Source organism: Mobula birostris, chromosome 5, assembly GCF_030028105.1.
Source record: "Mobula birostris isolate sMobBir1 chromosome 5, sMobBir1.hap1, whole genome shotgun sequence".
Classification (NCBI taxonomy): Eukaryota; Metazoa; Chordata; class Chondrichthyes; order Myliobatiformes; family Myliobatidae; genus Mobula; species Mobula birostris.
In genome coordinates this window covers 7,568,388-7,712,566 of record NC_092374.1, presented here as the reverse complement: position 1 = coordinate 7,712,566, position 144,179 = coordinate 7,568,388, and the positions used below count along the sequence as shown (strand labels likewise).

The window sequence follows — 144,179 nt, the reverse complement described above, 5'->3', positions numbered from 1 at the left end:
AGAGAGTCCAGTTCCATCCCCACAACATCACTGGCTTCACGAATGAGTTTGTTGACTCTGTTGGTGTCTGCTACCCTCAGCCTGCTGCCCCAGCACACAATATTTCCTATCGTGGGAGAGTGGGACCAAAGGGCACAGCCTCAGAACACAAGGATGTCCCTTTAGAACGGAGATTAGGGGGAATTCCTTTAGCCAGAAGGTGGTGAATCTGTGGAATTCATAGCCACAGATGGCATGGATGGTAAATTATTGGGTATATTTAAAGTGGAGTTTGTTAGGTTCTTGATTGGTCAGGGCATTAAAGGTTACAGGGAGAGGACAGGAGAATAGGGTTGAGAGGGAAAATAATTCAGCCACGATGGAATGATAGAGCAGACTTTTTAAATCTTTTTATTAATTTTTCAAAATTATAAACTCAATAACAAAGTTAATAGAGCAGACTTGATGGACTGAGTGGCCTAATTCTGCTTCTGCAGTATATGTTGTCAACTATGTGCTCTGGGAGCTCAATCTATACACATAAAACCCTTTGTGTAAAAGAAGTTGCCCCTCAAGCTCTTATTAAATTTCTCCACTCTCACCTTAAACCTATGCTGTCTGGTTCTTGATTTTCCAACGCTGTGAAAAAGACTCAGTTCATTCACCCTACCTATGCCCATCTCACTGACTTGTGTGTCTCCCTTGCTGCCCTGCTCTGCATCCTGGGGTTTTGCCTGCTGCGCCGAGCGCTGTTCCCGATCTTTCCGTTTCCCCTGATTATCCTGTTCTGCTTCCCAGGGACAGCGCCCGGTCTCCGACGGCGCAAGCCACGAATTTTCACAAGAGGAAAGCCATGAATCAGACGCTAACAGAGACGTCCATCGTCATCACAGAAACGCTGCCCACCATCCAGGAGACGGAGACGGTGGAGATCGACCAGGAGAACGTCTTTGCGGCTGAGATCGTGGAGATTGGCGGGGACACCGAGCGGATGGAGGAGGAGGCGACGGACACTGGAGTGACCGTGGCGGAGGACCAGCCCGCAGCAGACGAGACAGCGCAGGCGTCCGACGGCCTGCCGAGCTCAGAGCAGCAGGCTGAGTCGGCCCTGGCTCTGCTTGCTGACATCACCAGCAAGTACCAGCAGGACAGTGTGGACAAGGAGCCGGAGAGGGAGGGGGAACTGGAGCTCGCGGGCCAGCCCCAGGAAGAGGAGGAGGAGGCAGAGGCGGAGGTGGCCACCATCTCCACGGAGGAGAGCATCCACATCGTGGAGGTGCTGGCGCAGGGCGACAAGGTGTTCTGCTGCGAGAAGTGCAGCCGCATCTTCAGACTCTTCTACCACTTCAAAGAGCACATGAAGATCCACTCGGGGGAGAACTATGTCTGCCACCTCTGCAGCAAGCAGTACACACGGGAGAGCGCCTGGAAGCAGCACCTCTCCTCCCACCGCGACGACGAGGGCACCAACAAAAAGCCACGCTGCGTCCGCAAGGTACACGTGTGCCAGTACTGTGAGAAACAGTTTGACCACTTCGGACACTTTAAAGAGCACCTCAGGAAACACACGGGTAAGAACGGAGCTGGTTTATTATCGTCACACAGTACATTGAGGAGGAAGTGCTTAGGGTTCAAGTGAAGTGAAGTAGCTGTTCCTGAATGGTACTGGTTCTGGCCCTCTCAGCCAGGGCCATCATGGGCACTAGCCTCCCCAGCATTGGGGACATCTTCAAAAGGCCATGCCTCAGAAAGGTGGCATCCATTGTTAAGGACCCCCATCACCCAGGACATGCCCAATTCTCATTGCTACCATCAGGAATGAGGTACAGGAGCCTGAAGGCACACACTCAATGTTTCAGGAACAGCTTCTTCCCCTCCGCCATCAGATTTCTGAACAGACAGTGAACCCATGAACACTATCTCTTTTTTTCTGCACTGCTTACTTAATTTGTTTATATATATCTTACTGTAATTGTTGGTTTTTAATTTTTTTTATTATTATGAATTGCTATGTATAGCAATGTACAGCTGCCGCGAAATTTGTTTCCCTCAGTAGATGCTGCCTGAGCTGCTGAGTTCCTCCAGCATTTTGTAAATGTTGCTCTGGATTTCCAGCATCTGCAGAATCTTTTGTGTTTATGATTTGCTGCTCCACTGCGAAGTCTCTGATGGAAATTCAGCGAGACCCTCTCTCACTGCTCTCCCTCTGTGATCCCTGCTGCTCTCTGACTCACCTGGGCTCAGTACCACAACCACACACCACCTTCCAGCTAGCCTTCTTCCCCTCTCTGTAGCACCTTTCCAGTCCTGACGAAGGGTCTCAGCCTGAAATGACAACCGTTTGTTCATTTCCGTAGACGCTGCTGAGTTCCTGCAGCATTTTGTGCCTGCCCCCTCCTTTGGTAGAAAGGTATCTCTGCCCGCCACCCATTCCCCTGTGCCATCGGATTTATAAAAACAGTCGTAGTTGAGTGTGTTCCTGCAAAATCATTCAGCCTTCCCCAGTCAGAAGCCCTGGATGAACCATGAGATCTGCAATCTGCTGAGGGCCACCTCAGGGGCATTCAGGTCTGGCGACCAAGAAGGTTACAAGAGGTCCAGGTACGATCTCCGAAAAGCCATCTCACTGGTAAAGCAACACACATCAAAGTTGCTGGTGAGCGCAGCAGGCCAGGCAGCATCTCTAGGAAGAGGTACAGTCGACGTTTCGGGCTGAGACCCTTCGTCAGGACTAACTGAAGGAAGAGTGAGTAAAGGATTTGAAAGTTGGAAGGGGAGGGGGAGATCCAAAATGATAGGAGAAGACAGGTTGGAGGAACCTCCTCTACTGTGAAGATGAAACCACACTCAGGTTGGAGGAACAACACCTTATATTCCGTCTGGGTAGCCTCCAACCTGATGGCGTGAACATTGACTTCTCTAACTTCCGCTAATGCCCCACCTCCCCCTCATACCCCATCTGTTATTTATTTATATACACACATTCTTTCTCTCACTCTCCTTTTTCTCCCTCTGTCCCTCTGACTATACCCCTTGCCCATCCTCTTGTCTTTCTTCCCGGACCTCCTGTCCCATGATCCTCTCATATCCCCTTTGCCAATCACCTGTCCAGCTCTTGGCTCCATCCCTCCCCCTCCTGTCTTCTCCTATCATTTTGGATCTCCCCCTCCCCCTCCAACTTTCAAATCCCTTACTCACTCTTCCTTCAGTTAGTCCTGACGAAGGGTCTCGGCCCGAAACGTCGACTGTTCCTCTTCCTAGAGATGCTGCCTGGCCTGCTGCGCTCACCAGCAACTTTGATGTGTGTTGCTTGAATTTCCAGCATCTGCAGAATTGCTGTTGTTCACTGGTAAAGTGGCAATTCTGGACTAAACTTGAATTAACAAAGGATGCTCAACAGTTGTGGCAGGGCTTAATGCTGTTACCTCTTACTAAGTGAAATCAAGTGACACAGGCAGAGTAGTGAGGGAGAGTTCATGGGTTCATTGTCCATTCAGAAATCTGATGGCAGAGGGGAAGAAGCTGTTCCTGAATCACTGAGTGTGTGTCTTCAGTGCTCCTGTACCTCCTCCCTGATGGTAGCAATGAGAAGGGGGCATGTCCTGGGGATGGGGGTCCGTAATGACGGATGCCGCCTTTTTGTGATGTCGCTCCTCGAAGGTGATCTGAATGCTGGGGAGGTGAGTGCCCATGATGGGAGCTGACTGATTGTATAACTCTCTGCAGCTTAGTTCAGTCCTGTGCAGTCCCCCCTCTCCCCCCCACCAATACCAGACAGTGGTGCAACCAGTTACAACACATCTGTAGAAACTTGTGAGTGTCTTTGGTGACAGACCAAATCTCCTCAAACTCCTAATGAAACAGAGCCATTTGTCGTGCCTCCTTTGTAACTGCATTGTTATGTTGAACAGTTTGAAACAGAGCCATTGTCGTGCCTCCTTTGTAACTGCATTGTTATGTTGAGCAGTTTGAAACAGAGCCATTGTCGTGCCTCCTTTGTAACTGCATTGTTATGTTGAGCAGGGTAGATTTTCAGAGATGCTGATACTCAGGAACTTGAAGTTGCTCACCCTTTCCACTTCTGTTCCCCCTGTGAGAATTGTTCCCTCATCTGACCCTTTCTGAAGTCCACAGTCAGTTCTTTGGTCTTAGTTGAGTGCAAGGTTGTTGCTTGACACCACTCAACCAGCTGCTATATCACAGATCTGCAGATGCTGGAAATCCAAGCAACAGACACAGAATGCTGGAGGAACTCAGCAGGCCAGGCAGCATCTATGGAAAAGGTACAGTCGACATTTCGGGTCAGGACCCTTCAGCAGGGCTGGAGAAAAAAAGATGGGGAGTAGCGTTAAAAGGTGGGGGGAGGGGAGGAGTGAAGTAAAGAGCTGGGAGGTTGATTGGTGAAAGAGATACCGGGCTTGAGAAGGGAGAGTCTGACAGGAGAGGACAGAAGGCCATGGAAGAAAGAAACAGTGGGAGGAGCACCAGAGGAAGGCAATGGGCGGGCAAGGCGATAAGCTGAGAGAGCAACAAGGGGACGGGGAATGGTGAAGGGGAGAGAGTTATTGGAAGTTTAAGAAATTGATGTTCATGCCATCAGGTTGGAGGCTACCCAGATGAAATATAAGGTGTTGTTCCTCCAACCTGAGTGTAGCCTCATCGTGACTGTGGAGGAGGCCATGGACGGACTTATCGGAATGGGAAGTGGAATTAAAATGGGTGGCCACTGGCAGAAGGAGCATAGATGCTCGGCGAAGCAGTCTCCCAATCTATGTCAGGTCGTACTGATATACAAGAGGCCACACCAGGAGCACCAAACATAGTATATGACCCCAACAGACTCACAGGTGAAGTGTCAGCTCACTTGGAAGGACTGTTAGGGGCCCTGAGTGGTAGTGGTAGGAGGGGTAGGGGCAGGTATAGTACTTATACCACTCTCAAGGATGAGTGCCAGGAGTGGGATCAGTGGGGAGGGACGAGTGGACAAGGGAGTCGCACAGGGAGCGATCCCCGCTGAAAGCAGAAAGTTGGGGGGGGGGGGAAGGATGTGTTTGGTGGTGGGATCCCGTTGGAGGAGGCGGAAGTTTGGATGTGGAAGCTGGCGGAGTGGTAGGTGAGGACAAGAGGAATCCTATCCCTGGTAGGGTGGCGGGAGGATGGGACGAGAGTAGACGTGTGTGAAACAGAAGAGGTGCAGCTGCGGGTTGATGGTGGAGGAAGGGAGGCCCCTTTCTTTGAAAAAGGCTGTTATATCTCACTCTTGTACACCTTCTTGTCACTATTTGAAATTCTGCTAACAATAGTTGTTTCATCAGCAAATTTGTAGATGACATTTGAGCTGTGCAAAGGGACACAGTCATGGGTGTAGAGAGAGCAGAGCAGTGGGCTAAGCACACGCCCCTGTGGTACACCATCAACGGAGGAGCCACCACAAACTCCACAGCCCCCGATGATCCTGTGATGTCAGTCTCTGGGGTTGATGTGACAGCGTCCTTCTGGAGGGTGAATCCAAGGAAAGCATCCGGCCCAGATAGGGCACCTAGCTGAGTACTAAATACCTGTGCTGATCAACTGGCTGGACCCTTCAGTATTCTTTACCTCACAGTTCGGTTCACGGCTTCACGCAGCCTTCCATTATACCGGTGCCAAAAAAAGAACGTGACAACCGGCCTCAATGATTATCAGCCAGTAGCACTTACATCCGCTGTAATGAAGCTCCATTTTGCCTACTGGCACAACAGGTCATCAACAGATGCCATCTCATTGGGTCTTCAATCAACCCTGGAACATCTGAACAGCAAAGATGCATACATCAGGATGCTCTTTATCGACTACAGTTCAGCATTCAGTACTATCATTCCCTCAAACCTGATCAATAAGCTCCAAGACCTCGGCCTCAATACCTCCTTATTCAAATAGATCCTCAGTTTCCTCACTTGCAGAGCCCAGTCAGTTCGGTTTGGCCGCAACATCTCATCAGCACTGTGTGCTCAGCCCCCTGCTCTACTTGCTCTACACTTGTGACTGTGTGGCTGAGCTCAGCTCCAAAGCCATATTCAAGTTTGCTGACGACACCACTGTCGTAGGCCGAATCAAAGGTGGTGATGAATCAGCGTGTGGGAGGGAGACTGAAAATCTGGCTGAGTGATGCCACAACAACAATCTCTAACTCATTGTCACCAAGAATAAGGAGCTAATTATCAACTTCAGGAGGAGCAAACCAGTGCTTATCGGGGAATCAGAGGTGGAGAGCGTCAGCAATTTTGAATTCCTTATTGTTTCAGAGGACCTGACCTAAGCCCAGCACATAAGGGCAATTACGAAGAAAGCCTTTACTTCCTTAGAGGTTTGTGAAGATTCAGCATGATATTTCAAACTTCGACAAACTTCTATAGATGTGTGATGGATAGTATACTGACTGGCTGCACCACAGCCTTGTATAGAAACACCAATTCCCTTGACCAGAAAATGCTACAAAAAGTAATGGGTACGGCCCAGTCCATCACAGCTAAAGCCCTCCCCACCATAGAGCACATCTACACAGAATGCTGTCGTAGGATTCATCATCAGGGACCTCCAGCACCCAGGTCATACTCTGTTCTCACTGTTGCCATCAGGAAGAAGTTACGGGAGCCTCAAGACTTGTACCACCAGGTTTAGGAATAGTTATTACCCCACAACTATCAGGCTCTTGAACCAAAGGGGATAACTTCACTCAACTTCACTCACCCAATCGCCCAATCACTGAACTGTTCCCACAACCTGCGGACTCACTTTCAAGGACTCTTCATCCCATGTTTTCGATATTTATTGCTTATTTATATTATTATTTCTTATTTATTATTATTTCTTATTTTTCTTTCTTTTTATACTTACACAGTTTGTTGTCTTTTGCACACTATCTGCCCTGCTGGTGTAGTCTTTCATTGATACTATTATGGGTAGTGGATTTATTGCATATGCCTGCAAGAAAATAAATCTCAGGATTGTATATGGTGACACATATGTACTTTGATAATAAATTTACTTTGGATGTTGGACTTTGAGATTTCTGAACGGCCCGTGAGCCCATGATTGCCACCTCACTGTTCTGCTCCCTTTTTGTTCTGTCTATCTATAATCTTACTGTAATCAATAATTTTTATGTCTTGTACTGTTGCCACAAAACAACCAACTTTGTGATATATAGTCGGTCAGTGATAATAAGTCTGATTCGGATATGTAATTTCTTGTCTCCCATCCCCAACAGCCAGTCCCTTCTAAGATCTGAATCAGATTTATTAACGTGTATGATGTGAAAAATGCTTTTGTTTTGCAGCAGCAGGACAATCTAAAGGCATAAAATTATAATAACATGAAATAAATAAATGGTGCAAAACATGGAATAATGAGGTGGTGTTCGTGGGTTTATGGTTCATTCCGAAATCTGATGGTGGAGTGGAGGAAGCTGTTCTTGAAACACGGAATATGGGTCTTCAGGCTCCTCTACCTCCTGCTCGTGGTCTTCTGCTGCTGTAGCCCATCCGCTTCAAGGTTCGTTCAGAGATGCTCTTCTGCACACCATTGTTGTAACGTGTGGTTATTTGAGTTACTGTCACCTTCCTATCAGCTTGAACCAGTTTGAACCATTCTCCTCTGACTTCTCTCATTAACAGAGGTGCTTTTGCCCACAGACCCACCACTCACTTGATATTTTTTGTTTTTCGCATCGTTCTCTGTAAACTCCAGAAATCGGCAGTTTCTGAGACACTCAAACCACCCTGTCTGGCAGCAATAATGATTCCACGGTCATATTCACTTAGGTCACATTTCTTCCCCATTCTGATGTTTGGTCTGAACAACAACTGAACCTCTTGACCATGTCTGCATGCTTTTATGCATTGAATTGCTGCCACATGATTGGCTGATTAGATATTTGCATTAACGAGCAGGTGTACAGATGTACCTAATAAAGTGGCCACTGAGTGTAATGGAAATGCCTGCTGTTCTTGTCCTGCAGGTGAGAAGCCCTTCGAATGCCCAAACTGCCACGAGCGCTTTGCCAGAAACAGCACCCTGAAATGCCACCTGGTAGCCTGCCGTACAGGTATGGGTGCCAAGAAAGGAAGAAAGAAGATGTACGAATGCCAGGTACCGTCTGCTGACCTGCGCAGGTCACTTCTGCCCCTCCAGGCGAGAACAGCGATCTCTGAGATGACAGCAGGAAACCCAGGAAGAACTCAGCCTACTGAGTTGCATCTGTGGAACGATTGCCATCAGTTTCCGTCATTTCCAGCCCTTTGTACCCCTGCCTCTTCAACCTCCCAGCCTCTGTCACTATCTCCACTCCCTGTCCTTCAGCAACAGTACAGTGTAAAGCCCTATCCTATTGCCTGTTACCATCTGCTTATTACCTCTCCTCACCTGGATCCACCTATCACCCGCCTGCTCTTGCTTCACATCTCCGTATACTGGCCGCTGCTCCCCTGTCTTTCAGTCCTGATGAAAGGCAGTGACTTGAAACGATGATTTTTCCACGGAAGCTGCCTGACCCCCTGAGTTCCTTTAGCATCTGGTTTGTTGCTTCAAATTCCAGCACCTATGGCTTCCTATGTTTCTACTGGAGAATTCAGTGTCCACTCCAGAACAATGTCTCTGTTACACATTGCTTTGGCCCTGTGGAGGAGGCCTGAGAGTGGTAGTAAATAGTTGCCTCTGACTGGAGGCCTGTGACTAGTGGAGTGCTGCAGGGATCGGTGCTGGTTCCTTTGTTGTTTGTCATCTATACAGAAACATAGAAAATAGGTGCAGGAGTAGGCCGTTCCGCCCTTCGAGCCTGCACCGCCATTCAGTATGATCACAGCTGATCATCCAACTCAGAACCCTGTACCAACCTTCCCTCCATGCCCCCTGATCCCTTTAGCCACAAGGGCCGTATCTAACTCCCTCTTAAATATAGCCAATGAACTGGCCTCAACTGTTTCCTGTGGCAGAGAATTCCACAGATTCACCACTCTCTGTGTGAAGAAGTCTTTCCTCATCTCGGTCCTAAAAGGCTTCCCCTTTATCCTTAAACTGTGACCCCTCGTTCTGGACTTCCCCAACATCGGGTACAATCTTCCTGCATCTAGCCTGTCCAATCCTTTTAGGATTTTATACATTTCAATAAGATCCCCCCTCAATCTTCTAAATTCCAACGAGTATATATCAACGATCTGGATGATAATGTGGTTAACTGGATCAGCCAATTTGCGGATGACACCAACATTGGGGTGTAATGAACAGTGAGGAAGACTATCATGGCTTGCAGAGGGATCTGCATCAGCTGGAAGTGCCGGAATCTGATCACAATCGTTCCACAGATGCAACTCAACAGGCTGAGTTCTTCCCGCATTTCTTGCTCTTACCTGAAAAGTGGCAATAGAATTTAATGCTGGCAAGTGTGAGGTGGTACACTTCAGGAGGACCAACCAGGGTAGGTTTCGCACAGTGAACGGTAGGGCACTGAGGAGTGTGGGAGAACAGAGGGGTCTGGGAGTACAGGTGCATTAAAATTCATTAAAAGTGGAGTCACAAGTAGATAGGGTTGTAAAGAAAGCTTTTGGCACATTAGCCCTCATAAATCAATGTATTGACTACAGGAAATGGGATGTCATGTTGAAGTTGTACAAGTCATTGCTGAGGCCTAATTTGGAGTATTGTCTGCTGTTTTAGTCACCTACCCACAGGAAAGATATGAATAAGGTTGAAAGAGTACAGAGAAAACTTACAGGGATGTTGCCAGGACTTGAAGACCTGAGTTATAGAGACAGGTTGAATACGTTCGGACTTCATTCCCTGGACTGTCTGGAAAAAGGGGGCGATATGACAGAGGTATACAAAATTACAAGGGGTACAGACAGAGTAAATGCAAGCAGGCTTTTTCCACTGAGGTTGGGTGAGACTAGAATTTAGAGGTCATGGATTAGAGGTGAAAGGGGAACATGATGGAGAACTTGTTCACTCAGAGGGTGGTGAGAGTGTGGGACGAGCTGCCAGTGGGCGTGGTGGCTGCGGGTTGATTTCAGTGTTTGTGAATGTGGGTATGAGGGGTATGGCGGGCCGCGGTCCGGGTGCGGGTCAGTGGGACGAGGCAGATAGGCTGAGGAGCCCGTGTCAATGCTTCGTGCTGTGAAGGATGTCAGTGTAATGTGCGTTCATTGTCCCGTCCGCCAGGTCTGCACCAGCGTCTTCCCCAGCTGGGACCAGTTCAAGCACCACCTGGCCGAGCACACGGGAGAGAAGCCCAACCACTGCACCCTCTGCGACATGTGGTTCATGCGCGCCAGTGAGCTGCGGCAGCACGTGAAGGAGAAGCACGGCGGCACTGAGCAGGGGACGGGCGCCCTGGCGGAGATCGTGGTGCTGATCAACACTGAGGCCATGGAGAGCGAGACAGTCATCGAGGAGGTGGCCGTGTAGGAGGATCGGGGACTGGGAAAGGGGAGGGGAGGGGTGTGGGTGGGGGTGGGGTGGGCACTTCCACGCCCGGCCCAACGTCAAGAGATGGTGGGAGAATGACTAGGGTGATCGGTACACCAGCTGAGGGCAGGGTCAGCCGCTCTCCCACCCCCACCCCCATCAGACTTCTGGTTTCAAGCTTCAGCAAATAATGGTCAGATTACTCTGCCTCTCAAGTGGAACGACCGTTCAAGACTGTGTAGTCAAAGCTGCCTTGCCAGTGTGCACGAGGAGTTTCTGCAGCTGCTGAGAGTGCATCGTCCCGAGTGGCTGCCCGTCACCGGCTCCGCAAACGAACTGGGCCCCACCGAGGCTGTCGGGAAATAGAAAGGCCAGAAACTCAGTGCTGGCCGGTGACTGCGAGACCTGGCTCTTTACCCTTCAACCGCCCGGAGGGAGCAGCGACTAACACCTGGTCGATTGTTCTGTGTTGCTGCTGCTGGGGACTGTCCAAGAGAACTCGGTTCCCGAGGCTGTTATCACCACTGGTGTCATCTGCCCCTGTTCTCTGTCCAGTTTGCACTGTCAGGTTGGAGTGCCGTGCCACAACGCACCTCGCCCTTGGACCTTTGTTACTGACGTACCTCGGACACAACGCAGAAAGGACTGCATTTCTGCTGGAGATTTCTGGCCGCTGTAAATGTTCATGGAGGAATCAGCTGTTGAATCCATTTACAGGCCCGTGAATAAAGTAACTGGCTGATTCTGCAGGCAGTCATTCATGTTGTCTTTAACTGGCATTGTTTCCCATCGCTTCTCTGGCCCTGCACTCACCACTGCCCAGGTCTTACTTCTCCGTGGCAGCCGGGAAGGTTGGAGTCCAGTGCTGATGAATTTCTTTAATGTATTCAGAGATACCGCATGGTAACAGGCCCTTCTGGCCCGTGGAGCCCACGCCCCCAATTAACCTACTAGCCCACATGTCTTTGTAATGTGGGAGGAAACCAGAGCACCTGAGGAAACCAGAGCACCTGAGGAAACCCACGCGGTCTCGGGGAGAAGGTTCCCATTCCTTACGGACAGTGGTGGGAATTGAACCCGGGTCACTGGTGCGGTGAATTGCTGGGCTAACCACGATGCTGCTGCTACGCTCAGTGCTGCTGCTGGCCTCCACGAGGGCTGGATGAGATGAGAGTATTTCGCATTTGTAGCTCCCGATCTCTGCTGGGTGACTCCACCTTGGATGTGTGTGACTGTAATGTACGTGCTGAGGCCCGTGTTGATCACTAAACACACAAAATAGTAAAATTAACTGCCACAATGAGGCAACTCTCAGGTTGGAGGAGCAACACGTCATACTCCACCCGAGTAGCTTCCAACCTGATGGCATGAACATCGATTTCTCTAGCTTCCGGTAATTTCTCCTTCCCCACTCCCCTCTTCTTGAAATCCCTACACTGTCACCTCCTCTTAACCTCTCCTCTCCTCACCGCCCTGTCACCTCCTACTGGTGGCCTTTCTCCTTCCCTTTCTCCCATGGTCCACTCTCCTCTCCTGTCAGATTCCTTCTTCACCTTCCCACATTCTTACTTCATACCCCCTCCGCACCCACCTGGCTTCACCCCTCACCTTATAGCTTGTACTTCTTCCGCTCCCCACCTGTTTATTCAGACCTCTTGCCCCATCCTTGCCAGTCTGGGTGAAGGGTCTCGGCCTGAAACGTTGACTGTTTATTCATCCCCACAGACCTGCTGAGTTCCTGCAGTATTCTGTGTGTGTTTCCCTAGATTTCCAGCATCTGCAGAATCACTCTGTTTATGAAATGTTAATCCTACCCTCTGCTTTCGTTGTGAGGCAAATTCTTAGTAAATTTATGTTCATTGAGGTGGAGTGAGGCCGTTCTCCACTGAAGTGTTTTCACGCGACCTGTTCCCCAGTTCCACTCCCCACACCTCCAGCCAGAGACAGAAGAACACACCATCTAAGATCAACAACTGGTTAGATGTAAAGAACCTGCTACACTGTCCCATTAAACACTCCCAGTATGGGGAAGGTACAGGTTAGGTTCAGAGTAAGGCTCCCTGTACACTGTCCTGTCACACACTCCCAGGTGCAGGGCAAAACAAGTTAGGTTCAGAATTAAGATTTCTCAGTACTATTCCATTAAACATTTCAAGGCTAGGGACAGTGCAGATTAGATTCTGAATGAAGCTCTGTCTACCCTGTCCCATCACACACTCCCGGGGTCAGATACAGAGTGAAACTCCCTCTACACTGTCCCATCACACACTCCCGGGGTCAGATACAGAGTGAAACTCCCTCTACACTGTCCCATCACACACTCCCAGGGTCAGATACAGAGTGAAACTCTCACTACACTGTCCCATCACACACTCCCGTGGTCAGATACAGAGTGAAACTCTCACTACACTGTCCCATCACACACTCCCGGGGTCAGATACAGAGTGAAACTCTCACTACACTGTCCCATCACACACTCCCGGGGTCAGATACAGAGTGAAACTCTCACTACACTGTCCCATCACACACTCCCGGGGTCAGATACAGAGTGAAACTCTCACTACACTGTCCCATCACACACTCCCGGAGTCAGATACAGAGTGAAACTCTCACTACACTGTCCCATCACACACTCCCGGGGTCAGATACAGAGTGAAACTCTCACTACACTGTCCCATCACACACTCCCAGGGTCAGACACAGAGTGAAGCTCCCTCCACACCGTCCCATCACACACTCCTGGCGTCAGACACAGAGTGAAGCTCCCTCCACACTGTCCCATCACACACTCCCGGGGTCAGACACAGAGTGAAATTCCCTCTACACTGTCCCATCACAGGCTCCCGGGGTCAGATACAGAGTGAAACTCTCACTACCCTGTCCCATCACACTCCCGGGGTCAGATACAGAGTGAAACTCTCACTACACTGTCCCATCACACACTCCCGAGGTCAGACACAGAGTGAAGCTCCCATCACACACTCCCGGGGTCAGACACAGAGTGAAATTCCCTCTACACTGTCCCATCACACACTCCCGGGGTCAGACACAGAGTGAAGCTCCCTCTACACTGTCCCATCACACACTCCCGGGGTCAGACACAGAGTGAAGCTCCCTCTACGCTGTCCCATCACACACTCCCTAGGTCAGACACAGAGTGAAGCTCCCATCACACACTCCCGGGGTCAGACACAGAGTGAAACTCCCTCTACGCTGTCCCATCACACACTCCCGGGGTCAGACACAGAGTGAAGCTCCCTCTACACTGTCCCATCACACACCCCCAGGGTCAGACACAGAGTAAAGCTCCCTCTACACTGTCCCATCACACACTCCTGGCGTCAGACACAGAGTGAAACTCCCTCTACACTGTCCCATCACACACTCCCAGGGTCAGACACACAGTGAAGCTCCCTCTACACTGTCCCATCACACACTCCCGGGGTCAGACACAGAGTGAAACTCCCTCCATACTGTCCCATCACACACTCCCGGGGTCAGACACAGAGTGAAGCTCCCTCCACACTGTCCCATCACACACTCCCGGGGTCAGACACAGAGTAAAGCTCCCTCTACACTGTCCCATCACACACTCCTGGGGTCAGACACAGAGTGGAACTCCCTCTACACTGTCCCATCACACACTCCCGGGGTCAGACACAGAGTGAAACTCCCTCTACGCTGTCCCATCACAGGCTCCCGGGGTCAGATACAGAGTGAAACTCCCTCTACACTGTCCTATCACACACTCCCAGGGTCAGACACAGAGTGAAACTTCTCCCTCACCGTCCCATCACACATTCCTGGGGTCAGGTATAGAGTGATGATCCTCCACACTGTTTATTTTGTATATCCAGTCCCATTCACCCGTACTGGGACAATATAGCCCCTTGTACAATGTCCTGTGACAAACTGCCAGGACAGGGCCAGTTAGGAATGCTTGCTACCGTTGACTAGTGCTGGTGACTGCATCATGTGACATTCTGGAATTCTAGGCACTGCTGTAACTTTCAAACTAGACTGGAGATGGGAGCATTGCACACATAATGCTGGAGGACCTCAGCAAGTCAGGCAGCATTTATGAAGGGGAACAAACAATTGATGTTTTGGGCTGAGATCCTTCATCATGACTGGACATTAAGGGGTAGGAGCCAGACTAAGAAGGGGAAGGAGTGCAAGCTGGCAGGTGATAGGTGAGGGGAAGATGGGGATTCCCATTCTGACATGTTGGTCCATGGCTTCCTCTATAGCCACGACAAGGTTGCAGAAGCAACACCTCAGATTCTTTTTTTAGTAGCCTCCAACCAGGTGGCATAATCGTCCATTTTCCTGACATCTTTTTCAATTCCCATTCCAGTTTGCCTTTTACTCCTTCTCACCTGCTCATCACCTTCCTCTGGTATCATTGCTCCTTCCCTGTCTCTCATGGTCCCCTGTCCTCTCCTTTCAGATTCCTTTTTCAGCCCTTTACCTCTTCCACCTCTCCCCTCCCAGCTTCCTCCCCCTCACCTGGTCACACCTATCGCATTCGAGCTTGTGCTCCTTCCCTTTCCTCCACCTTCATAGTCTGGCTTCTTCCCCCTTTCTTTCCAGTCCTGATGAAGGGCCTTGATCCGAAACATTGACATTATTCCTCTCCATAGATGCTGCCTGACCTGCTGAGTCTCTCTGGCATTTTGTGTGGTGTTAAGATTTCCAGCATCTGCAGAATCTGTTTGTAAATCTTTTCTTTAGATCATTTCCTTTGCTTTACGTGAAGACAAGGATTGTAATCATCTGAACAAAGAGTTTTCCTGCAACTTAACCCTGTAGTATCCTTCTCCCTAAACCCCATCACCTTTACACTGCTTCAAGCCTCTTTTTTTTCTCACCCCAAGTACAATAACACTCCATCACTTGGTGTGTGTTGCTCAATATTTCCAGCATCTGCAGAATCGCAGGTGTAGGAGATAAGAGGAGTTTTGTTTACTTTTGTTTTGACTGGCCACAGTGACCACTTTGGCTTGCCTCAGAGAATGAACGCCGTTCCCCTAAATTATTCCATTTTTGCAAAGGTTGAGTTGAGCTAATCGCTTATAGCGGGTGTTTTCTCTATTTCTACTCCTTGGCTTCAAGAAAGCTTGTTCCCATCTTTGCAGGTGCAGACAGAGAGCAGATGACCATAAAGATTAGTTTTATTTGTCACACGTACAGTGATGCTGTTTGCACCAATGACCAACACAGTCCGAGGACTGTGCTGGGGGCAGCCCGCAAGCGTTGCCTCACTTCTGGTGATAACATGGCAAACCCACAACTTACTATCCCTACCATGTACGACTTTGGAATGTGGGAGGAAACCCATGCAGTCACGGCGAGCATGTCCAAATTCCTTGCAGACAGCGACGCCAGTCGGTGATGTCAGGCATTGTGTAGAGCGTTGTGCCAACCACTACTCTACCATGCTGCCCCTTAGAATTACAATTGCCTTAACGTGTCCACACGGGTTTCCTCTGCGCACCTATCTTCTCTCTAAAGAAGAGGTATACCAGGTTACTGCTTGAATTAGAGGACAGTTGCTATATATAATGGATGCTTCAGGTAAGATGGCGGTGTGTTCAATCACAGCGGCTTCTACCAAAGGTGTTACTGTATTTTTTAAATGTATTTTTTTTACGATCACGAGACCCTGCTGGACATTAAGAAGTTGAAGTACTGCAGATCTACCCCATCAGTGATTTGCTCACTGCCAGAGAAACTGAAGGAGCTGGGCAGTGCGAATGGTGCTGCCACCTGTGTCAGAGAGGTGTTAGCGAAGGTGATGTGCAGTCTAGCAGCGAGTGATCATATTAGTTGCTTTTCTTTTGATTGTAAGACCCTGCTGGACATCGTTAATGTGGAATGCTACAGGTCTGATTCACTAATTCATTGGCGGATGGGGGGGGGGACTGCGTTTCCTCAGTCATAGCGAGGACCAGGCCTCAAGTCTGTGGTGTCACTTGTTTACAGCTCCTCAGGAGAGAGGCGCTGTGGTGCAGTGTCCAAGCTGGAGTCGTTGCTGACCCAAGTGTTTGCTTGGCAGAAGACAAGCTGTATTGTGTTCGATTGCAGTTTTCTGCAACATTCGTGGACCCAGGGTCTTGGACTGTATTGATTTGTTTTACGGTATTTCATTGCTACCTTGTTTATGTGCCTTGTGCTGTGTATGTCTGTTGGTATTGTGTTTTGTACCTTGGCCCCAGAATAACATTGTTTCATTTGGCTGTATTCATAGACAACTCAACTTAAAAACTATAACTATAACTCAAGGTTGGATGAACTTGGGTTGTTTTCTCTGGAGTGCTGGAGGTGGAGGGGTGATCTGATAGAGGTTTATAAGATTATGAGTAGACACACTGTAACTTTCTCCCATGGTTGAGATGTCTAATACCAGAGGACATGCATTGAAAATGAGAGGGGGTAATTTCAAAGGAGATGAGAGGGGCAAGTTTCTTGCATAGAGGGTGGTGGGTGACTGGAATGCGCTGCCTGGGCTGGTGGTAGAGGCAGATATATTGGGGACGTTTAAGAGAGATAGGCACATGAATGTGAGAAAAAAATGGAAGGATATGGATGTTGTGTAGGCAAAGGGATTAGTTCAATTGGCCATTGGATTGCTAATTTAACTGGTTCAGCACAACATTGTGGGCCGAAGGGCCTGTTCCTGTGCTGCACTGCTCTGTGTTCTTCTTTTCTCTTATTTCTTAACCTGGTGACAGTTCTTTCATAGCGGCTTTAGTAAACCACACTATTGCAGTAAAACTAAGTAACCTAAGCAGCCTAAGTAACTACAGTAGCCTAAGTAATTACCTCACAGAGAATATCAAGTAGCACACCAGCTCTTTTTCTAAGCCACTGACTCCAGCCACCTCCCTGACAACTCCCCCCGACCCTGAATCACGTTGCTCATAACTTTTGTTCCATATATGCCCCTCCTCTCCGAGGTGAGTGACAGACCCTCACACTGTTCAGTTACTAAGATTGACCTGCGTAGTGCCCATGAGGGATGAAGAGACAGGACACTTTATCAGAGGGAGGTGGACCCAGAGGAGAGTGCTTCAGGCTGAGGGGAAAGAGAAAGAGAGACAATGTTCTTCACCCAGAGAGTAGTGAACACACCACCTGAGGCAGCTGTCTTTCCTCTCTCCCTTGAAACAGGCCCCTCCAGTTTACCAGCAACCCACCAATTTAACCCTAGCCTAATCACAAGGCAATTGACAGTGACTAATTAACCGGTAAGCCTTTGGGATTTGGGAGGAAACTGTATCACCTGGGGGAAAGCCACACAGCTATGGGGAGTTCAGAAAAATTCCTTACAGATGGTGTTGGAATTGAGCTCCTAGTTCTGACACTCTGAGCTGTAACAGCATTGTGAGAACGCTACCCTAGCACAGCACCCCAAACTCCTTACAAATTGCGGCAGGAACTGAACCCCAGTGGCTGGCACTGTAAAGCGATACACTAGCCACCCTTGTAATGGGCACTTGAATCACCCAGTCACAGCAGGCTGCGGGACAAATGCTGGAAGACAGGGTTAACATAGCTGGATACTCACTACTCGTGCGAATGGCCTGTGGACTCGATGACATGATTAACCTTTTCCACCAGCCTTCCATCCACTTGCCATTGAACTGAAGTCATCCACAGCTCTGCTGTCTGTCCTAACCAACCTAACATTCCATTCCTCTTTTATCCCAGTGGCTGTTAGTTAAATTATACCCAATTCCCTCACACAGACCTTTCATCATCCTGTCTCCACAATCTTCTCCACAGCTTTCTCCCTCAACCCCAGTCCGTCCCCAGACCTCCCCCCGTCTCCCCCCAGTCCATCCCCGGAGCTCCCCCCATCTCCCCCCAGTCCGTCCCCGAAGCTCCCCCAGTCCATCCCCGGAGCTCCCCCCATCTCCCCCCAGTCCGTCCCCGAAGCTCCCCCAGTCCATCCCCGGAGCTCCCCCTGTCTCCCCCCAGTCCGTCCCCAGAGCTCCCCCCGTCTCCCCCCAGTCCGTCCCCGGAGCTCCCCCAGTCTCCCCCAGTCCATCCCCGGAGCTCCCCACATCTCCCCCAGTCTGTCCCCGGAGCTCCCCCTGTCTCCCCCCAGTCCGTCCCTGGAGCTCCCCACGTCTCCCCCAGTCCGTCCCCGGAGCTCCCCCCGTCTCCCCCCAGTCCCCGGAGCTCCCCACGTCTCCCCCCAGTCCGTCCCCGAAGCTCCCCCAGTCCGTCCCCAGACCTCCCCCCGTCTCCCCCCAGTCCGTCCCTGGAGCTCCCCCCGTCTCCCCCCAGTCCGTCCCCAGAGCTCCCCCCATCTCCCCCCAGTCCGTCCCCGGAGCTCCCCCAGTCTCCCCCAGTCCATCCCCGGAGCTCCCCACGTCTCCCCCAGTCCGTCCCCGGAGCTCCCCCTGTCTCCCCCCAGTCCGTCTCCGGAGCTCCCCCAGTCCATCCCCGGAGATCCCCACGTCTCCCCCAGTCTGTCCCCGGAGCTCCCCCAGTCCGTCCCCGGAGCTCCCCCAGTCCGTCCCCAGACCTCCCCCCGTCTCCCCCCAGTCCGTCCCTGGAGCTCCCCCCATCTCCCCCAAGTCCGTCCCCGGAGCTCCCCCAGTCTCCCCCAGTCCATCCCCGGAGCTCCCCCTGTCTCCCCCCAGTCCGTCTCCGGAGCTCCCCCAGTCCATCCCCGGAGCTCCCCACGTCTCCCCCCGTCTCCCCCCAGTCTGTCCCCGGAGCTCCCCCCAGTCCCCGGAGCTCCCCCAGTCCATCCCCGGAGCTCCCCACGTCTCCCCCCGTCTCCCCCCAGTCCGTCCCCGGAGCTCCCCCAGTCTCCCCCCAGTCCATCTCCAGAGCTCCTCCAGTCTCCCCCCAGTCCGTCCCCAGAGCTCCCCCCATCTCCCCCCAGTCCATCTCCAGAGCTCCGCCAGTCTCCCCCCTGTCCGTCTCCGGAGCTCTCCCAGTCCGTCCCTGGAGCTCCCGCCCCCCCCCCCCCCGCCGTCTCCCCCCAGTCCGACCCTGGAGCTCCCCCCCCGTCTCCCTCCAGTCCGTCCCCGGAGCTCCCCAGTCTCCCCCAGTCCGTCCCCGGAGCTCCCCAGTCTCCCCCAGTCCATCCCCGGAGCTCCCCACGTCTCCCCCAGTCTGTCCCTGGATCTCCCCCCAGTCCGTCCCCGGAGCTCCCCCAGTCCATCCCCGGAGCTCTGCCCGTCTCCCCCAGTCCGTCCCCGGAGCTCCCCCAGTCTCCCCCCAGTCCGTCCCCAGAGCTCCCCCACTCTCCCCCCAGTCCGTCCCCGGATCTCCCCCAGTCGCACCCCAGTCCGTCCCCGGAGCTCCCCATGTCTCCCCCCAGTCCGTCCCCGGAGCTCACCCCGTCTCCCCCCAGTCCGTCCCCGGAGCTCCCCCACTCTCCCCGCAGTCCGTCCCTGGATCTCCCCCAGTCCGTCCCCGGAGCTCCCCACATCTCCCCCAGTCCGTCCCCGGAGCTCACCCCGTCTCCCCCCAGTCCGTCCCCGGAGCTCCGTCCGTCTTCCCCAGTCCATCCCCGAAGCTCTCCCAGTCTCCCCCAGTCCGTCCCCGGATCTCTGCCCGTCTCCCCCAGTCCATCCCCGGATCTCCGCCCGTCTCCCCCCAGTCCATCCCCGGAGCTCCGTCCGTCTTCCCCAGTCCATCCCCGAAGCTCTCCCAGTCTCCCCCAGTCCATCCCCGAAGCTCTCCCAGTCTCCCCCAGTCCGTCCCCGGAGCTCCGCCCGTCTTCCCCAGTCCATCCCCGAAGCTCTCCCAGTCTCCCCCAGTCCATCCCCGGATCTCCGCCCGTCTCCCCCAGTCCATCCCCGGAGCTCTGCCCGTCTCCCCCCAGTCCGTCCCTGGAGCTCCCCCAAGTCCATCTCCAGAGCTCCCCCTGTCTCCCCCCAGTCCGTCCCCAGAGCTCCCCCAGTCCATCCCCGGAGCTCCCCACGTCTCCCCCAGTCTGTCCCCGGAGCTCCCCCCATCTCCCCCCAGTCCCCAGAGCTCCACCAGTCCATCCCCGGAGCTCCCCACGTCTCCCCCCGTCTCCCCCCAGTCCATCCCCGGAGCTCCGCCCGTCTCCCCCAGTCCGTCCCCGGAGCTCCCCCCAGTCCGTCCCCGGATCTCCCCAGTCTCCCCCAGTCCATCCCCAGAGCTCCCCACGTCTCCCCCAGTCTGTCCCTGGATCTCCCCCCAGTCCGTCCCCGGAGCTCCCCCAGTCTCCCCCAGTCCATCCCCGGAGCTCCCCCAGTCTCCCCTAGTCCATCCCCGGAGCTCCGCCCGTCTCCCCCAGTCCGTCCCCGGAGCTCCCCACGTCTCCCCCAGTCCGTCCCCGGAGCTCCCCCAGTCTCCCCCCAGTCCATCTCCAGAGCTCCCCCAGTCTCCCCCAGTCCATCCCCGGAGCTCCCCCAGTCTCCCCTAGTCCATCCCCGGAGCTCCGCCCGTCTCCCCCAGTCCGTCCCCAGAGCTCCTCACATCTCCCCCCAGTCCATCTCCAGAGCTCCGCCAGTCTCCCCCCTGTCCGTCTCCGGAGCTCTCCCAGTCCGTCCCTGGAGCTCCCCCCCGCCGTCTCCCCCAGTCCGACCCTGGAGCTCCCTCAGTCCGTCCCTGGAGCTCCCCCCCGTCTCCCTCCAGTCCGTCCCCGGAGCTCCCCAGTCTCCCCCAGTCCATCCCCGGAGCTCCCCACGTCTCCCCCAGTCTGTCCCTGGATCTCCCCCCAGTCTGTCCCCGGAGCTCCCCCAGTCTCCCCCAGTCCGTCCCCAGAGCTCCCCCACTCTCCCCCAGTCCGTCCCCAGAGCTCCGCCCGTCTCCCCCCAGTCCGTCCCCGGAGCTCCCCCAGTCTCCCCCCAGTCCGTCCCTGGATCTCCCCCAGTCTCCCCCCAGTCCGTCCCCAGAGCTCCCCACGTCTCCCCCAGTCCGTCCCCGGAGCTCACCCCGTCTCCCCCCAGTCCGTCCCCGGAGCTCACCCAGTCTCCCCCCTGTCCGTCTCCGGAGCTCCCCCTGTCTCCCCCAGTCCATCCCCGGAGCTCCGCCCGTCTCCCCCCAGTCCGTCCCCGGATCTCCCCCAGTCTCCTCCCAGTCCGTCCCCGGAGCTCCCCACGTCTCCTCCAGTCCGTCCCCGGAGCTCCCCCACTCTTCCCCCAGTCCGTCCCTGGATCTCCCCCAGTCTCCCCCCAGTCCGTCCCCGGAGCTCCCCACGTCTCCCCCAGTCCGTCCCCGGAGCTCACCCCGTCTCCCCCCAGTCCGTCCCCGGAGCTCCGCCCGTCTTCCCCAGTCCATCCCCGAAGCTCTCCCAGTCTCCCCCAGTCCATCCCCGGATCTCCGCCCGTCTCCCCCAGTCCATCCCCGGATCTCCGCCCGTCTCCCCCCAGTCCATCCCCGGAGCTCCGCCCGTCTCCCCCCAGTCCGTCCCCAGAGCTCCCCCACTCTCCCCCCAGTCCATCCCCAGAGCTCCCCCAGTCTCCCCCCAGTCCATCTCCAGAGCTCCGCCAGTCTCCCCCCAGTCCATCCCCGAAGCTCCGCCCGTCTCCCCCCAGTCCGTCCCCAGAGCTCCGCCCGTCTCCCCCCAGTCCGTCCCCAGAGCTCCCCCAGTCTCCCCCCAGTCCATCTCCAGAGCTCCGCCAGTCTCCCCCCAGTCCGTCCCCAGAGCTCCCCCAGTCTCCCCCCAGTCCATCCCCAGAGCTCCCCCAGTCTCCCCCCAGTCCATCTCCAGAGCTCCACCCGTCTCCCCCAGTCCGTCCCCGGAGCTCCGCCCGTCTCCCCCCAGTCCATCCCCGGAGCTCCGCCCGTCTCCCCCAGTCCGTCCCCAGAGCTCCCCCAGTTTCCCCCCAGTCCGTCCCCAGAGCTCCCCCAGTCTCCCCCCAGTCCGTCCCCAGAGCTCCCCCAGTCTCCCCCCAGTCCATCCCCGGCGCTCCACCCGTCTCCCCCAGTCCGTCCCCAGATCTCCGCCCGTCTCCCCCAGTCTCCCCCCAGTCCATCCCCGGCGCTCCACCCGTCTCCCCCAGTCTCCCCCCAGTCCGTCCCCGGAGCTCCCCCAGTCCATCTCCAGAGCTCCGCCAGTCTCCCCCCAGTCCGTCCCCGGAGCTCCCCCAGTCCATCCCCGGAGCTCCCCACGTCTCCCCCAGTCTGTCCCCGGAGCTCCCCCCGTCTCCTCCAGTCCCCGGAGCTCCCCACGTCTCCCCCCGTCTCCCCCCAGTCCGTCCCCGGAGCTCCCCCAGTCCATCCCCGGAGCTCCGCCCGTCTCCCCCAGTCCGTCCCCGGAGCTCCCCACGTCTCCCCCAGTCCGTCCCCGGAGCTCCGTCCGTCTTCCCCAGTCCATCCCCGGAGCTCCCCACGTCTCCCCCAGTCCGTCCCCGGAGCTCCGTCCGTCTTCCCCAGTCCATCCCCGAAGCTCTCCCAGTCTCCCCCAGTCCATCCCCGGATCTCCGCCCGTCTCCCCCAGTCCATCCCCGGATCTCCGCCCGTCTCCCCCAGTCCATCCCCGGAGCTCCGCCCGTCTCCCCCCAGTCCGTCCCCAGAGCTCCCCCAGTCTCCCCCCAGTCCGTCCCCAGAGCTCCCCCAGTCTCCCCCCAGTCCGTCCCCAGAGCTCCCCCAGTCTCCCCCCAGTCCATCTCCAGAGCTCCCCCAGTCTCCCCCCAGTCCGTCCCCGGAGCTCCACCCGTCTCCCCCAGTCCGTCCCCAGAGCTCCCCCAGTCTCCCCCCAGTCCGTCCCCAGAGCTCCCCCAGTCTCCCCCCAGTCCGTCCCCAGATCTCCGCCAGTCTCCCCCCAGTCCGTCCCCGGAGCTCCACCCGTCTCCCCCAGTCCGTCCCCAGATCTCCGCCCGTCTCCCCCAGTCTCCCCCCAGTCCGTCCCCGGAGCTCCCCCAGTCTCCCCCCAGTCCGTCCCCGGAGCTCCCCACGTCTCCCCCAGTCCGTCCCCGGAGCTCCCCCAGTCTCCCCCCAGTCCATCTCCAGAGCTCCTCCAGTCTCCCCCCAGTCCGTCCCCAGAGCTCCCCCCATCTCCCCCCAGTCCATCTCCAGAGCTCCGCCAGTCTCCCCCCTGTCCGTCTCCGGAGCTCTCCCAGTCCGTCCCTGGAGCTCCCGCCCCCCCCCCCCCCCCCGCCGTCTCCCCCCAGTCCGACCCTGGAGCTCCCTCAGTCCGTCCCTGGAGCTCCCCCCCGTCTCCCTCCAGTCCGTCCCCGGAGCTCCCCAGTCTCCCCCAGTCCATCCCCGGAGCTCCCCACGTCTCCCCCAGTCTGTCCCTGGATCTCCCCCCAGTCCGTCCCCGGAGCTCCCCCAGTCTCCCCCAGTCCATCCCCGGAGCTCCGCCCGTCTCCCCCCAGTCCGTCCCCAGAGCTGCCCCACTCTCCCCCAGTCCGTCCCCAGAGCTCCCCCACTCTGCCCCAGTCCGTCCCTGGATCTCCCCCCAGTCCGTCCCCGGAGCTCCCCCAGTCTCCCCCAGTCCGTCCCCAGAGCTCCCCCACTCTCCCCCAGTCCGTCCCCAGAGCTCCCCCACTCTCCCCCAGTCCGTCCCCAGAGCTCCGCCCGTCTCCCCCCAGTCCGTCCCCGGAGCTCCCCCAGTCTCCCCCCAGTCCGTCCCTGGATCTCCCCCAGTCTCCCCCCAGTCCGTCCCCAGAGCTCCCCACGTCTCCCCCAGTCCGTCCCCGGAGCTCACCCCGTCTCCCCCCAGTCCGTCCCCGGAGCTCACCCAGTCTCCCCCCTGTCCGTCTCCGGAGCTCTCCCAGTCCGTCCCTGGAGCTCCCCCCCCCCCCCCCGCCGTCTCCCCCAGTCCGACCCTGCAGCTCCCTCAGTCCGTCCCTGGAGCTCCCCCCCGTCTCCCTCCAGTCCGTCCCCGGAGCTCCCCCAGTCTCCCCCCAGTCCATCCCCGGAGCTCCGCCCGTCTCCCCCCAGTCCGTCCCTGGAGCTCCCCCACTCTCCCCCCAGTCCGTCCCTGGATCTCCCCCAGTCCGTCCCCGGAGCTCCCCACGTCTCCCCCAGTCCGTCCCCGGAGCTCACCCCGTCTCCCCACAGTCTGTCCCCGGAGCTCCGTCCGTCTTCCCCCCAGTCCGTCCCCGGAGCTCCCCAGTCTCCCCCAGTCCATCCCCGGAGCTCCCCACGTCTCCCCCAGTCTGTCCCTGGATCTCCCCCCAGTCCGTCCCCGGAGCTCCCCCAGTCTCCCCCAGTCCATCCCCGGAGCTCCGCCCGTCTCCCCCCAGTCCGTCCCCAGAGCTGCCCCACTCTGCCCCAGTCCGTCCCTGGATCTCCCCCCAGTCCGTCCCCAGAGCTCCCCCACTCTCCCCCAGTCCGTCCCCAGAGCTCCGCCCGTCTCCCCCCAGTCCGTCCCCGGAGCTCCCCCAGTCTCCCCCCAGTCCGTCCCTGGATCTCCCCCAGTCTCCCCCCAGTCCGTCCCCAGAGCTCCCCACGTCTCCCCCAGTCCGTCCCCGGAGCTCACCCCGTCTCCCCCCAGTCCGTCCCCGGAGCTCACCCAGTCTCCCCCCTGTCCGTCTCCGGAGCTCTCCCAGTCCGTCCCTGGAGCTCCCCCCCCCCCCCCCCGCCGTCTCCCCCAGTCCGACCCTGCAGCTCCCTCAGTCCGTCCCTGGAGCTCCCCCCCGTCTCCCTCCAGTCCGTCCCCGGAGCTCCCCCAGTCTCCCCCCAGTCCATCCCCGGAGCTCCGCCCGTCTCCCCCCAGTCTGTCCCCGGAGCTCCCCCACTCTCCCCCCAGTCCGTCCCTGGATCTCCCCCAGTCCGTCCCCGGAGCTCCCCACGTCTCCCCCAGTCCGTCCCCGGAGCTCACCCCGTCTCCCCACAGTCTGTCCCCGGAGCTCCGTCCGTCTTCCCCCCAGTCCGTCCCCGGAGCTCCCCAGTCTCCCCCAGTCCATCCCCGGAGCTCCCCACGTCTCCCCCAGTCTGTCCCTGGATCTCCCCCCAGTCCGTCCCCGGAGCTCCCCCAGTCTCCCCCAGTCCATCCCCGGAGCTCCGCCCGTCTCCCCCCAGTCCGTCCCCAGAGCTGCCCCACTCTGCCCCAATCCGTCCCTGGATCTCCCCCCAGTCCGTCCCCGGAGCTCCCCCAGTCTCCCCCAGTCCGTCCCCAGAGCTCCCCCACTCTCCCCCAGTCCGTCCCCAGAGCTCCCCCAGTCTCCCCCCAGTCCGTCCCTGGATCTCCCCCAGTCTCCCCCCAGTCCGTCCCCAGAGCTCCCCACGTCTCCCCCAGTCCGTCCCCGGAGCTCACCCCGTCTCCCCCCAGTCCGTCCCCGGAGCTCACCCAGTCTCCCCCCTGTCCGTCTCCGGAGCTCTCCCAGTCCGTCCCTGGAGCTCCCCCCCCCCCCGCCGTCTCCCCCAGTCCGACCCTGGAGCTCCCTCAGTCCGTCCCTGGAGCTCCCCCCCGTCTCCCTCCAGTCCGTCCCCGGAGCTCCCCAGTCTCCCCCAGTCCATCCCCGGAGCTCCCCACGTCTCCCCCAGTCTGTCCCTGGATCTCCCCCCAGTCCGTCCCCGGAGCTCCCCCAGTCTCCCCCAGTCCATCCCCGGAGCTCCGCCCGTCTCCCCCCAGTCCGTCCCCGGAGCTCCCCCAGTCCGTCCCCAGAGCTCCCCCACTCTCCCCCCAGTCCGTCCCTGGATCTCCCCCAGTCCGTCCCCGGAGCTCCCCACGTCTCCCCCAGTCCGTCCCCGGAGCTCACCCCGTCTCCCCACAGTCTGTCCCCGGAGCTCCGTCCGTCTTCCCCCCAGTCCGTCCCCGGAGCTCACCCCGTCTCCCCCCAGTCCGTCCCCGGAGCTCCCCCACTCTTCCCCCAGTCCGTCCCCGGAGCTCACCCACTCTTCCCCCAGTCCGTCCCCGGAGCTCCGCCCGTCTTCCCCCGAGTCCGTCCCCGGAGCTCCGTCCGTCTTCCCCAGTCCATCCTCGAAGCTCTCCCAGTCTCCCCCAGTCCATCCCCGAAGCTCTCCCAGTCTCCCCCAGTCCGTCCCCGGAGCTCACCCCGTCTCCCCACAGTCTGTCCCCGGAGCTCCGTCCGTCTTCCCCCCAGTCCGTCCCCGGAGCTCCGCCCGTCTTCCCCAGTCCATCCCCGAAGCTCTCCCAGTCTCCCCCAGTCCATCCCCGGAGCTCCGCCCGTCTCCCCCCAGTCCATCCCCGGAGCTCCGCCCGTCTCCCCCAGTCCGTCCCTGGAGCTCCTCCAGTCTCCCCCCAGTCCGTCCCCAGAGCTCCCCCAAGTCCATCTCCAGAGCTCCGCCCGTCTCCCTCAGTCCGTCCCCGGAGCTCCCCCAGTCCATCCCCGGAGCTCCCCACGTCTCCCCCAGTCTGTCCCCGGAGCTCCCCCCATCTCCCCCCAGTCCCCAGAGCTCCACCAGTCCATCCCCGGAGCTCCCCACGTCTCCCCCCGTCTCCCCCAGTCCGTCCCCGGAGCTCCCCCCAGTCCATCCCCGGAGCTCCCCCAGTCTCCCCCCAGTCCATCTCCAGAGCTCCGCCAGTCTCCCCCCAGTCCGTCCCCGGAGGTCCGCCCGTCTCCCTCAGTCCGTCCCCGGAGCTCCCCCTGTCTCCCCCCAGTCCGTCCCCGGAGCTCCCCCAGTCCATCCCCGGAGCTCCGCCCGTCTCCCCCAGTCCGTCCCTGGAGCTCCTCCAGTCTCCCCCCAGTCCGTCCCCAGAGCTCCCCCAAGTCCATCTCCAGAGCTCCCCCTGTCTCCCCCCAGTCCGTCCCCAGAGCTCCCCCAGTCCATCCCCGGAGCTCCCCACGTCTCCCGCAGTCTGTCCCCGGAGCTCCCCCCATCTCCCCCCAGTCCCCAGAGCTCCACCAGTCCATCCCCGGAGCTCCCCACGTCTCCCCCCGTCTCCCCCCAGTCCGTCCCCGGAGCTCCCCCCAGTCCATCCCCGGAGCTCCGCCCGTCTCCCCCAGTCCGTCCCCGGAGCTCCCCCCAGTCCGTCCCCGGAGCTCCCCCAGTCTCCCCCATCTCCCCAGAGCTCCGCCCGTCTCCCCCAGTCCGTCCCCGGAGCTCCGCCCGTCTCCCCCCAGTCCGTCCCCGGAGCTCCCCCAGTCTCCCCCCAGTCCGTCCCCAGAGCTCCCCCACTCTCCCCCCAGTCCGTCCCCGGATCTCCCCCAGTCTCCTCCCAGTCCGTCCCCGGAGCTCCCCACGTCTCCCCCAGTCCGTCCCCGGAGCTCCCCCACTCTTCCCCCAGTCCGTCCCCGGAGCTCACCCAGTCTCCCCCCTGTCCGTCTCCGAAGCTCTCCCAGTCTCCCCCCAGTCCGTTCCCGGAGCTCCCCCACTCTTCCCCCAGTCCATCCCCGGAGCTCCCCACGTCTCCCCCAGTCCGTCCCCGGAGCTCACCCCGTCTCCCCCCAGTCCGTCCCCGGAGCTCCCCCACTCTTCCCCCAGTCCGTCCCTGGATCTCCCCCAGTCTCCCCCGAGTCCATCCCCGGAGCTCCCCACGTCTCCCCCAGTCCGTCCCCGGAGCTCACCCCGTCTCCCCCCAGTCCGTCCCCGGAGCTCCGCCCATCTTCCCCAGTCCATCCCCGAAGCTCTCCCAGTCTCCCCCAGTCCGTCCCCGGAGCTCCGTCCGTCTTCCCCCCAGTCCATCCCCGAAGCTCTCCCAGTCTTCCCCCAGTCCGTCCCTGGATCTCCCCCAGTCTCCCCCCAGTCCGTCCCCGGAGCTCCCCACGTCTCCCCCAGTCCGTCCCCGGAGCTCCGTCCGTCTTCCCCCCCAGTCCGTCCCCGGAGCTCCGCCCGTCTTCCCCAGTCCATCCCCGAAGCTCTCCCAGTCTCCCCCAGTCCATCCCCGGATCTCTGCCCGTCTCCCCCAGTCCATCCCCGGATCTCCGCCCGTCTCCCCCCAGTCCATCCCCGGAGCTCCGCCCGTCTCCCCCCAGTCCGTCCCCAGAGCTCCCCCAGTCTCCCCCCAGTCCGTCCCCAGAGCTCCCCCAGTCTCCCCCCAGTCCATCTCCAGAGCTCCGCCAGTCTCCCCCCAGTCCATCCCCGGCGCTCCACCCGTCTCCCCCAGTCCGTCCCCAGATCTCCGCCCGTCTCCCCCAGTCTCCCCCCAGTCCATCTCCGGAGCTCCGCCAGTCTCCCCCTAGTCCGTCCCTGGAGCTCCGCCCGTCTCCCCCAGTCCATCCCCGGAGCTCCCCCAGTCTCCCCCTGTCCGTCTCCAGAGCTCTCCCAGTCCGTCCCTGGAGCTCCCCCCAGTCTGTCCCCGGAGCTCCCCCAGTCTCCCCCAGTCCATTCCCGGAGCTCCCCCAGTCTGTCCCCGATCTCCGCCCTTCTACAATCCATCTCACAGCTCCCTCCACCTGCCAAACTCTTGAAGATGCCTGTGCTCCCACAGCTCTGATCTTTCCCAAACTGACAGCCTCCCACATTTGTGTCCATGTCTTTTGCTGCTGGTATCCTAAACTGTGGAATTTACTCTGTTACTCCCTGATCTGCTTGCAATGTGCAGCCGGCTGGAGAACTTCAGTACCTGTGCTCAGCTGGAGGAATGGGATTGTTCACACCTTGCTGGCTGAATGCTGCTCGATCCGGTGAGATCCCCCAGCAGATTGTGCATTGCTCCAGATTCCCGCATCGGCCTCCTCTATCAGTTTTCGAAAACCTACCATTTTGTCAAAACTTTTGTTTATATAGAATGTAGAACAGTAAGCACAGGAACAGGCCATTTGGCCCACAATGTTGTGCCGAACCAATTAAATTAGCAACTAAACTAATCCCCTCTGCCCGCACAATGTTCATATCCTTTCATTTTCCTCACATCCATGTGCTGGTCTAAACGTCTCTTAAAAGTCTCTAATGTATCTGCCTCTACCCCCACCCCAGACAGAGCATTCCAGACACCCACTGCACTCTGTGTTTTTAACAAAAGACTTGCCCCTCATATCATCTTTGAAGTGACCCCCTCTGGTAATTATCACGCCCTCTGGTAATAGTGTCACCCATGAGTGTCAGAATCTTACCAGCTTCAGGGTCAAATGTGCTAATAAGGTGTCTTGTAATGTTAAAAAGTGCAATGTGAATATGTCAGATTGAAACAGTCACTGTGCCGTTTAACACAGGAGCGTAATGAATCATTTTCTAAGATCTAGGTTGACGTTTGGTGCATTTCATAATAATTCTGTGTTCCTTTCCCAGTGATATATGCGCACATGATATTGCAAAGGTCAAAGGACAATTTGTACTTGTTTGTGCCTGTCGGTAGTCTGGAATCAGTGACGGTGGTGTCTGAAAAGAGGATGCTGTCTAAGTTGCATGCCATCTTGGACAATGTCTCCCATCCACTACATAATGTACTGGGTGGGCACAGGAGTACATTCAGCCATATTCTCATTCCACCGAGATGCAACAGAGAGTGTCATAGGAAGTCATTCCTGCCTGTGGCCATCAAACTTTACAACTCTTCCCTTGGAGGGTCAGACACCCTGAGCCAATAGGCTGGTCCTGGACTTATTTCATAATTTACTGGCATAATTTACATATTACTATTTAACTATTTATGGTTCTATTACTATTTAATTATTTATGGTGACGAAAACCAATTTCCCCCGGGATCGATAGAGTATGAGTATGACTATGACTATGACTATGGTCACTGATACACCCTCATCACTTTCTTCCTGGTTTGTCGTGTCCATTCTAGAGTGGCTCCTCACCTTTGGGTCCCATTCAGCTCTCACTTGTGGCTCTGAGTAGCTGTTTATGTGCGACCGCAGCCACACATCAGTAAACCAGGTGAGGGTAGATGGCGGGCTCCATACTCCCAGTGAGATAGGGACGTGACTGTCTTAGCACGTGAGGTCAGCTCCAACAGACTGGGAGGATGACATCTACTGTGAGATCAAGCATCTAGAATATTGGGGCTGCAACACTTCGTGGACAGTGAAGGGCATGACAGGGCACAAAAGTCATGGTCATCTACTACAACCGAGGAAGACTCCAGTTTCTGACGACTACTCGTAACACGGGACCCAGACTTCCAAGTGTAAGAGAGTGGAACTGCCCCAGTGCAAAGGCTTTTCCACTCTAAAAACTCCCTGGCACAGCCCCCCGTCACTGTTGGATATGACGGACAACCATCATAAGCCCACCAGCCCTGGTGGGGCATAGGCCACTGACCATAGCTCATGAGTCCTCCGTCCTTGGCCAGTCTTTCAAGTTGTCCCCAGTTTAGCCCATTTTCTTCATAGTCATAGTCATAGTCATACTTTATTGATCCCGGGGGAAATTGGTTTTCGTTACAGTTGCACCATAAATAATAAATAGTAATAGAACCATAAATAGTTAAATAGTAATATGTAAATTATGCCAGGAAATTATGAAATAAGTCCAGGACCAGCCTATTGGCTCAGGGTGTCTGACCCTCCAAGGGAGGTGTTGTAAAGTTTGATGGCTACAGGCAGGAATGACTTCCTATGACGCTCTGTGTTGCATCTCGGTGGAATGAGTCTCTGGCTGAATGTACTCCTGTGCCCACCCAGTACGTTATGTAGTGGATGGGAGACATTGACCAAGATGGCATGCAACTTAGACAGCATCCTCTTTTCAGACACCACCGTCAGAAAGTCCAGTTCCATCCCCACAACATCACTGGCCTTACGAATGAGTTTGTTGATTCTGTTGGTGTCTGCTATCCTCAGCCTGCTGCCCCAGCACACAACAGCAAACATGATAGCACTGGCCCCCACAGACTCGTAGAACATCCTCAGCATCGTCCAGCAGATGTTAAAGGACCTCAGTCTCCTCAGGAAATAGAGACAGCTCTGACCCTTCTTATAGACAGCCTCAGTGTTCTTTGACCAGTCCAGTTTATTGTCAATTCATATCCCCAGGTATTTGTAATCCTCCACCATGTCCACACTGACCCCCTGGATGGAAACAGGGGTCACTGGTACCTTAGCTTTCCTCAGGTCTACCACCAGCTCCTTAGTTTTTTTCACATTAAGCTGCAGGTAATTCTGCTCACACCATGTGACAAAGTTTCCTACCGTAGCCCTGTACTCAGCCTCATCTCCCTTCTTGGCGTCAGCATCAAGATCGTTTTGCCAGGTGTTCTTTGGCCAGCCTCTCTGCTTTCCCTGAGGATTCCATGTTAGTGCTTGCCTGCTGATGTTGGTACAAGGCTCGCGCAGCACGAGTCCTACCCATCCCCATCTGCTGGTATCTGGTGTGTTCCCTGCCATAGATTGCTGTTGCTGATGACTTTGAGCCAGTGGCTCCTCTGGATACTAGCCTTTCAAAATAAAATAATTTATCAACATTTTGGCCAAGGCCCTTTGTCAGGACCTTAAACGTTGTCTCTTTATTCCTCTCCATAGATGCTGCCTGATCTGCTTCGTTCCTCCCGTATTTTGTGTTCTCTGGATTTCCAGCATCTGCAGAATCTCTTGTGTTTATAATTAATTAGCGTTTATTTTTCACAATACTGGATCTTCAGTGACCTGTTGCTTGGTCACTTTCATATCCTTTACATTCGGCCTTGATAGGTTGCAGAATTGGCATTCATTTCCAGAGGACGAGGATACAAAATGAAGAATGTACTGCTGAGGCTTTACAGGCATTGGTCAGAATTGTGAGCAGTTTTGAGCCCTTTGTCTAAGAAAAGATGTGCTGGCATTGGAGAGAGCCAAAGCAGGTTTATGAGAATGACCCTGGGATGAAAATGCATGGTCATGTACTTTGGTAATAGAAATAGATGTTCAGACTATTTTCTAAACGGGGAGAAAATCCAGGAATATGACATGCAGAGGGACTTGGGAGTCCTTGTGCAGAACACCCTGAATGTTAACTTGCAGGTTGAGTCGGTGGTCAGGAAGGCAAATGCCACATTAGCATTCATTTCAAGAGGACTAGAATACAAGAGCAGGGATGTGATGCTGAGGCTTTATAAGGCTCTGGTGAGGCCTCACCTTGAGTACAGTGAACAGTTTTGGGCCCCTCATCTTAGAAAAGATGTGCTGGCATCGGAGAGGGTCCAGAGGAGGTTCACAAGGATGATTCCAGGAATGAAAGGGTTATCATATGAGGAACGTTTGATGGCTCTGGGTCTGTATTCTCTGGAATTCAGAAGGATGAGAGCGAACCTCATTGAAACCTTTCCACTGTTGAAAGGCCTAGACAGAGTAGATGCAGAAAGGATGTTTCCCATGGTGGGAGAGCCTAGGACAAGAGGGCACAGCCTCAGGATAGAGGGCCACCCTTTCAAAACAGAGGTGTGGAGAAATTACTTTAGCCAAGGGTGGTGAATTTGTGGAATTTGTTGCCACGTGCAGCTGTGAAGGCCAGGTCGTTGGGAGTATTTAAGGCAGAGATTGATAGGTTTTGGACTGGACATGGCATCAAAAGTTATGGAGAGAAGGCCGGGAACTGGGGTTGAGGAGGAGATTAAAAAAATGGATCAGCCATGATTGAATGGCGGAGCAGACTCGATGGGCCAGACGGTCTGATTCTGCTCCTGTGCATTGTGGTCTTATGGAAAGGGTTAACATGTGGAGTGTTTGATTGCTCTGAGAATGTAGTCACTGGAGTTTCGAAGAATGAGGGAGGATCTCATTAAAACCTATCAAATATTGAAATGCCCAAGTAGAGTGGATGTGGAGAGGATGTTTACAATAGTTGGGGACTTTAGGACCAGAGGGAACAGCCTCAGAATTGAGGGATGTCCATTTAAATGTTGAGTAATTTCTTTAGCCAGAGGGTAGTGAAACAGGAATTCATTGCATAGAATTCTGCGGAGGGCGAGTCATTGGATATTTAAAGTTGAAGTTGATAGGTTCCTGATTACTAAGGGTGTCAAAGATTCCTAGGAGGAGGCATGCAAATAGGGTTGAGAGGGATAATAAATCAGCCGTGATTGAATGGTGGAACAGACTCAATGGGTCAAACAGTCCAATTCTGCTCCCAGGTCTTATGGTCTTATAGGCATTTTCAGTACTGCTGCAATTTGCCCAATTTATATGCAAAGTCAGAGTAGAGTTTACTGTTAACTGCACAAGTCTGTGTGTGTGCACAGGTATAACGAAAAACTTCCTTACAGCATATCACAGACACAGAGGATCAGATAAACAGCATTCCCAATAAAAACAATTATATGTTTACGAAATATATGTATGATTTTATAAAATATTTACAAGAAAGAACACAATCAGAACCAAACAGAGTTCATTGTAGAGCAAAGTCAAAGAGGTCATACTGCTGCTAAAGTGTAGTGTTAAATATGAATGTGCCAGTTGGTTCAAGAACTGAATGGTTGAGGGAACGCACCTAGTGGTTTGGGACTACATCCTTCTGTACCTTCTGATCTAGTGGTGTGGGACATCTGTACCTTCTGATCTAGTGGTGTGGACTTCATCCTTCTGTATGTTCAGATCTAGTGGTGTGGGACTTCTGTACCATCTGATCTCCTGGTGTGGGACTTCATCCTTCTGTATGTTCTGATCTAGTGCTGTGGGACTTCATCCTGCTATACCTTCTATTCTAGTGGTGTGGATCTTCTGTACCTTCTGATCTATTTGTGTGGGAAGTCAGTACCTTCTGATCTAGTGGCGTGAGATTTGATCCCTCTGTACCTTCAGATCTATCTGCATGCAATTTCATCCTTCTGTGCCTCCTGACCTAGTGGTGTGGGACTTCACTCCTCTGTACCTTCTGATCTAGTGGTGTGGGACCTCATCCTTTTCTACCTTCTGATGTAGTGGTGTATGACTTCTGTGCCTTCTGATATAGTGGTGTGGGACTTTATCCTTTTCTACCTTCTGATGTAGTGGTGTGGGACTTCTGTACCTTCTGAACTAGTTGCGTGGGAGTTCTATAAATTCTGATCTAGAGGTGTGGGAGTTCATCCTTTTCTACCTTCTGATCTAGTCGTGTAGGACTTCTTTACCTTCTGATCTTGTGGTGTCTGTCCTCTGTACCATCTGATCTGGTGGCGTTGGACTTCTGTACCTTCTGATCTAGTGGTGTGGGAATTCGGTACCTTCAAATCTACTGGCGTGAGATTTGATCCTTCTGTACCTTTTGATCTAGTGGTGTGGGAATTCTGTACCTTCTAATCTACTGGCGTGAGATTTGATCCTTCTGTACCTTCTGATCTAGCGACGTGAGATATGAATCTGTATACCTTCCGATCTAGTGGTTTGGGACTTCTGTACCTTCTGATCTAGTGATAGAACATAGAACATAGAACTTCTGTACCTTCTGATCTAATGGCATGAGATTTCATCCTCTTCTGTACCTTCTGATCTAGTGGTGTGAGACTTCATCGTTCTATACTTTCTGATCTGGTGGTGTGGGACTTCCGTACCTTCTGATCTCCTGGTGTGAGACTTCATCCTTCTATACCTTCTCATCTAATGGTGTTGGACATCTGTACCTTCTGATCTAGTGGTGTTGGACCTCTATACTTTCTGATCTAGTGGTGTGAAACTTTATCCTCCTGTACCTTCTGCCTGATGGTAACTGCGAGAAGATGGTGTTCCTGGATGATGGAGATAGTTTATGATGGATGTTGTCTTCTTGAGAGAGTGTTTTTACCAGTTTCTTTACCACTCAATCTCTTGCATTCTAGGAAATAAAGTCCTGATCTATACTAGGTATTGCAGGTAGCAGACAGTTCATGTTGTGTTCCGTTCTGGTTGCCTTAATATAGGAAGGATGTGGTGGGAAGGGGATTTACCAGAATGCTTCGTGGATTAGAGAGCATGTCATTTGTTTGAACAAGCTTGGGTTTATTTATTTTTAGAGATACAGCATGGAGTCAGCCATTCTGACCCTTTGAACCACGCCGTCCAACGATTCAGATTGAGTGAACAGCCAGTATCTTTCTCCCAGGGTGGAAGAGGCAATTACAGGGACATGCAGGTAGAATTTATGAAGCTGATGTTGATGCTGATTTAGGTGATGCTGGTTTGGAACATTATGAACTGTTTTGTTCACACTGTTGTTGGAGAGCTGTCACTAAACACAACAGAGTGGAGAGATTTACCAGGGTGTTGACTAGATTTGGGGCAGGTTGTGTACATAGAGCAAAGAACAGTTCAGCACTGTACTGCCCTTTCACCCATGGCATTGTGCTAACCTTTTTATACCAAATCAATCTAAACCTCCCCTCTCACACAGCTCTCTATTTTTCTTTCCCCCATATGTCCAAGTGTCTCTTAACTGCCCCAATATATCTGCCTCTGTCACTGCCCCTAGCAGCACATTCCACACACACACACCACTCTTTGTGTAAAAAAAAACCTGCCTCTGACAACCTCCCCCCCCAACTCTTCTCCAATCACCTTAAAATTGTGCCCACTGGTGTTAGCCATTTCCACCCTGGGGAAATAGTACTGTATGTGTCCACTCAATCCCTTTTATCATCTTGTACATCTCTCTCGTCTACGCAGATAATGTTTCACTACCTTGCCATCATCTAACTTCTTGGTCACATCCTTCAAAAATCCGCAAACAATTTCAATTTCTCACATAGAAAACTTCCCTGACTATTTCAGGTCTGCCAGACCTTTTTGAGAATGTGTGCCCAAATTGCCGATAACCTTAAAAAAATTCTCTTGTGCCTTAGAAATCTTGAACAGAGATTTGCTCAGTCTTGCCCATAAGGTACAGGAGCAGAATTACGCCATTTGTCCCATTGAATCCGCCATTTCATCATGGTTGATTCAATTTTCCTCTCGGCCCAAATCTCCTGGCTTCTCCCTGTATCCCTTCATGCCCTGACCAATCAAGAATCTATCAACTTCTGCCTTAAATATAAATAAAGACTTGGCCTCTACAGCTGCCTGTGGTAAAGAATTCCATAGATTCACCACTCTGGCTAAAGAAATTCATCATCTCCATTCTAAAAGGATACCCCTCTATTTTGAGGCTGTGCCTTCTGGTCTTAGACTCTCCTACCATAGGAAACATCCTCTTCACATCCACTCTATCAAGGCATTTCACCATTCGATAGGTTTCAATGAGGTCATCCCTCATTCTTCTGAATTCTAGTGAATACAGGCTGTCCATATGACAATCCATTCAGTCCTGGAATCATTTTCGTGAAACTCCTTTGAACCCTCTCTAGTTTTGGCACACCCTTTCTAAGAATAGGGGCCCAAAACTGCTTGCAATACTCTAAGTGAGGCCTCATCAGTGCTTTATAAGATCTCAACATTACATCTTTGCTTTTATATTCTAGTCCTCTTGAAAAGAATGCTAACATCCCATTTGCCTTCCTCACCACAGAGTCAACCTGCATGTGATCCTTTAGGGAATCCTGCACAAGGACTCCCAAATCCCTTTGCAACTTAGATTTTTGTATTTCTCTTCATTTAGAAAATAGTCAACCCTTTTCATTTCTTCTACCAAAGTGCATGACCATACACTTCCTGACACCGTATTCCATCTCCCATTTTTTTTACCTATTCTCCTCTGTAGGCTATTTCCTCAAAACTAACTGCCCCTCCACCTGTTGTCATATCTTCTGCGAACCTTTCTAAAAAGCCATCAATTCCATCATCCAAATCATTGTCATATAACATAAAAAGAATCGATCCCCACACAGACCCTGTGGAATACCACTAGTCACCAGCAGCCAGTCAGAAAAGGCTCCCTTTATTCCCGCTCTTTGCTCCCTCAGCCTCTGCTTTATTCATGCAATCAGAAGACTTGTGGTGTGCACTGCATGCCGCATGCCAACGTCTGCCATTTTCTCCATTGATGTGCAATCAGGAGAGGTCGGACAAAGTGCTCAGGAGTTGCGAATTCTGGGGGGAGACCTGATAGAAGTCTGTAAGATTATGAGAAGAATAGATACAGTAGACAGGTAGTGTTTATTTTCCCAGCATACTGGAGGGCATGCATTTTAAGGTTGGAAGGTTCAAAGAAGGTGGGTGGTGCATTTTTTTTTTACACTGTGAGTGTTGGGTGCCTGAAATTACTGTAGGAGTAGGAGGCAGAACTGAGTGTTCCTGTGTGGTGTCGCATTGTTTCTATTGTATTTCTCTGCAAGAAGACACATAGAGGCATCCGTTAGTCTTGTGAGACCATGGATCTGCGCCTGGAAAGTCTTCACTCTCCAGGGCGCAGGCCTGGGCAAGGTTGTATGGAAGACCAGCAGTTGCCCATGCTGCAAGTCTCCCCTCTCCACGACACCGATGTTGTCCAAGGAAAAGGCAAGGGCCGATACAGCTTGGCACCGGTGTTGTCGCAGAGCAATGTGTGATTAAGTGCCTTGCTCAAGGACACAACACGTTGCCTCGGCTGGGGCTCGAACTCACGACCTTCAGGTCGCTAGTCCAATGCCTTAACCACTTGGCCAAGTGCCCACACTAAGAAGACACAGTATATACTCTATACATGCATACTTTGATAATAAATTTACTTTGAACTTTCAGACTCTTAGATAGGTACACGATTATGCAGGGAATGGAGGGTTTTCAACCTTGTGTCAACAGAAGGAATGAGTTTCAATAGGTGTTTGATTAGTTATTGAATTGCTTTGGCACAACATGGTGCTGGGATGCTCTGTTCCTTTGTTAAAGTGTTTGTTTTGTATCTGAACCACTTCCTCAAACCTCAGTTGTGGTCACATTTTGGGCCACAGTTTGCCATGAGGAAGTTCACATCTCGCACCACTAAAACGTGGCAGCAGAGTGCAATGTGGTTGGGGGTAAGTGTCAGGTGTTTACACCAGAGTATTCCCAGGAAGACATCCAGTGTCATCAGAGCCAAACATCAGCAACATACACCTGAGTTTACCCAAGGTTATTATCGAAATACACGTGTCACCGTATACCACCATGAGATTCATTTTTTTGCAGGCATTCACAGCAGAAGGAAGAAATATAATGGAATCACTGAGAAACAACACACCGAGACTGACAACCAATGTGCAAAAGAAGACAAACTGTGCAAATAAAATAATAATAATCAATATGTAAATAAATAGTACTGAGAATGAGTTGTACAATCCTTGCAGGTCATGAAATCTGTTCTGTGCTGAAGTGAGTGAAATTACCTCCTCTGGTTCAATAGCCTGAAGGTTGAGGGTAATAACTGTTCCTGAACCTGGTGGTGTGGGTCCTGAAGCTCCTGTACCTCCTGCCTGATGGCAGCAATAAGAAGAGAGCATGGCCTGGATGGTGGGGGTCTTTGATGATGGATGCTGCTTTCTTGTGGCAGCACTCCTCGCAAATGTGCTCAATGGTGGGGAGGGCTTTGCCTGTGATGGACTGGGCTGTGTCTACACTTTCAGTGGAATTTTCTGTCTTTGGGCATTGTTGGAGACAAGCTTATAACCGGAGCCCTGTTACACTGAGTCCTGGAGCTGAATGGTTAAATCCCTATGAATTCACTACCGACTCTGAAGCTTGAGGACAGTTCTACTGCCAACTAAGACCATTCATATTTCTTGCTTACCAAAGATGTTTTAATAGCCTTAAATAGGAACTTGGTGCAAGGAAGTGTTTAAATTCGGTACAGGATATACCTCTTTCTGTTGAATAAGGGAAATTACTTTTAAAAACCATAAAACAGATCGCAAAAGTAAGTGTATCTGGTTGTATGTGAAAACATTTCAAAAACAGCTTCTTCTTCTCTGAATCAACAATGAACCTATAAACATGAGCTCAGTATTTGTTTTCTTTTTTCCCTTCTCTGCATTACTTATTTAATTTATTTTCTATGTATTTTTATTGTGGTATATAGTTTTTTTGTAATTATGCAATGCAATGCATTGTTGCTGCAAAACAACAAATTTCACAGTATCAAACACAAAATGCTGGAGGAACTCAGCAGGTCAGGCAGCATCTGTGGAAATGAATAAACTGTCGACATTTCAGGAGAGACCTGTCTTCAGGGCTGGAAAGGCAGGGGTAAGATGCCAGAGTAAACAGTTGGGGAGAGGGTAAGGGGGATAGCGCGAAGGTGATCGGTGAAGCCGGGTGTGTGGGAAAGGTAAAGGGCTGGAGAGGAGAGTGGACCATGGGGGACAGGGAAGGAGGTGGGACATCAGGGGGAGGTGACAGGCAGGTGAGAAGAGGAAAAAAGCCAGAGACAACACAATTCTGCCGATGCTGGAAATCCAGAGGAACACACAAAATGCTGGAGGATCTCAGGTCAGAGAGCATCTATAAATACGAATAAGCAGTTAATGTTACAGGCAAGACCCTTCATCACCCCAGTTCCGACGAAGGGTCTCTGCCCAAAATTTCACAATATATGCCAGTGATATTAAGCCTGATTCTGTTGAGGAGTGGTGAGTTGCTTGACTTACTGATCTTGCATTGCTATCTACACCTGATACACCCAACTTTGTGGCTGGCATTACTGAATAATTTTATTTTCAGATCTTCCTGTGGTATCAGTTCCCCTCATTTCTAGGCTAGCATTGAGTCACTGCAAGTGGCAGCCCTTGGACTTGTGCACCGAGATGGGAGGGAGGTATTACTTCACGAATTCTATTCTCTCCCTGTGGTTACGTAGTCACAGGCTGGTTACTACACAGAGGGAGATTAGTCCTCTCATCAGTTTTGTGCCAGCTGTCTGTGGATGACACGTCTCTTGATAGGCAAGTTGACTGGTCTTCAACAGCCAATCAGTCTGCTCCAATTTGCCTACCAGAGCCATAGGTCCACAGCAGATGCCATCTCATTGGTTCCTCACACAACCCTGGGACAGCAACGAGGCATACATCAGAATGCTCTTTATTGATTACAGCTCAGCATTCAATATCATCATCCCCTCAAAACCAATCAATAAGCTCCAAGACATTAAGCTCCTTATGCAATTGGATCCTTGATTTCCTCACTTGCAGACCCCCGTCAGTTCAGTTTGGCAACAACATCTTCTCGATGGTCTCCATCAGCACAGAGCTGTGAGCTTAGCTGTCTACTCTACTCACTTTACACCTATGACAGTGTAGTTAAGCACAGCTCGAACACCATACACAAGTTTGCTGATGACACCACTGTTGCGGGCCATATCGAAGATGGTGATGAATCAGCATACAGAAGAGAGGTTGAAAACTTGGCTGGGTGGTGCCATAACAACAACCTCTCACTCAATGTCTGCAAGACCAAGGACTGATTGTAGACTTCAGGAGCGGGAAACCAGAGGTCCATGAGCCAGTACTCATTGGAGGATCAGAGCTGGAGAGGGTCAGTAACTTTAAATTCCTGGGTGTCACTATCTGAGATGACCTGTCTGATCCCATTATATATGTAAGTATAATTCCAAAGAAAGCACAACAGCACCTCTACTTATTCAGAATCTGTGGAGATTTGGCATGTCATCTAAAACTTTGACTATGTTGCAATGAATGAGGCGAACCCAAACGCTGCGCAGGTTGACTCTGTGGTTAGGAAGGCATACGGTGTATTGGCCTTCATTAATCGTGGAATTGAATTTAGGAGCTGAGAGGTAATGTTGCAGCTATATAGGACCCTGGTCAGACCCAACTTGGAGTACTGTGCTCAGTTCTGGTCGCCTCACTGCAGGAAGGATGTGGAAACCATAGAAAGGGTGCAGAGGAGATTTACTAGGATGTTGCCTGGATTGGGAAGCATGCCTTGTGAGAATAGGTTGAGCTGACGCCGTTGATCTTCCTGTTGTCCTCCGAGTTCCTTTAGAAGTCACCAACTGTGACCACAACAAAGGGGATCGATCTTCTGTTGTGGAATTATCAACACAGGCGAGGGTTGGGCACATGAATAACTCCCCACCGGTCACACCCTTTTCACACTGTGAGAGCCACTGATCAATCCACCTGATCGATCCTCCAAAACCCACCTTTTCTGTGTGCACAACAAAGCTCATTCGGTGTCCAAAACCATGTGTCTGTAGGTCTAACAGCTGACCTTCCATTTATCTCACTGTGCTGAAAACTAACTGTCCATTAAGCAGCTCCTCCCTTCTCTCTCTGGAAGAACTTGGAAGCTGCCAGTGTCTTTGCAAAAGTGTAAATAAACTGTGAGCAGTCTTCGCCTGTCTCTCTCTTTCTTTCTCTCTCTTTTTGACAAGGTGTCTGTGTTGAACAACATCTCTCCCTCTTTTAAAGCACAGTTCATAGGAGTAATTCAGGACCCCATCACAGTGACATATATGTACTCTGATAAATTTAATTTGAACTTTCAACTTTGACTCACACTCAATGATTCAGGAATATTTTTCCCCTCTGTCATCGTGATTTCTGAATGGTCCATGAACCCTAGAACGTAGAACAATACAGGTCTTTTGACCCATAGTGTTGCAGTAAACTTTTAACCTGCTCTAAGATCAACCTAACTCTTCCCTCCTACATAGCCCTCCAGTTTTGTTTCATCCATGTACCAAACTAAGAGTCTCTTAAAAATCTCTAATCTCTCTGCCTACCACCACCACTGGCAGTGTGTTACACCTACCAAAGTTCCAAGTAAATTTATTATGACAGTACATACATGTCAATGTCTACAACCCTGAGATTAATTTTCTTGCGGGCATACTTAATAAATGCACAATAGAATAATAACCATAACAGAATCAATGAAAGACCACACCAACTCAGAAATTTAACCACTGTGCAAAAGACAACAAACTGCAAATACAGAATGAAAGAAATAATAATAATAAATAAATAAGCAATAAATATTGAGAACATGAGATGAAGAGTCTTTGAAAGTGAGTCCGTAGGTTGTAGGAACATTTCAATGATGGGGCACGTGAAGCTGAGTGTAGTTATCCCCTTTGCTTCCTCTTTGATTGTTGAGGGATAACAGCCTGTGTAAAAAAAACTACTTCTGACAACCCTGAACCTTCTGACTTTTCTCCAATCACCTGAAAGTTAAGACCCCTTGTGTTAGCCATTTCTGTCCTGGGAAAAAGCCTCTGGCCATCCACATTTTCTCTCGTGTCTCTTCAACGCAATCTTCTGACTTATGTCAGCCAAGCACACCCCGTGCCTTCCTAACCACCCTGTCAACATGCGCTGCAATTTTGGATGTGGACCTCAAGATCGCAGTTAAGCCATGTCATTAACCATGAGCTCTGTCTTAAGGTTTGGCCTTCCAAAGTGAATCACTTCACACTTCTCCTCTTACCAATGCCTCTTATCATCTTGCCCACCTCAAGTCACGGATGCTGCCTGACCTGCTGAGTTCCTCCAGCGCGTTGTGATTGTTGCTTCCACCTTAAGTCATCTCTCATCCCCCTTCACTCCAAAAAGAAAATCCCAAAAGCTTGCTCAAACTTTCCTCATAAACTCTAATCTAGGCAGCGTCCTGACAAATCTCCTCTGCACCCTCTCTAAATCTTTCCTATAATGAGGTAACCAGAACTAAACGCAATATTCCAAGTGTTGTCCAGTCATGGTTTGATAGATGTGTAACGTTACCTTACGGCTCTTGTACTCTTTGGCACTGGCTTTCGTCAGAATGTTCCTCTGTCAGAGATACTCACATCCAGTAAAACCGTTAACAACAGCAGTTCACAACTCGCTGCCTGAATAATGCCATAAGATATAGGAGCTGAATTAGGCCATTCAGCCCATCAAGTCTGCTTCGCTATTCCATCATGGCTGATCCCAGATCCTGCTCAACCCTACACGCCTGCTTTCTCACCGTGCATCGTCCAATCAGAAAATTATCAACTTCACCTTAAATATACCCATGGACTTGGCCTCCACCGCAGTCTGTGGCAGAGCATACCACAGATTCACTACTCTCTGGCTAAAAAAGTTCCTCTTTACCTCTGTCCTAAAAGGTCACCCTCAGTTTTGAGGCTGTGCCCTCTAGATCTGGATGCTCCCACCACAGGAAACATCCTCTCCACCTCCACCCTATCTAGTCCTTTCAACGTTCGGTAGGTTTCAATGAGATACCCCTGCGTTCTTCAACATTTCTGTGAGTACAGGCCCGAAGGTCCCAAATGCTCCTCATATGTTAACCCTTCATTCCTGGAATCATCGTCGTGAACCTCCTCTGGACTCTCGCCAATGACAATGCTTGTCCTGCGGAGAGACCAAGGAGAGATCACAGACACCGGGTTTGTTCTGAAGAGAGGTCGGAGGAACTGGGCTTGTTCTGAGGGGAGATCAGGGAGACTGCTTGTTCAGAGGAGAGATCAGACAGGATGGGCTTGGCCTGAGGGGAGATTGGAGAGAAGGGTTTACTCTGATGAGAGATCGGACAGACTAGTTTTCGTCTGAGAAGAGATTGGACAGACTAGGTTTACTCTGAGTGCACATAGGTGGGAGTAGGTTTTCTCCGAGGAGAGGTTGGTGAGTCTGGGTTTGTTCTGAGGAGAGATCGGACAGACCGAGTTTGGTCTGCGTTGAGGTTGGACAGACTGGGTTTGTTTTGAGGAGAGATTGGACTGTCACGTACCCTGTGACGGGAATAAAGAACCAGCAGAAATAGAAAACAACACTTTCAGTACGCTGGATGAACTCAGCAGGTCGGGCAGCATCAGTCAGAAACGGTGAGTCGACGTTTCGGGCCGGAACCCTTCGTCAGGACTGAAGAATGAAAGATGGGGAAGGATTTGAAGAATGCTTGTAGCGTCAGTTGAAAGACCAGTAATCTGAAAGACAAAGGGGTGGGGGAGGGGAAGCATTGCCGTCATAGCCCTGAAAACAATGGGTGGTAGAAGAAGGAGGCGGAACCGGTGCGGCCTCCTCTACATCGGTGAAACCCGACGCAGATTGTGGGACCGCTTCGTCGAGCACCTCCACTCCGTCCGCCACAACAGATAGGATCTCCCGGTAGCCACCCACTTCAACTCTGCTCCCCATTCCCATTCAGATATGTACATACATGGCCTCCTCTATTGCCATGATGAGGCTAAACTCAGGTTGGAGGAGCAACACCTCATATACCGTCTAGGTAGTCTCCAGCCCCTTGGTACGAATATAGAATTCTCCAAATTCAGGTAATTCCCTCCCCCTCCCTTCCTCTATCCCTATTTCACTCTACCCCCTCCCCCAGCTCCCTCATGGTTCCCCCTCCTCCTTCTACTACCCATTGTTTTCAGGACTATGACGTCAATGCCTCCCCTCCCCCGCCCCTTTGTCTAGTGTAAATTCTAGTCCTGTTCTTCTAGTTCGGGTATCGTGGCTCGAGTGGGGTAGGATACTGATTTCCGCCCCCGTGTCCACCAGGAATCTACGCCCAGAACGCTTGTCCCAAATGTAGAGGAGGCTATCACGGTGACCGGCCACCGTAGCCATCAGTGACGGCGGTCCTGACGTTTCCCTGGAACGAGCAGGGCCGTCGGCAGCGGCAGGCCCCGGAACCCCACCTTTGATGATAAAAACACCAAGACTCAGAGGTGGTACCGTCCCTTGGTGTGGGTGTTCGGTGCTCCGCTGGGCTGGGGTGTGGGAGGGCTGGGCTTTCGGCCGTGCCACAGCATCAATTTTGATGGTGGTTCCGCCAGTTTGTTTGGCGCGCCAAAGCATGTCCGCGCGGGCAGCCACCCTGCACGGGTCTCTGAAGTCTTCATCTGCTAGCAGGAGGCGGATGTCTTCTGGCATTTGCTCCAAAAGGATCTGTTCAAAAAGCCGGCAAGGCTTATGGCTGCCTGCCAGTGCTAGCATGTCGCTCATCAGGGCTGATGGCGCGCGGTCACCCAGGCCGTCCATATGCAGTTACCATGTGGCCCATTTGTGGCGGGAGAGGCCAAATGTGCGGATTAACAGGACCTTGAGTGCCTCGTACCTGCCTGTTGCCGGGGGCTGATGCAGAAAGTCGATAACGTGGCCCGCTGTCTCCTGGTCGAGGCGCCCACCACGTAGTAATACCTGGTGGCGTCTGAGACAATTTGCCTGACCTGGAACTGGGCCTCTGCTTGCTCAAACCAGACCAGGGGTTGAGTGGTCCAGAGGGTCGGCAGCTCAAGGGAAACTGCATTCTACAGAGCCGACTCATTCATGTTGGGTCCAAATGCCTTTGGACCATCGGGGTCACCAATGTATTTGCGCTGATATGCAGTGTGAAAGCAACACACTGAGTTGAGCAGGGTCTGGTTGAACCGTTTACTGTTTTAAATCCACGTGCGCTTAAGGGCCCGGTCCCAGCATCCCTCGATCTTTCCGGGCAGGGGTGACGTTGGCTTCTGTGCTGAGGTCTGGCCCGCACTCAGAGCCCCCTTGGTTGCCGCTGGCTGCGGACTCGCCCGCGACTGCTGGAGCCGGTTTGCTTGCTGCGTGGGCGAGCCGCCACAGGAGGCAAAAGATGAACTATGAAAGGAAGCGAGGAAATAATATCAAAGAGGATATTAAAAGCTTTTTCAAGTATATATAGAGTAAAAGACAGGTGAGAGTAGATATAGGACAGATAGAAAATGATGCTGGAGAAATTGTAATGGGAGATAAGGAGATGGCGGAGGAACTGAACGAGTATTTTGCATCAGTCTTCACTGAGGAAGACATCAGCAGTATACAGGACACTCAAGGGTGGCAGGGAAGAGAAGTGTGCACAGTCACAATTACGACAGAGAAAGTAATCAGGAAGCTGAATAGTCTAAAGATAGATAAATCTTCCGGTCCAGATGGAATGCACCCTCGTGTTCTGAAGGAAGTAGCTGTGGAGATTGCGGAGGCATTAGCGATGATCTTTCAAAAGTCGATAGATTCTGGCATGGTTCCGGAGGACTGGAAGATTGCAAATGTCACTCCACTATTTAAGAAGGGGGCAAGGAAACAAAAAGGAAATTACAGACCTGTTAGCTTGACATCGGCGGTTGGGAAGTTGTTGGAGTCGATTGTCAAGGATGAGGTTACAGAGTACCTGGAGGCATATGACAAGATAGGCAGAACTCAGCATGGATTCCTTAAAGGAAAATCCTGCCTGACAAACCTATTGCAATTTTCTGAGGAAATTACCAGTAGGCTAGACAAGGGAGATGCAGTGGATGTTGTATATTTGGATTTTCAGAAGGCCTTTGACAAGGTGGCTACTTAACAAGATAAGAGCCCATGGAATTACGGGAAAGTTACATACGTGGATAGAGCGTTGGCTGATTGGCAGGAAACAGAGAGTGGGAATAAAGGGATCCTATTCTGGTTGGCTGCCGGCTACCAGTAGTATTCCACAGGGATCCATGTTGGGGCTGCTTCTCTTTACATTGTACATCAATGATTTGGATTATGGAATAGATGGCTTTGTGGCGAAGTTTGCTGATGATACAAAGATAGGTGGAGGGGCCGGTAGTGCTGAGGAAACGGAGAGTCTGCAGAGAGACTTGGATAGATTGGGAGAATGAGCAAAGAAGTGGCAAATGGAATACAATGTTGGAAAGTGTATGGTTATGCACTTTGGCAGAAGAAATAAACGGGCAGACTATTATTTAAATGGGGAAAGAATTCAAAGTTCTGAGATGCAACGGGACTTGGGAGCCCTCGTGCAGGATACCCCTAAGATTAACCTCCAGGTTGAGTCGGTGGTGAAGAAGGCGAATGCAATGTTGGCATTCATTTCTAGAGGAATAGAGTATAGGAGCAGGGATGTGATGTTGAGGCTCTATTAGGCGCTGGTGAGACCTCACTTGGAGTACTGTGGGCAGTTTTGGTCTCCTTATTTAAGAAGGGATGTGCTGACGTTGGAGAGGGTGCAGAGAAGGTTCACTAGAATGATTCCCGGAATGAGAGGGTTAACATATAAGGAAAGTTTGTCCGCTCTTGGACTGTATTCCTTGGAGTTTAGAAGAATGAGGGGAGACCTCATAGTAACATTTCGAACATTGAAAGGCATGGACGAGTGGATGTGGCAAAGTTGTTTCCCATGATGGGGGAGTCTAGTACGAGAGGGCATGACTTAAGGATTGAAGGGCGCCCCTTCAGAACAGAGATGCAAAGAAATTTTTTTAGTCAGAGGGTGGTGAATCTATGGAATTTGTTGCCACGGGCAGCAGTGGAGGCCAAGTCATTGGGTGTATTTAAGGCAGAGATTGATATGTATCTGAGTAGCCAGGGCATCAAAGGTTATGGTGAGAAGACGGGGGAGTGGGGCTAAATGGGAGAATTGATCAGTTCATGATAAAATGGCGGAGCAGACTCGATGGGTCGAATGGCTGATTTCTGCTCCTTTGTCTTATGGTTTACGGTCTTATGGTTATTGTAAGGCTTCTGATATGACACAATGGCACCCTTGCCATTTTAGTGCTGATCTGAGCCCAATTTGCTCCTTGATGTGCCAATCATGGTAAGCAACCAACTAGCATATGTAACATAGATCTCAGTTTTCTGCACTTCCTTAGACATGAGGTCTATGTGGTCAATAATCAGATTTGTTGTATTCCGAAGGGGCTACAGAAATTTAACAGCATCCGGAGTTAACTGGATGCATCTTGACCAATCGGATTAGTTTGTACCTGATCTTGGCAATTCTCTCCAGTAATATCCCGTATTTTCTGCTGGAGGACCTGTATCTGGTTTTCTAATTCTGCTATGTCAAGGGTATTGACCGTTGCTACCCCGATGCATAACCTACTCCCACTAATTCCAATAGTCCTCTTGTACTACTGTTTTTGACTGGCTTAACCTTGCTCTGCTTAGTTGTCTCTCATAAGGTGAGTAAATAATTGTTTTGTTGTAGGTGAGCACCGTCCAGGCACTATTTCAGTTAGATTAAACATTATCTGCCTGTGCTGGTATCCTGGTACCAAAGTGTCCAATTCCCTGTATCTCCTAACACTAATCCTGTCCCATTTGTGTTACGCTGGGTCTCACTACATTTAGGCTCTGGTGTAGTTTCCATCACTTGTGGGTATGGAGTAGTGATTTTTCTAATAGTTCTGAAAACCAGGAAAGGGCCTGGCCCCTGACAAAAACTCCTCTCTGTGTCCTTTAGTGCCTTCCCCATTCGACTCTCCCCGTGTACCACATTTCCCCTGTGGACAGTTTATAATGATGGAAGCAACCTTGGAGAAACGCTTGGGGTGGCCACCCCAATCGAACTACCTCAGGTGTAGATCACTGCACATTCAATATTCACACGTGTGATCCCACAGAACTGTAATCTTATCTTGGCCATCATTACCTGAGGGTTGTTCAATAATCGGACCTACAGAGTGACTCATGATGACCCTCTCTGAGAGACTGAACAATGTCACTTCCAGAATGTTATTACATAGGAACTGTGCCTTTGTACCATCTGGAACACCTAGGGTTTTGTCCACGTGTGTCAAGCCATCTACCCAGTATGATACAAATTTGACTCTTCCATTTTCCTTTGTTCGACTGTATTCCTCATGTCCGTTGAGAAGATTTGTTTCCGTTCACTGAGTGTTTTCCAAGCAAAGACATCACTGTTGACACATTTGTCCACATTTCTGGCTCTGGAGCAAGGTGGACCATGGCCCCAATCACGGCTAATTTCATCAAAACAGTATATATTATTCTCTTCATGTTGAATTAAACCTGTAACACATAAGGGTAATATCTGCTCTTATTTCCAGTTTAAATCTTAAATTATTTTGTCCATATTTGTTTTTCTAGACAAAGCAGTCCAGACTCCCAATTGTCTTTGAATTCAAGGCATCCATTTTTCCTCACCCAGTTTTGTTTTGGGATAGGAGAGACAAACACTGGCAGTTCTTTCTTTCCCTTTGATTTTTTGACAAAACTCTCCTGATTCTCAGGATGTGGAAAATAAAAATCACCCCCTTGATAAGGCCTGTCCCCATCTTCTTGGAACAGTTGTTCCATCCTCAAGTCTCCCAAATCAGGACTTTCATGTGCATCAATTGTTATGGCCGATGGTGAGAACATTCCTGTTTCTCCCTCACCAATTTCAGCTGGTTGATATGGTACCACCCACTTTTATCAGAAGTCAGTACTTTGTACACTGAAGGGCGTGCTTTGTCTATAATTTCATGGGGCTCTGCAAACCTTGGATTTAAAAATGAGTGGGTTGGTGTATTCTAATCATCACTCTTTGTCCTGGGCTTAGTTCCATGGGACTGACTTTTGAGTCAAAGTAGGCTTTACTCTGTTGCTTCTTTCCTGTTTGGTGGGCTGCTGCATAATTGGCCTCTTTCACTGTCTCGACCAGTTGTTGTGTCCACTTCTCTGACACAGTCCCATCAATTTCAGATTCTGACAAATCTAATCCTAACAACTCCTCTAATCCTCTCATGTCCCTTCCGGTCATGAGGTTATCAGGGGTGTAGCCAGTTGAAGATGCCACTGTATTGCTTATTATCATCAAGGCACAAGGCAAATCTAATCCTCTGATGTCCCTTCTGGTCATCCCTTGCTGGGTGTCACATATTGACGATGTCACTGTATTGCTTATTATCATCAAGGCACAAGGCAAAACTACCTGCCATGTTGTTCCACGTTGTCGCACCAATTTGCAATCATGTTTTTTAGTGTTCGATTCATCCTTTCCACAATTCCACCGGACTGTGGTCTATAGTGTATATGAAATCTCTGCTTGATCCCTGAAAGTGCCATGACATCTTGCATTATCTGGGCTGTGAAATGTGCACCTTGATCTGATTCGATACTCCGGGGTAGTTCCCAACCAGTGAATATCCTTTCCAATAAGATTTTTGCAGTGTCCTTTGTGGTTGTTTTAGCTGGAAAAGTTTCCACTCACTTTGTATCTATTTCTGCCAGAATATATTTGTACCCTCCTGGGGTGGGTGGTAAGAGACCAACATAATCTATCTGCAAGGCCCTTCCACCGGTCGTGTGTGGAAAGGCTCCTTTCGTTACATGTCTGTCTGGATTATATTGTACACAAATCAAGCAATTTTGGACATACTGCTCCATATCATTCTTCTTTTCAGACCACCAACCCACTTCCTTGATCTTTTCCAGGGTGCTTTCGCACCCCTAGTGTCCCCATAGATCATAGTACCAATGGATCATCTCGTTTCTTCCTCTGTTTGGAACAACAAGCTTTCCTTCATAAAGGACAACTCCATCTTTGACAAACACTCCCTTGTCCTCTTTGTGTATATCAGACCCTGCACCTTCAATCATTTAAAAAAAATTCTTTATCTTCCTTCTGCTCCTCTGTTAAATCCATAACCTTAATGTATTTTTCCTTCTGCCTCCCGATCTCCCCAGTCTGGTCCTGCCCAATAAAAACAGCTTGCTTCACCAATTCTCAGCCTTTCTATTTCCCTCAGGAGATGAATTAGAGTGGGCATTCACCTTTATGACTCCATATTCTTTTCCCTTTGCCTCCTCAAATATATATTGCAATAAAGCAGCAGATGGGAGGGGCCTCACATCAGCTGAAACAAACCCCCTGGCTTCCCACAGAGGGAAATTTCTGTAAGGCTGTTACAAACATACATACTATCAGAGTGCATGACTGACCCTGGCGGAAAATGCTTTGGGTGGCTCACCACAAATACCACAGCTGCCATTTCTGCTGCCTGTACACCAATTGTTTTGAGTAACGTTAAAGCTTGACTGTACCTTTCCTGGCCATGTTCATCCTCTACATATACGCCACACCCAGCTCTCCTCTCACCATCCTGTACTGATGAGGGGCCATCCACAATCATTTTAAAGTGGGGTTTTTCTTTTTCCTTTGATTCTTTGTTCTCAGTCATTACTTTATCTGATCTGATTCCACACCCTCCTTTTGTTTTGATACAACTGGACCCTCGGGATCATTTACTATCATAACTTGACACTCATGTTCACTTCCTTGGTGTACCAGGTTATCGGCCAACATGGAGGTAGTGTTTATTCGCTTTACACTAATATTTCTCCTTGAAACAGCAATGCCTATCTCGCAATTCTGTTTTGGCTTACTGACCAATCAATAATCCTTCCATCTAACAGTAATTGTATGGGGGTGTGTTCTGTCAGTATTGTGAGTGGATTAAGTCCAACTATGTAGGTGAAATGCTGTACTGCCCAGAAAACTGCTAACAAGTGTTTTTCACATACAGTCTACCCCTGTTCTACTGGTGAGAGCATGAGTGAAGCATAGCTTAACTGCCCATGCATCTCCTGTAACATCACTGCTGAGGGGGTGGTATCAGTTGTCGCCATCTCCAATGAGATTTGGGTTTTTAAAGCAGGCGCAGTGGCCAACGCTTGCTTCAGATCTGTGATGGCCTGGGTGTGTTCTGATTTCCATCCCACACCACATTCTTTTTCAGTAACTCCATTAAAGGAGCTGCCTTAGTGGAAAATCCATCAATGTGATCCCTGCAGTAGCCGACCAGCCCCAGAAGGGACCGCAGCCCTTTCAGGTCTCGGAGAATAGGCAGTTTCATAACTGATTCAACTCTTCGCTTATCAATTTCTCTTCTTCCCAATGTCAAGATCGTTCTCAAATAACTAACTTTTGTCTCGTTACCTGTGCTTTTTTAGGGTTTACCTTTAGTCCCAGTGCAAAGAGGGGCAGCCGTGGGCACTCGTATGGGTCCCAGCTATGCCTGTCTGTTTGTTGGCTTCGTGGAACAGTCGTGTTCCAGGCCTACACTGGTGACTGTCCCGCACTTTTCCTGCGCTCCATCGACAACTGCATTGGTGCTGCTTCCTGCACCCGTGCTGAGCTCTTCGATTTCATTCACTTTGCCTCCAGCTTCCACCCTGTTCTCAAATTCACCTGGTCCATTTCCGACACCTCCCTTCCCTTTCTCGATCTCACTGTCTCTATCTCCAGAGACAGCTTATCCATCGAAGTCTGTTAGAAACCCATGAACTCTCATAGCAACCTAGACTACACCCCGTCCCACCCTGCTACTTGTAAAAACGCCATCCCATTCTCTCAATTCCTCCGTCTCCACCGCATCTGCTCTCAGGAAGAGGCTTTTCATTCTAGAATGAGTTTCCTTTTTCAACGAAAGCAGCTTCCTTTCTTCTGTCATCAGCTCTGTCCTCAACTGCATCACTTCCCTTCCGCGCACGTCTGTTCTTACCCCATCCTCCCGCCACCCTACCAGGGATAGGGTTCCTCTTGTCCTCACCTACCGTCCCACCCCTCTCCACGTCCAGTACATAATCCTCCGAAACTTCTGCCACCTCCAACGGGATCCCACCACCAAACACGTATTCACACCCCCACCACTTTCTGCTTTCCACAGGGATTACCCCCTATGCAACTCTCTTGTCCATTCATCCCTCCCCACTCATCTCCCTCCTGGCACTTATCCTTGCAAGAGGAACAAGTGCTACACCTGACCCTACATCTCCTCCCTCACTACCACTCACGGCCCTAAATAGTCCTTCCAGGCAAGGCAACACTTCACCTGTGAGTCTTTTGCGGTTGTACACTCTGTTTGGTGCTCCTGTTGTGGCCTCCTGTATATCGGTGAGACCCGATGCAGATTGGGATACCATATCGCTGAGTATCTACACTCCGTCCGCCAGAACAAGCGGGATCTCCCAGTTTTAATTCCACTTCCCATTCCCATTCTGATATGTCAATCCACGGCCTCCTCCGCTGTCGTGATGAGGCCACACTTAGGTTGTAGGAACAACACCTTATATTCCGTTTGGGCAGTCTCCAACCTGATGGCATGAACATCGACTTCTCTAACTTCTGGTAATGTCTCCCAACCTCCCGTCCCCTTCACTATTTCCCATCCCCTCTTCCCTCTCTCATATTATCTCCTTGCCCACCCATTGCCCCCCCCCCCGGTGCTTTCTTCCATGGCCTTCTGTCACTTTCACCAATCAACTTCCCAGCTCTTTACTTCATCCCTCGTCTTCAGGTTTCACCTGGTGTTTCTCTCTCCCTCCCCTCATCTTTTAAATCCACTCCTCAGCTTTTTTTCTCCAGTCCTGCTGAAGGGTTTCGGCATGAGGCGTTGACTGTACTCTTTTCCATAAGGTGCTGCCTGGCCTGCTGAGTTCCTCCAGCATTTTGTGTGTGTTGCTAATAATTGCAGCAGTTCTGTCAATAGCTGGTAATGTTCCTGCTTGGTTTCACTCTGCAGGAGTAGATCATCTATGTACTGTATCAAGCACTCGGGTGTGAAAACCGTTTTAACCTTTACCCTAAGTGCTAGTGAAATACAGATGGGGAATTATGGAACCCCTGTGGTAGGTAGTCCTCGTATACTGCTGTCTCTGAAAGGCAAATGCAAACTTGACCATGACCAAAATCCATCATTTATGTTTAAAACTGAACTTTTCTGCTCTTTCATTCCACTTGACCTCTGTTTCCGGGTTAGTTGCTACAGTTGGGACTGTTAACTGAGTTACTTTATTCACCTCTCGATAGTCAACCTCCAACTGCCATCTGGTTTCCTCACTGGCCATTTGGGTGAGTTATTAGTGGAGGCTACTGGCCTCAGTACCCCTTGTTGTACCAAACTCTGTGGTACCTTACCCACAGCTTCCTCTGCTTTTTTGGAAACCCGTGGTTCTGTGGTTTGGGGTCTGGACCTTGTATGCTCACAGTGCCGACCATCTTTCTGCAATCATGCTTGTGCCTTGCAAATGTCCCTGAGTTCTGTGCAACAATTTGCTGCATCTTCTGATCATTACTCATCTCCTCCGGTTTTATCCACATTTCACCCACTGTGTGTATTCTATCCTGACATTCTCCTGCTGGGATCTGTATGTGGTGTCTGTTATTCATGCCAGTTGGCATCTGCCAAATCATACAATTAACTGGGTCAAAACAAAGCCCCGTTTTCCCCAGTTTATGTTCGTACTCCCTGGGTAATTCCACCAACACTGCTGAATGTTTCGATGCTATGTGTCCTGTCCTTACTACTCACATGTCCCACTTGTGGATGTCCAAGAACCCAATGAGGATAATTCTACCTTGTATCTCCCAATTTACATTATTTATATTAGTGATATTGACGATGGTTCGAGATCATCCAGTGTCCCATAAAAAGGTAACAGGGCAGCCTCTGACCCTACCACTCACTAGGGGTTTCCGGTTTCATCCCACCTTGTGTCACACACCCATGTTGGTGAGGCCTGACACTATCATTCAGGCTCAGGGTACAATTCCCTGGATGATGGTGTCTCCACCATGTTATTTCATGGGCTTGGTCTTTCTGGCCCCTCCAAGGACGAACTGCATTGCTCTGCTCTTTGTTGTCTCAGGTTTGGACATTCTCTCTTCATGTGTCCCTCTTGGCCACAGATATAGCATTTAATTACTCCGCCTTCAGTTCTCCCTGTTCCTGGCCCTGTTCCATTTCCTCTGCCCTTCTTTGACCCTCGATAGTGTGACAGGGAGACCCTCGGGGTGGGTTCCCTACCCTCATTTCTCCAGGCAGGTGCCTGACTTTTAACAGGCATCACCTTCCCATTCGGGAGTTTAGATGGTCTTTGTATCTCCTTTTCCCTCGCTCCACACATTTTCCTCAGTCCCATGCCTCAGTATGTGTGGGTTCAGAAGGATCAAACATTTCCAGTATCTTTTTAGATTCATCGGTACAGTGAGACACCAGTGTCCCCAACCATCTAAATGGCCCCACTCTAATGCTGTTCCATAAACCCCTTGGAACACAGTCCATAAACGGGACACAAATGCAGTGGGATGTTCACCTTTCCTCTGGTGACATTTGGCTAACGCATCCACCGGGTCCCCTCTGTTAACACTCGTAACAGTCAATATTGCATTCTTCAGTTCCTCACTTGTTCCCCCACTATGTCACTGTGTGTCTGGCAAAGCCGAGGGCATATTTGGATGGAAACACATTATAATCAATCTCCTTTTCTTGAAGTTATCTCTGATGGCTGGTTGTTTGGAAAAGCTCTTGAGGATTGTCTCTGAGCACACGTGTCCTGATATCCTCAGCAATATCTTTAAGTTGCTGTACACTGAACAGTGTGGTGTATGTTATATTCTCAGTTTGATTTGCTCCCCTGCTCCCCCTCTCTGATAGTAACGAGGGGTGCCAATCGAGCAGACGGTGGCACCGGCTCCCGTTGGTAGGCTGTCAGTGGGAGTTCCTCAGGAAATGGAGTTTTGTAATTATTGTAACCATATCTAGCAGCTTCATCTGCTAAATGATGCCAATCAATGTCTCGATATCCACCTCCCTCACCACTTGGGACTGCGTTTGTTCTGAGGTGAGATCATAAAGAATGGTTTTGTTTTCAGGAGTGACTGAGGTGTGATCGGAGAGGAGAGACAGCGGAGAGATCAGAGGCTGGGTTTGGTCTGAGGGGAGATCAGACGGGCTGGCTTTGGTCTGAGGGGAGATCGGACGGGCTGGGTTTGGTCTGAGGGGAGATTGGATGTACTGGGTTTGGTCTGAGGGGAGATCAGACGGGCTGGCTTTGGTCTGAGGGGAGATCGGACGGGCTGGGTTTGGTCTGAGGGGAGATTGGATGTACTGGGTTTGGTCTGAGGGGAGATCGGACAGACTGGGTTTTGTCTGAGGGGAGACTGGACAGACTGGGTTTGGTCTGAGGGGAGATCGGACAGACTGAGTTTGGTCTGAGGGAAGATCGGACAGACTGGGTTTGGTCTGTGGGGAGATCGGACGGGCTGAGTTTGGTCTGAGGGGAGATCGGACAGACTGGGTTTGGTCTGAGGGGAGATTGGACGGACTGGGTTTGGTCTGAGGGGAGATTGGACGAGCTGGGTTTGGTCTGAGGGGAGATCGGGCGGGCTGGGTTTGGTCTGAGGGGAGATTGGAGGGACTGGGTTTGTTCTGTGAGGAGATCGGGTGGGCTGGGTTTGGTCTGAGGGGAGATCGGACGGGCTGGGTTTGGTCTGAGGGGAGATCGGACGGGCTGGGTTTGGTCTGAAGGGAGATCGGACGGGCTGGGTTTGGTCTGAGGGGAGACCGTACGGACTGTGTTTGGTCTGAGGGGAGATCGGGCGGGCTGGGTTTGGTCTGAGGGGAGATCAGGCGGACTGGGTTTGGTCTGAGGGGAGATTGGGAGGGCTGGGTTTGGTCTGAGGGGAGATCGGACGGACTGGGTTTGGTCTGAGGGGAGATCGGACGGGCTGGGTTTGTTCTGAAGGGAGATCGGATGGGCTGGGTTTGGTCTGAGGGGAGATCGGATGGGCTGGGTTTGGTCTGAGGGGAGATCGGACGGGCTGGGTTTGGTCTGAGGGGAGATTGGAGGGACTGGGTTTGGTCTGAGGGAAGATAATAATAATGCCTAATTAGTTTTACAGCTGCAATGACTGAACTTGCCTTTTGGGGATGTGATAAATGAGGAAGTAGCTGAAAATATCTCCTCTTTCATTGCAGTAGGAAGAACAACAGAGAGCTCTCAGTGACTTGAGCAAGATTAAGTTACAGATTGGCTCTATCTGTCCCACATTCATTGAAATAAACAGTTTCTTGTGTCACAGACAGATGTGCACATCATGCTGAGATGCATCCAGACAGGGTGCTGTCTATGGTGTTTAATAACTCTGGTCTTGTACTCGCTGGAGTTTAGAAGAATGCTGGGGGTGCAGGGGTCTCATTGAAAACTCTGCATTACTGAGAGGCCTAGATAGAGTGGACATGGAGAGGATGTTTCCGATTGTGGGCAGGTCTTGGATCTGAGGGCACAGCCTCAGAATAGGACGGCGGCCATTTAGAACAGAGATGAGGAGGAATTTCTTTAGCCAGAGAGTGGTGAATCTGTGGAATTCATTACAATACACAGCTGTGGAGGCCAAATCAGTGAGCATATTTAAAGCAGAGCTTGATAGGTTCCTGATTAGTCAGGGAGTTAAAGGTTGCGGGGAGAAGGGAGTAGAATGGGGTTGAGATGGAAAATAAATCAGCCATGATGGAATGGTGGAGCAGACTTGATGGGCTGAATGGCCTAATTCTGCTCCTATGTCTTATGGTGATGTAATAAAGTTTATTCTTGTAAATTGTTTGTGCAATAAATAAAAAAAAACACATTTCTGTGGTCACCCAGCTCTTTGCAGAATGTGGATTTGCTAAGAGGATGTGGAGAAGATGCAAGAGCTCATGTCACAGTTCATTCCTCGCAGCAGCTGTGTAACAGCGGACTGACTCTCTGATGTACGGGTGTACCGAGGCAGACTACAACTGTGCTGGAAGATCAGCAACTCAGTGACGGAAGTACTTTGTGTCAGGGAATGTCGAGGAGGCTTATCCCAAAAGCAGAGCAGCGGAGACGATTCAGCCGTGAACAATAACTTTGATAATAGACTGCAAAATAACAAGCCACGAGGGGCCATAAAACAAGAGAGAAACAGAAACAGGCAACAAGGTAAACTTTAGACAGGGAGAGTGAAGGCTGGGAATAACTATTCGAGGTCAGCTGGTTCGATGAGTGAACAGGGAGCGCGGATGAGAACTGGGTTTAAATAGGTTGCCGGTGATGAGTCTGGAACGATCGGCAGCTGAGTCCTATTGGATGGGTGGAGATGCGAGTTGCCTGAATGTGCAGGCTGGGGTTGTCAGTGTGAGCAAGCCTGACACTTTGATCTGCTCAAAACTTGTTGGTCACCCAGGGCAACGGGATGTCCAGTACCTCAGTTGGAGGGCTGAGTCTGGTGGGGAAGCCCCTTGAACAGACTAGCGGCCACTTAAATTACAGTGGTGCTGTAATTTTTAAAAATAGGTTAACACTAATTAATGACCTGAATATAAAGATTTTGTAGTTTTTTTGTTTGTATATATTTTTAATATGTACGAGGGTTATTTTTTCAATATAAGAGAGTGATGAAAACTTCCAAGATTTATTTATTTTATTTAAAGTTCAAAGTACATTTATTATCAAAGTACATGAGCAGTATTCAACCCTAAGATTTGTCTTCCCACAGACAACCAAGAAACAATGAAACACCGTGGATCCCGTTCAAAGAAAAAGCTCAGACACCCAACGTGCAAAAAACAGAACAAATTGTGCAAACAACAAAAAGAAACAAGCGAATAAAACACAGAATATAAAACATCAAACCACAGAGTTCTTCAAGCAGTGCAGGAATGTTCAGTTTAGTTCAGTTCAGCTCAATCTCACGCCGTCACTCGTTGCCTACAGGCCGCGGAGCCAGTCCGTCCTGACCAAAATCACACAAAATAGCAAAAAAAAGGAGCAACCAGAGATCAGAAACACATCTTAACATGAACTACAGAGTCCCATCCACAGCGATCAAACCTTGCCCAAGACCCAAGATTCCAGTACCATCCTCGTGTGTGTGTGAGTGATAGAGATAGAGATAGAGATCGGACAGCCGCACCCCCTGACTCAATGTTTCAATCTTTTGTAACACTTCAGTTGGCCACACTGCCATGGAATCCAGTACACAGGGGCTGCACAAGGCCGCACCCCAAAGATACACATCTCCCAGGCCACCCCGGAGATATCAAAAATGGGCAGTCAGCAAGCTCTGGGAGCGGGAACCCACTGCAGTTTGAGTGCAGTTGTAGATCACGGACTCCAACAGGACTCCTGTACCCTTGAATAGGGGAAAAAGGAGACATTAAAGAGAGGAATTTAAGCTGTTTCACAGATGAGCTCGAAGAAGTCATTCTCTGGCACCATTTCAATTTCTTTTTCTATTTGTCACTATTGTAACCAATATTGTAACATGAACCTATGATCTCTGTTCTGTAATGTTAAAGAACAGTGCTAAACTGCTGGAGAAGAGTGCGGAAAGAACAGGTGCTGTTTTCTCCCGGTAGGGATTAGTTTTAATTCCAAGTTCTCCTGCCACGTTTTGTCACCCTGCAACCTCATCCTTCAATCTCTTTGAATTATGGAGGACAGCATGTGTATAGATGTCTCTCTCCAGCAGACCATCATGATCACCGTGACTCCAGTATTTCTACTATTCTTTAATGTTTTTTAATAGTACACATGATTTTTTGAATTCTATTGCTGAGCAGCAGTGAATCATCTGATTGGCCTATCAGAGTTCTCTTTGGGAACTAGTCGACTTGATCAGCATTTCTGTTCTTGCTATTGTTCACGATTGCAACTAATTAAAAAAAAATGCATAGTGGAGAGCTTGTGGACTGGTCGCATCACGACCGGGTGTGGAAATCCCAATGCCCAAGAAGAAAAAATCCTACAGAAAGAGGTGGGTACGGCCCAGTCCGTCACAGGAGATGCCCTCCCCACCATTGAGCACATCTACAAGGAGTGCAGTCACAAGAAAGCAGTGACCATCATCAAGGACCCCCACCAACCAGGCCAAGCTCTCTTCTCATTGCTGCCATCAGGCAGGAGGTACAGGAGCCTCAGGACCCACACCACCAGGTTCAGGAACCGTTATTACCCCTCAACCATCAGGCAGGAGGTACAGGAGCCTCAGGACCCACACCACCAGGTTCAGGAACCGTTATTACCCCTCAACCATCAGGCACTTTGTACTCTGCCTTGGAGTTTGTCCTTCCAAAGTGTACCACCTCACACTTCTCCGGGTTGAATTCCATCTGCCACTTCTAAGCCCACTTCTGCATCCTATCAATGTCTCTCTGATATCTTTGACAATCCTCTACACTATCTACAACACCACCAACCTTTGTGTCATCTGCAAACTTGCCAACCCACCCTTCTACCCCCACATCCAGGTCGTTAATAAAAATCACAAAAAGTAGAGGGCCCAGAACCGATCCTTGTGGGACACCACTAGTCACAATCGATGAGATCCCCCTCATCCTTCTAAATTCCAGCGCATTCTTGCCTATTCTCCTAATCTGTCTAAGTCCTTCTGCAGCCTACCTGTTTCCTCAACATTACCTGCCCCTCCACCAATCTTCGTATCGTCTGCAAATTTGGCAACACTACCACTGTTCCATCATCTAAATCATTTATATACAGCATAAAAATCGACCCCTGCAGAACACCACTAATCACTGGTAGCCAAACAATAAAGAATCTTTTATTTCCACTCACTGCCTCCTACCAATCAGCCAATGCTCTAACCATGCCAGTAACTTTCCTGTAATACCATGGGCTCTTAACTTGGTAAACAGTCTCATGTGTGACACCTTGTCAAAGGCCTTCAGAAAATCCAAATATACAACATTCACTGCATCCACTTTATCTATCCTACATCTAATCCCCTCAAAGAGTTCCAACAGGTTCGTCAGGCAGGATTTTCTTGTGGGTCCTGGGGCCATGGGCCATGGGCCGGGGTCCTAGGGCTACGGGCTGCGGGCCGGGGTCTTGGGGCTTGAGCTTGGAGACAGGCTGGGGTCTTGGGGCTTGAGGCTGTGGGTTGGGGTCTTGGGGCTTGAGGCTGCGAGCTGGGGTCTTGGGGCTTGGGGCTGCGGGCTGCGGGCTGGAGACAGGCTGGGGCCTAGAGGCGTGAGCTTGGAGACAGGCTGGGGTCTTGGGGCTGTGGGCTGGGGTCTTGGGGCTGCGGGCTGGGGTCTTGGGACTGTGGGCGGAGGTCTTGGGGCTGCGGGCTGCGGGCTGGGGTCTTGGGGCTTGGGGATGTGTGCCAGGGTTACTTGGGGCTGCAGGGCGCCGGGCTGGGGTCCTGGGGCTGCGGGGCGGCGGGCCGGGGTCCTGGGGCTGCGGGGCTGTGGGCTGGGGTCCTGCGGCTGCGGGGCTTGGGGCTGCGAGCCGTGGGCCGCGGGCCGCGGGCTGGAGACAGTCTGGGGTCTAGAGGTGTGAGCTTGGAGACAGGCTGTGGTCTGGAGGCTTGAGCTGGGGTCTTGTGGTTGCGGGCTTCCGGCTGGGGTCTTGTGGCTGTGGGCTTCCGGCTGGGGTCTTGGGGCTGCGGGCTGCGGGCTGAGGTGTTGGGGCTTGTGGGGCTGGGGGCTGGGGGCTTGGGGGCTTGGGTCTTGGGGCTGCGGGCTGGGGTCTTGGGTCTTGCGTGCTGGGGTCTTGGGGCTTGGGGCTGCTGGCTGGGGTCTTGGGGCTGCTGGCTGGGGTCTTGGGGCTGTGGGCTGTGGGCCGGGGTCTTGGGGCTGCGGGCTGCGTGCTGAGGTCTTGGGGCTGTGGGCTCCATGCCGGAGACAGGCTGGGGCCTAGAGTCTTGAGTTTGGAGACAGACTGGGGTCTTGGGTCTTGAGGCTGTGTGCTGGGATCTTGGGGCTTGGGGCTGCGAGCCGGGGTCTTGGGGCTTGGGGCTGCGGGCTGTGGGCCGCGGGCCGCGGGCTGGAGACAGTCTGGGGTCTAGAGGCGTGAGCTTGGAGACAGGCTGTGGTCTGGAGACTTGAGCTGGGGTCTTGTGGCTGCAGGCTTCCGGCTGGGGTCTTGGGGATGCGGGCTGCGGGTTGCGGGCTGAGGTGTTGGGGCTTGTGGGGCTGGAGGCTGGGGGCTGGGGGCTTGGGGGCTTGGGTCTTGGGGCTGCGGGCTGGGGTCTTGGGGCTTGCATGCTGGGGTCTTGGGTCTTGTGGGCTGGGGTCTTGGGGCTTGGGTCTGTGGTCCGGTGTCTTGAGGCTGCGGGCTGGAGACAGGCTGGGGTCTAGAGGCTGCGGGCTGCAGGCTGGGGTCTTGGGGCTGTGGGCAGGGGTCTTGGGGCTGTGGGCTGGGGTCTTGGGGCTGCGGGAAGAGGTCTTGGGGCTTGGGGCTGCGGGCCGGGTTCTTGGGGCTTGGGGCTGCTGGCTGGGGTCTTGGGGCTTGAGGCTGCAGGCCTGGGTCTTGCGGCTTGAGGCTGCGGGCTTGGGTCTTGGGGCTTGACGCTGCGGGCTGGGGTCTTGGGTCTTGGGGCTTGGGGATGTGGGCTGGGGTCTTGGGGCTGTGGGCTGCGGGCTGCGGGCTGGGGTCTTGGGGCTGTGGGCTGCGGGCTGGGGTCTTGGGGCTGCGGGCTCCATGCCGGAGACAGGCTGGGGTCTAGAGTCTTGAGTTTGGAGACACACTGGGGTCTTGGGTCTTGAGGCTGGGGCTGTGGGCCGGGGTCTTGGGGCTTGGGGCTGCGGGCCGGGGTCTTGGGGCTTGTTGCTGCGGGCCGGGGTATTGGGGCTTGGGGCTTGGGGCTGCGGGCCGGGGTCTTGGGGCTGGTGGCTGGGGTCTTGGAGCTGCGGGCTGGGGTCTTGGAGCTGTGGGTTGCGGGCTGGGGTCTTGGAGCTGTGGGTTGCGGGGTGGGGTCTTGGGGCTGTGGGCTGCGGGCTGCGTGCCGGGGTCTTGGGGTTGCGGGCTGCGGGCCGGAGACAGGCTGGGGTCTAGAGGTTTGAGCTTGGAGACAGGCTGGGGTCTAGAGGTTTGAGCTTGGAGACAGGCTGGGGTCTAGAGGTTTGAGCTTGGAGACAGGCTGGGGTCTAGAGGTTTGAGCTTGGAGACAGGCTGGGGTCTAGAGGTTTGAGCTTGGAGACAGGCTGGGGTCTTGGGGCTGCGGGCTGGGGTTGGGGCTGCGGGCTTGGGGCTTGTGGCTTGTGGCTGCGGGCTGCGGGCTTGTGGCTGCAGGCTGCGGTCGTGGGGCTTCGGATGCAGAGGCTGCTAACTTGGAGGCTGGAGCTCGGAGACAGACTGGGAACTGTACATCAACATAGAGCCGGGACTTATCCTTCGAAAAGCCGGGACGCATCTTTAACACGACTCCAACATGAGACTGGACAGAACATAGACAGAGACGGGACTCAACTTCATCTCCATACCAAGGTCGGAAAGGTCCCTCCGTCAGGTAACAGCAGAACGGCCTGACTTACCCCACAGAGGCAAGGACAAGACAAGACAGGTCCCCCCGGAGGGCAACGGCAGAGCGGCCTGACATACCCCACGGAGGCGAGAACAAGAAGAAGCAAACATCAAAGAACGACAGACAGTTCCATATCTGATTCGGGGTTGCTCCGAGTCGCAGTTATGTCCAGCGACTTTGGCTGGCTACGGAAACAGCTGGATCCCTATCTAGCTGGGAGTGGCTGGTAGCCACTCAGCTGGCCCAGTAAACAGCCGAATCCATACCGCAAAGACAGCTCCAACTACCGACAGCAAGGCTCCATGAGGGGAATAAACGCGAAGAGTTTGTCACTACCGTCGTTAGATAGTGCACTGTGTTTGAAATGACTTCCTACCAGCCACGAACTTCGACAGTTCCTGAGCGTTTTTTCAGGAAGTGAAGAAGTAAATCGAGCAGCTTCTGTATTTCAGCGACAGGGAATAAAGAAAGAACTGAAGTGTGAGCGGACTCCATATCGAAGCGCTGGAAACGCTCTCTCTCCGGGTTTGTCTCTGCACGGTCCTGTTGTCCGTCTCAGTCCGGGGATACAGTAGGTGTTTTCCATTGTCCGCCTATCTCCTCGTTGTCTCTCTCCTAAAGGCTCGTTTTACTTTCTGGTGAAGCGCGATCGATTTAGACGTTGGTTCTGCCAGTGGAGGGTTGGTATTGGGACCCTGTCCTTCCCTGAGTGCTGGGATGGACTGCCTGCTGGTGACGATGAACCCCAGTACTACTGGGGAGAGACGTCCAAGTTTGATGCCCAGTTAAAGGCTGGGCACAATTCCAAGCCTGGGTGGTCTGGAATTTGGAGCGAAGCTGTAGCGTGGTGGTTAGCATGATGCTCCACAGTCCCTAAGACTCAGGTTCAATTCTCGCCGCTGTCTGTGCGTTCTTCAGTTCTGAATGCTATTTGCTTACTTTTATTGTTTTCACGATCTTTCCCCTCTGTGCATTGGCTGTTCGACGGTCTTCAGAATCAGAACCAAGCTTAATATCACCGGCATATGTCGTGAAACTTGTTAACTTTGTGGCCGCTGTGCAATGCAATACATAATAACAGAGAAAAACTGAATCACAGTAAGTGTATACGGATATTTGTGAGCCTCCGACTCGCTCAGCTCGTGTTCGTCCAGGGGAAGAACCTTCAGCCCCGCCAACCTGGGTAATCGAGTTTGTGTGGATGCTGTGTAATGTACCCCAGTACAGACCCACAATGCAAACATCAGACAGTACACAATAAGCGATTAAATGATTACACTTTATAAATCTTACTGTGACTATGTGGTTAGTGCGGAAACAAAATATAAAAGAAAAAGGCACCACTCTATCAAAATTAAACAGCTCGTGCACAATCGCTGGGGCTCAAGGAACAGGGTCTTCTCTCCACCATTCCATTTCCTCCGAACTCCGCGACCCTCGGACTGGGATCAACCACGGTGGTCTACCAGAGCGCTCCCAGCACGTCCTTCCTCTTCGCCTCTCCTCCCGAAACTTCCCGCACACTCACTCAGGTTCCCACACATACAGATAGAGTAACATGACTTCCATTGGTTAGTTCCCCATTATCTCTATAGTTATAACCCAAACATTTCAGCTACAAAGAAACATTACCTCATCAGTTAAATTAAATAACAGCACAAAAACAGAAATAAAAAAAAATAAGGTAGTATTCAGGGTTCAATGTTCATTCAGAAATCTGATGGCAGAAGGGAAGAAGCTGTTCCTGAATCGCTGAGTGTGTGTCTTCAGGCTTCTGTACCTCCTGCCTGATGGTAACAGTGAGAACAGGGCACAACCTGGGTGCTGGAGGTCCTTAATGACGGACACCACCTTTCTGAGACACCGCTCCTCAAAGATGTCTTGGAAACTACGGAGGCTAGAGCCCATGATGGCGCCGAGTAATTTTACAACTCTCTGCAGATTCCTTCAATCATACGCTGTAGACACCCCCCCACCCCCCACCCGCCATACCAGGCGGTGATGCAGCCTGTTATGGGATCTTAAGTTTCATTCGTAATGGACTGTCACTTTAAAACGCCAAGAGAATGAGACTGACTTTTGGACACTGTTGGATTTCTACTGACTTGCTTGATTACTATGGTGAGAGAGGTGGAGTTATATGATGGACAATGAACGTTTATATAAGTTCACGGCTTGTTTTGAATAATCAAGGTCAGATGACTTTCACGCAGACACACAGTTCAGAGTCGTGATGGTTTCCATCATGGAAAGACACCAATGAGTGAGGTCGCTGGTTTAAACTTTCAGTAGCCCAAAGGGGTGAGTTGAGATCGATCCAGAGTGTTGATAAGCCACTCTCACAAGCTGCTGCAACTAGAAGAAGTTTGCAGAGAGGAGGGGAGAGGAACGTTTGAAACAGAAGAAACCTAGTGACAAAAGGGTCACTGTTTGGACTCCCTCCTAGTAGCCCGTAAGGGTGAGCTTGATTCCATTCGAATACGAAAGTGTGATTGTCACATCGTTAATCCACAGGAGTGGGTTCTCTGGTGAGGGGAAAACCGTTGTGAATACCACGTGTGTGCTTACCCTTGTCTGGGTGTGGTAGTTCACTGAATAAGGCACCCTTGCGGCAAATCACTGTTGGAGTTATCTCGTATGTCGTGGAACTGGATAAGTGGCTATCACGTTGTGTGTTTGGTACTTAATGAATACTTTGGTTCAGTTTTCACCAGGGGAAAAATTCCTTGGCAATTGTGGGGATGACTTCCAGCGGACTGAAATTCTTGAGCATATAGACATTAAGGAAGAGGATATGCTAGAGTTTTTGAAAAGCATGAAGTTAGATAAGTCACTGGGACCGGATGAGATATACCCCGGCTACTGTGGGAAGGGAGGGGCAAGATCACTGAGCCTCTGGTGATGATCTTTGCATCATCAATAGGGATTGGAGAAGTACCGGAGGACTGGAGGGTTGCAACTGTTGCTCCCTTGTTCAAGAAAAGGAGTAGAGATAACCAAGGAAGTTATAGACCAGTGAGTCTGATTTCAGTGGTGGCAGGTTTTTGGAGAAGATCCTGAGAGGCAGGATTTATGAGCATTTGGAAAGACATCATCTGATCAGCATGGCAGGTCATGCCTTATGAGCTTGATTGAATTCTGTCAGGATGTAACAAAACACATTGATGAAGGCAGAATAGTAGATGTAGTGAACATGGATTTCAGTAAGGCATTTGATAAGGTATCCCATGCAAGACTCCTTTGGAAAACAAGAAGATATGGGATCCAAGGAGATCTTGCTTTGTAGATCCAGAATTGGCTTGCCCACAGAAGGCAAAGGATGGTTGTAGGTGGTTTGTAATCTGCATAGAGGCCGGTGACCAGTTGTGTTCTGCAAGGAGCTGTTCTGGGACCCCTCTTCTTTGTGATTTTTTATAAATGACCTGGATGAAGAAGTAGAAGGGTGGGTTAGTGTTTGCTGAAGACACAAAGGTTGGGGGTGTTGTAGATAGTCTGGAAGGTTATCAAAGATTACAGCGGGACATCGATAGGATGCAGAACTGGGCTGAGAAGTTGCAGATGGACTTCAACCCAGGTAAGTGTGAAGTGGTTCATTTTGATATGTCAAATTTGGAGATGGAATATAATATTAATGATAAGACTCTTGGCAGTGTGGAGGATCTGAGAGATCTTAGGGTCTGTGTCCATAGGATACTCAAAGCTGCTGTGCAGGTTGACAGTTTTGTTAAGAAGGTGTATGGTGTGTTGGCATTCATCAACCCTGGGGTTGAGTTCAAGAGCCGTGAGGTAATGTTACAGCTATATAAGACCTTGGTTAGCCCCACCTGGAGTACTGTGTTCGGTTCTGGTCACCTCATTACAGGAAGGATGTGGATACTCTAGAGAGAGTGCAGAGGAGATTCGGAAGGATGTTGCCTGGATTGGAGGGCGTACCTCATAAGAATAGGTTGAGTGAACTTGGCCTTTTCTCCTTGGAGCGACGGAGGATGAGAGGTGACCTGATAGAGGTGTATAAGATGATGAGAGGCATTGATCATGTGGATAGCCAGAGGCTTTTCCCCAAGGCTGAAATGGCTAACATGAGGGGGCGTAGTTGTAAGGTGCTTGGAAATAGGTACAGAGGGGATGTCCAAGTTAAGTTTTTCACACATAGAGTGGTGGGTTGGTGGGTGGAACGCACTGCTGGTGGCGGTGATGGAAACAGATACAATAGGGTCTTTTAAGAGCCTCTTAGATAGGTACATGGAGCTTAGAAATATAGAGGACTACGCGCTAGGGAAATTCTAGGCAGTTTCTAGAGTAGGTTACATCGTCGACACAACCTTGTGGAATGAAGATCCTGTAATGTTCTGTAAATTTCTATGTTCTAAGACAGAATACGAAGGTGGGAGGAGGGGAAGGAGTACAAGATGGCAGGTGATAGGTGAGACCAGGTGAGAGAGAGGGTGTTTGGGTAGGGCAGCGGGATGCAGTAAGAAGCTGAGAGGTGATAGGTGGAAAAGGTAGAGGGCTGAAGAAGAAGGAATCTGATAGGATAGGAGAGTAGACCATGGGAGAAAAGGAAGGAGAAGGGGAACCAGAGGGAGGTGATAGGCAGGTGAGGAGAAGAGAAGGGGTAAGAGAGTAACCAGAATGGAAATGATATCAGGGAGAAGGGAGAAGGGAGGAGAAATTACCAGAAGTTGGAGAAATCGATGATGATTCTGTCAGGATGGAGCCCCCCCCTCCCCCCGATGGAATCTGAGATGTTCTTCCTCCAAATCCTCTCCATATCCTCCATATCCACTCTACCTGGGCCAATAAGTATTCAAGTTGATTATAGGATCAATCCTCTCCATATCCACTCTATCTAGGCCTATCAATATTCGACAGGTTGCAATGAGATCCCCTCTCAATGACCATGATCCTTATTCTCGAGGTCCTTTCCCCTCCTCCACCCACGCAAAAGTCAGGAAGTTATGTTACAGCTTTATAAAACTCTGGCGAGGCCACATCTGGAGTATTGTGTACAGTTCTGGTCACCTCACTACAGGAAGGATGTCGAGGCTGTGGAGAGGGTGCAGAAGAGGTTCACCAGGATGCTGCCTGGATTAGAGGGCGTGTGCTATAACGAGAGGGTGGATAAACTCGGGTTGTGTGGTAATGTGAGCATTATTAAAAGTAAGTTAATACTAATCAGGATAATGGGGTAGGTTTACTTCCGGTGGGCTTTGTATATAGTGTGCCTGCCATGCCGTACGGGTTGTGAAAGCCTCCGAATATACATAACAGTTGATCAGGACAGGACTGCGCAGGCGCGTGTAAGTCAGTCGGTGAAGCAGCGGAGTATTTAAAAGAGAGCGGTTTGACGGAGTAGGGGGAGACAGACAGAGTAGGAAGGCTTTGTCTCGAGAGGCTTCGGCGAGCAGAGGCTGAGGACGAACTTCACTCCAAGTGAGGTAAGGCCGGGTAAGTTCCTTTAAAAGGAGAACGGTCTGCAGCAGTACTTTATTTGAAGCAAGGAAGGCGGCGAGGCTGTAGCGTATTGGGCAGGTCATGACAGCTGAGATTGGCCCCGTGGTTTGTTCCTCCTGCAGCATGTGGGAAATCAGGGATACTTCCAGTGTCTCTGGCGACTATGTGTGCAGGAAATGTGTCCAGCTGCAGCCTCTGGCAGACCGCATTGAGCGGCTGGAGCGGCGACTGGATTCATACTGGAGCATCCGCGATGCTGAGAAAGTGGTGAATAGCGCGTTCAGTGAGTTGGCCACACCGCAGGTAAAGGCTAAACAGGCAGAAAGGGAATGGGTGGCCACTAGACAGCGTAGCAGTAGGCAGGTAGTGCAGGAGTCCCCTGAGGTCATCTCCTTCCTAAACAGATATACTGTTTTGGATACTGTTGCGGGAGATGTCTCATCAGGGGAAGGCAGCAGCAGCCGAGTTCATGGCACCATGGGTGGCTCTGCGGCACGGGGGAGAAGGAAAAGGAGTGGGAGAGCGAGAGGACCGCCCCTGTCTGCAAATGGAGTAGCAGCATTTTTGTGCTGCTCTTAGTTTTCTTTCGCTTCCCACTAGTTTAAGCTTTGAATTTAACATTTTTACTTGCTGATTCTTGAGGGGGATCAATATGTCTATGTCTACGGGAAGTGGGAAGAATTTACCTGAACCTAGTGATAAAGGTAATGGGAAAGGAAAGGTGTAAAAGGAAAGATCTGATGAAATGCCATCGAGGGCTGAAGATATCGTTCGGACACTGAATTCAATTAAGGATCAGAATGGGTCAATTAAAGACCAACTGGAAAAGAATAGTAATGAAATGAAGTCATTTCTGGGAAAACTTAAAGACCTGGAAACTCAAGTTATTTCACACGAAGAGGAATTGAAGATAACCAAGCAAAAGATGTCTGAAGCTACAACTCGTTTGGAAAGATATCAAAATAAGATTATAGACCTGGAAACTAGGTCTTGACGAAGGAATATAAGAATTGTTGAGCTGCAGGAAGGAGCTGAAGATGCAGATCTAACGGCTAACTTTGGTAAGCTTTTCCACACTTTATTTCCTACCATTCTATCAAAGCCGCCTGCTATAGAAAGGGCACACAGGGCGTTTATCTCGAAATCGAAGGACTCTAGTAAACCAAGATCTGTTCTGGTTTGCTTTCATCACTTTAAAATTAAAGATCAAATAATGCGACAGGCAAGAAAACAGAGAGTTTTTAGATTTATGCATTCTGAGCTCTGCTTTTATGAAGATTATCCAAGAGAGATAATGGAACAAAGATCAAAATTTGCCCTGGTAATGAAACAAGCATATGATAAAAAACTTTTTTCATCTTTGAGGTACCCGACAAGAATTAAAATTTTCCCTGCTAATTCTGCTCCTTGTACTTTTTTTGATCCAAAAGCTGCACTGGACTTTGTTCAGGCTATACCCGCCGCTGTTACTGACGCCGCTGCTGAATGAACTATCTGAAAGGCTGTTTGGCTATCTGTATATTATTCGCATTTTGGAAAGAAGATTTATGAAGGTCATTTGTATATTTCATTGAGAGACTAATTAAAGAAGACAAGGAGAGTTGTTCATCATTGCATATTGTTGGTTTTCCTTTGGAAAGATTTATGGCTTAAGTATCTCTGTCTAAATGATCTCTGAACATTCTATGACTGAGAGAAGAAGATAAGGGGATTTGTTCCTTTAATTTAATACTTAGTTTGTTTCTTTTTTTAAATTAGCTAATTGGTAGTTTTTTTCCTACTAATAGGGCTTTTTATATATTTTTTCTGTTTTATTATAACATTTTATAATTGAATTTAAAGCTTTTTTAGGGAATTAATATTAAATTTAAAGATGGTGCTGGTTTTTCTCTCTAAGAGATAAAATTATTTTGGTTCTTTCTTGTTTATTAGTCAATAGAATCTAAATACCTTCTTTTTGCTGAGACTTTATTGTTTTTTTCACAAGGTCACTCTACTTTTTTACTAACTGGGGGGAGGGAAAGAAAACACAGACAGGGCAGTCAGCAGCTTTGAATTCTATCATAGATCGCTTGCCTTTTTCGGGTTTCCGGGTGTGGGTGGGTGGGTGGGTGGGTTTAGAGTTAGGAGTTTTTTCCCATTGGGTGGTTCCGGAGCATGCGTGTTTTTTATTTGGTTGTATTCTCCATCACCGCCATTTTTGATCATCCCGTATTAGTATGTGCTCTGTGCATGTATAAAGTAGAGTAAAATTATAGTATGGTATTTAAATGGATTAATATTATAAGTTGGAATGTACATGGTTGGAATCATTCTATTAAATGAAAAAAGACTTTTAAAATTATTAACCAATTCCAACCTGATATAATTTTTGCTCAAGAGACACATATCAGGGCGGGAGATCAAAATAGATTTTTTAGATGGTGGAATGGTTTGCAATTCCACTCTACTTCTCACAGTAAAACAAAAGGCGTGTCTATTTTTGTTAAACCTAATATATTTATTCAAGAGGATATTAAATCAGATTCTAATGGTAGATTTTTAATTGTTAAAGGAACAATCTGTAACAAAAAAGTTGTTTTGGTTAATTTGTATGGTCCTAACTTAGATGATCCTTTTTTTAAAAAAGGTATTTGCTTTACTGCCTGATTTAAATGAATATATTGCTGATAATGGATGGGGATTTTAATTGCTGCCTAAATCCTATGATTGATAAGAACTCAACCAATCAGTGACTTCCAAATCGATCCGCATCATTTATTAATTCTTTTTTGATTGATTTTGGGTTGATTGATTTGTGGAGGTATCTCCATCCTGATAATAGAGAATATTCTTTCTTCTCACATGTTTATAAAAAATATTTGAGATCAATTATATTATAATCGATCCCCGCTTCTTGCCTAGTGTTAAAACTTGCGAATATGACGATATTGCTATATCTGATCATGCGCCTCTGAGTCTGTCTTTTGAATTTGATGATGTCATTCTTGCCCACCCACCTTGACATTATTGCAAAACTCTGACTTTGTCAGTTTCATTGAAACCCAGGTAAAATAATTTTTTCTTTTTAATGATATAGGGGGTATGTCTAAATTAGTTATATGGGATACATTTAAAGCATTTTTACGTGGTCAGATTATTTCTTATTCAGCTAAACTTAAAAAAACAAGCTAAAGCAGAACTAGATAGAATTTCAAACAAATTGAAGATTTAGATAATATCTATGCAATTTCCCCCAATATTGATTTACTTAAACAAAGGGTGGAACTTCAATTACAATATAACCTGTTATTAACTCATCCCATTGAAGGATATTTGCTTAAGTTAAACAGCCAATTTTATATGTTTGGAGATAAAAATAATAAACTGCTTGCGTCTCAATTAAAAATGGCTGCAGCCAAAAGGCAAATCATGAAAATTCGTAGGAAAGATGGTACCTTAGCTCAGGAATAAGAAGAAATTAATAAGATTTTTCAAGATTTTTATGCTGAGCTTTATAAATCTCAATGTCCGTTAGATTCCTCTGAAATGAATGCTTTTTTACGAAAGATTGTTTTTCCTAAAATCTCGGCTGAGGATCAAAAAACTCTCCATGCTCAAATTACTGAAGCCAAAATTCATAAAGCTATTTTTTCAATGCAATCTGGTAAGTCCCCAGGACTTGATGGCTATCCTGTAGAATTTTATAAAAAATTTGGAAAGTTGCTTTCTCCGTATATGTTGGAAATGTTTAAGGAATCTTTTGCAAAAGGTGACTTACCCTCTACTTTCTATGAGGCTTCTATTTCTTTAATTCTTAAAAAAGATAAAGATCCCACTGACTGTGCTTCATACAGACCTATTCCATTACTGAACGTCGACGCTAAGATTCTGTCAAAGATAATGGCCAATTGGTTGAAGAATATTTTGGGTAAAATTATTTTTAAAGATCAAACAGGCTTTATAAAGGGTCGCTATTCTTTTTCAAATGTTCGGAGACTACTTAACATTATATATTCATCCTCTTTTAAACTCCACAATGTGTTGTATCTTTGGATGCTGAACAATCATTCAACTGAGTCGAATGGAAATACTTATTCAATGTTTTAGAGAAATTTGGCTTTGGTGCTAATTTTAATAATTGGATTAAAATGATATATAAAGCCCCTATTGCTACTGTTGTCACTAACAATTGTAAGTCTCCTTTTTTTCTGCTTTCACGGGGGACAAGGCAAGGCTGTCCATTAAGTCCTTTGTTGTTTAATTTAATATTAGAACCCCTTGCTATTGCTCTTCGTGAGGCTAAAAATATCCATGGGATTTTTGTGAATGAGACCATGCATAAGGTCTCTCTTTATGCTGATAATTTATTGGTTTATATACCTATCCCTGACGAATCTATTCCTCCCTTGTTAAAATTATTTAATGAATTTGGAGGTTTTTCAGGAAATAAAATAAATTTTAGTAAAAGTGAATTGTTTCCTTTAAATGATTCTGTCTCTATATGATAATACTCCTTTTAAAGTTTCAGACTCTTTTAGATATCTAGGTATTATAATTACTAAAAAATATAAGGATCTTTATAAAGCCAATTTTGTTCCCTTAGTAGACTCTATGAAGTATTTATTTAGTAGATGGAGTCCACTTACATTTTTACTTGTTGCTCGTATTCATCTAGTTAAAATGATGATTTTACTGAAATTTTTATATTTATTTCAGAATATTCCTGTTTTTTTGACTAGGAAGTTTTTTGATCGGATTGATTCTACTATTTCATCTTTTATTTGGAATAATAAAAGACCAAGAATTAGTAAATGTCATTTACAAAAATTGAAAAAGGTTGGAGGTCTTGCTTTGCCTAATCTAAGAATGTATTATTGGGCTGTTAATCTGCGATATATGTCTTTTTGGTTATACTGGGTTGCTGAGAGTGATCAGCCAATTTGGGTAGACCTGGAACTGAAAGTTGTAAAACAGTTTTATTTAATCTTGTTATTGGGAGCTCCTTTACCTATGCAATTAGTTAAAGTTGTTAATTTAAACCTATATCCTGTGATTAAGTATTCTTTACAAATTTGGCTCCAATTCCACAATTTTTTTATCTTAAAAAATTTAAACTTTGTAGTTTAATTTACCGAAATTACTTTTTTAAACCTTCTTTGAGTGATCCAATTTTTTTACTTTGGAAAAATAAAGGTATTAATTCTTTTTTTGATTTATTTAAAGAAGATAGATTGATGTCTTTTGAACAATTAATTGATAAATATTCTCCTTCATACTCACACTTTCTGCAATACCTTCAAGTTAGACATTTTTTACAAAAATATTTAAGTAATTTTCCTTACATATTGGAGGCTGACCTGTTAGATACTATTATGAGTATGAATCCTTTGATTAAGGGTTCTACTGGAAGAATTTATAATTTATTATTACAATGGGATAAGTGTCTTTATCTAAGATTAAACAGGATTGGGTAAAGGAACTTAATTTGACTTTTATGACGGAGGATTGGATGCGGATATTGAAGTTGGTTAACTCTTCAATTTGTGCTAGCCATTCATTGATTCAATTTAAAATTGTACATCGTTATCATTTGACAAAGGAGAGACTTTCTAAAATCTTTTCTAATGTTGATAGTCATTGTGATAGATGTAAAACTGAGATAGCTACACTGACACATATGTTTTGGTCTTGTTCTATATTGGAACAGTTCTGGAAGTCGGTTTTTTCAACAATTTCTAAAGCACTTAAAATTAATTTACAACCTAATAAATTAACTGTGCTTTTTGGAATAATTCCTCAAAATGGTATTTCTGTGTTCGACCAACATGTTATTGCATTTATTACATTGATAGCTAGGAGGGACATTTTGTTGAAGTGGAAGGATACATCAGCTCCCACTTTGTCACAATGGTTCTCTCAAGTGATGCTATGTCTTAGTTTGGAGAAAATTAGAAGTCGAACCTTTGAACCTTTATTTGATTTTGAGAAAAGATGGAGCTTATTTGCTCATTATTATCATTTGAGTTAATTGATATAATTTTTCCACGACCTAATTGTAAATTTTTTAGTATATTTTCTTTTCTTTTCTTGCTGGTGGTTTGATGTTTATTTTTAGAAGCTTTTTGTTATGACACATGGCTCCAGGGTTGTACACCTAATGGGTTCTTTTTTTTTCTCTCACTTTTCTGATTAGTAGGTTTTTTCTGTTACCACAATTTTTTTTCAATCTTAAAATAATGTTTTTTTTGAGGCATTGTAAATGTTGTTACTTCAATGTACTCATGTTATTTTTCCTGTATAATTTAACAATAAAAAGGTTTGAAAAGAAAGAAAGAAAGAGTGGGAGAGCTATAGTGATAAGGGATTCGATTGTAAGGGGAATAGATAGGCGTTTCTGCGGCCGCAAACGAGACTCCAGGAGGGTATGTTGCCTCCCTGGTGGAAGGGTCAAGGATGTCTCTGAGCGGCTGCAGGACGTTCTGGAGTGGGAGGGTGAACAGCCAGTGGTCGTGGTGCACATAGGTACCAACGATATAGGTGAAAAAACGGGATGAGGTCCTACAAGGTAAATTTAGGGAAATAGGAGATAAACTAAAAGGTAGGACCACAAAGGTAATAATCTCCGGATTACCACCAGTGCCATGTGCTAGCCGGAGTAGAAATAGATAGATATATCAGATGAATACGTGGCTTGAAAAATGGTGCAAGGGGGAGGGTTTCAAATTTCTGGTCATTGGAACCAGTTCTGGAGGAGGTGGGACCGGTACAAACAGGACGGTCTGCACCTGGGCTGGACTGGAACCAATGTCCAAGCGGGAGCATTTGCTACTGTTGTTCAAGAGGATTTAAACTAATGTGGCAGGGGGATGGGAACAAGTGCAGAGAGACAGAGGGGTGTAAAATGAGGGTAGAAGCAAAAAGTAGTAAGGTGAAAAGTAAAAGTGGTAGGCTGGCAAATCCAGGGCAAAAATCAAAAAGGGCCACTTTTCAACATAATTGTATAAGGGCTAAGAATGTTGTAAAAGCAAGCCTGAAGGCTTTGTGTGTCAATGCAAGGAGCATGATGAATTGAATGTGCAGATTGTTATTAATGAATATGATATAGTTGGGATCACAGAGACATGGCTCCAGGGTGACCAAGGATGGGAGCTCAACATTCAGGGATATTCAATATTCAGGAGGGATAGACATGAAAGAAAAGGAGGTGGGGTGGCATTGCTGGTTAGAGAGGAGATTAACGCAATAGAAAGGAAGGACATTAGCTGGGAGGATGTGGAATTGATATGGGTAGAGCTGCATAACACTAAGGGGCAGAAAACACTGGTGGGAGTTGTGTACAGGCCACCTAACAGTAGTAGTGAGGTTGGGGATGGCATTAAACAGGAAATTAGAAATGAGTGCAATAAAGGAACAGCAGTTATAATGGGTGACTTCAATCTACATATAGATTGGGTGAACCAAATTGGTAAGGGTGCTGAGGAAGAGGATTTCTTGGAATGTATGCGGGATAGTTTTCTGAACCAACATGTCGAGAAACCAACTAGGGAGCAGGCCATTCTAGACTGGGTCTTCAGCAATGAGGAAGGGTTAGTTAGCAATCTTGTCGTGAGAGGCCCTTTGGGTAAGAGTAACCATAATACGGTGGAATTCTTCATTAAGATGGAGAGTGATATAGTTAATTCAGAAACAAAGGTTCTGAACTTAAAGAGGGGTAACTTTGAAGGTATGAGACGTGAATTAGCTAAGATAGACTGGCAAATGACACTTAAAGGATTGACGGTGGATATGCAATGGCAAGCATTTAAAGGTTGCATGGATGAACTACAACAATTGTTCATCCCAGTTTGGCCAAAGAATAAATCAAGGAAGGTAGTGCACCCGTGGCTGACAAGAGAAATTAGGGATAGTATCAATTCCAAAGAAGAAACTTACAAATTAGCCAGAAAAAGTGGCACACCTGAGAACTGGGAGAATTTCAGAGTCCAGCAGAGGAGAACAAAGGGCTTAATTAGGAAAGGGAAAAAAGATTATGAGAGAAAGCTGGCAGGGAACATAAAAACTGACTGTAAAAGCTTTTATAGATATGTGAAAAGAAAAAAGATTGGTTAAGACAAATGTAGGTCCCTTACAGACAGAAACAGGTGAATTGATTATGGGGAACAAGGACATGGCAGACCAAATGAATAACTACTTTGGTTCTGTCTTCACTAAGGAGGACATAAATAATCTTCCGGAAATAGTAGGGGATCGAGGGTCCAGTGTGATGGAGGAACTGAGGGAAATACATATTAGTAGGGAAGTGGTGTTAGGTAAATTGAAGGGATTGAAGGCAGATAAATCCCCAGGGCCAGATGGTCTGCATCCCAGTGTCCTTAAGGAAGTAGCCCAAGAAATAGTGGATGCGTTAGTGATAATTTTTCAAAACTCTTTAGATTCTGGATTAGTTCTTGAGGATTGGACGGTGGCTAATGTAACCCCGCTTTTTAAACTGGTAAGACCGGTAAGCCTGACATCGGTGGTGGGGAAATTGCTAGAGTCAGTTATCAAAGATGTGACAACAGCACATTTGGAAAGCGGTGAAATCATCGGACAAAGTCAGCATGGATTTGTGAAAGGAAAATCACGTCTGACGAATCTCATAGAATTTTTTGAGGATGTAACTAGTAGAGTGGATGGGGAGAACCAGTGGATGTGGTATATTTGGATTTTCAAAAGGCTTTTGACAAGGTCCCACACAAGAGATTAGTGTGCAAACTTAAAGCACACGGTATTGGGGGTAAGGTATTGATGTGGATAGAGAATTGGTTGGCAGACAGGAAGCAAAGTGGGAATAAATGGAACCTTTTCAGAATGGCAGGCAGTGACTAGTGGGGTACCGCAAGGCTCAGTGCTGAGACCCCAGTTGTTTACAATATATATTAATGACTTAGATGAGGGAATTAAATGCAGCATCTCCAAGTTTGCAGATGACATGAAGCTGGGTGGCAGTGTTAGCTGTGAGGAGGATGCTAAGAGGATGCAGGGTGACTTGGATAGGGTAGTCATAGTCATAGTCGTAGTCATACTTTATCAATCCCGGGGGAAATTGGTTTTCATTACAGTTGCACCATAAATAATTAAATAGTAATAGAAGCATAAATAGTAAAATAGTAATATGTAAATTATGCCAGGAAATAAGTCCAGGACCAACCTATTGGCTCAGGGTGTCTGACCCTCCAAGGGAGAAGTTGTAAAGTTTGATGGCCACAGGCAGGAATGACTTCCTATGATGCTCTGTGTTGCATCTCGGTGGAATGAGTCTCTGGCTGAATGTACTCCTGTGCCCAACCAGTACATTATGTTGTGGATGGGAGACATTGTCCAAGATGGCATGCAACTTGGATAGCATCCTCTTTTCAGACACCACTGTGAGAGAGTCCAGTTCCATCCCCACAACATCACTGGCCTTATGAATGAGTTTGTTGATTCTGTTGGTGTCTGCTACCCTCAGCCTGCTGCCCCAGCACACAACAGCAAACATGATCACAGTGGCCACCACAGACTCGTAGAACATCCTCAGCATTGTCCGGCAGATGTTAAAGGACCTCAGTCTCCTCAGGAAATAGAGACGGCTCTGACCCTTCTTGTAGACAGCCTCAGTATTCTTTGACCAGTCCAGTTTATTGTCAATTTGTATCCCCAGGTATTTGTAATCCTCCACCATGTCCGCATTGACCCCCTGGATGGAAACAGGGGTCGCCGGTACCTTAGCTCTCCTCAGGTCATGGCTGATGCAATTTAATGTGGATAAATGTGAGGTTATCCACTTTGGTAGCAAGAACAGGAAAACAGATTATTATCTGAATGGTGGCCGATTAGGAAAAGGGGAGGTGCAGCGAGACCTGGGTGTCATTGTACACCAGTCATTGAATGTGGGCATGCAGGTACAGTAGGAGGTGAAAAAGGCGAATGGTATGCTGGCATTTATAGCGAGAGGATTCGAGTACAGGAGCAGGGAGGTACTACTGCAGTTGTACAAGGCCTTGGTGAGACCACACCTGGAGTATTGTGTGCAGTCTTGGTCCCCTAATCTGAGGAAAGACATTCTTGCCATAGACAGGGTACAAAGAAGGTTCACCAGATTGATTCCTAGGATGGCAGGACTTTCATATGATGAAAGACTGGATCGACTAGGCTTATACTCTCTGGAATTTAGAAGATTTAGGGTGGATCTGATTGAAATGTATAAAATTCTAAAAAGATTGGACAGGCTAGATGCAGGAAGATTGTTCCTGATGTTGGGGAAGTCCAGAATGAGGGGTCACAATTTGAGGATAAAGGGGAAGCCTTTTAGGACCGAGATGAGGAAAAACTTCTTCACACAGAGAGTGGTGAATCTGTGGAATTCTCTGCCACAGGAAACAGTTGAGGCCAGTTCATTGGCTATATTTAAGAGGGAGTTAGATGAGGCCCTTGTGCCTAAAGGGATCAGGGGGTATGGAGGGAAGGCAGTACAGGGTTCTGAGTTGGATGATCGGCCATGATCGTACTGAGTGGTGGTGCAGGCTTGAAGGGCCGAATGGCCTACTCCTGCTCCTACTTTCTATGTTTCTATGTCTTTATAATGGTTTTGAAGTTCGAGATACAGTTGTTTCTTTCGCATGAAGTTGTCAAGTGTGCCTTTCAAGATAGAAGTTACCACATATTTTTGGCGACGAGGTGAACTGGTTTTGTGAACGTATTGGCACATTTTTCAAATGGGAGCTTCGCGTTTCAGATGGCAACGTTTGGAACTATCAGTGAGTTTCTGGAAGGAAACGAGGACTCGCCGGAGTATGAGGAAAGGTTGGGACAATTTTTTTGTGCTAATGGAATTCCTGAGGAGGCGAAGAAGCGCTCTATTCTCCTGAGTGTGTGTGGGGGGCGAAGACTTACAAGCTAATAAGGATTTTAGCCACACCGCAGAAACCGGGGGACATTCCAATGACGAACTGGGCAAGCTCGTGGGGAACCACTACAATCTGAAACCTTCTGTGATAGTCCAATGGTGTAAGTTTCACAGCCATTTCAGGAAGCCAGGTCAGTCTGTGGCCAATTTTGTGGCCGAGCTTTGGCAGCTGTCGGAGCATTGTGATTCCGGAGCAGTGTTGAAAGACGTGCTCCGTGATAGATTGGTATGCGGCGTTAATAATGACGGCATACGACGCCGCCTGTTAGGGGAAACCCCACCGTTGACTTTCAAGAAAGCCTTAGAGATTGCCCAAGGCATGGAGATGGCTGCTAATAATGTCCAGGATATTCAGAAAGGACATGGGGAGTCACAGTCGGAGGCAGTGCACCAAGTCAAGAGGGAGACTGGTAAACAGGCAAAGCGGGTGGACTGTTTCCCGTGTGGAGGGATGCACGATGCAAATGATTGCAAACTCAAAGACACTGTCTGCCATGCTTGTAGCAAAAAGGGACATTTAGCTAAAAAGTGCAGAAGTTCAAAGGGTAAGATTAAGCCTGGGCAGGGGAAAGCTCAACAGGCTCAGGCAGCCACACACCATCTAGAAGATGCAGATGAAGAGGCAGCGTGTGCCTACAACATGTTTGGAGTGGAAACAGATGAGGAACCACCTGAACCATATTATGCCACAGTCACGTTCAGGGGAAAGGACATTAAGTTTGAGATTGATTCGGGGGCTACTGCATCGGTCATCAGTGAGGAGACTTACAGGAGGACATGAGGGTCCAACCTGCCTCCCATTAGATCGTCAAAGCTCACACTTGGGACCTATACGGGGCAGCCCATACCTCATTTAGGGGTTTTTACATGTGGATATCTCAACCGGGGGTCAGAATGCTGAAGCCAGGCTGGTGATAGCTAAGGGCGGGGGACCCAGTCTTTTGGGCCGCGATTGGCTTCACAAAATCCGGCTAAACTGACATGAAATTAAGTATGCACACACGACGGAGGGCATTCTGCAGCGGTACAGTGACGTTTTCAGGGACGAGCTGGGCACACTGAAGGGTGTGACAGTGAAACTCCATGTCGACCCTGAGGCTACACCACGGTTTTTTTAAGCCCAGGTCGGTGCCCTATGCCTTGAAAGGCAAAGTTGAGGAGGAGCTGGAACGTTTACAGAGGCTGGGCATTATTGAGCCCGTCCAGTTTTCAAGGTGGGCGGCTCCCATTGTTCCAGTTTTGAAGGCAGACAAAACAATGAGGATATGTGGGGATTATAAGCTTATGGTGAATCAGGTCTCCAGGCTGGAGGAGTACCCATTCCCATGGGTGGATGACCTGTTTGCGACCCTGTCAGGGGGTAAACTGTTCACAAAACTGGACATGAGCCACGCCTACCAACAGCTGCTGCTCGACGAGGGTTCAAAGGAGTACGTCACAATTAATACACACAAGGGATTATTCAAGTACAATCACCTGGTGTCTGGAGTGGTGTCCACCCCTGCCATTTTCCAAAGGACAATGGACACTTTGCTGCAGGGGATTCCGCACGTAGCAGTGTATCTCGATGATATTTTGATCATGGGGGCTACGGGGGTGGAGCATCTGGCTAATTTAGAACGGGTGCAGAAGAGGCTCTCGGATGCCGGGCTGCAGTTGAAACGCAGAAATGTGTGTTCCTGGCATCGAGTGTGACTTATTTGGGACACAAGATCACAGCTGAGGGGCTTTGCCCTGTGGAGGACAAAGTGAGAGTTATTAAGGAAGCCCCAAGCCCTAAGACGGTCACGGAACTCAGATCATTTTTGGGCATGGTGAATTATTATGACAAGTTTCTTCCTGACCTCTCAAGGGCTTTGACCCCACTGTATAAGCTGCTTCACAATGACACTAAGTGGCAGTGGGGTGAAGAGCAGGAGAAAGCTTTCAAGGAAGTGAAAGAACTCCTCCACTCAGCAAAGCTGCTTGTTCACTATGACCCAGGCAAGGAGATCACCTTTGCATGCGATGCCTCGCCCTATGGAGTCGGGGCAGTTCTCTCACGTGTAATGGAGGACCGTTCAGAGAAGCCTATTGGTTTTGTTTCACATAGCCTGACAGCTGCTGAGAAGGGATATTCACAGCTAGACAAAGAAGATCTGGCCATTGTTTTTGCAGTCAAAAGCTTTCATCAGTACCTTTATGGACGCGTATTTACAATTTATATGGACCATAGACCACTGATGAGTCTGTTCAGTGAGACTAGATGCATCCCACCGCTAGCCTCAGCCAGGATACAGTGTTGGGCTCTTACATTGTCAGCCTACCAGTACACTATAGTGTGCAGAGCGGGTGGGGATAATGCAAACGCTGATGCACTGAGTCGACTACCTTTACCTGAGACACCTGCTACTACATATGTGCCTCTAGAGACTGTGTTTTCATTGGAGCTGCTGTCAGAGACAACTGTAAAGGTGACCCAGATCAAGCAGTGGACAGAGAGGGACCCAGTCCTGTCCCAAGTCAAGACTTTCCTTTTACAAGGTTGGCCCAGAGTCGCGGAAGGAGAGGAACTGAGGCCTTATGCCAAACGAAAGACAGAACTCAGTCTGCAGGATGGCTGCATTTTCTGGGGGGTGAGGGTCATCGTGCCTCCCCCTGGCCGTTCACAGATTGTGGAGGAAGTTCATGAGACTCATCCAGGGGTGTCTCGAATGAAAAGCCTTGCAAGATCCTATCCAAGAGCCAAGAATGGATCAGGATCTGGAGAACAAGGTAAAATCATGCATGCAATGTCAGACTAATCAGAATATGCCACCACCAGCTCCTTTGCACCCATGGGATTGGCCAGACCACCCCTGGTCTAGGCTACATTTGGACTTTGCTGGCCCCTTTATGGGGCAGATGTTTCTTGTAATGGTCGATGCGCATTCTAAATGGATGGAAGCTCACATCATGAGCGACATCACAGCCCCCTCAACCATCGACAAACTCAGGCAAGTGTTTGCAGTCCACGGGTTGCCTGACACTCTGGTCACTGATAATGGCCCGACGTTCACCAGTGAGCTGCTCAGTGAGTTCATGCAGCAGAATGGCATTCATCACATTCAGACGGCCCCTTTCCACCCAGCCTCCAATGGTTTGGCTGAGCGGGCTGTTTAGACTGTGAAGGAAGGCCTGAAGCGGGTGACAGAGGATTCTCTTAGTATTCGGCTTTCACGTTTCCTATTTAAATACTGCGTCCCGCCACAGACTACAACTGCCCACACTCCAGCAGAGATGCTGATGGGGTGTGGGCCCAAGTCAAGATTGGACCTGCTGCGTCCAGACACGAAGGCGAAAGTGGAGAGAAAGCAGGAAAAGCAGAAGGAGGGACATGATCAACATGTGCGAGAGAGACTGTTAAAACCGGATGACAATGTCTATGTGAGAAACAATCAGCAATGGCTGCCTGGGGTTATTCTTAAGCAGAGTGGTCCCCTCTCCTATGTTGTTAAGCTGACTAATGGGCGTGTTTTCCCCAGACATCAGGACCATGTGCACCTGCGTCATGATACCGGCTCAGAGGCAGACAGTTCCATGGAGTTTCCATTTGTGAGTCAGACTACGGTGGAAGCATGTCCACCAGTGACTTTGCCAGAGGGCGAGACACTGGCAGAGGGGTCGGGGTCCCCTGAAGAGGATGGACATTCTCATGCAGACACACAGACCCCTCTCATGCCCCCACCAGATCCACCCAAAACACCCTCACCAGCGGTGCCTGCTGGGTCACCAGGGGTAGTGCGCAGATCACAGCGCACTCGTAAACCTCTTGACAGATGAATCTTTGATGGGACAGTTCTTTTTTGTTGCTAGATTGAATGTTGAATCTGTCACATTTTCCAGATGTTTTGTATTGGTAAACTGTTGCTGAGATACTAGTATAAGTTTTCAGGGGTACACAGGTTAATAACACAACTGTTTTTATTTCCTAGTCTTTTACATTTGGGAATGTTGGATTTTAAAGGGGGAGAAGTGTTGTAATGTGAACATTATTAAAAGTAAGTTAATACTAATTAGGATAATGGGGGGGGGTTTACTTCCGGTGGGCTTTGTATATAGTGTGCCTGCCATGCCGTATGGGTTGTGAAAGCCTCTGTGTATACATAACGGTTTTGAAGTTCGAGATAAAATTGTTTCTTTGGCATGAAGTTGTCGAGTGTGCCTTTTTCAAGGTAGAAGTTACCACAGGTTGTTTTCCCTGGAGTGACGGAGGCTGAGGGGAGATCTGACACAGTTTGTAAGATTATCGGAGGCAGAGATAGAGTAGACAGACAGTATCTTCCTCCCAGGGCTGAAATGTCTGACACCAAAGGCCTGCATTGAAGGTGAAAGGGGATGTGAGGGGTAAATGTTTTATACCCAGAGTGCCGGATGCCTGGAATACTCTGCCTGGGGAGGTGTTACAGACAGATACATCAGAGATTTTTAACAGACGTTTAGATTGGCACATGGATGTGAGGAAAATTGAAGGGAATGGACATTGTGCAGGCAGAGGGGATTAGTTTAGTTGGTCATTGGATCACTAATTTAATTGGTTCAGCACAACATTGTGGGCCGAAGCGCCTGTTCCTGTGCTCGACTGTTCTGTGTTCTATGTTCTCGTGTTAAATACAGTAAATCTATGATCATCTGCTGTTGAGAAATCCTGGTTGTGTCATGGTCTGCTCCCTGAAGTCTGCATTCTGGTTCACGGTCCGGTCCATCGACCCTTGCTCCAGGTTTTCCTGTCTACCCTGCTTCTGTTCCTGTTGAGCACTAATTGAGGCAGCTGATGCTTGTTGGGTCTGGCTGCATAAATACCTCCAGAGACCATGGCATGGCTGCTGGAATGTTCTTGTCCTTACCCCTTGTATCGCTTCCCCTGCCTTCTGTTTCCTCGCCTGAAACCTTGCCTTGTCTTGCCGGTAACTCTCGCCTCACCTGAAGTTCTTGTCTCGCCTTGCATTGCCTGAAGCCTTGCCTTGTCTTGCTGGTAACTCTCGCCTTATCTCGTCTAAAGTCTTGTCTTGGAGCCACCCTGAACCTAGCTCCCTTCCTGTCCCTTGCCTCCGCCAGGTAAGCCAGGCCAGGTTGCTGTTACCCTGCAGTAGGTCCTGTCCCTTACTGTCCTTTGCCTCTGTCGGGTAAGTCAGGCCAGATTGCCGTTACCCTGCGGTTGGTTCTGTCCCTTTCTGTCCCTCGCCTCTGTCGGGTGGAGATCCGCGCCCTGCCCAGGAGTACCGCACCCTGCCCAGGAGGAGCTTCAAGACCCCAAGCCTCAAGCCTCACCCAAGCCAAGCTTCAAGACCCCAAGCCTCAAGCCTCACCCCAAGCCAAGCTTCAAGACCCCAAGCCTCAAGTCTCTGGTCTCCAGCCCCGCCTCAAGTCTCTGATCTCCAGCCTCGTCTTGCCTGCCAGCCAAGTTACGTCCTTGCCCCGCTCCTAGCTCTCTTGTCCAGTCCTGTTCTGGGTTGCCGGTTTTTGTGTCCATCTCCTAGCCCTCACCCTGTACCCTAGTCCTGTCCCTAGTACTTCAGTGTCTGTGTCTTGCACTAGGGTCCATTCCCAGCCATCGCCTTCTGACAGGTTGTTCCCTACCTGGCTCACCAGGTGCCTGTGGTTCACGGCGTCACTCTGTTTCCCATTTCCAGGGAATAAAAATGAACTTCTGACATCACGATCTACCACCACGGGAGGAACACACAGAATGCTGCAGGATCTGAGCAGGTCAGGCAGCGTCTATGGAGGGGAATAAACAGTTAATGTTTTGACCAGAGACCCTTCACCAGGACTGGAAAGGAAGGGGAAAGATGCCAGAATATGGTGGTGGGGGAGTGGGACTGACAGGGTCGTTCTTACACAGGGCCAGTATGAACTCAATGGGCTGACTGGCCTCCTGAATGCTGCAACTGTTCCGTCACTCCGAGGTAATTCCAAGAGCTCTCCTCCATAACCGGTGCCCCCCGATTCTCCAATCACTTCCCCTCCTGAAAATGAAATGGCAGGATTGTAAAAGCCATCAGACCCAGGGAACAGACGACAATGACAAACCCCTGTGATCCTGACTCGACCCCAGCCTGTAACACAGTATGGTTCATTCAGAGTCTGAGGTGAACAGGTTTGTCACCAAAGACACTGGAAAATTTCGATAGATATACCTGGAGAGCATTCTGGTCTGGAGGGGCCACTGCTCAGGATTAGAGAGAGCAGCAGAAAGTTGTAAACTCAGTCAGCTCCATCACGAGCACTAGTGTCCCCAGCATCCAGAACACCTTCAAAATGCAATGCCTCAAAAAGGCAGCGTCCATCATTACAGACCCCCAGCACCCAGGACCTGCCCTCTTCTCATTGCTACCATCAGGGAGGAGGTACAGGAGCCCGAAGGCACACACTCAATGTTTCAGGAACAGCTTCTTCCCCTCTGCCATCAGATTTCTGAATGGTCAATGAATCCATGAGCACTTCCTCAGTACTTTTTCACTCTTTTACCACAACTTATTTATTTACTTTCCTTATTTTATATGCACTTACTGTAATTTACAGATTTTATTATTATACATTGCTTTTTACTGCTGCTGCAAAATAACAAATTTCATGACATACGCCAGTGATGTAATCTTGTTGTCTATTCCATTGTTTTAGAAACATAGAAAACCTACAGCACAATACGGGCCCTTCAGCCCTCAAAGCTGTGCTGTATATGTCCTTACCTTAGAAATTACCGAGGGTTACCCATAACCCTCTATTTTTCTAAGCTCCATGTACCTATTCAGGAGTCTCTTAAAAATCCCTATCATTTCCGCCTCCACCACCATCGCCGGCAGCCCATTCCATGCATCCACCACTCTCTGCGTAAAAAAACTTACCCCCGAAATCTCCTCTGTACCTACTTTCAAGCACCTTAAAACTATCCCCTCTTGTGCTAGCCATGTCAGCCTTGGGGAAAAGCCTCTGACTATCCACACGATCGATGCCTCTCATCATCTTATACGCCTCTATCAGGTCACCTCTCATCCTCCATCACTCCAAGTAGTAAAGGCCAAGTTCACTCAACCTATTTTCATAAGGAATGCTCCCCAATCCAGGCAACATCCTTGTAGATCTCCTCTGCACCATTTCTATGGTTTCCACATCCTTCCTGTAGCGAGACGACCAGAACTGAGCACAGTCCTCCAAGTGGGTTCTGACCAGGATCCGATATAGCTGCAATATTACCTCTCGGCTCTTAAACTCAATCCCACGATTGATAAAGGCCAATGCACCGTATGCCTTCATAACCACAGAGTCAACCTGCACAGCAGCTTTGAGTGTCCTATGGACTCGGACCCCAAGATCCTTCTGATCCTCCACACTGCCAACAGCCTTACCATTAATACTGTATTCTGCCATCATATTTGACCTACCAAAATAAACCACCTCACACTTATCTGGGTTGAACTCCATCTGCCACTTCTCAGCCCAATTTTCCATCCTATCAATATCCCGCTGTAACCTCTGACAGCCCTCCACACCATCCACAACACCCCCAACCTTTATGTCATCAGCAAATTTACTAACCCATCCCTCCACTTCCTCATCCAGGTCATTTATAAAAATCACAAACAGTAGGGGTCCCAGAACAGATCCCTGAGGCACACCACTGGTCACCGACCTCCATGTAGAATATGACCCGTCTACAACCACTCTTTGCCTTTTGTGGGCAGCCAGTTCTGGATCCACAAAGCAATGTCCCCTTGGATCCCATGCCATGGGGTACCTTGTCAGATGCCTTGCTGAAATCCATATACACTACATCTACTGCTCTACCTTCATCAATGTGTTTAGTCACATCCTCAAAAAATTCAATCAGGCTCGTAAGGCACGACCGGCCTTTGACAAAGCCATGCTGACTATTCCTAATCATATCATGCCTCTCCAAATGTTCATAAATCCTGCCTCTCAGGATCTTCTCCATCAACTTACCAACCACTGAAGTAAGACTCACTGGTCTATAATTTCCTGGGCTATCTCTACTCCCTTTCTTGAATAAGGGAACAACATCCACAACCCTCTAATTCTCCGGAACCTCTCCTGTCCCCATTGATGCAAAGATCATCGCCACAGGCTCAGCAATCTTTTCCCTCACCTCCCAGAGTGGCCTGGGGTCCATCTCATCTGGTCCTGGTGTCTTATCCAACTTGATGCTTTCCAAAAGCTCCAGCATATCCATTTTGTTAATATCTACATGCTCAAGCTTTTCAGTCCATTGTAAGTCATCTCTACAATCGCCAAGATCCTTTTCCGTAGTGAATACTGAATCAAAGTATTCATTAAGTACCACTACTATCTCTTCCGATTCCATACATATTTTCCCACTGTCACGCTTGTTTGGTCCTATTCTCTCACGTCCTATCCTCTTGCTCTTCACATACTTGTAGAATGCCTCGGGGCTTTCCTTAATCCTGCTCACCAAGGCCTTCTCATGGCCCCTTCTGTCTCTCCTAATTTCATTCTTAAGCTTCTTTCTGCTAGCCTTATAATCTTCTAGATCTGTATCATTTCCTAGTTTTTTGAACCTTTTGTAAGCTCTTCTTTCCTTCTTGACTAGATTTACAACAGCCTTTGTACACCACGGTTCCTGTACCCCAGCATCCTTTCCCTGTCTTATTGGAACGTACTTATGTAGATCTCCACACAAATATCCCCTGAACATTTGCCACATTCCTTCCGTACAATTCCCTGAGAACATCTGTTTCCAATTTATGCTTCCAAGTTCCTGCCTGATCGCCTCATATCTCCCCTTACTCCAATTAAACGCTTTCCTAACTTGTCTGTTCCTATCCCTCTGCAATACTATGGTAGTTGTGATCACTATCTCCAAAATGCTCTCCCACTGAGAGATCTGACACCTGACCAGGTTCATTTCCCAATTCCAGATCAAGTACAGTCTCTCCTCTTGTACGCTTATCTACATATTGTGTCAAGAAACCTTCCTGAACACACCTAAGAAACTCCACCCCATCTAAACCCCTTGCCCTAGGGAGATGCCAATCGATATTTGGGAAATTAAAATCTCTCACCATGACAATCCTGTTATTATTACACCTTTCCAGAATCTGTCTCCCTATCTGCTCCTTGATGTCCCTGTTACTATTAGGTGGTCTATAAAAAACACCCAGTAGAGTTTTTGACCCCTTCCTGTTCCTAACTTCCACCCACAGAGAGTCCGTAGACAATCCCTCCATGTCTTCCTCCTTTTCTATGACAGTGACACTATCTCTGATCAACAGTGCCACACCCCCACCTATTTTGCCTCCCTCCCTGTCCTTTCTGAAACATCGAAAGTCTGGCACTTGAAGTAACCATTCCTGCCCCTGAGCCATCCAAGTCTCTGTAATGGCCACAACATCACAGCTCCAAGTACTGATCCACACTGTAAGCTCATCTGCTTTGTTCATAATACTCCTTGCATGACACATCTCAGAGCATCAGTCTGAACACATCCCTTCTCTATCACCTGCCTATTCTCCTTCTTGCACTGTCTCCAAGCTTTCTCTATTTGTGAGCCAACCGCCTCTTCCACCGTCTCTTCAGTTCGGTTCTCACCCCCCTAGTTTAAACTCTCCTCAACAGCCTTTGCAAGGATATTGTTCCCCTGGGATTCAAGTGCAACCCATTCTTTTTGTACAGGTCACAGCTGCCCCAAAAGAGATCCCAATGATCCAGAAATCTGAATCCCTGCCCCCTGCTGCAATCCCTCAGCCACACATTTATCCTCCACTTCATTCTATTCCTACACTCTGTTCCTATTCCTTCACTCTATTCCTGTCGTGTGGCACAGGCAGTAATCCTGAGATTACTACCTTTGTGGTCCTGCTGCTCAATTATTTAATTTAGTTTTCTTATTTTTTATGTACTTAATGTAATTTATAGATTTTATTATTATGCATTGCTTTGTACTGCTGCTGCAAAACAACAAATTCCATGACATACACACACCAGTGATGCAATCTTGTTGTTTATTCTATTGTTTTCTATATTAAATCTGATTCTGATTCTGATTCTGACGTAAACCCCACTCCGGACTCTACAGCATCACACCGCAGCGTGTACCCCACTCCCGAGTATCCATTGTTGCACATATGAACTCCCCAGCCTGGACCCTCCAATGGATCACAGTCTGTACCCAGTCCTGGCTATCCATTACTGCTCATTTAGTTGTCAGGCCCTGCTGGTGTATCTGGAAGATCGCTGAAAGCCTGTGTCAATCAACTGGTGGGGAAGATGAAGGATATCTTCAATCCCTCACGACTGCAGTCAGACATCCCCACCTGATTCAAAAGGGTAACAATCATATCGGTGCCCAAGCAGAGCAGGGTGTGCTGCCTTAACGACCCTCACCCAGGGGCACTCACATCTACTGCCATGAAATGTCGTGAGAAGTCGCTCTCGGTTGGAGTCCACTCCTGCCTCAGGAAGAACCTGGGTCCATGGCAATTTGCCTGTCACCACAACAGGTCTACAGTGAATGCAATCTCACCGGCTTCTCACGTGGCCTTGGATCACCTGGACAACAGCAAAACCTTTGCACTGCTTATTTCATTGAGATATTTATCGATATTTATTGTAAATAATCGTTTTTATTTTTACGCTTTGCACTGTACGGCTGCGGCAAAACAACAAATTTCACAACAGGTGCCGGTGATATTAAACCTGATTCCGATTCCCCTCATCCCAGTTGCACCCCTCCCACGTCAGAGCCCAGCCTGTTACCCACTCCCCTGGTTTGATGGTCAAGTCAGGCCCACTGACATCTGAAGATCCACATAGTGAAACTCCATGTCTGTTCCCCAGATTTTTCACCCACTTTCCCCACCTTCCCCACTCTTGACCCGGTTCCACCTGCCAGACGCATCTCCCCAACGGGTCCCATTCTCATCTCACATTATCAGGCTCTGGGACTGAGAGCCCTGAGTGACCCTCCCTCAAGCAACTGATTACAATCACTTCTCTCCATCTGAATCTCCTTTCCTTCCCTCTTCTCCATCCATCACCACTGACCACATCTCCCTTCCCCCTTCCATACCCAGCACAACCTGCCCTTAACCTCGTACCCCTCCTCAATTCATCAATCACCTCAGAGTCCAGTCTCACCCTCCTCAATCCATCAATCACCTCAGAGTCCGGTCTCTCCCCTCCTCAATCCATCAATCACCTCAGAGTCCAGTCTCACCCTCCTCAATCCATCAATCACCTCAGAGTTCGGTCTCACCCTCCTCAATCCATCAATCACCTCAGAATCCTGTCTTACCCCTCCTCAATTCATCCATCACCTCAGAGTCTGGTCTCACCCTCCTCAATCCATCAATCACCTCAGAGTCCAGTCTCTCCCCTCCTCAATCACCTCAGAGTCCGGTCTCACCCCTCCTCAATTCATCCATCACCTCAGAGTCCAGTCTCTCCTCTCCTCAATCCATCAATCACCTCAGAGTCCTGTCTCACCCCTCCTCAATCCATCAATCACCTCAGAGTCCGGTCTCACCCTCCTCAATCCATCCATCACCTCAGAGTCCGGTCTCACCCTCCTCAATCCATCCATCACCTCAGAGTCCGGTCTCACCCTCCTCAATCCATCAGTCACGTCAGACTCCTGTCTCACCCCTCCTCAATCCATCAATCACCTCAGAGTCCGGTCTCACCCTCCTCAATCCATCAATCACCTCAGAGTCCGGTCTCACCCCTCCTCAATCCATCAATCACCTCAGAGTCCGGTCTCACCCTCCTCAATCCATCCATCACCTCAGAGTCCGGTCTCACCCTCCTCAATCCATCAATCACCTCAGACTCCTGTCTCACCCTCCTCAATCCATCAATCACCTCAGAGTTCTGTCTCACCCTCCTCAATCCATCAATCACGTCAGACTCCTGTCTCACCTCTCCTCAAACCACAAATAATTAAGAATCCTGCCTCAACACTTCTCAATCCATCAATCACTGCAGTGTCCTGTCTCACCCCTCCTCAATGCATCAATCACCTCAGACACCTGTCTCACCCCTCCTCAAGCCATTATCACCTCAGACACCGCTTTCATCCCTCCTCAATCCATCAGGCGCCTCAGATTGCTGCCTCACCCTCCTCAATCTTCCAATCAGGTCAGACTACTGTCTCTCCCTATCTCAATCCATCAATCACAACAGAATCCTGTCTGACCCATCCTCAATCCATCAATCACCACAGACCACTACCTCACCCCTCCTCAAACCAGCAATCATTGGGAATCTTGCCTCACCCCTCCTCAATGCATCAATCATTTCAATCTCCTGTGTCCCTCCCCTCAATGCATCAATCATTTCAATCTCCTGTGTCCCTTCTCTCAATGCATCAATCATTTCAATCTCCTGTGTCCCTCTCCTCAATGCATCAATCATTTCAATATCCTGTGTCCCTCCCCTCAATGCATCAATCATTTCAATCTCCTGTGTCCCTTCTCTCAATGCATCAATCATTTCAATCTCCTGTGTCCCTCCCCTCAATGCATCAATCATTTCAATCTCCTGTGTCCCTCCCCTCAATGCATCAATCATTTCAATCTCCTGTGTCCCTCCCCTCAATGCATCAATCATTTCAATCTCCTGTGTCCCTTCTCTCAATGCATCAATCATTTCAATCTCCTGTGTCCCTCCCCTCAATGCATCAATCATTTCAATCTCCTGTGTCCCTCTGCTCAATGCATCAATCATTTCAATCTCCTGTGTCCCTCTCCTCAATGCATTAATTACTTCAGACATCTGTCTCACCCCTTCTCAATCCATCAAAAACCTCAGACTCCTTTGTTACCCCTCGGCAATCCATCAATCACCCGAAGCTCATGTCTCAACCCTCCTTAATCCATCAATCACCTCAGACTCATGTCTCCCCTCTCCTCAATCCATTAATCACCTCAGACTCATGTCTCCCCTCTCCTCAATCCATCAATCACCTCAGACTCATGTCTCCCCTCTCCTCAATCCATCAATCACCTCAGACTCATGTCTCCCCTCTCCTCAATCCATCAATCACCTCAGACTCATGTCTCCCCTCTCCTCAATCCATCAATCACCACAGACTCCTGTCTCCCCTCCTCCCTCAATCCATTAATCACCTCAGACTCCTGTCTCCCCTCTCCTCAATCCATTAATCACCTCAGACTCATGTCTCCCCTCTCCTCAATCCATCAATCACCTCAGACTCATGTCTCCCCTCTCCTCAATCCATCAATCACCACAGACTCCTGTCTCCCCTCCTCAATCCATTAATCACCTCAGACTCCTGTCTCCCCTCTCCTCAATCCATTAATCACCTCAGACTCCTGTCTCCCCTCTCCTCAATCCATTAATCACCTCAGACTCCTGTCTCCCCTCTCCTCAATCCATTAATCACCTCAGACTCATGTCTCACCCCTCCTCAATCCATCAATCACCTCAGACTCATGTCTCACCCCTCCTTAATCCATCAATCACCACAGACTCCTCTCTCCCCTCTCCCCTCTCCTCAATCCATCAATCACCTCAGACTCATGTCTCACCCCTCCTCAATCTATCAATCCCCTCAGACTCCTAACTCTCCACTCCTCAATCAGTCAATCCCCTCAGACTGCTGTCTCTGAACTTTCCTTTCACTCTGGCCATTCAACAGTCCTTTATCAGTCCCGATGCAAGCCCCAAACTGCAGTGTTCTTTTACCCCCCACAGTTGTTCAACCACTGTCTACCCGTCCTCCCACTCACACACTCTCTCTCTAACTCTGTCACACCCAGTATCTCTCTCTCTCTGTCACTCTCATTCTCTCTCTCTCTCACTCACTCACACACTCTCTCTTTCACTCTCTCTTTCTCTCTCTCTCTCTCTCACTCACTCCCAGTATCTCTCTCTCTGCAGACTATTCGTCCGTTGGTTGGTCAATGTCCAGCGCTGATGTGGTCTCTGCGGTGGAAGGAGCCTCCGCTGTGTTACCGTGTACTTTCACCCACCCACCCCCGATGATGCCCTGTTCGATTCCGTGATCTGGTACAGGGAGAAACCAGGTGCTAACAAACCGGTAATTCACTGCTCATATCCCGATTCCGGCCGCTCCTGGTGCGATACAACACTGAAGACTGGAGGAGGGCGGTTCGGATTCGTGGGGAACCTCAGTCAGAGAGATGCCTCGATAATGGTGCAGCGTCTGAACCGGAGTGACGGTGGTCGGTATCGGTGCCGGGTGGAGCTCAATATTGATAACTTTCAAACGCCGGTTCTAACAAATCTGTCTGTGAGAGGTGAGGACTAATGTTCAAACATTGAGTTGTAAAACTACACTAATCATTTCACATTTTATCTCCCTGAAAACTTATTTTATTCATAATCTACAAGTACATTTTGCAGGATAATCATGTCAAATTGCACCTGATTGTCATGTGCACATCACATAGAACACTACAGCACCGCACAGGCCCTACAGCCCACAATGTTGTGCTGACCCTTTAACCTGCTCCAAGATCAATCTAACCCTTGCCTTCCACACACCCCTCCATTTCTATAACCTCTCCCCCCCTCCCCCCTCCTCCCCTCCTCCCCCTCCCACACACCCCTCCATTTCTACAACATCCGTGTACCTGTCTGTCTCCCCTCCCCCTCTCTCCCCTCCCCCTCTCTCCCCCTCCCACATACCCCTCCATTGTGGTGGGAAAGATGCTGGAGTCAATTATAAAAGATGAAATTACGACACATTTGGATGGCAGTAACAGGATGGATCTGAGTCAGCATGGAATTACAAAGGGGAAATCATGCTTGACTAATCTTCTGGAATTTTTTGAGGATGTAACTATGAAAATGGACAAGGCAGAGCCAGTGGATGTAGTGTACCTGGACTTTCAGAAAGCCTTTGATAAAGTCCCACATAGGAGATTAGTGGGCAAAATTAGGGCACATGGTATTTGGGGCAGAGTACTGACATGGATTGAAAATTGGCTGGCTGACAGAAAACAAAGAGTAACGATTAACGGGTCCCTTTCAGAATGGCAGGCGGTGATCAGTGGGGTACCGCAGGATTCAGTGCTGGGACAGCAGCTGTTTACAATATACATTAATGATTTAGATGAAGGGATTAAAAGTAACATTAACAAATTTGCAGATGACACAAAGCTGGGTGGCAGTGTGAAATGTGAGGAGGATGTTATGAGAATGCAGGGTGACTTGGACAGGCTGGGTGAGTGGGCGGATGCATGGCAGATGCAGTTTAATGTGGATAAATGTGAGGTTATCCACTTTGGTGGTAAAAACAGGAAGGCAGATTGTTATCTAAATTAGATTAGATTACAAGGAGACACAGTCCTCTTTTATTGTGATTTAGTAATGCATGCATTAAGAAATGATGCAATGTTTTTCCAGAAGGATATCACAGAAACACAAGACAAACCAAGACTGAAAATCTGACAAAAACCACTTAATTATAACATATAGTTACAACAGTGCAAAACAATACCGTAATTTGATAAAGAACAGACCATGGGCACGGTAAAAAGTCTCAAAAGTCTCTCGAAAGTCCCATCATCTCACGCAGACGGTGAACCTCCAGCGCCGCAAACTTGCTGATGCAGCATCCTGGAAGCATCCGACCACAATCCGACTCCGAGTCCGTCCGAAAACTCCAAGCCTCCGACCAGCCCTCCGACACCAAGGACCGAGCACCATCTCTGCCGAGTCAAGTTAGGAAAAGGGGAAGCACAATGAGATCTAGGTGTTCTTGTACATCAGTCACTGAAAGCAAGCATGCAGGTACAGCAGGCAGTGAAGAAAGCTAATGGCATGCTGGCCTTCATAACAAGGGGAGTTGAGTATAGGAGCAAAGAGGTCCTTCTGCAGTTGTACAGGGCCCTGGTGATACCACATCTAGAGTATTGTGTGCAGTTTTGGTCTCCAAATTTGAGGGGGGGCATTCTTGCTATTGAGGGAGTGCAGCGTAGGTTCACAAGGTTAATTCCCGGGATGGCAGGACTGTCATATGTTGAAAGATTGGAGCGACTGGGCTTGTATACTCTGGAATTTAGAAGGATGAGAGGGGATCTTATTGAAACATATAAGATTATTAAGGGATTGGACACGCTGGAGGCAGGAAACATGTTCCCACTGATGGGTGAGTCCAGGACCAGAGGCCACAGTTTAAGAATAAGGGGTAGACAATTTAGAACAGAGTTGAGAAAAAACTTTTTCACCCGGAGAGTGGTGGATATGTGGAATGCTCTGCCCCAGAAGGCTGTGGAGGCCAAATCTCTGGATGTTTTCAAGAAAGAGATGGACAGAGCTCTTAAAGATAGCGGAATCAAAGGTTAGGGGAATAAGGCAGGAACTGGATACTGATTGTGGATGATCAGCCATGATCACAGTGAATGGTGGTGCTGGCTCAAAGGGCTGAATGGCCTACTCCTGCATCTATTGTCTATTTCTATAACATCTTTCCCTCTCTCCCCTTCTCCCTCTTCTCCCTCTCCTCCCTCTCCCTCCTATTTCAAAACTATACCCCTTTGTGTTAGCCATTTCAGCCTTGGGGGAAAAAGCCTCTGATTATCCACACGATCAATGCCTCTTATCATTATACACCTCCATTAGATCACCTCTCATTCTCCGTCACTCCTAGGAAAAAAGGCTGAGTTCACTCAACCTATTCTCATAAGGCATGCTCCCCAATCCAGGCAACATCCTGGTAAATCTGCTCTATACTCTCTCCATAATATCCTACCTGTAATGAGGTGATCAGAAATGAACACAGTGCTCTGAGGGGGTGTCTGACCAAGGTCTTATATAGCTGTAACATTACCCCTCGGCTCTTGAACTCAATTCCACGGTTGATGAAGACCAACACGCCATACGCCTTCTCAACAACACTGTCAAGTTGCACAGCTGCTTTGAGTGTCCGATGGACTTGGACCCCAAGATCCCTCTGATCCTCCACACTGCCAAGTCTTACCATTAATATTATATTCTGTCCTCACACTGACCTACCAAAATGAATCACTTCACACTTATCTGGGTTAAAGTCCATCTGCCACTTCTCAGCCCAGTTCTGCATCCTCTCGATGTCCCTCAGTAACCTTTGACAACCCACCAGACTATCCACAACTCCCCCAACCTTTGTGTCTTCAGCACAAACCAACCCTTCTACTTCCTCCTCCGGGTCATTTATAAAAATCACAAAGAGGAGAGGTCCCGGTACAGATCCCTACAGACCACCACTGGTCACCGACCTCCATGCAGAACACTCTTAGTCTGGCCTCTACCCTTTGACCTTTTAGACATGGGCGACTGTCTAAAATGTGCTTAAATGTGCCTACTCTGCCACATACCTGGCGAGGTGTTCTACACACCCACCACTCTCTGTGTAATGAACCTGCCTCTGACATCCCCCCTATACTTTCCTCCAATCACCTGAAAATGATGCTCCTTTATATTAGCCATTTCTACCCCAGGAAAAGTCTCTGGCTGTCTGCTCAATCATTGCCTCTTATCATCTTGTTCACCTCTATCAGGTCACCTCTCATCTTTCTTCACTCCCAAGAGAAAGTCTCCAGCTCGCTCAACCTTTCCTCATTAAACATGCTCTCTGGTCCAGGCAGCATCCTGGTATATCTCCTCTACATCCTCTCTAAAGCTTCCTCATCCTTCCTATAATGAGGTGAGCGGCACTGAACTTATTGCTGCTGCAGGTACGATTTTCACTGCACGTCTGCCTACGTGTCTGCACAGGTGCAGTGAAACTCTAGTTGCAGCAGCAACACAGGCACAGAGCGTTGCATCAGAAAATCAGCAATCAGGTTCAAGTTTATTGTCACCTGACTGTACACATATACAGAGCCAAATGAAACCAACTTCTTCCGGATCAGGGTGCACTCACAAAACATATGTCACACACAGCTCATAAAACAATGTGTTACCAAAAAATAAACAATAAAGTAGAATTCCCTGTCAAACACACCAGCTCAGGCTGTTGAACACTTTCAGTACAGTCAGTATTACACTGGAGAGGGTGCAGAGGAGATTCAAATCCAGATCAAGATCACGTTTATTGCTATCTGACTGTGGATATCTTCAACAAAACAACACTCCTCTGGACCACAGTGCACCCACAAAACATATATCACACACAGCTCATAAAACAAAATATTCCCACAAGTATGTTAAGAACATGTTGTTTAAAGTGTATGGAGTGTGCAGCAGAACTACAGAGTAAACAGGGAACAGAATGCTATCTTTGTGAGGAGAACTCAGAAGTGGAAATGCATTTATTAGTCTCACTCATTAATTAAAATTAAAAATGAATTATTTCAAGAATTTTTGCCAGTTTTTACAAGATAAAATACTGTTATACCCAAAGGAAAACACAATCCACTTTAATGCAGTTGCCCTAGTGCTGATACACTGTCGTGCTACACCATACTGATGAGTGTTGTTACAGTGTGGTGACTAGTGTTGTTATACTGTCGTGATTAGTGTTGTTACACTGTACTGACTGGTGTTGTTACACTGTACCGACTGGTGTTGTTACACTGTAGTGATTAGTGTTGTTACACTGTTCTGATTATTGCTGTGTTGCTGTACTGATTACTAGTGTTACACTGTAGTGATTAGGCTTGTTACATTGTACTGACTAGTGTTGTTACACTGCAGTGATTAGTGTTGTTACACTGTTCTGATTATTGCTGTGATGCTGTACTGATTACCAGTGTTACACTGTAGTGATTTGTTTTGTTGCCTTTAGTGACAAGTATTATTACACTGAATTATAGAAACATAGAAAACCTACAGCACAGTACAGGCCCTTCAGCCCACAATCTGTGCCAAGCATGTACTTACTTTAGAAATTACCCAGTGTTATCCATAGCCCTCTATTTTTCTAAGCTCCATGTACCGTTATATTGAATTGAAATGAATTGGCTTTATTACTGACATCCTTCAAACACTGCACAGGCTAGTGTTGTTACACCATTGTGACTAGTGGTGTTACAATGTACTGAATAGTGTTATAACACGCTACTGATTAGTGTTGTTACACTGTAGTGATTAGTGTTGTTACGCTGTAGTGATTAGTGTTGTTACACTGTAGTGATTAGTGTTGTTACACTGTAGTGATTAGTGTTGTTACGCTGTAGTGATTGGTGTTATACTGTAGTGATTAATGTTGTTACACTGTACTAACTGGTATTGTTATACTGTATGATTAGTGTTGTTACACTGTTGTGACTAGTGTTGTTAGAATGTACTGATTCGTGTTGTAACACTCTACTGATTAGTGTTGTTACACTGTACTGATTGGTGGTGTTACACTGTCAGGGAATTCTACAGTGAACCCTCTCCAGTGTAAATACTGACTGTACTGAAAGTGTTCAACAGCCTGAGCTGGTGTGTTTGACAGGGAATTCTGCAGTGAACCCTCTCCAGTGTAATACTGACTGTACTGAAAGTGTTCAACAGCCTGAGAGAAAGAACTCTACGGTGAACCCTCTCCTTTAATCAGTCACTGAAAGTAAGCATGCAGGTACAGCAGGCAGTGAAGAAAGCTAATGGCATGTTGGCCTTCATAACAAGGGGAGTTGAGTATAGGAGCAAAGAGGTCCTTCTGCAGTTGTACAGGGCCCTGGTGAGACCACACCTGGAATATTGTTGGCAGTTTTGGTCTCCAAATTTGAGGAAGGACATTCTTGCTATTGAGGGAGTGCAGCGGAGGTTCACAAGGTTAATTCCCGGGATGGCAGGACTGTCATATGTCGAAAGATTGGAGCGACTGGGCTTGTATACATTGGAATTTAGAAGGATGAGAGGGGATCTGATTGAAACATATAAGATTATTAAGGGATTGGACACGCTAGAGGCAGGAAACATGTTCCTGATGTTGGGGGAGTCCGGAACCAGAGGCCACAGTTTAAGAATAAGGGGTAGGCCATTTAGAACAGAGTTGAGGAAAAACTTTTTCACACAGAAGGTTGTGGTTCTGTGGAATGCTCTGTCTCAGAAGGCAGTAGAGACCAATTCTCTGGATTCTTTCAAGAAAGAGTTAGATAGAGCTCTTAAAGATAGCAGAGTGAAGGGATATGGGGATAAGGCAGGAACTAGATACTGATTGTGGATGATCAGCCATGATCACAGTGAATGGCAGTGCTGGCTCGAAGGGCTGAGTGGCCTACTCCTGCACCTATTGTCTATTGCCTATTGTGTAATACTGACTGTACTGAAAGTGTTCAACAGCCTGAGCTGGTGTGTTTGAGAAGGAATTCTATAGTGAATTCCTCTCCAGTGTAAATACTTACCATACTGAACGTGGTGGTGTGAGATTTAGGCTTCTCTACCTCCTGCCCGATGGGACTGTTTTATGTTCGAAAGAGTTTCTCTTGTTGGAATGGTTTGCAATTAGTCAGACACATGTGGGGGTGTTTTCATTTGGGAGGGTGCTGCGGGGAGTTTTTATTATTTTGTAGGCTGGAAATTTTGTCAGTGTTAAACATGTTTGGTGGTGATTAACTGATTTATTCTGGCACCTGTCCTTCCCTCAGCTCCCGGCGAGAGTGTCTCTGTGATGACTGGAACCAAGGGAGCTTCGGCCACGTTACCCTATGAGTTCACACGGCCTCCGCAGAGCCTCACCGCACACACGGTGACGTGGATGAGGAAGGATCCCTACCGACACATCGTCACATTCAGGCATTATGAAAATGGATCGTGGGCAGCGGAAAATGGAGTGACTCGGTACGAGCTCGTCGGGGATCCAGAGCGGGGAAACGCCTTGATCAGGATAAAGCAGCTGAGTGTGGAGGACAGTCACAGCTACCTGTGTCTGGCTGCGTTCAGGAAAAAGAACCATGATGATTCATTCGACAGAGATCACGCCAAACCCCCATTTATCCATGTGTTCCAGAGTGAGATCCAGCTGCAGGTCAGACCAGGTAAGAAACCATTGACACATTCTGCAGGGTATGGGGAGGGTTTTGGGAGTTGGAGGGGGTGAAGTGAAGCCTGATACCATTACCCTTTCTCTAATTAACGCCCACCCCCGGTTTATTGTCTGTCCCCGAGTGAGATCTGACTGTCGATCAGACCCGGAAAAGATCCCTTCGCCACAAGTTTAATTGTCAATCAGCCACACATGCATACAGCACAACAAAACAGAGTTTCTCCAGGGACAAGGTGTAAAGCAGAGTAGCAACAGCACACAGTACACATCGTTACGATAGCAGAAAAGCATACAGTCACAAAAACACATAATATAGCCCAAGTTCCTGAGTGTTCTGGCTTGTAGCTTGATGGTAGATTGGATATTGTCCTGGTCCAGCTTGTCTCTCACTAAGTGAACACTGGAGGGCAGCACTGAGCAACAGAGGAAGGCAGCACCAATGGGAGGGGTCTGTCCCCCACCCACTACGGACTCCAGCACGTCCACAGAGGCCGTTGCTCTCTTCCACACCATCTCGGCATCTTCTGCAGTGTTCAGGGATGGGTCGGGATCTCCAGCACCCATTGTATTATGTGTCCAGACTCTGGGGCTGAGTGTTATGTCGGCCACTCCCAGCCTCGGCTGGTGATGAGTTCCGTTTCCCCACCACATCTCCATCTCAGACGGTCCTTCACACAGGGTGGCCCCCAGACATTCAACGGGCCCCCCGGCGGAGCCTTGCCTGAGCCGGGGAGGAATGAATGGATTCTAACGGAGGATCAGGGAGCTTCCCAGAGAAGACACACACTCAACATTTCAGGAAGAGCTTCTTCCTTTCTGCCATCAGGTTTCTGAATGGACAGTCAGAAAATGGAGGACTAACTCACCTTCTTTTCTGTTTTTCTCTCTTTTTGTGCTACTTATTTAATTTTAAATTAAACATGTGGATATATATTTCTTATTATAATTTACAGTTTTTTAATAAATATGTATTGCAATGTATAACAGGGTGGCAGGGTAAAGATACGTCTTTACCAAAGGAGGTGTAAGACACTCCTTCCCTCTGCTGGCCTCCAGATCACCCTTGGGCGAGGTGTAGCCCTGCTTAGCTCCCGATCAGGGTCACGTGAAGCCCTGAGAGCAGGTGGTGGATGGTCGTATGAGCAGCCGGTGCATATCACCAGTCCTGGTTATGTGACACCAGACAGACAATCTCTGAAGGGTATTGATAATGGCTGGGATCACCCATCTTGTAAAGACACTGCTCAGAAGAAGGCAATGTCAAACCACTTCTGTAGAGAAATTTGCCAAGAACAACCATGGTCATAAACAGGAGAAAATCTGCAGATGCTGGAGATACAGAGCAACACACACAAAACGCTGGAGGAACTCGGCAGGTCGGGCAGCATCTGTGGAAAAAGGTTGAAAGGTTCATTTTATTGTCAAAGTGTGCCTGCAGAATACAACTCTGATATTCATCTTCTCCAGATAGCCATGATATAAGGAAAAACCATGGGATTCATTATGAAAGAAGACGTCAACCCCCCGCCACATGAAAATTAAAAAGAAAAAAACTCGTAAACCTCAAACATCCTCCCAACTCCCTCCTTCACACAAAAAAACAATATATCGTCCCCCTAGAACCCCAACCCGCCAATTGGCAACAAGAAAGAAAACAGAAACTGAAGGAGAGCAAAATAAACTACAGTCCAATAACCACATCAATCTCAGAATTTCAAAAACTTCCTCTCACCAGAAATGAGGAAACAGTCGATGTTTTGTACTGAGTCTCTTCATCGGAACTCAGGAAAGGGCCTGTTCTGTACTGTGTGAGTCCTGATGAAGGGGTCAGCCTGAAACACCAGCTGTTTACTCTTCTCCATAGATGCTGCCTGGCCTGCTGAGTTCCTCCAGCATTTTGTGTGTGTTAGTCATGGTTCAAAGACTGTGATTGCCCACATCACACAACACAGCACACACTGATGATGATGATTGCAATGTACTGCTGCACAAAAGACAAGCCAGTGGGATTATCCGAATCCCGATTGTGATTCTGCAGAACGTCAGGGGGAGGAGGCAGACAGGACACGATGACAGGACTCAACCTGTGACATTGATCAAGACAGAAGCCAGCCTCCCCTCCATGGATTCTGTCTACACTTCTCCCTGCCTCTGTGAAACAGGCTGCAAACCAGTTCTTTGCCGGCTTTGATACTCAGAGGGAGGAGGCTGCTCCACTCAGAGATGAGGAGCAGTTTCTTGCCAGAGAGTGGTGAATCTGTGGAATTCTTTGCCACAGGCAGCTGTGAAATCACAATAAGTTAGTGACAATAAGAAATATATAAAAATAAACAAGTAGTGAAAAAAGGTTAGCTGTACTGTTCATGGGTTCATGGACCGTTCAGAAATCTGATGGTGGAGGGGAAGAAGCTGTTGCTGAAACATTGAGTGTGAGTCTTCAGGCTCCTGTGCCTCCTCCCTGATATTAGCAATGAGAAGAGGGCACGTCCTGGGTGGAGGGGGTCCTTCGTGACGGATGCTGTCCATTTTCAAAGACAGTGGGACAGGTACATGGATAGAATCACAAGCAAGTTAATTATCACAACTACTTTGTGAAATTTGTTGTTTTGTGGCAGCAGTGTAGTGTAGGAAATAAAAATTACCACAAATTACAAAATTAAATGAATAAATAGTATGAAAGAGGAAAGATTTGGAGGGTTATGGGCCAAACGCTTGCAAACTGGACCTTGGATGATGACCTTGGTCAGTATGGACCACCGGACCGAAGGGTCTGTCTGGCTGTACAGTCTGTCTCTACAACTCGAGTATCGGTCGGGAGAAAACGCCAGGGTGCAATGACAATGGAAGCACTGTACTGAGGTCTGGTGTTAAAGCTGCTCTCTGTCTCACAGCAAACTCAAACTCTCACATTTATGTGCTGCTCGTTCTCCTGTTCCTGGTCTGTGTCCTCGCAGTCTCCTGGAAGAAGAAAGGTGAGTGGAGAACTCGTGACAAGTGAAGATGACTGCCTCTCTGTGAAGGAGAGCGGGTGATGGGGGAGAGTGTGTGGGCTGTGGGAGAGGATTGAGTGGGTGGGGAGAGTCAGTGATGGGGGAAAGTGTCTGTGGGATGTGAGTGGGGATTCAGTGGGTCGGGGAAGTCACTGATGGGAGAGTGTCTGTGGGATGTGGGAGGGGTTTCAGTCGGTGATGGGGGAGAGAGTCTGTGGGCTGTAAGAGGTGATTCAGTGGTGGGAGGGAGCAGAGTTCCCTTGGTCTACGAACCTTTCTTACTCTGCACTTGTTGGTACACAACATGGATTTCAGTTTTTAAATATAATAATTATCGTCTTTTTATTTCTTTAGTTCACCTCTGGCTGATGGGTCGCATCAGAGGTACTAAAAGGTAAGGTCAATCGATACGAAGACAAGGATTAGAGACCAGGCTGGGTTGAATGGGAGGTCTGTCACCCACAGGTCGAGCACAGCGTGCTGACTTTGTTCAGAGATCTGATTAGTCACTGGAGGCCTGTGACTAGTGGAGTCCCGCAGGGATCGGTGCTGGGTCCATTGTTTGTCATCTATATCAATCATCTGGATGATAATGTGATTAACTGGATCAGCAAATTTGCAGATGACACCAAGATTGAGGCTGCAGTGGACAGTGAGAAAGACTATCATGGCTTGCAGAGGGATCTGGACCAACTGGAGAAATGGGCTGAAAAATGGCAGATGGAAATTAATGTGGACAAGTGTGAGGTGTTGCACTTTGGGAGGACCAACCAGTGTAGGTCTTACATGGTGAATGGTACGGCAATGAGGAGTGTGGTAGAACAAAGGGATCTGAGAGTACAGGTCCATAATTCATTGAAAGTGGCGTCACAGGTAGATACGGGTGGAAAGAAAGCTTTTGGCACGTTGGCCTTCATAAATCATTGTATTGAGTAAAGGGGATGGATGTTATGTTGAAGTTGTTTAAGACATCAGTGAGGCCTAATTTGGAGGATTGTGTGCAGTTTTGGTTTGCAAACTACACAAAAGATGTAAATAAGGTTGAAAGAGTACAGAGAAAATTTACAAGGATGTTGCCAGGTCTGGAGGACCTGAGTTATCGGGAACATAGAAGATTGAGGGGAGATTTGATAGAGTTATACAAAATTACGAGGGGTACAGATAGGGTAAGTGCAAGCAGGCTCTTTCCACTGAAGTTGGGTGAGACTAAAGCTAGAGGTCATGGGTTAAGGGTAAAGGGTGAGAAGTTTAAGAGGAACATGAGGGGAAACGTCTTCACTCAGACGGTGGTGAGAGTATGGAACGAGCTGCCAGCACAGATGGTGAACCTGGGTTCAATTTCAATTGAAGGGCTGTGGTTCAGATGCAGGTCGATGGGACGAGGCAGATTACTGGTTCAGCATGGGCTCGATAGGCTGAAGGGTCTGTTACTGTGGGGTACTGTTCTTTGACTCCATGACTATCAGCTTTATTTGTCACATGCACATCAAAACATACAGTGAATGTGTCATTTGTACCAATAATCAACACAGTCCGAGATTGTGCTGGGGTCAGTCAGCAAGCGTCGCCATGCTTCCAATGCCAACGTTGCATGCCCACAACTTACCGACTCTAACCTGTGGGACTGTGGGAGGAAACCAGAGCACCTGGAGGAAACCCACATGGTCACAGGGGGAACTTGCAAGCTCCTTACAGACAGTGGTGGGAATTGAACGCAGGTTGCCGGTGGGGTCAAGTGTTACGCTAAGCACTGCACTGCCCTTCCACCTGCAGTTTAGTCACTGAGATTTGCCCCGTGAGTGAGCGTCGATCCGTCTGCGCAAACGAGGGGTGAATGCCGGGTCAAACGTAGACTTGCCAAAGGAGGCGTTCCAAAGGCAGCAGTGACCACCCTCACTCCAATTGTCACTCGCTTTTGACCCTCATATTTAAACATCCACCTTGTTGATATGAATTAACTTAGACCCTGAGATTCAGCAATAGGAATGGGGGTAATATTGCCACATGTACTGAGACACACTGAAAAGCTTGTCTTGCGTTCTGTTCATACAGGTCAAATCATTAAACAGAGGAGAGAGAGAGAGGGGGAGGGGGGGAGAGAGAGAGGGGAGAGGGGGAGTGGAAGAGGGAGGGGGAGGGAGGGAGAGAGGGGAGAGGTGAGAGAGGAGGAGGGAGGGAGAGAGAGGGGAGGGAGAGAGGGGAGAGAGTGGGAGGGAGGGGGAAGGGAGAGGGGGAGGGAGGGAGAGGGAGAGGGGAGAGGGAGGGAGAGAGAGGGGGAGGGAGAGAGAGGGGAGTGGATAGAGGGGGAGAGGGGGAGAGGAAGAGAGGGGGAGCGGAGGGAGGGAGAGAGGTGGAGGGGAAGAGAGAGTGCGAGGGAGGGGGAGGGGAGGGGTAGTGAGAGAGGGGGAGGGGAGGGTGAGAGGAAGGGGAGGGGAGGGGAGAGAGGGAGAGGGGGAGAGAGGAAGAGAGGGGGAGTGGAGGGAGGGAGAGAGGAGGAGGGGAAGAGGGAAGGGAGGGAGGGAGAGAGAGGGGGAGGGGATGGAGAGAAAGGGGAGAGGGGGAGAGGGGGGAGGGGAGGGGGATAGAGAGGGAGGGGGAGGGAGGAAGAGGGGGGAGAGAGGGGGAGGGAGAGAGAGGAGGAGGGGAAGAGAGAGGGGAGGGAGAGAAAGGAGGTTAGCTTTATTTATCACATGTACATTGAAGCATACAGTGAAATGCATTGTTTACATCAAATCAAATCAGTGAGGATGTTGGGGGGGGCAGCCCACAAGTGTTGCCACTCCTCCTGCACCAACAAAGCATGCCCACAATTCACTGATGTTTCGCCTGTGGGAGGCGAGCAGAGCATCTGATGAAACCCCTGTGGTCACAGGGAGAATGTACAAACTCCTTACTGACAGCAGTGGAGCAGAACCCTGATCTCAATTGTGTTACACTTCCTCTGATGGTCCTTTTTGTGTGTTAATGTTGGGAAGTTGGTTTATTGTTATCACATGTACCGAGGTACAGTGAAAAGCTTTGTTTTATTGTCCGTACAGAACATTTCATTGCACTGCAGTTGTTATATATATACAATAGTTAAATTTTTTAAAGTTGTGCAAAAAAAGGTAGTGAGGTGGTGTTCATGGGTTCATTGTCCATTCACAAATCTGATGGCAGGGGGGAAGAAGCTGTTCCTGACTCGTTGGGTGTGTGTCATCAGGCTCCTGTATCTCCTCCCTGAAGGTAGCAATGAGAAGAGGGCGTGTCCTGGGTGATGGGGATCCTTCACGATGGACGCTGCCTTTTGAGGCATTGCTTCTTGAGGATGTGCTGGGGAGGCCAGTGCCCATGATGGAGCAGACTGAGTTCACAGCTTTCATATGACCATAAGATACAGGAGAAGTAGGCCACTCGGCCCATCGAGTCTGCTCTGCCATTCAATCATAGGCTGATCCAATTCTTCCGGTCATCCCCACTCCCTGCCTTCACCCCATACCCTCTGATACCCCGGCTCATCAAAAAGCAATCTATCTCCACCTTAAATACACCCAATGACTTTCTGCAGCTTTTCAATCCTGTGCAGTAGCTCGGGGTGTCGGAGTTCAGAGTTCAATTCCTGCGCTGTCTGGAGTGTCTGGAATTTCCCCCATACCAGACGGAGATGGAGACAGTCAGAATGCTTTCCATGTTACATCTGTACAAATTTGCTGGAGTCTTTGGTGACATACCAAATCTCCTCAAACTCCAATGAAATATAGCCCCTCCCCCTCTCCTTCCCCCTCCACTCAAATCTCTTACTATCTCTTCTTTCAGTTCGTCCTGACGAACGGCCCCGGCCCGAAACGTCGACTGTACCTGTTCCTATAGATGCTGCCTGGCCTGCTGCGTTCACCAGCATTTTTTGTGTGTGTTGCTTGAATTTCCAGCATCTGCAGATTTCCTCGTGTCGTAGCCACTGTATTGTCATCTTTGTAACAGCATTGATGTGTCGGGGCCACGATAGACTCTCAGAGATGTTGACACCCAGGAATTTGAAATTGCTCACCCTTTCCACTTCTATCCCCATGAGGACTGGCGCGTGTCCCCTTTCTGAAGTTCACAGTCAGCTCTTTGGTTTCACTGGCATTGAGTACAAGGTTGTTGCTGCAACACCACTCCACAAGCTGATCTAAATCACTCCTGTACGCCCCCTTGTCACCACCTGAAATTCTTCCAACTATATTTGTGTCATCGGCAAATTGATCGATGACGTTTGAGCTGTGCCTAGCCACACAGTCATGGGTGTAGGGAGCAGAGCAGTGGGCTAAGCTCACACCCTGAGATGCACCAGTGTTGATCATCAATGAGGAGGAGATGTTATTTCCAATCCACACAGATTGTGGTCTTCCAGCGAGGAAGTCAAGGATGCAGTTGCAGAGCGAGGTACAGAGGCCCAGGATTTGGAGCTTGTCGATGAGAACTGTAGGAATGATTGTGTTAAACACTGAGCTGTAGTCAATAAACAGCATCCTGGTGTGAGTATTAGCATTAACAAGAGAAAATCTGCAGATGCTGGAAATCCAAGCAACACATACAGAAGAGCCCTGCTGAAGGGTGTCAGCCCGAAACATTGACTGTCCTCTTCTCCAGAGAAACTGCCTGGCCTGTCGAGTTTCTCCAGCATTTTGTGTGTGTTGCAAAGTATTAGTATTGTCCAGATGATCCAAGGCCATGTGGAGAGCCAATGAGATCACAGCGGCTGTAGACCTGTTTTGGCGACAGGCGAATTGCAATGGGTCCAGGGCCTTGCTGAGACAGGAGTTAATTATAACCATAACCAACCTCTCAAAGCATTTCATCACCACAGATGTGAGTGCGACTGGACGATAGTCATTAAGGCAGCTCTCCCTGCTCCTGGGCACTGATGTGATTGTTGCCCTTTTGAAGCAGATGGGAACTTCTGACTGCAGCAATGAGAGACTGAAGATGTCTTTGAACAGCCCCGCCAGTTGGTTAGCACAGGTTTTCAGGGCCCTACCAGGTACTCCATTGGAACCTGTTCCCTCACGAGGGTTCACCCTCTTGATATCAGCCTCCAAGACAGAGATCACAGGGTCACCGGTTGCTGCAGTTTCTTGCATTCACGTGCAGTGCAGTTGCCGTACCAACACAGCGTACGTACGCATTGAGGTGGTACAGGGGAAAACAATGACAGAATGCAGAATGAAGTGTTACAGCTACAGGGAACGTGCACTGCAGGCTGACGGTGAGCTGCAAGGTGATGACGAGATCGGCTGGGGGATCTGGAGTTGATTCTCATTGTACAAGTGATCTGTATAGAAATCCGGTGACAGCGGGTAGAAGCTGTCCTTGAGCCTGGTGATCCGTGCTTCCAGGCTGTTGTATCTTCTGCCCAGTGGGAGAGGGGAGAAGGGAGAGTGCCCGGGGTGGGTGGGGGGTCTTTGATTACGTTGGCTGCCTTACTGAGACGGAGGGAAGTGCAGACAGAGTTCAGGGAGGGGTGACTGGTTTCCGTGATGTGTCCACAACACTCTGCAGTTTCTTACGGTCCTATCAGACCAGTTGCTGTCCCCAGCCCTGAGGTAACCACTCACGGAGATCAGAATTTTCCAGGGCTGAAATGCCCTGACTTCCCAGAAATGGAGAGTGCCATGTGGATGGTCACAGGTCTATGCTCACAAATCTGCGTAGGCAGATTTCAAAGTGTTGGGGGGATCTATTGACACCTGTCACATATTGAAAGGCCTCAACAGAGTGGATGTGGAGAGAATGTTTGCCGTAGTGGGGAGTCTAGGACCAGGAGGCACAGCCTCAGAATCCAAAGTCGTCGATTTAGAATCGAGATGAGGAAGAATTTCTTTAGCCAGAGGGTGGTTAATCTGTGGAATTCATTGCCGCAGACTGCTGTGGAGGACAATCTATTGGGTAGATTTAAAGCAGAGATTGATAGGTTCTTCATTCCTGAGTCCTACCATTTACTCTGTTAGCTCTCCATCATGAAGGACCCATCACCCAGGACAGGCCCTCTTCTCATTGCTACCATCAGGGCGGAGGCACAGGAGCCTGAAGACTCACACTTGATGTTTCAGCAACAGCTTCTTCCCCTCCACCACCAGATTTCTGAATGGTTGACGAACCCATGAACACCACCTCACTATTTCTGCTCTGTTTTCACAGTATTTATTTTTAAATATATTTATTTTTGTAATTTCTAGTTTTTTGATGTATGGCACTTCACTGCTGTCACAAAACAACAAATTTCACAACATATGTCTGAAATTTAACCTAAATATTTCCCTTTAAATACTTCACCTTTCACCTTTAACCCATGACCTCTAGTTCTCGTCTCACCCGACCTCAGTAGAAAAAGCCTGCTTGCATTAACCCTATCTATACCCCTCATAATTAGTATACCTCCATCAATTCTCCTCTCATTCTGCTACACTCCAGGCAATAACATCCTAACCTTTTCATCCTAATTCTGTCATTCAGGTCCTCAAGTCCCAACAGTATCTTTAAGTTTTCTCTGCACTCTTTCAATCATATTGGCATATTTCCTGTTGTTGGACCAGAACTGCACACAGTACACCAAATTATGACTTATTATGGTGGGTCCTTCATGATGGATAGCTAACAGAGTAATTATGAAGTCTTATACAACTTCAACATAACATCCCATCTCCTGCACGGAATACTTTGAATTATGCGGGCCAGTGTGCTAAAAGCTTTTATTTTAATTGTCTCTCTTTATCTATCTATCTATGTGTATATATTTATTTATTTAGAGACAATGCAATCACTGTTGATAGAATCTCAGGTGGTGACGAGAGGGCGTACAGGAGTAAGATATGCCAACTAGTGGAGTGGTGCCACAGCAACAACCTGGCACTCAACGTCAGTAAGACGAAAGAGCTGATTGTGGACTTCAGGAAGGGTGAGACGAAGGAACACAGACCAATCCTCATAGAGGGATCAGAAGTGAAGAGAGTGAGCAGCTTCAAGTTCCTTGGTGTCAAGATCTCTGAGGATATAACCTGGTCCCGACATATCGATGTAGTCATAAAGAAGGCAAGACAGCGGCTATACTTTATTTGGAGTTTGAAGAGATTTGGCATGTCAACAAATACACTCAAAAACTTCTACAGTTGGAGGAGGAGAAAATGGCAGCGTGACGCAGCGCGCGCAGCTCTCCAGTGAAATGATATCGTATCTGTTAAATAGGGGCCGTGGACAATTCTGATTTGATGGAGACAGATGTGAGAAGCAGAGGAACATCTGGAGAAATTTCTGAAATGCCGGTTCGCTGCCGTTGTTACTGTGCGATCGAGAATCTCTGGAAGGAAGGCCCCAAAATCCATGGCTTTGCCTGCTGCTGGCGACCGAGGCTGGGGTCGAATCGTTCGGATAGAGATGGTGCTCAGTACTCGGTGTCGGAGAGCTGATCAGAGCTCGAAGTTTTTGGACGACTCAGAGTCGGACTGTGGTTGGGCATGGCAGGGAGAGTTTTCTTCCTGCTCCCGTCTGCGTGAGATGTGGGACTTTCGAGAGACTTTGAACTTTTTACTGTGCCATGGCCTGTTCTTCATCAAGTTATGGTATTGTTGCACTGTTGTAACTATATGTTATAATTATGTGGTTTTGTTAGTTTTTCAGTCTTGGTCTGTCTTGAGTTTCTGTGATATCACACTGGAGGAATATTGTATCATTTCTTAATGCATGCATTACTAAATGACAATAAAAGAGGACTGCGTGTCCTCATAATCTAATCTAATGTAATCTATAGTTGTACTGTGGAGAGCATTCTGACAGGCTGCATCACTGTCTGGTGTGGAGGGGCTACTGCACAGGACCGAAAGAAGCTGCACAAGGTTGTAAATCTAGTCAGCTCCATCTTGGGTACTGGCCTACAAAGTACCCAGGGCATTTTTTGGGAGCGGTGTAGGAGATACAGAAGCCTGAAGACACACACTCAGCGATTCAGGAACAGCTTCTTCCCCTCTGCCATCAGATTCCTAAATGGTCATTGGAAGCTTTGGACACTACCTCACTGTTTTTAATATACAGTGTTTCTGCTTCTGCACATTTTAAAAAATCTATTCAATACACATAATTGATTTACTTGTTTATTTATTATTATGTTTTATTTTATTATTATTTTTCTCTGCTAGATTATGTATTGCGTTGAACTGCTGCAGCTAAGTTAACAAATTTCACGTCACGTGCCGGTGATAATAAACCTGATTCTGATTCTGATTCCGATACAGCCCAGAACAGCTCTTCCGACCCAACAACCCCCAATTTAACCCCAGCCTAATCACAGGACAATGTGCAATGACCAATTAATCATCTAACCAGTTTATCTTTGGTCTGTGGGAGGAAACCGGAGCACCTGGAGGAAACCCACAGGACAGGCACTCGGGATTGAACATAAAACTTGCTTACAGAGGATGCCAGAATTGAACTCTGAACTCCGACACTCTGAGCTGTAACAGTGTAACTTCACAACCCTATCTAGCTGTAACAGTGTAACTTCACAACCCTATCTAGCTGTAACAGCGTAACTTTACAACTCTGTCTAGCTGTAATAGCGCATCTTCACAACCCTATAAAGCTGTGACACCACTTTCAGGGAATTACGGATCTGTGTTCCCTGATTGCTGTGTCCTGCCACACTCCTCAGAACCTGAGGTCTTGCATTTTGTCTTATTAAATTAAACCTGATCTGCCGTTCCTCGGCCCACTGGGTCAGTAGATCAAGGTCCCTTTGTAATCTTGGATAACCACAACTGGGAACATGCTGTAATTTCATGATCTTGGTTCTTTTCTCGACAGGAATGTTCCACGTTTGACCCAATCGGAGCAGGAACAGAAGCCGCCTCAGTCAGGTACTGAGCTGACAGCGCGAGGGGGTGAACCAGTCACGGCTCCCAGGGGACTGATCAATAACAAATCTAGAACAGGCAGGGAGCTCCACCACCTGAGGAAAGAGCAGACCAGCTTCAGACTCCATGGAATGTAGAACAGTACCGCACAGAACAGGCCCTTCAGCCCACCATGTTGTACTAACCCTACAATCTACTCTGAGATCAATCCAACCTTTCCCTCCCACACAGCCACCCAATTTTCTATCCTCCATGTGCCTATCCAACAGTCTCGTCAATGTCCATTACGTATCTGCCTCTACCACCAGCCCTGGCAGCATATTCCACGCACCCACCACTCTCTGTGTAAGAATCCCTTCTCGGACATTCACCCCAATATATTTCTCCAATCACATTAAAAGTATGCCCCTCATATTAGCCATTTCCACCTCTGGCTGACCACTCAATCTTATCATCTCGTACACCTCAATCAAGTCACCTCTCATCCTCCTTCACTCCAAAGAGAACAGCCCGAAGTTGCTCAACCAATCCTCATAAGACATGCTCTCCAATCCAGGCAGCATCCTGGTAAATCTCCTCTGCACTCTCTCTAAAGCTTCCATATCCTTCCTATAATGAGGCAACCAGAACTGAACACATTACTCCAAGTGTGGTCTAACCAGGGTTTTATTGAGCTGTAACACTACCTCACAGGTCTTGAACTCAGTCCTTCGACTAATGAAGCCAAAACACCATATGCCTTCTTAACAACTTTCAGGGGATATTTGTGTAGAGTTCTGCACAGGTACGTTCCAATGAGACAGGGAAAGGATGGTTGGGTACAGGAACAGTGGTGTACAAAGGCTGTTGTAAATCTAGTCAAGAAGAAAAGAAAAGCTTACGAAAGGTTCAAAAAACTAGGCAATGATAGAGATCTTGAAGATTATAAAGCTAACAGGAAGGAGCTTAAGAATGAAATTAGGAGAGCCAGAAGGGGCCATGAGAAGACCTTGGCAGGCAAGATTAAAGAAAACCCCAGGGCATTCTACAAGTATGTGAAGAGCAAGAGGATGGGACGTGAGAGAATAGGGCCAATCAAGTGTGTCAGTGGTAAAGTTTGTCTGCAATCGGAAGAGATAGCAGAGGTACTTAATGAATACTTTGCTTCAGTATTCACTACGGAAAAGGATCTTGGCAATTGTAGGGATGACTTACAGTGGACTGAAAAGCTTGAGCATATAGACATTAAGAAAGAGGATGTGCTGGAGCTTTTGGAAAACATCAAGTTGAATAAGTCACCAGGACTGTACGAGATGTACCCCAGGCTACTGTAGAAAGCGAGGGAGGAGATTGCTTAGCCTCTGGCGATCTTTTCATCATCAATGGGGACGGGAGAGGTTCCAGAGGATTGGAGGGTTGCAGATGTTGTTCCCTTATTCAAGAAGGAGAGTAGAAATAGCCCAGGAAATTGTAGACCAGTGAGTCTTACTTCAGTGGTTTGTAAGTTGATTGAAAACATCCTGAAAGGCAGGATTTATGAACATTTGGAGAGGCATGATATGATTAGGAATAGTCAGCATGGCTTTGTCAAAGGCAGGTCGTGCCTTACGAGCCTGACTGAATTTTTTGAGGTTGTGACTAAACACATTGATGAAGGTAGAGCAGTAGATGTCGTTCATGTGGATTTCAGCAAGGCACTTGACAAGGTACCCCATGAAAGGCTAATTGAGAAAGTAAGGAGGCATGGGATCCAAGGGGATATTGCTTTGTGGATCCAGAACTGGCTTGCCCACAGAAGGCAAAGAGTGGTTGTAGACGGGTCATATTCTGCATGGAGGTCGGTGACCAGTGGTGTGCCTCAGGGATCTGTTCTAGAACCCCTTCTCTTCATGATTTTTATAAGTGACCTGGATGAGGAAGTGAAGGGATGGGTTAGTAAATTTGCCGATGACACAAGGTTGGTGGTGTTGTGGATAGTGTGGAGGGCTGTCAGAGGTTACAATGGGACATTGACAGGATGAAAAACTGGGCTGAGAAGTGGCAGATGGAGTTCAACCCAGGTAAGTGTGAGGTTGTTCATTTTGGTAGGTCAAATATGATGGCAGAATATTATATTAATGGTGAGACTCTTGGCAGTAAGGAGGATCAGAGGGATCTTGGGGTCCGGGTCCATAGGACACTCAAAGCTGCTACGCAGATTGACTCTGTGGTTAAGAAAGCATACGGTGCATTGGCCTTCATCAATTGTGGGATTGAGTTTAGGAGCCGAGAGGTAATGTTGCAGCCTTATAGGACCCTGGTCAGACCCCACTTGGAGTACTGTGCTCAGTTCTGGTTGCCTCACTACAGGAAGGATGTGGAAACTATAGAGAGAAGGCAGAGGAGATTTACAAGGATGTTGCTTCGATTGGGGAGCATGCTTATGAGAATAGGTTGAGTGAACTCATCCTTTTCTCCTTGGAGCAATGGAGGGTGAGAAGTGACCTGATAGACATGTATAAGATGATGAGAGGCATTGATCGTGTGGATAGTCAGCGGCTTTTTCCCAGGTCTGAAATGGCTAACATGAGAGAGCATAGTTTTATGGTGCTTGGAAGTAGGTACAGAGGAGATGTCAGGAGTAAGTTTTTATGCAGAGAGTGGTGAGTGTGTGGAATGGGCTGCAAGCAATGGTGGTGGAGGTGGATGCCATAGGGTCTTTTAAGAGACTCCTGGATAGGTACATGGAGCTTAGAAAAATAGAGGGCTATGGGTAACCTGAGGTAATTTCTAAAGTAAGGACGTTTGGCACAACTTCGTAGGCCGAAGGGCCTGTATCGTGCTGTAGAGTTTCTATGTTTCTAACTTAACCACTTAACACCATAAGACCTTAAGGTATAGGAGCACAGGTAGGGCAATTGGCCCATCAAGTCTGCTCTGCCATTCAATCATGGGCTGATCCAATTCTTCCAGTCATCCCCACTCCCCTGCCTTCTCCCCGTACCCTTTGATGCCCTGGCTAATCAACAACCTATCGATCTCTGCCTTCAATACACCCAATGACTTGGCCTCCACAGCCACTTGCGGCAACAAATTCCACAGATTTACCATCCTCAGACTAAAGTAATTTCTCTTCATCTCTGTTCTAAATGGACGTTCTTCAATCCTGAAGTCGTCCTCTCTTGTCCTGGACTTCCCGTACCATGGGAAATAACTTCACATATCTAATCTGTTCAGGCCTTTTAACATTCAGAATGTTTGTATGAGATCCCCCCTCATTCTCCTGAACTCCAGGGAATACAGTCCAAGAACTGTCAGACGTTCCTCATACGGTAACCCTTTCATTCACTTGCATTCCCATTCTGATGCTCTCAGGAGAGTGAGAGTAATGTATATAAGAATGTCTCTTTCTGAAGGGTGGCTGCGATCTGCTGTCCATTCTGATCAGAATGCACGCTAGGCTCGGTAGACTATTGACTGTTGAGTGTCAATAACTTTTTGAGGCTGCCTGTCAGTGGGAAAGAACCATCATTTCAATGCCATGCCAGGCAGTGGCCATCGCCACCAGGAGTCTGACCGTCTGCCTCGTTGTCACGGTGAGAACCGGCACAATTCAACCCGGGAGCGGAGGAATGGCAGACTCCGTCACGGTGAGCACTGACGATGACTGAACCCAGGAGCGGAGGAACGGAAGACTCCGTCACAGTGAGTGCTGACGATGACTGAACCCAGGAGCGGAGGAACGGAAGACTCCGTCACAGTGAGTGCTGACGATGACTGAACCCAGGAGCGGAGGAACGGAAAACTTCGTCACGGTGAATGCCAACACGACTGAACTCAGGTGTTCCCCATGAAGAGACGGAAACAAGGGGTTAGACACAGGAATACCAATAGAGTATCAGAGAGACAATCGAGTGACACTCTGAGACAAATCATTTTCCACAAACACAAGGACTCCACTGAGCACTAAATGAGAGTCCCCTTTAAATAATCATGGAAAGCAGAAAACCCGTGCCAGTCACAATCAACTTGACCAGATTAAACAGAAAGCACAAGGCCAAGGTAACATGTCTGAACGACTGGCGTCCTGTTGCACTCCCCTCAATCGTGAGCAAATGCTTTGAGAGGCTGGTCAAGGACCACATCTGCAGCTTGCTACCACCCCCAATGGACTCCCTACAATTTGCCTACTGACACAACCAATCAATAGATGATTCAATAGCCACAGCTCTACACACCGTCATTACACATCTGGAGAAGAAGGATTCTTATGTGAGAATGCTGTTCTTGGACTACAGTTCAGCATTCAACACCATAATCCCAACTACCTCCCCCCACCAGGCTGGACAAGAAACTCAGAGACCTTGGCCTTCACCCTGCTGGATCCTGGACTTCCTGTCAGATCGCCGGCAGGTGGAAAGAGTGGGCTCCCTCACCTCTGCCCCATGACCCTCAACACAGGTACCCCTCAGGGCTGTGTACTAAGTCCCCTCCCTTAATCTCTGTATACCCATGACTGTGTTGCCACCCACTGCTCCAATCTGCTAATTAAATTCACTGACGACACTACATTCATTTGCCTAATCTCGAACGATTGTAAATTCCTCAACATAAACATCACCAAGGTTCTCATGTGGTCTGTACATACCGGCTGTGTGGTGAAAAAGGCACAATAGCGCCTCAGATGGTTGAGGAAGTTTGGTATGGGACCCCAAATCCTAAGAACTTTCTACAGGGGCACAACTGAGAGCATCCTGACTGGCTGCATCACTGCCTGGTATGGGAACTGTACTTCCCTTAATCGCAGGACTCTGCAGAGAGTGGTGTGGACAGCCCAGCACATCTGTAGATGTGAACTTCCCACTCTGCAGGATATTTACAAAGACAGGTGTGTAAAAAGGGCCCGAAGGATCATTGGGGACCCGAGTCACCCCAACCACAAACTGTTCCAGCTGATACCATCTGGGAAACGGTACCGCAGCATAGAAGCCAGGACCAACAGGCTCCAGGACAGCTTCTTCCACCAGGCCACCAGAGTGATGAATTCACATTGATACAATTGTATTTCTATGTTATACTGACTGTCCTGTTGTACATAATATTTATTATAAATTACTATAAATTGCACATTGCACGTTTCGATGGAGACATAACATAAAGATTTTTACTCCTCATGTAATAAAGTCAATTCAATGAAGGACTCTCGTGAAGGCAACAATCAGCAAGTACAGGTGCACAAGAAACCGAGAAGCCCAGCGCTCTACGGCTGCCCACAGGGGTCTGCAGGACATTTGTCAGTCGTGTTGCCACTCTGGGTCTTGGGAGGAGGTTACCACTGACCAAGCACTCATCTGGACTAGTTATGTAAGCAGCAAGCAAGCCAGAGGCTGGGTCCCTGGGAGGGAGCAGCCCACCTCCTGATACCCCATGGCATTTCCACCTCTGCAAGGCACAAGGCATTGGCCGAGCCACACTTGGAGTATTGTCAGCAGTTTTGAAGCCCGTATCTAAGGAAGCGTGTGCGAGCATTGGAGAAGGTGCAGAGATTACAGGGAGAAGGCAGGGGAATGGGGATGAGAGGGAGAATAAATCAGCCATGATGGAATGGTGGAGCAGAGAGTATGGTCTACTGTGTGTACTTCAGTTTCTCACCCATAAATCCACAGGGAGAACCTGTTCCCTTCTGAACCAAGATGCATGGTGTGAAAATGTTGGTCAGCAGTTAGAAGGGGAAGGGTGAGGATTGTTTCAACCCTAAATCTGTAGTAGCAAAGGCATTCGGTGGAGCATTGGATTGGCAGGAGATAACGTCCAGGACCATGGGATAAGAGAAAGATCAATGGGCTGATAGGATTGTCCTCCTGAGAGCTAGTATGGATTTGAAAGGCTGAATCTCCTGCTGTATGCTATCAGTGCTGCCCTCCAGTGTTAACTCGATGAAGACAAGTGGGATTGTGTTCATCTGCAGCTGCACTGGTGCACTAGCGTGAGATGAGGAACTGCTGCACGCTTATTCTTTACAGAAACATGGCTCCAGGGCAACATCCCATGGAACACTAATCTTCAGGCTATGACACTGAGGGACGTGTGCTGATATTATTTTGTGACTGTATGGTTTTCTTTGCTATTGTAACAGCAGTATACGTGCCGTGTGTTTGCTATGTGCAGTGTGTGACTGTTGATGACTGTATTTTACACCTTGGCCCTGAGGAACGCTGTTTCGTTAGGCTGTATACATGTGTATGGTTGACTGACAATTAAACTTGAGCTTCATTCTCTGATCTGTGTTACAGTGCACGACAGCAGCCCGTTGTACGACAACATCATCCCGAGCATCAACAACAAAGGTAAACGCCAGCACCTTATTCATTGAGAGTTTTGATCTCGTTTGTAGCAACAGGAGTGTTGGGAACTGAGTGACACTCAATCTGGTAGAGAAATTCAGCGGGTCGAACTGCGTCTGTGGGGAGAAATAAACTATCGATGTTTTGCAGGGTCTCAATGCGAAATATCAACAATCCAGTTCCTTTGAGCTGCTGAGACCTGTTTACATTTCAAAGTTCAAAATAATTTTATTATCAAAGTACATATCTGTCACCATATACAACCTTAAGATCCATTTTCCCGCGGGCATACCCAATAAATCGAATGACAATAGTAGAATCAATGAAAGACCACACCAACAAGGTGGACAACCAGGGTGTAAAGACAACAGGCTGTACAAATACAAAAAGAAAGAAATAATCATAGTGAATAAATAAGCAGTAAGTATTGAGAACACAAGATGAAGAGTCCTTGAAAGAGAGTCGGTAGTTTGTGAGAACGGTTCGGTGATGGGGTGAGCGAAGTCATTCCCTTTCATTTTGTGTTTATCTAACTAGTGTTCGGACTTGGTGGACCAAAAGCGATTGTGCTGAGGTGCCATCCTGTCGAGTTCTGAACCGTTTCAGCTGAGCCTCTCTGTTCCACTCCAGAGTGGAATGATCCTCTGACATGGGCAGTGTGTTTCCCACTGAACCCAGCACGAGGTCACCATGGTGTGGGGCACAGTCTGTCCTTCAGGAGATCGGGAGCGATCGCTGCCTGCTGAGCTGGTTCTACATTAGTGGGTGGTGGAAGGGTCAGGGTGGGGATAACGTTTGGCCACAATATGGAAGGAGTGTGGAGAGTTTTTGGTTGACACAGGAGATTCTGCAGATGCTGGAAATCCAGAGCAACACACACACAATGCTGGAGGACACAGATGCCCCTCAGGTCTGTATACTAAGTCCCCTCCCTTACTCTCTGTATACTCATGACTGTGTCGCCACCCACAACTCCAATCTGTAATTAAATTTGCTGGTGACACCACACTGATTATCTCAAATAATAACGAGGCAGCCTACAGAGAGGAAATCATTGCGCTGACACAGTGGTGTCAAGAAAACAACCTCTCTTTCAATGTCGCAAAAACAAAGGAGCTGGTTGTAGATTACAGGAGGAATGGAGACAGGCTGACCCCTATTGATATCAATGGATCTGGGGTTGATTAAGTTCCTCGGCATAAACATCACTGAGGATCTCACATGGTCTGTAGAGACCAGCTGTGTGGCGAAAAGGCACAACAGTGCTGAATGTGTACTTTAGAAATTACCTCAGGTTACCCATAGCCCTCTATTTTTCTAAGCTCCTTGTACCTATCTAAGAGTCTCTTAAAATACCCTATTGTATCCAGAAGTTTGGTATGGACCCCCAAATCCCAAGAACTTTCTACAGGGGTACAATTGAGAGCATCCTGACTGGCTGCATCACTGCCTGGTATGGGAACTGTACTTCCCTCAATCGCAGGACTCTGCAGAGAGTGGTGCGGACAGCCCAGCACATCTGTAGATGTGAACTTCCCACTATTCAGGACATTTACAAAGACAGGTGTGTAAAAATGGCCTGAAGGATCATTGGAGACCCAAGTCACCTCAATCACAAACTTTTACAGCTGCTACCATCCGGGAAACAGTACCGCAGCATAAAATCCAGGACCAACAGGCTCCAGGACAGCTTCTTCCACCAGGCCATCAAACTGCTTAACTCATGCTGACACAACTGTATTTCAATGTTATATTGACTGTCCTGTTGTACATAGTATGTATTACAAAGTACTATCAATTGCACATTGTTCATTAAATGGAGACGTAACGTAAAGATTTTTACTCCTCATGTATATGCAGGATGTAAGTAATAAAGTCAATTCAGTTCAGCTCAATTCAGGAACTCAGCACCTATCTACTCTCCTGTCTGTTACACCGCTGAGGTTTCGGGCAGCAATGGCGGTCCCCCATCTCTGGCCTACTTCATCATGTCCGTAGCTTTCTTCCTGTTTTCATGACTGTCAGTCATGCAAGGCCCAGATGGAGACTCAGGAATACCATCGCACTCAGATGTAGAAGAATTCTTCATTGCTGTTTCAGTAACAGATCTGATTGACCAGTCAGGGTTGTTAGCCCTGAGCTGAACTCCCAAGACTGGAGAACAAGTGGACCATGCTTAGACCAGCCTCTACCCTTTGACCTGTTTGGCATGGCTGACCCTACCAAGAGCCAAAGCATAAAACCCAAACTCCAGCCGACACGGCTCTCTGAGTCATTGAGGCACACAAGCCTCCAAACCCGATGACAAGGTTGTGATCCTCTTCGTAGAGGCAGCATCTATGGAGAGGAATAAACATCTGATGTTTCAGGATGAGACCTTCATTCCCCTCCATAGATGCTGCCTGACCTGCTGAGTTTCTTTAGCATTTGAGTATGTTACTCTGGAGAGTTTTTAGACTCAGATGTGTGAGGCCTACAGAAACAACAGCCTGAATATTTCAGCTAAGTTAGAAGGGAAAAAGCAAGTCCCATGGAACGAGGACCCAGAATAAACTCATAGGGCCAGATTTCCTTTTGTCCTGTGTTTTGTGACAGCGCAAGGCAACGGCAGTGTGTACGACAGCGTTCTCTTCAATCGCAGTGAGAGAGGTCAGCATCAGTGCCTCATTTGCTGAGGAATTTTATCTAATTTGTATTCAGAACTTAACCAGATGATCGACAGAACCTTTTGATTTTCTTAAAGGTGCTGAAACAGTTGCCAGTCAGTGATTCAGAATATGGTATTTACACTCAGTGGCCACTTTATTAGGTACACCTGTACACTGACTCAGTACTTTGATTTATGAAGGCTATTGTGCAAAACTGTTCTGACAGCACTATGTACCTGTGGACACCACGCTCCAAGGTCTTGTACAGTCTGTAGGTAGTTTAATTAGACCAAAGGCTCTATATAAATGTGAGCTGCTAGGTGTTGTAACATTTCTTGCTTTCAGACGTTTACAGTCAATTCGGACTAATCACTCTCGTCCTTACAGAGCAGCCAGATTCCTGCACTTATGCAAATATTTCAACAGAAGGTGGGAAGGCAAGCAAACCTCAAGCTGAAGATCGAGGTACAGTCTCCATTTACCGTTTACCATTTCTCAGACTGCCTGCTGACCATCGAATATTGAAAACCTAGACAGCAGAATTGGAGAGCATGTTTCCTACAGTGGGGGATTCTAGGACCAGAGGACACAGCCTCAGAATCGAGGGATGTCACTGTAGAACAGAGATGAGGAGGGTGGTGAATCTGGGGAATTCATTGCCACAGATGGATGTGGAAGCCAAGTCATTGGGTATATTTAAAGCCGATGTTGATAGGGTCTTAACTAGTCAGGGTGTCAAAGATTATGGGGAGAAGGCAGGAGAATGGGGTTGAGAGAGAAAATAATTCAGCCATTGGCAGAGCAGACTCGATGGGCTGAATGGCCTAATTCTGCTCCTGTGTTTTATGGTCTTGTTTTCTTTTCACATTTCACCTTTACACTTAACCTCTGACCTCTAGTTCTAGTCTCATAAAAACAAAGAAAATCTACAGCACATTACAGGCCCTTCAGCCCAGAATGCACTCCTGGGAATAAAGCCCGAATCCATTGAACCGTTCCCCATAACTCAGATCACCAAGTTCTGGCAACATGCTTGTAAATTTTCTCTTTCAATCTTATTCATATCTTTTCTGTAGCTGGGTGACCAAATCTTCACACAATACTCCAAATTGGGCCTCACCAATGTCTTATTCAGCTTCAACATCACATTCCATCTCCTGACTTTGACGTGCTGTCGATTCAAACGAATCTCTCTCCTTGCAGAGCAGCCAGATTCCTGCACTTATGCCAGTATTTTGTTTGGAGGTGAGAAGGCAAGCAAACCACAAGCTAAAGATCGAGGTACAGTCTCCATTTACCTTTTTCCATTTCTTGGATCACCTCGAGGTCATCCTGCTGACTAACAGAAAATTCTTCTTCAATTCCAGGTGGGCAGAAGCAGGAAGCTGGACCTGCAGGTGAGGCTTTCCTTCAAGGTATTCTTGAAAATGATCTCCTTCAAATGCTCCATTCTCCCGTCCCTTCCCCTGACAGAGTGTGTGTCTGGCTGCTGCTGGGTCCTGCGGTCCACCTCACTGTGACTGGAGGGAAGGATTGGAGAAGCAGTGAAGAGTGGGAGAGGAGGGGGAGATGGTGGAAGGGGAGAGAAGAGAGGGAGAGGGGGAAAGAGGAGAGAGGATGGGTGGGTAAGGGGATAAAAGAGAGTGAGGGGGGAGAAAGAGAGAGAGGGGGTGAGAGAAAGGCAGAAGGGGGGTGGGAGAGGGAGAGGAAGTGGAAGGGAGAGAGGGAGTGGAAGGGAGTTTGGGAGGGAGAGAGAGGGTGAGAGTGGGGTGAAGGGAAGGGGAGAGGCAGAGGGATAGGTGGGAAGGGGATAGTTAAGGGAGGGAGACAGAGTGAGGAATGGAGGGGGAGGGGGAAAATGGAGGGAGGAGGAATGAGGAGGAGGTGAGGGAGAGGGTGAAAAGGGGAGGGGGAAGAAAGGGAGGCAAGCATACCTTGTATGCTCTTGTTGCACAGGTGTGGACACTAGCTGGGAGACTGTGACATACAAGACAGGAATAGGGAATGGTGAGCTGACTGCACAGGCCCTTTGAGCTTCCTGTTCATCAGAGAGGCCTGGCCAATCTCCGATTTAGATTCATGTATCTATCACACATACATCGAAACATACAGTGAGATGCGTCATTTGCGTCAACAGCCAACACAACACGAGGATGTGCCGGGGGCAGCCCGCAAGTGTCACCACACATTCCGGCGCCAACATCGCATGTCCACAATGTTCAGTAGAACAACACCAACAACAGAACAACAACCATGAGAAAAAACAAGCCCAGCAAACAACCCCTTTCCTCCCTCTCACCACCCCACCCGCCCCCCCCCCCCCACACCGTCAGGCTTCCAACCCGGGACAGGCCACCTCCCAGCCTTCAGCTGCCAGTCGACTCACAGACATCAGGTCTTGGATTCTAGACATGCGAACCCTGGGCCTCAACATCTGGGCTGGCCAACTTCAGTCTTCAGTCTTCAACCTTCAACCTTCAGTCTTCAACCTTCAGTCTTCAACCTTCAGTCTTCCATATCAGCTCCAGTACTCACAGCGACAACAAGATATGGGAGCAGAGTTAGGCCATTTGGCCCATCGAGTCTTCTCCCCCACTTCAGCATGGCTGGTCCAATTTTTACTCTCAGCCTCAATCTCCTGCCTTCCACCACCCCCCACTCCTCTGTATCCCTTCACGCCCCGACCAATCAAAAATCTATCATCCTCTGCCTTGAGACACCCTGAGCTCCAGGCTTCTAACTCTGGAATCGCAGCAACCTCCAAACTGGATGTTTACTGGAGAGGTGAGGGGTGGGTCACTGGTCCTCATGTCTACGATCCAGCGAGTCACCAACCTGGGGGACAGAGGGTGGTGGTCACAGAAACGCTTAGGCCAGCAGTCGGATATTTTCCTGTGCACAGGAATGCAAGAGGCTACAGAGAGTGTTGGAACTTAAGTTCAGAGTAAATTCATTATCAAAGTACATCTGTGACCACATACAACCCTGAGATTCATTTTCTTCAGGGCATTCACAGTAAATACAAAGAAACACAATAGAATCTTTGAAAGGCCTCACCAGGCAGGATGGACAAACAACCAAAGACCAAAAGCAATATAATTCAAATACAAAACATTTAAAATAATAATAATAAATATTGAGAACATGAGATGAGGAGTTCCTGAACGTGAGTCCATAGTTGGAGGGAACAGTTCAGCCTGTTCCATCACAGGTACAGCTCCCCTCACCAGAGGCAGTGCCTCAGGAATTCCTTTGGCCCATAATGTACGTTCTGACCATGAGCCCATCTGCCTGACCGCGGTCCGAACCCCTTCATTGGAGGAATTGGAGATGGGAGATGCTGGAAATCCAGGCCAACACACACAAAAAGCTGGAGGAACTGAAACACTGCAGGCCACACCCTGGTGAATCAGAAACAGAGGAGATTCTGCAGATGCTGGAGATCCAGAGCATCACGCACAAAAAGCTGGAGGAACTCGCATCTCTGGAAATGAATACACAGTCGATGTTTCCCGCTGAGACCCTTCATCAAGACTGGAAAGGAAGGGGGATGAAGCCAGAACAAGAAGGGAGGGGAGGGGAGGGGAGGAGTACAAGCTGGCAGGTGATAGGTGAGGCCAGGAGAGGGGCAAGGTGGGTAGGGAGGGGAGGGGGATGAAGTCAGAAACTAAAACACCACTTTCATACCTGCCTCCACCACCACCCCAGGCAGTGTGTTTCAGGCACCCACCACTCTCTGTAAAAAAACCTTGCTTCATAGATCTCTTTTAAACCTTTCCTTCTCATCGTCAATCTTTCTCCTCCAGTATTTGACACTTTCAGAGAGAAAGACTGCCTATCTCCCATGTCTACATCGCTCATGATTTTCTGTAAGACACAGAAGCAGAATTAGGCCATTCTGCCCATCAAGTCTGCTCCACCTGCCAGTCATGTCTAATTTACTCTTTACTTTCCTGATCCCTATTCTCCTGCCTTCTCCCGTAACCCTTAACCACCTTCGTGATCACGGACTTACCAATCTCTGCGTTAAACACATGTTACGTACCCCGTAACTGGGTTGCCAAACCAGCAGAAATGGACCACTCAGTTGGAGTCTGGATTACTGGAACTAAGAAAGTTTTATTAAAGAAACAAGCAACACAGTACTCTAATCAAAAGGATAATAAATGCAACAGTTCAGCGATGATAAACACACATGTACACAGAATTAGGATAACAGGATCAATCAAGCTCTATCGCCGTCTAGGGGTGAATGACCAGTTTCAAGTGACGCAAAGTTCAGTTCAATTGAGTTCAGTTCACAGTAATCACTGTTGTGCCATTGGGGGCGGGGGGGGGGGAAGAGAGAGAACGAATGAATATTCAAATCGGATTCCAAACAGACCTTCGATATTCCTCGCAGTTAGCTTTCAGGCGAGCCCTTTGTAATGTCTTCTGAGGTCACCAACTGTGACCCCTCTGTTCCAGATACGATCGTTCTTCTGCGGTGAACCCAGCACCCAGGCAAGGGCGGACACACACACCAGGTTCCCGCCGATCCGTACCTTTCCACCCTGTGCGTCTATGGCTGGTCCCGCGACCAGACCTCCAAAATACTCCCACCAACTAGTGGGGGCGGGGCACACCGCTTTCAGGGTCTCGTTACCTCGTGGAGTCGTGCGTCCCTTGCCTTAGCGAACCTGTCCCTTTTTATCTCCCTGCTGGGGTATCGCCTGTCCATCACACTTCAAACAGTGCAGGGTTCAAAAGGAGCCGGTCTTGCCAATACTCAGACCGGTGTCTCCTTCCGTTAAACTCTCTCGTCTCTTCATTAACATTTCCAAATGCTGCTCCATTGTCCTACTTATCTCTCTCTCCTGAACACAGGTGGCAGATCAACTGTTGATCCCACTGGTGCTAGCACAGGACAGTTAACATCTTAGTCTATGTGTACTTTTGTAACCCTCTTTCATCACACACACCTGACATCATGGTCTCCACAGCCGTCTGTGGCAATGACTTCCACAGATTCACCATCCTCTGGCTAAAGAAATTGCTCCTCATCTCTGATCTAAAGAGACGGCTCTGACCCTCTGGTCCGAGACTCTCCACTCTAGGAAACATCAAACACTCCTGGTCTGTTCACTTGGAGGAATATGTTAGATATCATGGGGGTATAGAACATATAGAACATAGAAAAGTACAGCACAGTACAGGCCCTTCGGCCCACAATGTTGTGCCAACCCTCAAACCCTGCCTCCCATAAAAGCTCACACCTTAAAATTCCTCCATATACCTGTCTAGTAGTCTCTTAAACTTCACTAGTGTATCTGCCTCCACCACTGACTCAGGCAGTGCATTCCACGCACCAACCACTCTCTGAGTAAAAAACCTTCCTCTAATATCCCCCTTGAACTTCCCACTCTTTACCTTAAAGCCATGTCCTCTTGTATTGAGCAGTGGTGCCCTGGGGAAGAGGCACTGGCTGTCCACTCTATCTATTCCTCTTATTATCTTGTACACCTCTATCATGTCTCCTCTCATCCTTCTCTCCAAAGAGTAAAGCCCTAGCTCCCTTAATCTCTGATCATAATGCATACTCTCTAAACCAGGCAGCATCCTGGTAAATCTCCTCTGTACCCTTTCCAATACTTCCACATCCCTCCTATAGTGAGGCGACCAGAACTGGACACAGTACTCCAAGTGTGGCCTAACCAGAGTTTTATAGAGCTGCATCATTACATCACGACTCTTAAACTCTATCCTTCAACTTATGAAAGCTAACACCCCATAAGCTTTCTTAACTACCCTATCTACCTGTGAGACAACTTTCAGGGATCTGTGGACATGTACCCCGAGATCCCTCTGCTCCGCCACACTACCAAGTATCCTGCCATTTACTTTGTATTCTGCTTTGGAGTTTGTCCTTCCAAAGTGTACCACCTCACACTTCTCCGGGTTGAACGCCATCTGCCACTTCTCAGCCCACTTCTGCATCCTATCAATGTCTCTCTGCAATCTTTGACAATCCTCTACACTATCTACAGCACCACCAACCTTTGTGTCATCTGCAAGCTTGCCAACCCACCCTTCTACCCCTACATCCAGGTCGTTAATAAAAATCATGAAAAGTAGAGATCCCAGAACAGATCCTTGTGGGACACTGCTAGTCACAGTCCTCCAATATGACTGTACTCTCTCACCAGGACCCTCTGCCTTCTGCAGGCAAACCAATTCTGAATCCACGTGGCCAATCTTCCCTGGATCCCATGCCTTCTGACTTTTTGAATAATCCTACTATGTGGAACCTTGTCAAATGCCTTACTAAAATCCATATAGATCACATCCACTGCACTACCCTCATCTATATGCCTGGTCACCTCCTCAAAGAACTCTATGAGGCTTGTTAGACATAATCTGCCCTTCACAAAGCCATGCTGACTGTCCCTGATCAGACCATGATTCTCTAAATGCCCAAAGATCGTATCTCTGAGAATCTTTTCCAACAGCTTTCCCACCACAGACGCAAGTCTCACTGGTCTATAATTACCCAGACTATCCCTACTACCTTTTTTGAACAAGGGGACAACATTCCCCTCCCTCCAATCCTCCGGTACCATTCCTGTGGACAACGAGGACATAAAGATCCTATCCAGAGGCTCAGCAGTCTCTTCCTTCACCTCGTGGAGCAGCCTGGGGAATATTCCGCCAGGCCCCGGGTACTTACCTGTCCTAATGTATTTTAACAACTCCAACACATACTCTCCCTTAACATCAACATGCTCCAGAACATCAACCTCACTCATATTGTCTTCACCATCAAGTTCCCTCTCATTGGTGAATACCAAAGAGAAGTATTCATTGAGGACCTCACTCACTTCCACAGCCTCCAGGCACATCTTCCCACCTTTATCTGTAATCGGTCCGACCTGATTCTATCCTTTTCCATGATAATGCTAAAGGCCAGGGAGCGGTGGTCACTGTCCCCCAGATGCTCACCCACTAAGAGATCTGTGACCTGACCCGGTTCATTATCTAGTACTATATCTAGTATGGCATTCCCCCTAGTCGGCCTGTTCACATACTATGACAGGAATCCATCCTGGACACACTTAACAAACTCTGCCCCATCTAAACCCTTGGAACTAATCAGGTGCCAATCAATATTAGGGAAGTTAAAGTCGCCCATGATAACAACCCTGTTATTTTTGCACCTTTCCAAAATCTGCCTCCCAATCTGCTCCTCTGTATCTCTGCTGCTACCAGGGGACCTATAGAATACCCTCAGTAGAGTAACTGCTCCCCTCTTGATCCTGACTTCCACCCATATTGACTCAAAAGAGGATCCTGCTACATTACCCACCCTTTCTGTAGCTGTAATAGTATCCCTGACCAGTAATGCCACCCCTCCTCCCCTTTTTCCACTCCCTCTATCCCTTTTAAAGCATTGAAATCCAGGAATATTGAGAATCCATTCCTGCCCTGGTGCCAGCCAAGTCTCTGTAATGGCCACTACATCATAATTCCATGTATGTATCCAAGCTCTCAGTTCATCACCTTTGTTCCTGATGCTTCTTGTATTGAGGTACACACACTTCAGCCCTTCTACCTTACTACCTTTACACCGTTTATTCTGCTTCTCTTTCCTCAAAGCCTCTCTATATGTTAGATCTGGCTTTACTCCATGCACTTCTTTCACTGCTCTAACTCTCTGGGTCCTATCCCCGTTACAAATTAGTTTAAACCCTCCCGAACTATGCTAGCAAACCTACCTGTCAGGATATTGCTCCCCCTCGAGTTCAGGTGCAACCCATCCAGTCTGTACAGATCCCACCTTCCCCAGAAGAGATCCCAATGGTCCAGAAATCTAAAACCCTGCTCCCTGCACCAACTCCTCAGCCACGCATTCAACTGCCACCTCCTCCAATTCTTACCATCTCTGTCACGTAGCACTGGCAGCAATCCTGAGAACGTCACTCTTGAGGTCCTGTTCTTCGGCCTTCTGCCTAGTTCCCGAAACTCACACTTCAGGACCTCATCCCTCTTCCTGCCTATGTTGTTAGTGCCAACATGTATCACGACTTCTGGTTGCTTTCCCTCTCGTACCAGGATGTCATGCACCCGGTCAGAGACATCCCGGACCCTGGCACCCGGGAGGCAACAAACCATGCGGGTGTCTTTCTCACGTCCACAAAATCTCCTGTCTGCTCCCCTGACTATAGAGTCTCCAATGACGACAGCTCTCCTCGTGTCCATCCCACCCTTCTGCACCACTGGGTCAGACTCAGTGCCGGAGGCCCTGCCACCGTGGCTCACACCTGGTCGGCCGTCCCCGTCAACAGTATCCAGGACGGTAAACTTATTATTCAGGAGAATGGCTATAGGGGTGCTCTGCACTACCTGCCTGCTCACCTTTGCTTCCCCCCCTCTGACTGTCACCCAACCACCTGCTTCCAACAGCCTAGGTCTGACTACCTCCCTGTAGCTCTCATCTATGACTGCCTCATTCTCCCTTATGAGTCGAAGGTCACCCAGCTGCTGCTCCAGATTCCTTACACGGTCTTCCAGATCGCCCAGCCGTATGCACTTCTGGCAGACTGGCAGATGTGACTCTGCGGGAGAGGGGAGTTCCCCCAAGACTATCATCACTGTTCGCCATGTCTGATTTTTGTGTTTCAGAGGTGACCTACGCGGTGGTGGTGAAGAAACAGTAATCGGCAAGGAGGACTGAACCCGGGGGGGGGGGGGGAGGCTGCACCATTTCCATCCTCGGTCGAGGAGAGACAGCACTCACTACTGACTCCTCCTGACATGTCTATGCTTCTGCAATACAATGTGTTCTGGTTAACTGAGTCATTGGTTAATCGGGCTAGCCGCTTATTGGGACGACTCTTAAAAAACAAAAACTAATTGAGAAAATAGCCGGGATTCCCTTCGTTTAACTGGGACAGTCTGCTACTGAATTGTGACAGGAGCCTGTCACTGGACAATTTTAATCTTGGCACTGAGTAATGGAACTGATCAGGGGTTTGTCTTCCACCATCAGGCCTCGAAGCTGCCAACTCCAGTGATGGCGTTCTCCACTCTCATCTTCACTAGACATCCCAGGAAATCACAAAAGTGCCAGATCATTTAATTGTCTGAAAGGCACATCCTCAAGGGAAAATTGCAGGCCGCAATCGATTGCTGTTCAGAAGTTTGTCTAGAAGGATATCAGAGTGTTTAAAAGTTAATTTAATTTCAGAATGAATACAGTATACAACCTGAAATTCTTACTCTTCACAGACATCCATGAAACAGGAAACCCTATGGAATGAATGAGAGAAACATTGAAGCCCTGAATCTGCCCCCCCTCCTCACTCTCCCCACACAAGCAGCACCAAAACCATCGACCAACACCCCCCCCCAACTTGTGCCAGGAGAAGTACCGACCTCCCACCCCCACCATGCAAGCAACAGCAGAAGCCCCTCAAAGGGACCTCAATCCAGAGTCCATCAAATCTGTAGTCCATAACCCAGCACATTGGTGTCTCAGACAGGCTCTCTCTCCTTGCGAGGGGGAGAGAGATTGCTCCTGCAACAATGGGAGTGGAGACTAACAGCTCACCATTCTGATTCTACAATCTTCCACATCGCTTCTCCAAGCAGCACCTCCCTCCACCCCATCTCGAGGACTGACAGGTTTTCATCCTCATAGAGAGACAGAGAGACAGAGAGACAGAGAGACAGAGAGACAGAGAGACAGAGAGACAGAGAGACAGAGAGACAGAGAGACAGAGAGACAGAGAGACAGAGAGACAGAGAGGTGTCTACAACGTGTCAGATTGGTCACTAATGCCATCATGCCACTGAACAAGATAATTTTAATTACAGTCAATCAGAAGGACACAGCAGCTTACACTGGATGATTTCCTCAGTCAATAACTATTAGGAACTAACACACAGTTTTATGGTATTGTAGTACTATTGATGGTGTTCTAATTTGTTCTATATTTCATTTAAATACATAATTTCTTACTCAGTTTGTCTTTCTTATATGACGGGGTCCTGAATTACCCCTATAAACTGTGGAGTGGGAGAGTGGGAGAGTGGGAGAGTGGGAGAGTGGGAGAGTGGGAGAGTGGGAGAGTGGGAGAGTGGGAGAGTGGGAGAGTGGGAGAGTGGGAGAGTGGGAGAGTGGGAGAGTGGGAGAGTGATATCACAGGTTGTTTATACTTTCTTCAAGGAGATTTGCCTGCTTGTACATTCTTACACAGACAGAGGAAGGAGGAGTTATTTGAGTGACAGTTGATGCCCAGCACGGGAAGATAAAATAAAAAGTCAGATCATAGACCTCAGGCACGTTTTGGATACTGAATGAGCTTTGTTGTGCCCGCAGAAAAAGTGGGTTTTTAGAGGATCGATCAGGCAGATCGATCAGTGGCTCTTGGAGTGAAAAGAAAAAGCAGTGACCGGTGGGGAGTTGTCTATGTGTCCACCCTTGCCTGGGTGATAGCTCCATCACAGAAAAATAGTCCTATTCGTTGTGGTCACAGTCGGTGACTTTTAAAGGATTTCAGAGGGCAACGAGAAGATCGACAGCGTCAACTCACCTGAAGACTCAAATCTCTCCCTATCTCTCTCTCCATCACTACTCAACTCAATACCACGAACTGAACTTTACTCATCACTGTAAGACTGTATCTTTTTACCCCTAGACTTAAAGAAGTTTGTTTTTTCACATATATTTCCACACTTACTGATTTACTTACTTCTATATAATCATTGCTAACCTGTTTGATTTATCTACATTTATATTACTGTACTGCGTAGTTACTAATAAATATTATTGGTTAATAGCAATACTGGACTCCAGAGTGTTTTCTATTTCAGCTGGTTCCTTATTCCCGTCATGGGGTACGTGACAAAATTGGGGGCTCGTCCAGGATATGAACAAATTGTGGGAGGCTGGTTTGAATTGATTGGGGAATATCCGTTTTGATTTGGTTGTGTGGAAATACAGCAGAAATGGATGTTAGTGTTGAGAAGTTTATGTTGGAACCAACCCCAGAAGCATTGGATGATGCTCCGAGGGTTGTGCTGTTGGGAATTGCTCAAAAGTTAAGACTAAAGGTGACCACTAAAATGAGGAAAGCTCAGATGCAGACGATAATAGCCTAAGGGAATGTTTAATGAGGAGGCGTTAGAGTTGCTTGTTGGAAGGAAACCTACTGAGGCTAAGGTTCAGTTGAAATTGCAATTGAAAATAAAACAGCTCGAGGCTGTTGAAGCAGAACAGAGGAGGGTCCATGAGGCTAGAGAGGTAGCAAAACAGAGAACAGCGGCAGCAAAACGGCGAGAAGAGGCAGAAAGACAGAGACAGTTTAAAAGGAAGATGTAGCTGCTGAGAGGTTTAGTGTCAAATCCTGATGATTTTTACAGCTCAGAAGGGCTTGTTTTGTGTGATGAATTTAAGAGGTGTGTTCCTGATGATGTAAGGGCATACCCAGATACAAAGGATGCCGCTACCCTGCGGGGGTCTGTTAAGAAAGCAGACGAAGGGGTTTTAACCCACGAGCTTGAGGTTACTCCAGATGAGAGTTTGCCAGAGAATAGCTGGAAGGTTCGGGGTGACCTTGAATGTGAAACTGGGAGAAGTGATGACAGCCCAGAAGAGGCAGCTATCCCGATTGCCTGTGTTCAGGTTGTTGAAGTACCTGTGAGTTCACAGGGTTCTGAACCTTGTGTTGAGACTCAGTTAAAATCTGAGATGTCTGACTTGGTTAAAAATGACTGCAGTTTTTTTGTGTCAGATGATCTTGGTTCAGTGAATAAGGGGTTAACCTTGGTACCAGTGGAATGTGAGGATTCTCAGTCACTTGTATTAGACAGTGTTTTAAAAGTTAGTGATGAGGTGAGAATTGATGAGGTCAGTGTTAATGGAAATAATGGCAAAAGTGCTGTTCCTGGATTTTTGGATAAAGTGCTGGAAAAGTTTGGATTGGTTGTGCAACCTTTGACCCTGCTTGCAGGACAGAGGCCTGCTGAGAAAGGATGTGCTACTCTGTGGAATTATGTTTGGACATTTGGAGGTAAGCACCTGCAAGGTCATCATGATGTTATTCAGTGTAATGTTATGGAGGCAAGTCGAAGTAAGGGTTGTAATCAGATGAATGGATTGTTTGGTCTTTTCCATAATGTATACATGGTTCTCATAAGCCTGGTGCTGGTGCTAAGTTGAGTAAACAAGGGGGGAATATTGACACCTCTCCAAGATAACAGTATTTCAGCAGTTCAGCTGATGAACAAGGCTGCTGCTAAGGAACCACACAGAAAGATTGATGTTCATCCCCCCTGGGTAGATATCCGCATGGTCAGGCAACCTGCTGAGGCCGATGATAGCAAAACCACAGGTTTAAATTATGAGGATATGTCACAAACTTTTCTACCTTCCAGATTTCAGCAGGACGTAGAGGGTAGTAAAGCTGATGAGAATAATGTGTAGACCATAAGATCATAAGACAAAGGAGTAGAAGTCAGTCATTCGGCCCATCGAGTCTGCTCCGCCATTTTATCATGAGCTGATCCATTCTCCCATTTAGTCCCACTCCCCCGCCTTCTCACCATAATCTTTGATGCCCTGGCTACTCAGATACCTATCAATCTCTGCCTTAAATACGCCCAATGACTTGGCCTCCACTGCTGCCCGTGGCAACAAATTCCATAGATTCACCACCCTCTGGCTAAAAAATTTCTTCACATTTCTGTTCTGAATGGGCGCCCTTCAATCCTTCAGTCATGCCCTCTCGTACTAGACTCCCCCATCATAGGAAACAACTTAGCCACATCCACTCTGTCCAAGCCTTTCAACATTCAAAATGTTTCTATGAGGTCTCCCCTCATTCTTCTAAACTCCAAGGAATACAGTCCAGGAGCGGACAAACGTTGCTCATATGTTAACCCTCTCATTCTCGGAATCATTCCAGTGAATCTTCTCTGAACCCTCTCCAACATCAGCACATCCTTTCTTAAATAAGGAGACCAAAACTGCCCACAGTACTCCACGTGAGGTCTCACCAGCACCTTATAGAGCCTCAACATTACATCCCTCCTCCTATACTCTATTCCTGTAGAAATGAATGCCAACATTGCATTCGCCTTCTTCACTACCGACTCAACCTGGAGGTTAACCTTAAGGGGATCCTGTATGAGGACTCCCAAGTCCTGTTGCATCTCAGAACTTTGAATTCTTTCCCCATCTAAATAATAGTCTGCCCGTTTATTTCTTCTGCCAAAGTGCGTAACCATACACTTTCCAAAATTGTATTTCATTTGCCACCTCTTTGCCCATTCTTCCAATCTATCCAAGTCTCTCTGCAGTCTCTCTGTGTCCTCAGCACTACTGACCCCTCCACCTATCTTCGTATCGTCAGCAAACTTAGACACAAAGCCATCTATTCCATAATCCAAATCATTGATGTACAACGTAAAAAGAAGCAGCCCCAACATGGACCCCTGTGGAACACCACTGGTAACCGGCAGCCAACCAGAATAGGATCCCTTTATTCCCACTCTCTGTTTTCTGCCAATCAGCCAACACTCTATCCACGTATGTAACTTTCCCGTAATTCCATGGGCTCTTATCTTGTTAAGCAGCCTCATGTGTGGCATCGTGTCAAAGGCCTTCTGAAAATCCAAATATACAACATCTACTGCATCTCCCTTGTCTAGCCTACTGGTAATTTCCTCAAAAAATTGCAATCGGTTTGTCAGGCAGGATTTTCCTTTAAGGAATCCATGCTGAGTTCTGCCTATCTTGTCATATGCCTCCAGGTACTCTGTAACCTCATCCTTGACAATCGACTCCAACAACTTCCCAACCACCAATGTCAAGCTAACAAGTCTATAATTTCCTTTTTGCTTCCTTGCCCCCTTCTTAAATAGCAGAGTGACATTTGCAGTCTTCCAGTCCTCCGGAACCATGCCAGAATCTATTGACTTTTGAAAGATCATCGCTAATGCCTCCGCAATCTCCACAGCTACTTCCTTTAGAACACGAGGGTGCATTCCATCTGGACCGGAAGATTTATCCACCTTTAGACTATTCAGCCTCCTGATTACTTTCTCTGTCATAATTGTGACTGCGTGCACTTCTCTTCCCTGTCATAATTGTGACTGCGTGCACTTCTCTTCCCTGCCACCCTTGAGTGTCCGGTATACTGCTGATGTCTTCCTCAGTGAAGACTGATGCAAAATACTCATTCAGTTCCTCCACCATCTCCTTATCTCCCATTACAATTTCTCCAGCATCATTTTCTATCAGTCTTATATCTACTCTCACCTGTCTTTTACTCTTTATATACTTGAAAAAGCTTTTAGTATCCTCCTTAATATTATTTGCTAGCTTCCTTTCATAGTTAATCTTTTCCCTCTTAATGACCTTCTTAGTTTCCTTTTGTAATCTTTTAAAAACTTCCCAATCCTGTCTTCCCAATATTTTTGCTTCCTTGTATGCCCTCTCCTTTGTTTTAACTTTGGCTTTGACTTCTCTTGTCAACCACAGTTGCATCCTTCTTCCATTCAAAAATTTCTTCTTTTTTGGAATATACCTGTCTTGCACCTTCCTCACTTCTCGCATAAACTCCAGCCACTGCTGCTCTGCTGCCTTTCCCGCCAGTGTCCCTTTCCAGTCAACTTTGGCTAGTTCCTCTCTCATGCCAGTGTAATTTCCTTTATTCCACTGAAATACCGCCACATCAGATTTCGGCTTCTCTTTTTCAAATTTCACAGTGAACTCAATCATGTTATGATCACTGCCTCCTAAGGGTTCCTTCACCTCAATCTCTCTAATCACCTCCGGTTCATTACACAATACCCAATCCAGTACAGCCGGGTATTGGGCTCAATGGAACCCAAGCTGTTCTAAAAAGCCATCTCGCAGACATTCTACAAATACTCTCTCTTGAGATCCAGTGCCGACCTGATTTTCCCAATCCACTCGCATGTTAAAATCCCCCACAATTATCATACACTGCCCTTCTGACAAGCCTTTTGTATTTCCTGTTGTAATTTGTAGTCCACATCACTGCAGCTGTTTGGAGGCCTGTACATAACTGCCATCAGGGTCCTTTTACCCCTGCTATTCCTTAGCTCAACCCATAAAGATTCTGCACCTTCCGATCCTATATCACCTCTTTCTAATGATTTAATATCATTTCTTACCAAAAAAGCCACGTCTCCCCCTCTACCTACCTTCCTATCCTTCTGATACACCGTGTATCCTTGGACGTTCAGCTCCCAGAGACATGCATCCTTTAGCCACGTCTCAGTGATGACCACAATATCAAACCTGCCAATCAGTAGCTGTACGACAAGATCATCCACCTTATTCCTTATGCTGCGTGCATTTAAGTATAACACCTTAAGACCAGTATTTGGTACTTTTTGCTTTGATTTCACTGCAACTTTATTGCACTGCAACTCATCCCAATGGCTACAAATTTGCCCCATCACCTGCCTGTCTTTCCTGACATCCTTACTGCTCAGTATCTTAGCTTTATTTCTGTTTTCCCCTTCCTCCGCTCTATCATTCCAGTTCCCAGCCCCCTGCCAAATTAGCTTAAACCCTCCCTAACAGCTCTATTAAACTTTCCCACCAGGATACTGTTCCCCTTCGGGTTCAGGTGTAACCTATCCATTTTGAACAGGTCATATTTCCCCCAGAAGAGATCCCAATTATCCAAGAATCAAGCCCTGCCCCCTACACCAGTCTCTCAGCCATGCATTCATCTGCCTGATCCTACTATTTTTGCCCTCGCTAGCATGTGGCACAGGTAGCAATCCTGAGATTACTACCCTGGAGGTCCTGCTTCTCAGCTTCCTTCCTAACTCCTGGAAATCTCTCTTCAGGACCTCCTCCTTTGTCCTATCTATGTCATTGGTACCAACATGTACCAAGACAACTGGCTGCTCACCCTCCCCCTTCAGAATATTCTGGACCCGATCCGAGACATCCCGTACCCTGGCACCTGGGAGGCAACATACCATGTGGGTAACTCTACCAGGCTCACAGAATCTCCTGTCTGTTCCCCTGACTATGGAATCCCCCACGACTACTGCATTTCCCTTCACCCTCCTTCTCTCCTGCACAACAGTGCCAGGCTCTGTGCCAGAGACCTGGTCACCGTGGGTGTCCCCTGTCAGGTCATCCCCCTCAACAGCATCTACAACAAGATATTTGTTGCTGAGCATTGAGGACATTTCAAAGAATGATCAATTCTGTGATTCGAGGTTTAGAAAGCATAGGGGTTTATATCAATGATTTAGTGGTCTGGAATGACATGTGGGAAGAGCATATTGCAGCGCTGGAAAAACTGTTTAACAGACTTTCCAAGGCCAATCTTACTGTGAACTATGATAAAAGTGAGTTTGGTCATGCTACTGTTATTTATCTCGGTTATCTGGTAGGCCAGGGCCAACTGGCTCCTGTAGAGGCCAAAGTTCAAGCTGTTGCTGAGGTTCCTGTTTTGACCGGCAAGGAAGCTTTAAGGTGGTTTTTAGGAATGGTTGGGTATTATCATAAGTTTTGTAAGAACTTTGCTGACAGTGCTCTCCCCCTAATAAAGCTCCTAGGGAAGAGTGAAAGGTCTGTATGGAATGACCTTTGCCAGGAGGCATTTGAACATCTGAAAACCATCCTGTGCTCAAAGCACCTGATTTTTCCAAACCATTTTCTATAGCAACAGATGCTGGTGCCGAAGTTGCTGGGGCAGTACTGTTACAGAAGGGAGTGGATGACATTGAATACTCAGTAGCATATTTCTCAGAGAAATTTAATGTGCACCAGAAAAATTATTCAACTGTTGAAAAGGAATTGTTAGCACTTATTCTGGCCTTACAACATTTTGAGGTCTATATTTGTCCTGGCCAGAGACCACTTGTGGTTTACTGGATCATAATCCGTTGGTGTTTCTAACTAAGGTGCAGAATAAGAATAGAAGGTTGTTGAATTGGAGTCTGATATTGCAAGAATGTGACTTAAAAAATCAAACATGTGAAAGGTACTGACAATATTATAGCTGTTAAGAAGTTGGAAATTGTGCACGTTTTTATTCTGTCATCTGATGATCGGTTTCAAACTCTAATTTACATTTAGACTAAAAAAAATTTTCACCTTCATCAGAATTTTTTTTTCTGAAGAAAGGGGCTGTGACGGGGTCCTGAATTACCCCTATAAACTGCTCAATTACCCCTATGAACTGTGCTTTGGAAAAGAGAGAGAGAGCTATTCTTTAGGGTGCATCACAACCTGGTATAGAAGTTGTCCTGTCCAAGACCGAGAGAAGCTGCAGAAGATCGTGAACACGGTGCACCACATCATGCAAACCAATCTTCCGCCCGTGGACTCACTTTACACCCCACACTGTCAGAGCAGTGCTGCCAGGATAATCAAGGACACGACGTACCCAGCCAACAAAATTTTCGCCCCTCTTCCCTCCAGGAGAAGGTTCAGGAGCTTGAAGACTCATATGGCCAGATTTGGGAACAGCTTCTTTCCAACTGTGATAAGACTTCTGAACAGATCCTGACCTTAATCTGGGCCGTACCCCTCCAAATATCCGAACCTGCCTCTCGGTTTTTTTGCACTATCTTACTTCCCATTTTTCTATTTTCTATTTATGATTTATAATTTAAATTTTTAATATTTACTAATTTTAACTATTTTTAATATCTTTAATATTTAATATTTGTAATCCAGGGAGTGTGAAGCACAGAATCAAATATCGCTGTGATGATTGTACGTTCTAGTACCAATTGTTTGGCGACAATAAATTATAAAGTATTTAACACCAACAACTTGTTTTTGAGAGAGAGATGAAGACTGCTCACAGGTTGTTTATACGTTCTTCAAGCATATTTGCCTGTTTGTACATTTCTTACAGAGGAAGGAGGAGTTATTTGAGAGACAGTTGATGCTCAGCACAGGAAGATAAAATAGAAAGTCAGATCATAGACCTCAGACACATGTTTTGGACACTGAATAAGCTTTGTTGTGCCCGCAGAAAAAGTGGGTTTTTGGCAGATCGATCAGTGGCTCTTGCAGTGACAAGAAAAGGCAGTGACTGGTGGGGAGTTGTCCATGTGTCCACCCTTGCCTGGGTGATAGCTCCATCACAGTAAAACGGTCCCCTTTGTTGTGGTCACAGTCGGTGACTTTTAAAGGATTTCGGAGGACAACGAGAAGATCAACAGCGTCAGCTCACCTGAAGACTCAAATCTCTCCCTCTCTCTATATATCGCTACTCAACTCAATACCATGAACTGAACTTTACTCATCATCATAAGACTATCTTTTTACCCCTAAAAGAAGTTTGGTTTTTCACATATATTTCCACATTTACTGATTTACTTACATATATAATCATTGCTAACCTGTTTGATTTATCTACATTTATATTACTGTACTGCATAGTTACTAATAAATATTATTAGTTAATAGCAATACTGGACTCCAAAGTGTTTTCTATTTTTGCTGGTTCTTTATTCCTATCACGGGGTACGTACACTTATATCTCTAACTATTTCCATGAATCTTCAGCTGATTGGGACAGCTGCTTCTTTGGGCTGAAATGTGCTGGTCCTGATGTGCCCATTAACTGGAGTCACTGTGTTATTGGAACTTAATGACCCCAACACCCGTACTGCTGAGGAGCCAGGGACTCAGCAGGTCAGGTGAGAGGGAAGGTGGGTCCCTGTTCTCACCTATAACCTTTCCTTCTCCCCACCTCCTTACTCTGGCTTTGTCCCCCTTCCTTTCCAGTCCTGAGAATTCAACTGTTTATTCATTTCCATAGATGCTGCCCGACCTGCTGAGTTCCTCCAGCATTTTGTGTTCCTCTGGATTTCCAGCATCTGTAGGCTGGTATGGCACCGTAGGGCTGGCACGGTCAGCTCAGCACGGTCGGGTCATGTTTTGCAGATCACTATTACAACACCAGCAATCATGGTTCAATTCCCACCACAGTCTGTACGTTCCCCTTGTGGGTTTCCTCTGGCTGTTTCAGTTTCCTCCCCTTCGGGTTCATAGGGCAATTGGTCACGTGGCGTAATTGGTCACGTGGCGTAATTGGTCACGTGGCGTAATTGGTCACGTGGCGTAATTGGTCACGTGGCGTAATTGGTCACGTGGCGTAATTGGTCACGTGGCGTAATTGGTCACGTGGCGTAATTGGTCACGTTGGGCCAGAAGGGCCTGTTATCGAGCTGTCTCTCTGAATAACAAAATAACATGATTCTCTTGTGTCTATCACTCCCTGTCTTTCACACACACCCCGAGTGGCTGGGTCTCCAAACCTCTCGGGTAGTCACTCCCCTCTGGGTGAAGACATTTTGACTTCTCGTTCAGTAAGAGATGTGGGAATTGTGTACAGAATCATTCCCAGCTGCCAACTCTCCAACTCAGCACAATTCCATGCACACAGGAGAAAGTGGCAGGATGATCCGGGAATGAAAGGGTTGATGGCTCTGGGCCTGTACTGGCTGGACAGTTTAGAAGAAAGAGGGGGGATCTCATTGAAACCTATTGGCCGAGGCAGAGTGAGTGTAGGGGGGATGTTTCCTATCGTGGGAGAGTCTACAACCAGAGAGCACAGCTTCGGAATAGATGGACGTCCACTTGGAGCAGAGATGGGAAGGAATTCCTTTAGCCAGAGGATGGTGAATCTGTGGAATTCATTGTCCCAGATGGCTGTGGAGGTCAAATCATTGGACATATTTAATGCAGAGATTGATAGGTTTTTAATTGGTAAGATAAACGGTTTTGGGGAGAGGGCATATGGGGGGGCGTTGGGGTTTGCAAGTTCTTGTTTCTTTTTCTTCTTGTGCAGGGGGATTGATGTCTTTCTATCAAGTACTTCTATGGTTTTCTGTATCTTATGTCTATCTGGAGAAGACAATTCTCAGAGTTGTATTCTGCCCATATACTCGCTGGAATTTAGAAGATTGAGGGGGGGATCTTATTGAAACGTATAAAATCCTAAAGGGAATGGACAGGATAGATGCAGGAAGATTGTTCCCGATGTTGGGGAAGTCCAGAACGAGGGGTCATAGTTTAAGGATAAAGGGGAAGCCTTTTAGGTCCGAGATTAGGAAAAACTTCTTCACACAGACAGTGGTGAATCTGTGGAATTCCCTGCCACAGGACACAGTTGAGGCCAGTTCATTGGCTATATTTAAGAGGGAGTGAGATATGGCCCTTGTGGCTAAAGGGATCAGGGGGTATGGAGGGAAGGCAGGTACAGGGTTCTGAGTTGGATGATCAGCCATGATCATACTGAATGGCGGTGCAGGCTCGAAGGGCCGAATAGCCTACTCCTGCACCTATTTTCTATGTTTCTATAATAACATAAACCCTTGAACCTTTGCATGGGGTTCAGAGGGACAATAAATTAGCCATACATCAATAGGACAGCAGACGGCAGCACTGAGACAAAGGAAATTGCAGAGGCAGTTTCACTCCGTGTCTGACCCTGGGAGTGTGTGATGGGACAGTGTAGAGGGAGCTTCACGCTGTGTCTGACCTTTTGTTTCACAAAATTATTACAAATATCGGTGCTATACAATATATAAAAACAGCGACTAACACAATTATTTCACTACAAATAAACAATACACATTAAACGAAAATATTACCGTCTCATTCAATGATGACAATTACCCACCGCGGAGCCCAACGTTCCCGGAACGCCTCTAAGGTCGCCGTGGACTGCGCATGTTCCTTTTCAATATTCACCCGAGCACGAACATACCCCCTAAACATAGCCAGGCAGTCTGCCCGGGGAGATCCTCCCGTCACCCGTTTCCAGGAGCCACGAATGGCTGTTTTCGCCAGCCCCAGGAGCAAGTTGACAAGGACATCCTCATCCCTCTGTGCCCCCTCCTTACTGGATGACCATATATAAATAGGGTGGGGCTAAAATGCAACCAGAAGGCGAGAAGCAGCCCACGCAAATACGCAAAAAGGGGTTGCAGCCTCACACCCTCCATGTTCATATGGTACACGGTCTCCTCCAGCCTGCAGAAGTGACACGCGGCTGGGAGATCCGTGTACAAACTAAAGAACTTATTGCAGGGCACCGCTTTGTGCAGCACCCTCCAGCCGAGATCCCCAAGGTGCATGGGAAGAACACCCTCGTAAAGGGACTTCCACTGGGGACCCCCCTCACCTCCAGGTGGAAAGACCGACTGCCATGGCATGTCGGGACGGTGGATAAGGGCAACGAAGTGGAGGGTGTGGAACAGCAGCCCATACAGATACCTCTTACCTGCATCCCTGAATGGGATTGTGGCTGTCAATGAAAGACGGCTCAAGTTGTGTGGACTCGTCTCCCGGGTAAGATTGCGGGGCCTGGGCCCGACAAGCAGCTCAGACTGAGTCGATCCACACAGCCGAACCGCACCGACATCCGTTGGGGTAGGGCAAGGGTCGGCCAGGACTCCGCCCTCTGCCAGAGGAGGGGATTCCCGGCCTGAGGCAACCATGTCCCAGACTCTCAGTAGGTCCTGACGCCGGCCGATGGTAGCTGCATATCGTCGTGAAGACAACAGCCCCTCCAGAGGAAGAAAGTCGCCAACACGTGCCACCCGGGACGGTGCTCGGCGCACAGGAATCTCTGCAGAGTCCTGAGGCAGAGAGCCGCCAGTCGCGTACGTACACACACCAGCGACTATCCGCCCTCTCCCGCTAGGAGACTCAAAACCGCTGTTACCTCAGAAGCCCACTAATTTCCTCTGCATTCTCGCAACAAAAGGGCAGGAGGGGCCGAGGTGACCATCCGGTACCACAACATGGAGGCCACCAGCTGGTTTACGACCACCACCCTGCCTCGATAGGAAAGCACCCTGAGAAAGCCTGGCAAACGCCCCAGCTGGGCCATGACTTTTGTCTCCAGGTCCTGCCAGTTCGCCAGCCTGGCCTCCCCAGAAGGACGCAGGTAGACTCTCAGACAGAGAAGACGTCTGGTGCCCCCTCAAAACCTCTCATCTCCTCCGGCAGGGAGTCACCTTCCACTGGTCTACTAAGAGTCCGGAACATTTCGCCCAGTTGATCCTGGCGGAGGATGCTGCCGAGAAAACATCTTGGCACTCGCGCATCCTCCGCAGATAATTGGGGTCTGTCATCATGAGTACATCATCGGTGTAGGCCGAGAGGACGACCTCCATGTCCGGTTCACGCAGAACCAGACCTGTAAGTTTCGCTGAAGGCGGCTGAGGAATAGCTCGACACAGATCGCATACAATTTACCAGACATGGGGCACCCTTGACGCACTCCTCTTCTGAAGGTAATGGGTGCTATCAGTGATCCATTAATCTTAACTAGGCACTCTGCGGCAGAGTATAGGAGCCGAACTCGGGCCACAGAGTGTGGTCCGAGCCCAAAGGTCTGCAGAGTGCCCACCAGGAAACTGCGGTCTACCCGGTCAAAAGACTTCTCCTGGTCAAGAGAAAGAAACGCTGCCTGGGACCCAGTCTCCCTTTGAAGGTGAATCAAATCCCGCATTAGGTGGACATTGTCCTGGATGGAGCGGCCCGGGACTGTGTAAGATTGGTCAGGATGGACCACCTGTCCAATTACCGAACCCAGACGGTTGGCCATTGCCCGGGCGAAGATCTTGTAGTCCGTGCACAAGAGGGAGACCGGCCTCCAGTTCTTTAGCAGGCGGAGGTCTCCCTTCTTGGGCAGTAGGACTACAACAGCTCTCCGCCATGAGAGGGGCATTTCCCCGGTGGTGAGTCTCTCCCCTAGGACAAGGCTGTAATCATCCCTCAGGACATCCCAAAAAGCCGGATAAAACACCACACTCAGTCCATCCAAGCCAGGGGACTTGCCCCTCAGGAGTTGCCGAAGGGCAGTAGACAACTCCTCCCGAGTCAGGGGAGCGTCCAGACGCATTGCGTCCTCTGGGCGTACTTCAGGCAAATCTCTCCGGACCTCATTGCACGCCTCTGCATTTGACGGATCCGGCGAGAATAAGGACCGATAGAATGAACGGACCTCGTTGTTAATTCCGTCAGGGTCCGTGATGGAGGAGCCATCGGCAGCCAGCAACCCCTCTAGCTGCTTTTGAACCCCCCGCCACTTCTCCAACGAGTAGAAGGGTGAGCCACGGTCCAAATCCTGCAGCATTTGGATCCGTGACCTCACGTACGCACCTCGGGACTGCTGGAGCTGCAGATTCCTTAGTGAGTCCTTCTTCTCCTGGTATTCCTGCCGTAGCTGTTGGTCTCCAGCGGTCGGACCAAGACGGGACTCCAGGTCAAGCAATGCTCTCTC

The 144,179-nt window shown here is 48.7% G+C and overlaps 2 protein-coding genes across 4 annotated transcripts in view; both read left to right on the top strand.

Moving 5' to 3' along the window:
* Window positions 1-10,435, top strand: part of znf131 (zinc finger protein 131) — a 43,859-nt gene extending 33,424 nt beyond the window's left edge. For all 3 annotated transcript variants that reach the window (XM_072257552.1, XM_072257553.1, XM_072257554.1), the window contains exons 5-7: window positions 778-1,550; window positions 7,979-8,109; window positions 10,174-10,435. In XM_072257552.1, coding sequence (XP_072113653.1) covers window positions 778-1,550; window positions 7,979-8,109; window positions 10,174-10,419 — 1,150 coding nt within the window. In that variant the 3' untranslated portion in view covers window positions 10,420-10,435. The remainder of the gene's footprint in view (window positions 1-777; window positions 1,551-7,978; window positions 8,110-10,173) is intronic.
* Window positions 10,436-63,227: 52,792 nt separating this feature from the next.
* Window positions 63,228-129,623, top strand: LOC140197181 (uncharacterized). The gene is made up of 11 exons (XM_072257094.1): window positions 63,228-63,354; window positions 93,043-93,422; window positions 99,687-100,076; window positions 102,976-103,056; window positions 103,429-103,468; window positions 111,889-111,941; window positions 118,190-118,243; window positions 121,276-121,353; window positions 122,092-122,169; window positions 122,256-122,285; window positions 129,547-129,623. Exons 2-11 carry the CDS (start codon window positions 93,317-93,319, stop codon window positions 129,579-129,581), a joined length of 945 nt encoding a protein of 314 aa, XP_072113195.1. The 5' UTR covers window positions 63,228-63,354; window positions 93,043-93,316; the 3' UTR covers window positions 129,582-129,623.
* The last annotated feature ends 14,556 nt before the right edge of the window (window positions 129,624-144,179 follow it).

Coding starts and splice junctions, on each gene's coding strand:
- LOC140197181 (XM_072257094.1), top strand. CDS start 93,317: ATGGTGCAGCGTCTGAACCGGAGTGACGGTGGTCGGTATCGGTGCCGG. Junction 118,244..121,275: donor CCCGAGCATCAACAACAAAG/GTAAACGCCAGC, acceptor TCGTCCTTACAG/AGCAGCCAGATTCCTGCACT. Junction 122,170..122,255: donor ACCACAAGCTAAAGATCGAG/GTACAGTCTCCA, acceptor CTTCAATTCCAG/GTGGGCAGAAGCAGGAAGCT.